The following is a 137,739-nucleotide window of genomic DNA, read 5'->3' on the forward strand; positions in this document are numbered from 1 at the left end:
AGACAGGCGGCTCTTCTTTTCACCTGAACACTTAGAGCCCATTGTTAGGGTTAGTAATTGGCCTGATTTCAATATCATTGTGTCTCAGGAAATAGGAAGGCCCCCGGGGAGGGAGTGAGACGGGACACGGGGGGGGGGGGGGGGGCAGGGGGGGCGCTGTCAGAACACACGTTTATCCACTGAGCCATCTTTATAGGAGCAGCTTGTGGCACCCCATAACAATTAAAATAGTGATATCAAAGGTCACCCACCACAGATCACCATAACAGATAGCATCATCATAATAAAGTTTGCAATATCGCAAGAATTACCAAAATGCGACTCAGAGACACGAATTGATCTCATGCTGTTGGAAAAATGGTGCCAATAGACCTGCCCCACGCAGTCACGGCCAACCTCCGATACGGAAAGACGCAGTACCTGTGAGGCTCAAAAAAACAAGGTATGCCTGTAGCGCACAAGCTCATCCCAGACTTGGAGCTGAATAAAACTCTGCTCCTTTTCCCAGCTCCTCCGCTCTTGCTCCAATCAAGACTTTACCAGGGTATGAGCCTGGGACCCCATGCTTGGGAAGCAGGTGCTCAAACCACTGAGCCACACCCACTCCATCCAGCCAGGGAATTCTATCCTTGTGTCACCAAGCGTCCTCCTTCCCCCGCGCTCTGGAGCGCTTGGCTGAGTTTTGTTTCTGAATGGAGAGAAGGTCAGAGCTGGGAGAGCCTGATGCTAAGCCCCTGTTGGAGCTGGGTCAGGTGATCAGATTCGAGGAACCGAGGTCATGATCGGGCAAGAGAAGAGATTCCTGGAGACACCAACAATTCCAGTAATTCAGGGGCAGAAGTGAAAGGACGCGTGGGGGCACAGGAAAAATAGCAAATGACAAGCCTGGCCCCTTCTTGTCTGGCTCACCCTCCCTCCCAAAGGGTAAAAATTAGGAAGTCAGGGAGCTGGGAAAGAAGAGAAAAGAAAAGAAACACAACCTGGGGCTCGCCCCCACTGGCACCCACAGGAACCCTCTGCCTCAGCTCCAAGCCCAGTTCATTCTCCTTTTAATTTACCGGTGACAGAATTCTGGGCCTGGAGGCACCACACGGGAAGGACTCTGGTCATTTGTGTGGCTGCGTCTGGACCTGATCTCCCTCCGTTCAGAGACTCTGGGGTTTCCTGAGGAAACCAGGAATCGCATTCTCCAGCTTTCTGCGGGTAGCTGAGCCCAGGGAGGCAGGGACGATGCTGGAAAGCAGGGGGCTTGAGTTGGTGTTTTCAATGAATGGACAGAATTGCTGGCTGGAGGTTATCGAGACACCATCGTTCCATTGGCTTCTAGATTGGGATCCTCAGTCCCAAATCAGCACAGCCTGACCCCAAACCCCAGGCCCAATTTCAGTCTCAAACTCAACCCCACCCTCAGCCCAAACCCCGTTTCCAATCCAGGCCCCCACCTGAGCACTAAACTCGACCTCAGCTGCGTATTTTCAACCTCAGGCCCAGGTGCAATCCCAGACCCACCTGAGCATTCTCCGTGGTTTTAGCCTAAGACCCAGTTTCACCAGACCCCACCTTAATCCTGATGTCAACTCCAGCCCTGTCCCAACCTGATCCCTCTTTCAACCCAGCCCATTCCCTTCCCATTTGGAGGCTTGGTCTCCACTGCGTCAAAACCAGCCAAGACCCAACGCCAGCCCTCGGCCCAGCCCCCCGCCCCCAACACCCCAGCCCCCAACACCCGCCTCAGCCCAGCTCCCTCCCAGCCCAAGCACCTCAAAGGATCATGAAACCTCAGGTGCCGGGGGAGGGAGAAAAAGCGGGGTTCATAAGGAGACAAGGGATGACCTGGAGCCTGCGCGCCCCTCCCTGGCTCAGCCTGCCCTGAGGAGCTGGGGCCCCTGTGAGGACGTTGGGGCTTGGCCCCCGGCTCCATCCCCTCTCCGCTGTGCCGGTGGCTCCCCGGGGGCTCAGGGGAGTGGACCAGTGGCCCCACGGCTGCCACCAGGAGCACAGGAGGGACAGGTGCCTGCGTGCCCCGAGACGGGCTTGGGGCCTTCGGGCCGGGCGATCCGAGGGTCTAGAAGGGGAGGCTTGGCTGAGGGTGGGCACGGCCCCCGGCCCTGCAGAACCCTCGTCCTAAGGGGCTGGAGTCGGAGGAGGGTGGGGACATGGATGCGGCAGGGGTGGGGGCGGTGGAGGACTCATGACGTGGGCCACCGGGGGATTCTGGGGTCAGGCACCCTGGAGTCCTGGGCCCTGGTTTATGGCTGACTGTGTAACGTGGTCACGTTATTTAACCCGCCGAAGTCAGCGCTTCCTCCCCTGCAGCACTGGGCGACGGTGTCTTCCTCGCGGGGTCACTCTGAGGCCAAGGGAGCTGGAGCGTGTTGAGTGCCTGGCCCGGGCAGGACCCGGCACGTTCGCTCGGGCTGTCCTGTGCACACTCCCCACCTGCTTAGCTTTCCTGACTTCATGGGGACCTTTCAACCCTGAAAAAAGTTGCAGCCACCTGGCATCAGGCCCTCAAGGTCCATGGGTGAGATCCAGGCAGTGGCCTCCCACAGGGAGCCCGGCCCGGGCACAGCCGAGCTGTGCGCGTGGCAGAGGCCGTGTGAGGGCGCGGGAGGGGTGGCCCCCAGGTGGAAGCTTGCAAGGGAAGATAACTGCTCTGGACAGGAACCTGCTCGGGAGCTGCAGGCAGCGAGAGACCCTCCCCAGAGCCTGTGGGGTGGGGACTCTGAGGCCGAAGGTGGGAGTGGAGGGAGGCGGATGTGGCTCAGGCGACTGGGCTCCCGCCTCCCACATGGGAGGTTGTGGGTTCGGATGCCAGTGCCTCCTGGAGAAGACAGCGAATTGGCGCTGCGGGCAGGCGTGGCGAGCTGACACAAGGGACGCAAGAGGAAAGAGCAAGTGGGAGACACAGCAAAGCAGAGAGCAGAGGTGGCCAAGCGATCGGGCACCTCCCTCCCACATTGGAGGTCCCTGGTTTGGCTCCCGGCGCCTCCTAAGGAGACGGGGAAGATGAACAGGCTCAGCAAGGGAAAAACAACAAGGGGCTGGGGAGAAATAAGTAAATGAAATAAAGTTTAAAAAAAAAAAAGGTGGGAGCAGAGCCTCGTGAATTGCGAGCTGCCCCCTCCCCTGCAGCCCGAATCACCAACTCTAAGGCTCCTGGGGGAGAAAATAACAGGAGAAGTAAGTCAAAGTACCCTCGCTCACCGCTCTGGGATGCGCTGCGGGGCAGCTGGCCTCTGGAAGCTTCCCTGGCCCCACTGCCCACCTGCTCACTCCCACGGTGCAGCAGCTGGCGGAAGTCCTGCCTTTCCTGACTTGAGACTCGGCGGTGAGGAGGGCACAGGCGCCCACCCTTCTGCCTTGACCCCCCTCGTGGCACCTCAGCCCTCCCCGCGGCCCCTGTCCGTTTGCACGACTCACGCGACCCTGGCGGAGAGGCCAGGTGCAGCCCGGCCGGGCCCTGTGTTAGCTGGAAGGGGATTTGATCAGACAAATGTGTGTTTAAGTCTCCTTCTCTGCAGCAATTTTTTTTTAGCTCTCTGAGAAATCACAGGTTGTTGGGACATTTCAACAGGATCGGGCCCACTCGGTGACGCAGCTCCTGCACCCAGGGCACTGCCCACCACACAGGAGGGTTTTGGTAAGAAATAGGAGTCTTTTCTTTTCCCTTTACAAATACTTACCTCCAGCTCATCATAGATTTCACCCATGTAGGTGTCAGCTCGCGACCTTCCTCTACCCCCAACGTCCTTTAAGTTTATCATCCAGTCTCTAGCTCTCTGAGACAGCTTGGTTTACTTATTTCCTATCAGAGAGGTGTGGAGAAGGTGGCCACGGTAGCTGCTGAAGGTAGGGACAGGGAAGAAGAGATATGGTGTGGGGGCATTTTCAAGGCTTGGAGTTGTCCTGGGTGGTACTGCAGGGACAGATGCTGGACGTTGTGTGTCCTGCCGTGGCCCACTGGGTGGACTGGGAGAGAGCGTGGACTACAATGTGGACCACTGTCATGTGCTGCAGCGGTGCTCCAGAATGTATTCGCCAGGTGCAGTGGATGTGCCACAATGATGGAAGAGGTTGTGGATGTGGGAGGGGGTGGGGTGGGGGGGGTAGGGGGTATATGGGGACCTCATTATTTTAAATGTAATATTTAAAAGAAAATAAAGAAGAAAAAAAATCTAAAAAAAAAAAAAAGAAGAGTAGGGGTAATGGTTGGAAGGAAGTTCTGGCAAGGACGAGGCTTAGCTTGCCCGGAGGCAGCGCCCTCTCCCCTCCCTGCCCACGGGCAACTCGTGACCCAGGCTGGGGCGGGGGTCTTGGCCGGGCGTGCTCAGAGGGGCTCAGCCGAAGGGAGCAGCAGCACCCGGCGGTTCTGTGGGCGCCCAGTGCGGCCAAGGGCACAGAGTCCCTGACCCTCAGGTGTCTCGGGTCTGTCGAGGGCACTGGGACGGGAGCCAAAGGAGACTATGGAGAAACCTCCCCTCCATGGCCGTCACTGCCGGGCGGGCAGGTTAGGCAGAGGCCCTGGAACGAGGAGGGAGAGCATCAGGAACCTTCCCCCATTTCAAGACGTGACGCTTAGGTTTTCTTCTAAGAAATTTATTGCTTTATTTTTTTAAGTATTCAAGTCTATTTCTTATTGATTAATAGGAGTTTTACCAAAAATACAATACTCTGGATGTTCATTCTCTTTTGGCTAAGTGTGCAGCAAATAGTTATGGCTTCCCTCTCAATCAGTAGCAGAGTGGGCGTCACCATCCCAAATCCTCAAGACCGAGGAATGAACAAACATACAGCGGAAAGCACCTATGGACTGAAGTAGACTTATTATTATTCTGGCAATGGAAGAACTTGTCACTTTGATAACAGACAGTGGCCACCAGGGGCTCTGTGGAGTGGGAGAGGGAAGAATGGGTGTAACATGGGGCATTTTCGGGGCATTGGAATTGTCCTGCATGACATTGCAATGACGGATACAGGCCACTATACATTCTGTCAAAACCTATACAGTTGTGTGGTGCAAAGTGTAAACTGTAACGTAAACTATAGGGAAGTGGATTTGGGAGGTCCACATAGGAGGTCCAGGGTTCAAACCCCGGGCCTCCTGACCCATGTGATGAGCTGGCCCATGCGCAGTGCTGATGCGTGCAAGGAATGCCATGCCACGCAGGGGTGTCTCCGCGTAGGGGAGCCCCAAGCACAAGGAGTGCGCCCCGTAAGGAGAGCCACCCTGCGTGAAAAAAGTGCAGTCTGCCCAGGAGTGGCGCCACACATGAAGAGCTGACACAACAAGATGACGCAACAAAAAGAGACACAGATTCCCGGTGCCACTGACAAGAATGGAAGCGGAAACAGAAGAACACACAGAGAATGGACACAGAGAGCAGACAACTGGGGGGGGCGGAAGAGGAGAGAAATAAAAAATAAATCTTTAAAAAATAATAATAATAATGTAAACTATAGACTGTGGTTAGTAGCAATGGTTCAATTCGTGTTCATCAATTGTAACAAATGCACCGCACAATGAAGGATGTTGTTAGCAGGGAAAGTGGGGGAGGGAGGTGGTGGGGCATATAGGAATCCTCTATATTTTCAGTGTAACATTTATGTAATCTAAAGCTTCTTTTTAAAAAAATAGTTTATGGCTTGTCATTTCATTCTCTAGGTGGTATCTACCCTACCCTCCCAACGGCTCCCTCACGGTTTTGCTAGCTGTTTTTGCTCATTGTTTGTGCTCGTCTGCTCGTTGTTTGTTTTCTTTAGGAGGCACCAGGAACCAAACCCAGGACTTCCCATGTGGGAGGCAGGCACTCAACTGCTTGAGCCACATCTGCTCTGGGATGGTATCGTTTGATGAATATTACAAGTTTTAATTTTAAGTCATTTTAGTTAGTCAATCATGCCTCTATGATTTCTGTTTTGTATGTCTTGTTTTCCTATTCTGAAATCAAAAAGATTTTCTTCTATGAATTTTAGAGTTTTACATTTCATAGGGAGGCTTCTAGTCTACCTGGAATTAATTTTTATACATAGTATGAGGTATGGATCCAGGCTGGGTTTTTTTATAAGGAGGTACAGGGGATTGAACCCAGGACCTTATACATGGGAAGCAGGTGCTGCCCTCAGTTATATTTTTTCAGTATAGAAAATCAGTTGACCTAGCACTAGTACCTGGCCAGTCCATAATTTCTTCATTTATCTGTGAAAGCAGCTCTGTCACATATCCAATTCCTATACATGTGTGTGGGTCTGTTTCTGGCCCCCTGTTCTCTTGTATTGCTCTATGTTTCTGTCCCTTCGCCATCGTGTCCTTAATACTGTACAGGTCGTCCACCTTGTTTTCTTTTATGTTTTAGGGGTGTCTGGGCTATATCTGACCCAGTGCTTTTCAACATAAATTTTCTTTATTTACTTAATTTTTCTGTTTTATTTTATTTACTTTATTTTTCTTTATGATCCCCTCCCCCAGATGGTTCTCTCGTCTGTCTGCTCATTGTTTGCTCGCTTTCTCCAGGAGACACCAGGAACTGAACCCGGGACGTCCCTTGTGGTAGGTGAGCGCCCAACTGCTTCCCTCAGCATAAATTTTGGAATCACCTTGTCAACACCCATAAAACAAAATTTGAGAATTTTAATCGGAATTGATGGGGTTGTGCATCAATTTTGAGAGCATTAAGATTTTCATGATAAAAATAAAGACAAAGACATTTTTAAAAATAAAGTGAAATGCGGCATTATTAAAAAAAAGAAAACAAAGATTTTCATGATAGTTCATCTTCCATGAACCTGGTATCCCTCTTGTCACTAATTTAGACCTTCACTGTCTTTTTAAAATTTTTTAAGATTTATTTATTTATTTCCACCCTTCCCTTCCCCACTCCCCTGCCCTGCTGTTTTTGCTGTCTGTGTCTATTCGCAGTTTGATCTTCTCTATCTATTTCTCTTTTTGTCTTCTCTTCTCAGTTTTTCTCCTCTAGGATACACCGGGATTCAATCATGGGGACCTCTGATGTGAAGAGAGGTTCCCTGTCAATTGTGCCACCTCAGTTCCTGGTCTCTGCTGCGCTTCACCTTGACTCTCCCCTTCGTCTCTCTTTCGTTGTGTCATCATCTTGCTGCGTGACTCACTCACAGGGGCACTTGGCTCACTACACGAGTGCTTGGCTCGCTGCACAGAGATGCTTTTTCTTCTTCTTTTTTACCAGGAGGCCCCAGGGATAGAACCCGGGTCCTCCCATATGGTAGGCGGAAGCCCGATCACGTGAGCCACATCCTCTTCCCTCTTCTCTGTCTTTTAATACAATTTTATAAGTGTCTTCATAAAGGTCTTGCACATTTTAAATTACATTTATTCCTAGGGACCTTATATATTTTGATGTTATTGTTTATGGCATCAATTATTTTTTTAAATAAGAGTGGTTTTATTGATTACATATAATTTTAGCTATTTTAATATATATTATAAATTCTAAGAATTAGAATAAATGATGTTATTTTTACCAAGAATAAGCTAAGTCATGGCAGCATGTTCAATGAAAATTATTTAAGTCCTGAACAGTCATCATATATCTAGTGTTCAGATAATCAGGAAGTCTTCATTCAAACTTTATATTTGAATGAATATAATAATACCGTTAACCCTATATACACATTTCATTACGAAGAAATGTGACATTATGCTTTCTTTTCTAGCAAATGCTCTCTTCTTGTCACACACACATCCCCCAAATAGTTTACTGTAATGTGCAAACTTTGTTGACTTGTATATATCCACTAAAGTCGCCTCAAATAACTGTCACCTTGGGAATGAGAGAGCAGCAGCAGGCCTGTCTGGATTATGTGTCATGGATTTTTGATTTTAGCCTAACACCCAATTTATAATTTAAAACTAAATTAATCCCACATTATTATACTTATGTAGGAAAGTCTTTTTGTGCACACATTTAACACAGAGATGGAAAATGTCAAATAGTTTGAACAAATATTTGGCAGGCCACAGAAAGAAAATAGTACAGTAGGAAATGAAAACACTTTAGTGTTTTATGGCTGAGGAGATTGATGAATGTCATTCAAATTTCTCATCTCCTTCTTCGACATCTTTTAAATTGAGTACTTCCAAGGAACCTTTGCCTTTTGTCTCCTTTTTAATTAGCTCATCAGTTTCTCTGAAGCAGCCTGGGTCAATCAGACACACAATTTCCAACTGTTGACTATAGTCTTCGCTTTCTATAGCCTTGATCAATGGCTTGGGCTTTTCTTTCAGCTTCTTCCCTTCCTTCACTGGAAGAATGAATCGAAGTCTCATGTGAGCACGTTCTATCTTCATTTTCTCTTTCAACTGTTGTTATCACTTCCAAAGCCTGCTGCTTTGCACTCTTGTTGGTTTTGACCGAATAGTGGATGTCTTTCATGGCTCTCTCGATCAGGATAACAGCGTATGGTCTCTTTGTTTCAGGATTCACACACTTGTCTGCTACAGTTGTTGCACTGTCTCTAAACATCTGCTCCAGCTGTATGTGCCATTCTTTATCTGATACTTGAACCTCTCCTTTAGTCAAAATCTGCTTACAGATTTCATTCAGTTTGGTCGCCTGTTCCAAATGCACTGATGAGATCTTCCTTCTTTGCAACCTGACCTTTAGAAACATTTACAAACACTGAGTGGGTCTGCAGAACTTCATCAAGGTCTTTTTCCATGCCGCTTGGCCAGCCCACGACCTTATTTTTGTAGCAAGCGATTTCGAAGCACTACGGCCACATTAGTTAGACGGATCTGGTTCGTTGGGGTGAAGATCGACATGGTGGCTGCTCCTAGCATCAATTTTTTAAATTAACTTTTCTAACTCTTTGTTGATAGTATATAAAATACAGTTTTTTAATGTGTTAACATAATATCCAGCAACTTGGCTAAACTTTTTCATTAATTCTAGTAATTGTGTGTATTTTTAAATTATCCATGTAGAAAAGGATGTTGTCTGCAAACAATGCTCGTTTAGTTTCTTTCTGATCCTTTTTATGAGTCAAGGTTGATAATGGAGAACAGAGTCTAATCTAGCTAATTTGAGACAGAAAGGAGTGTATTACCGTGTATTGGAGAGTTTTCAGAATCATTGGGGGGGGGGGCAGAAGAAACAGTCTCTGGGCTGATCTTTCTGGCACAATCTCCAAATCCATAATTGCAGAGCTGTGCTGCCAAGGGACTGGCTGCCTCTTCTAGAATGTGGAAGTTGCCTGCCAATTTAGGAAGCTGCTGCTTCGGCTGTGGCCTCCAGAACCACACTGCTGACCGCAGTGATCCGGGCGCCGTCACAACCAGGACGGCATCGCTGAGCAGCTGGCTCCAGGCTCAGGTTGCAATTCAGGCATTTCACTTTCCTCAACTGGATGCTCTTTGCTCTGTGTCTTTACAAGCAGGAAGTTAGTGACTGGACACTGGGGCCTCTGCTAAAGCTTCCACAGAAAAAGGAAATGCCTCCATGACGTGCCTTGCCAGAAGAAATAGCAGCACTAGCAAAAGCAAGGTCCCCTCCTGTCCTTAGGTTTCCAAATTCTGTGAAAGTATTTCCAATTTGTTGGAAACTGAGGCACAGTGGCCTCACAAGGAGAGACGTGCTGTCTCCATGGCTATGCTTGCAACCTAAGGAATGCAGTAATTAAGAGTTCCCAGTGGTTAGGGCGTCCGGCTACCACATGGGAGGTCCGTGGTTCAAACCCCGGGCCTCCTTGATCCAGAGCTGGCCCATGCGCAGTGCTGATGCATGCAAGGAGTGCCCTGCCACGCAGGGGTGCCCCCACGTAGGGGAGTCCCATGCGCAAGGAGCGCGCCCTGTAAGGAGAGCCGCCCAGCGCGAAAGAAAGTGCAGCCTGCCCAGGAATGTTGCTGCACACTCGGAGAGCTGATGCAACAAAAAGAAACACAGATTCCCGTGCCGCAGAAGCAGACAAAGAAGACTGCAGCAAATAGACACAGAGAACAGACAACCGGGGTGGGGGGGGAAGGGGAGAGAAATAAATAAATAAATCTTAAAAAAAAAAAAGAGTTCCCGGCAAACAGGATGAAGCTGTTAGAGGCTGAAAGAAAAGATGAGCACACACCTTCTGTAGTAAATAGAACACATAGACTTTGTACCCTGAGATAAGATTTTTTTGAATTCCTTAGACTTTGAGTAATGCTGATAGTTAACTGCCTGTTGCTGCTTGTTTTCATGTAGGCTATGTGCTGCTGCTTGTTGTCACATAGATTGGGGTATACAGAGAGCCCCTTGTAAACAATAAAGTTGTCTGATGAGTCTCTACTCGCAGACCCCCTGATCCCAACTCGCTCGTTCTTTCTTTCTTTTTCTTTATTTCTTTCTTTCTCTTTCTTTCACTCTCCCTTTTCTCTTTCTTTCATCCCAGATACCCTTCGGGTCCAAATCTCCAACACCAATTGACAAAACTTCAATCATATTCAGAACTATAGATTCAAGAGTTTACAAAATGGAAAACAGCCTGGGGTTCTTAAAGAAGTTAAAGATGGGAAGCAGGTGTGGCTCAGGTGATAGAACTTCCACCTATCATATGGGAGGACCTGGGTGGGATCCCCGGGGCCTCCTGGTGAAAAAAAAGAAGGGAAAGTGTGCCTGCATGGCAAGCCAGTGCCTGCGCGAGTGCCCATGTGGTGAGCCAGTGCCCCGCACAAGTGAGTCACGCAGCAAGATGATGACGCATCAAAAGAGAGACAAGGGGAGAGTCAAGGTGAAGCGCAGCAGAAACCAGGAACTGAGGCGGCACAATTGAGAGGGAACCTCTCTCCACATCAGGGGTCTCCAGGATCAAATCCCGATGTATCCTAGAGGAGAGAAAATGAGAAGAGAAGACAATACAAACAGCAAAAACAGCAGGGCAGGAGGAGGGGAAGGGGATGGAAAATAAATAAATCTTTTTTTTTTTTAAAGTTAAAGACAGAATTACCATGTGACCCAACAATTCCATTCCTAGGTATATACCCAAAAGAACTGAAAACAGGTATTCAAACACTTGTGCACAAATGTTCATAACAATGCTATTCACAATAGCCAAAAGGTGAAAACAACCCAAATTATCGATCAATGGATGAACGGATCAATTAACTGCGGTATACCCATAAAATGGAATATTATTCAGCCATAAAAGGAATGAAGTACTGATATGTTCTACAATGTGGATGAACCTCGAAAACATGCTAAGTGAAAGAATGAAAGGTCACATGTTATATGATTCTGATGATATAAAATGTCCAGACTAGGCAAACCTATAGAGACATAAAGTAGATGCCTGGTTGCTTAGGACAGGGGTGGAGAGGAATCTAACTTCTGGGGCATTGCAGACCTACCAGGACGCCTTGGGGGAAGGCAGGAAGCTGGGTATTTGCCTGTGTGTTTGGAGAATCCAAGCCTGGCTTAACTCTACGCGTTGAGTGAAATGTTTGCTCTGCACATCCTGCTGCTCAGGTAGAATGAAAACATACACTTATCTTAGAATTAACCCCCTGGTAAGTTTGGGGCATGGGGAGAATAATAAAGGTTAAGAGAGTCCCAAGAAAATGTGGGAAGCATTGACTGGAAAAGAAAACAAGTGGCTCTAGCAGTATTCTCAGAATTCTTAAGATTCAAAATGTCAGAATGAGCCAGAACTGTTCACATTCTATAAATGAGACCTTGCTCTTATGTGTTATTCACATGGTACACAATTACTTCATGGGCGTGGACGGGAACAGCCTATTGCCACTTGATAAAATGGTTTCAGAATAAGGAAAGACAACCATTAAGTACGCCAGGATAAGCCATGTGCAACACTCCTAATTCCATCAGTTTTCCATAGGTTTATTTATTTTTTCTTTGTTTTTTATTTTTTCTTCTTTTTCCACGGGTTTATTTGTATTGCCTGAGAGGCAGAGGATTTTCCAGAGAAGCAGAACCAACAGGATATAAGTACACATGAATTTGTCTGGGTATATGTATGTGTATACGTGTGTGTGTGCGTGTGTGTAAAGAGGTTAATTATAAGGAATTGGCTTACGGAACTGTGGGACCTGGTGAGTTTGAATTCTGTAGGGCAGGCAGGCTGGCTGGAAATTCTGGTAAAGGTGATGTTGTAGCCTGGAGTCCAAATTCCTTAGGAGAAGCGGCCAGGCTGGCAATTCTGTTGAGTTGTTGTTGAAATCCGGAGGCAGAAACTCGTGTGATCTCTGGAACCCTCGCTTCTTGCTGTAAGCCCTCCAGTTGACTGGAAAAGGCCTAACCACGTCGTGGAGCTGACTGACTGCAGATGCTAGCCATGCTGACACTTCAAATTAGCCATCAGGACAAGACACCTATCCCTTCTATATGCACAGTCATAGCCAGTGCCACCAAAAATTAGACAATTCAGAAGTTAATGCATAAGCTCTTCAATTTCATACCTTGATCATCGTGGACAAAGGCAAAGAATGGAATAATTCTGTCATAGAAGCTTACAAGAAACAGAGGGCTTAAAAAACTGTACTGCCTATTTGACAGCAATAGAAAAATCGTATCGACGGCAGGTGGAGAAGATAAGAAGATTGTTCCCTTCCATCAGCAAAGCTGTTTGTCGAGCTATACTCAGCTAAAGACCTCATCAGATTCTGGTGTTCCAGCAGATGGACACGTGTGAATGGGAGGTGACCTCTTTGGCCATTATGGTCCCCTTCCCACTCCTGGAGACCTTTACCACTCGAGGACCTTCACTCAGGGCCAATCCCGAGCGGGAGGTGGGTCTACACGCGTCAACAGGAACAACTGGGCTTGACCCCTCTTGCTTTCGCTGCTCCAGCACTGCTCTCCAGGCTTATCCCGGATCCTCAGCCTGTCTCCTTTCTTAAAGGGGAGATCGCCGTCCTCCCTGTTAAAGTCCAAGAACGTTCGCACATCCTTTGACTCATGTGCCTGAGAATGGCCCCACTTCCGGGCTGGATCTGGAATCTGGTTCTTTCAACTGCCTAGGGTCCAAATAGAGCATTTTCTACATTTCCAGGAAAGGAGCCAATGAATCAAAGTTTTAAGCTTCTGTTTGGAAGCTGAGGGGGTACGCCCCAGATCCTGGGGGTCCTCCTGGCAGAAGTCACCCACTCTGGCCACTTCCAACTAAAAATCTGAGCCCTGGCTGCCAATTGCAGCCCCACCAGTGCCAGCACCCACCGCCAGGCGGAGCAAGACTCAGTCTTACGCCTTAAAGTTCCCCAACGGCCATGGCCGTTGCCTGTGGAAAGCTCTCGTTATTTTGATAGTCTTTTTTCTTTCCTTTTTTCAAACCTCTCTTCTATTTATTTATTTACTCACTCACTTATATATTTCTTTATTTTAGGAGGTACCAGGGATTGAACCCAGGACCTCATACGTGGGAGGCAGGTGCTGGACCCCTGAGCTACACCCACTTCCCGTATTTATTTTAACATATTAAATATATTTATTTTGTGTTTTCTCAATAGTCTCCAAATCTGAACTCCATCCAGCTCTCATCTGCTGTCTGCTCTGTCTGCTTCTCCTCATTCACGATGCCCAGTTTTCTTTCTTATTTTGTGCTTTTGTTTTTTTTAACCAGTTTGAAACTTTGTCTCTCCAAGTTCTCTCAGGCCTGGTCCGCAGAGGATTTGTGTTTGTGTCTGTCCGTGTCCAAGCGGTACTTCCGATTTGGGACTACTTTAAATAAAATGCTCTGTGGGAGGCGTCTTCGATCTCAGATGTGCTGTGGATTTATGCCCTGGTCCCGCGTGAGTGAAGGCTTGCGGTGATGAATTTTCTTGGGAGTCGTCTTTTCTTCTCTACCCAGACCCAAGCCAAGACAGGGCAGCTTGCTTCCGGGCTCCCTTGTCGTCCTTTCTGTGACTGCCGTTGTCTTCGACGTGGGCCCAAGGCGGCTTCTCCTGCCACCCACATGGGCATTGTATCAGCCGTGATTCTCTAGGGAAACAAAATCAACAGAGGATATTTGTAAATAGCAGGAGATTATAAAACTCTCACACGACCGTGGGGGTGCACACGTCTAAATTCCGCAGGGCAGGCTGCCGCCAGGGCTTTGATGCGTTCCCAGGAGACGCTGGCTTTCTGAAGAGAGGGGGATTCTCTCTCTGAATGCTGAAATCACTTCCCCTTTTACGGCCTTCAGCTGGTTAGATGAGACGGTACTCGTTGACGGCTAACTCCTTAGTTGATTGTAGATGTAACCAGCCATCTATGCACCCAACTCACTAGTGACTAAAGTCCGTGAAGTGCCCTCATATTACAATTAGCCTGGTGTTTGCTTGACCAGACAACTGGGCACATTACCTGGGCGAGCTGACACATTCGCCTGACCTCACAGGCATTCAGCTCCAAACCCATTTTACCACACTCAGCTCTTCCAGGACCTATCTGCTTCAGCCCGTGCTTATCATGCTGGATTCATAGTTCAGCTGCAAGAATTTTCTCACTTTATTTCTAGCCAAGTCATTAATTTTAAAGGAATTTTTTTCTTATCCAGCACTTTTAAGTATTTTGCAGTGGGAGGGTCTTAGGAAATTTAGCAGCCCTATTGTGAGAAAAGAAAGTGAATGGGGCTGTTTAACATTTATAAATCTTACATCCAGTTGCCTTGCCAAATAGTCTTAGTAATTCTTATCAGTATGTACTTTCCTTTTTCCACGTGCTAGACCCTCTAGACAACGTTGAACTCATAACAGGGATAATGGGCATCCCTGCTTACTTTTTTAAAGGAAATAGAGTTAGTGTTTTTTCCTTTAAAAGATCTGTCTGTTTTTTGAGACATGGCTTCTATTGAATTTAAGACATTTCCTCATATCCCTACTTTCCTTAGAGTTTTTCTTTTTAAATTAGAAAATGGCTACCGAAGCTCATCCAGTGCCTCCCCAGAATTTACTGGTGTGATGTTGCATCCAGTTCTTAACCCTGTCCTGCCCATTCATGCTTCAAATCGTGTAATCCTTTAGTGGGGCTGGAGCTGAGGATGCAAGGGAAAGAAATCCGAAGGTAAGGCCTTCAGGATGGATTGGAATCGTAAAGGCTAAGGGGTCCTGCGGGTCGTGGGGGACCTTTGCAGCTCAGAGCAGATTCGAATTTTGAAAAATAAAATCACTGGCTTCAGAGAAGAGCAAGGATTGTGGGGCCCAACTGGAGGCAGGGAGACTGGTCAGGATGTGGGTGCGGTTACCTGGACTGGGGGAGGAGGTAGGTGTGCTTTTCTTTGTTGCTGCTCTATGGATGCCTGCTTCGTGTCAAATAGGCTGTCAGCTGCTTTACACGTAGCGTAGGTATGTTTCTTCCTGCCCTTTTGCGTGTATGTGTGGTAGGGAAGGGGGTGGAGTTGGGGGTAAAAATCAGTGAGAACAAAGCCCGTTAAGAGGAACAAACAAACGAACAAAGTAACCCACCAGAGTCCCAGGAGTGAGCCCTTCCAGAGTGATCTTTGGTTTTCCAATCTCCCCATGTCCCTTCTGCCACGAATGGACGTAGGTGTCTTAGCCAACACTCCTGGTTGCCTATGCAACACTGACTCTACCTTTCTCTCGGTTCCTAACAGACCCCCAAATGACGTTAGGAACCCGCCCTACTCCACACGGCACGTGCTGTAGGTGAGGCTGGCTCCAGCCCCAGGCCGAGAGGTAGGACCTGATGAGAGGAAGTCGATCACGGTGGCCCCATCATCCTTGCCAGTGACCGGTTTAATCACAGACCTGGGGTACAGTTTTTATATTATTTATCTATATTTTTATACTGGAGGGTAGAAAAGAAAGCAGCCCCTTTCCTGGGCCCTATTCAGTGGCAGCTTCTTGATCCATAGGATTAAGGAAGACTTGGAGGAAATAACAGTTGTTTGGAAAAATCCGGTGTAGCCGCTTTGCATGTTTGGTGGGTAGAGAGGGTACCGTGAAGCGTGAAGGCCCCTCACAGCCTCCCTCTTGCCTCCGATTACGTCCTGGAACCCTGAGGGGGAGGCAGTGCCACTTTCAGAACTGCTTCCTGGGATTGTTGGCGGTCACGTGGTGACAGAGAATGGCGAGCAAGAAAAGCAACACACCCAGCGAGTTGGTGCGGACGGCGAGCCGCACGCCCGGGATCATCCTGCCCAGCTCTGCGCAGCCCCACCGCCGCCAGGGCACCTGCTCCAGGTAGGGGCCCTGGGCCCTGACCTAGGAGACCACTGTGGCCCTAGGTGAGGGGCTGCCTCCTGGACTGCGGAAATATTTCCCTCCTGCCATGGAGGGCACCTTGGGAGAGATGGACCCAACGCCTCAGCACATTATGTCCAGGTGCCACATCTGAAACCGCTGCGCCCTATTGCCTCGTGAAGAAGAGCTATACTGAGGAAAAGTCTGGAAATATATGGGAGTGGATGTGACTCACATGCCTCAGCGCCTGCTTCCCACATAGGAAGTCCCAGGTTCTGTCCCCAGTGCCTCCTAAAAACAGCGGCAAACAAATGAGAAGACCAACTCGGGGGAGATGATGTGGCTCAGGGGCTGACTTCCCGTTTCCCACTTACGAGGCCCCAGGTTCAATCTCTGGCCCCAGGACCTCAAAAAACAAACAACAACTAAAAACAAACATATACATGTGTATATATATGAAGAACCTGATTCCTTGGCGATGCTGTTGAGCCACTGATTGGCTAACCGTGGAGCACTCTGTCTCTAGTGCTGTAGGGGAAAATATATTTTCTTACTGTCGAAGTCAAGTTGGGTTGGATTTTTTCTGTTACTTGCAGCCAGAAACATCTTAACTAGCAGAGATGTTTTATGTTGCCAACATGAACACGGCTAATCCGAGCTCCCCTCCCTTCTGGGGCTGTTATTTCTGGAAACCTTGCCACCCGCTGAGCCTCCTGGGCGCTGTCATCCCTTGTCACCATCCTCGGTACTGGATGGGTCGTGGGTAGTTGGACCCATCACTGGAGACAAAGACTAAGGGGAGAGTGGGAGGCGCGGTCAGAGACGTGAGAGGAGACAGGTAGGGTCAAGGCGGTGTGTGCGTGTAGGGGTGGGGGCGACTGCAGAGCCAAAGGCTGCTCAGAGTCCAGCTGAAACGGATCACGGGATTCGGGAGGAGCTGGGAGGGCGGCTGCCTTCAGGAAAGCGAACCTGGCAGTTCTGTGGGTGAGCCCAGCAGGGGAGCCCCTAACCCCGGCGGCCGCCCCCGGTTCCTTCTCCCCGGCACCCTCTTGCTCTGGTTACCTCTGCCTCCTCCCGCAGGCCCAGGTGTCCCCAGTTCCTCGCACAGCTGGGACACGGCGCTCGTCTGAGTTTCACTTCTTAACTTCTTCCAGATTTGGGCAAACGCCCAGGGATCAAAATCTTTTCATTTGACCAAATCTTCAATAGCACTTACTTCTTGCTAGGAATTGTTCCAAACCCTTGACAAATATAGCTCATTTAATGTTCACAAGTAGGTACTCTTGATAGCTTCATGGCACAGAGAGGTTAAATAACTAGCTCCAGGTTATTCTGCTGGCAAGTCATAGGGTCAGGATTTCTTTTTTTTTTTTTTTAAGATTTATTTATTTCCCCCCCTTCCCCTCCTCCCACCCTGCTGTTCTTGCTGTCTGTGTTGTCGTCTCTTCTCATTTTCTCTCCTCTAGGATTCACCAGGATTCAATCCTGGAGACCCCTGATGTGGAGAGGTTCCCTGTCAATTGTGCCACCTCAGTTCCTGGTTTTTGCTGCGCTTCACCTTGACTCTCCCCTTGTCTCTCTCTCTTTTTTTTCCCAACGTGTCATCATCTTGCTGCATGACTTACTTGCGTGGGCACTGGCTCACCACGTGGGCACTCGTGCAGGCACTGGCTTTCTCTCCTTCTTTTTCACCAGGAGGCCCCAGGGATCGAACCCAGGCCCTCCCATATGGTAGGTGGAAGCTCTATCACCTGAGCCACATCTGCTTCCCATAGAGTCAGGATGTGAACCAGGCAGCCTGATGGCAGGTCCCTACTTCCACCACGAGGCTATATGATTTCTCAACATGGAACACAGAACATGCTCACATTTCACTCTAAATATGTTTTTGCTTTTAAATTTTTTTAAAGGATGCTTATTATTTTTATCTTATTTTGTTTGGTTTTGTTGATTTTTTCTTTTCTTTAGGAGGTACCAGAGACTGAACCCAGGACCTCATACATGGGAAATAGGCACTCAACCACTAAGCTACACCCTCTCCCCTCTTTTTTTAAGATTTATTTACTTATTTATCCCCCCCCCCCCCCCCCCCCCCGCTGTCTGCTCTCTGTCTTCATTCGCTGTGTGTTCTTCTGTGTCTACCTGTATTCTCATGAGGCGGCTCTGGGAACCAATCCTGGGACCTTCTGGAGTGAGAGAGAGGCAATCATTCTCTTTTGCCACCTCAGCTCCCTGATCTGCTGTGTCTCTTATTTTCTCTCCTCTGTGTCTCCTTTTGTTGGGTCATCTCGCTGAACCGTCTCTCTGCGTGGGCCAGCACTCCTGGGCGTAGTCCACACAGGCCAGCTCGCCTTCACCAGGAGGCCCTGGGTATCGAACCCCGGACCTCCTATATGGTAGACGGGAGCCCAGTTGCTTAACCCACATCCCCTTTCCTGCTTATTGTTTTTAAAAAGTCTTTTCTGTATAAGGAACTCATTGAATCTATGACTGGCTCTATTTCTCAGCCATCACCATGAATGCTTAGGAAATCCTGGGAAGTGAGAAAAATTAACCTACAAACTGTTTTTCAAAGTAAATGAAAGTTTAGGAACATGAAACTTAAAGAAGCTGGCTAAGATTATGTTTTATAGGCATTTATTTAAATAGTCATTATTTTTGGTTTTCACAGTTATCTTTGGGGAGCCAATTCATTTCTTCGTGTCTCCAGCATTTGGTAAGCACTTGGAAAGCCTGGAGCCCTAGGCCCTTGTGTCCTCAAGGGAAAAAATCAGCTCTCCTAAAGGACAATGAGGAAATATATCCAAAAATTACGGGCCACATAAGAGCAGCCGGGAGATGAGAATACCCCGCACTCCAGCCTGCACTCACTGTCCAGTGCTCTCTGGCCACTGTCCTGAAACACCTCGCCTTGAGTGCCCTCGGCGTCACCGTCCTACTGCCCAGGGAGGGGTACGCTTCTGCCCCCAAATCAGGATGCCCCTCTGAGATGCCCAGGCTCTCCTACACGCAGCCAGGGAGATGCGCCAGGCCTGGCCCACGCCTCCGCCTGGAGGCTTACCCAGGTGTGACCCCCTTTCAGGTGAGACCTGGCCAGAGGTATCAGACTCAGACGTGCTTTAAGCCAGGATCAGTGGCCTGGGGGCCTCCGGGTCATGAACAGTGGAAAGAGAGGCGATGATAGCCTGGAACGGAGGTAGATAAAGCTGAGTAAAGCTATTGGTCCCAGTGGGACAGAAGGGAAGGCAGCCTTCGGAAGAGTGTGCCCGTGCTTTAAAATGCTCTGGGTGTAGGGAAGAGCCTGGCAGGGTAAGTGACGTTGACTTACGGGCAGGGGCAAAGGGGCTTCCTGGCAAAGAGGAATTGCGTTCAGAGGTGGAACCACTGAAAGGGGGACAATCCCCCAATGGAAGGGCAAGACAAGGTGTGTGTGGTGTCAGCGGCAGCAATCCACGGGCCCTCCCGGGGCTTCCAGGTTTCCCAGGACTCAGTCACTCCCCACCCCACTTCTCCCAGGGTCCCCACAGGGATTTCTTCTTTGGGGAAAGAAAACCTCTGCTTCCTTCACCCCCAAAACTCTGCCGACCACATGTTAGATGCTCCAGCAAGTCTAATTTAAATCCCTACTGCTGCAGGAAAACCTGATATCTGATTCCCTGTCTGTCTCCCACCAGGGCTTCTGGTCCTGGTTGACATCACTCAGCTGGGAAATAGAAATTCTGGCCAGGCCACCTCTGCAGCCATAAGGGCAGAGGAGCCCACCAAGAGGCTGAGGCTTCTAAGTCAGGCCCTGAGGCCCCAAGCTCAGACTGGGAAAGAGCAGACAAACAGACTCAGAGAATTTGGAGGCAGCTGGAACGTTAGGCAGGGCAGGGGGGGAAGGCAAACATCAAGACATGAGGAGCACAGGAAACAGGAGCAGAGAGTGGACTGGGAGTGGAGATGAGAAGTAGGTAAGGAGGCTGCTAGTGGCCAGAAAACGGGATGAAATGAAATGGGGGGGAGTCTACATTTGTAGAGCACCCCCAAAGGGCCTGGAGTTGTGCTGGATCCTTTCTGCACTTTCATTTCACCAAAGTCTAACCAACAGCCCTTTATAAAGATGCCTAGAAAGTGCTGGAATAAGGATTCAAGAACTAGGTTCTTAATTTACCGGGCCTGAGTTGCTTTTGCAAGACACACACACCGCTGCCTGAACTCAAATCCTATTCCCGTTCGAATCGTCTGATTTTAGTGGGCACTTTGGGTTGCCTTGCATCTGAATCTCTTCCTTTGTCTGAGAAGCTCCCCACCCGATTATTTTTTAGGGCAGGCGGTACTCACTTCCTGCTGTCGATGCTGAAAACACTAGGGGCTCATTGTAAGTGTGCCCCCTCCCACTAGACTGAAAGCCCACAAGCAGGTCCAGGTGGACAGGAGCAGTTCAGAAGCTGCTGGTGCAAAAGGCAGAGAGCAGTTTCCAGGCCCGGAAGCCCGCAGAGAGCCAGCAGCGACATCTAGTGCCCGTGGTGACAGCAGCGGCCTTAGCACCTCTCTCAGGCCCGTGGCGACCCTTGCTCCTGCTGGTTTCCGAATCTAGCTCTGTGGTCTTCCTGACTTAACCAATAGTCTTTTTTTTTTAAGAGGACATACCTGGGATTGAACCCAGAACCTCGCACGTGGGAAGCAGGTGCTCAACCACTGAGCTATACATGCTCTCCAATGAGAGTTGGGTTTTTTTGCTTGTTTTTTCAGGAGGTACAGGGGATCAAACCCAGGACTTGGTACCTGGCAAGCAGGTGCTCAACCGCTGAGCTACATCTTCTCCCCGGTAGTAAATCATTTTTCTCCTTAAATCAGTCCGAGTTAGTGTCCATGGCTTCCAACTCCAAACTTTGACATAAACGATGGCGCAGTTCCTAGAACCATAAACTCCAGGTAAGACACATTTGGGTATTTGGACCCCCAGACCAGACTCAGGCCTTAACTGAGCCTTCCTCCTGGGTCCCTGAGCCCCTGCCCTGGAGCCTGGGCTGGTCCAAGGGGTCCAGGAGCCAGTCCATGTAACAGGACTGGGAAGTGCAGGGGCGAGGGAGGGAAGGGATGGAAACTGGATTGAAAGAGGGGGTGGGAGACAGAGTTTGCCGAGGGGTGAAACCACGAGGCCGGAGCTCCAGCCGGCTCAGCCCGCTCTGGGCCCACGTCGGCCCCGGCGCCAGCCTCCACCCAGCCCCCGACCCCGCCAAGTCCTCACCCAGCCCCAGGCCCCAAAGAGGGTTCAGGCCCCTCAGCTGGGCTCTCGTTCTCGTGCGGTCGTCCAAGCCGGCTTGCTGGGGCCCACAGGGAGGCCCCGCCTTCGCCCTCCTGCTCCGCGCCCCCTCCCGTAGAGACAGGCTCCCCCGGCCCCACCCTCATGAGTCCCCCGAACCTCAGACCCTGCCCTCTGTGCCCTCGCCCTTCCAGGTCGTGGTCTCCCACTCGTCCAGGCCCGCTTCTGGGCTTTCGGGCCCACGCTAAGTGGCCATGGCCCGGTCTCTGAGCGAGCGGGGCGGGGGAGGGTCCTGGAGGGCGTGGGGGCGTCGCTGTCAGGCACGCGGGGGCTCGCGTCAGCGGCGGGAACACTGCCGCCTGGCGTGGGTGGGGCCACCACCCCTGCCTGCCCGCTTCCCTCCCTTCCCTCCCGGCCGCCTTCCGCAGAGGGAGCCCCCTGGTGGGTGCACTTGCGGATGCCGGGGCTCCGCTCGCGGGGTCCCCCGGGCCTGAGCCCAGACGGCTGTGCGCCGCGCAGGCCTCCAGAAGGGCCCAGAACCTGGGGCAGGGGCTGCGACGGGAAAGCCCCAGGGTTTTCAAACACAGACACATTCCCCGAGCCCGCGGTCCCCCTCCCGTTTGATCTCCCCAAAGACCCTCTCTGGGTCACCGCCTCCTTCTGAGGCTTCCTCCGTGTGAGCGGGCATTCGGGATTCGGCCCATTATCGACCCTTCTCGGGGTATTGCCACACGCCCCGGGGCGCCGGGCGCGGGGACCGCGAACTCGGAGATCCCCTTATTCAGTCTTCTCAGATGCAGTGATACACGCTCACCTAACAAACACATGCTGGGGTGTCCTGCACAGCAGGCTCCGTGCTGGGGGGCAAAGACACAGAGACCAATAATGCAGGATCCCCCCTCCAGGGCACGGCATCAGGGCAACGTGGGGAAGGGGGTGAAGGACGGAAGACAAAAATGGATGACCTGTCTGCAGGCTGAGAAGTGCTCCAGTGAGCATTACACAGGCAGAGGGGCAGGCACCTAATGCAGATCGGCAGTGCGTATGGACAGGGAGGACTTCCTGGAGGAGGTGATCCTAGGCCATTGGTGGCTAGCCATCACCCACATTAACCCAGGTAAATGACAGTGTGCCTGGGAAAATAAACCTTGGAATAAAAACATACATCTTCCTGGAGAGGTATGTTTTCTCAAAGATTTAAGGAGAGCTTCAATAATTTTTCTGTGAAAGCATTATTTTTTAAGAAAATACACATCAAAAACTATTATGAGGGGAAGCAGATGTGGTTCAAGTGATTGAGCTCCCACCTACCACATGGGAGATCCAGTTTGATTCCCAGTGCCTCCTAAAGACAAGCAAGGGAAATGGACTTGGCCCAGTGGTTAGGGCGTCTGTCTACCACATGGGAGGTCTGCGGTTTAAACCCCGGGCCTCCTTGACCCGTGTGGAGCTGGCCCACGTGCAGTGCTGATGAGCGCAAGGAGTGCCCTGCCACGCAGGGGTGTCCCCCACGTCGGGGAGCCCCGCGCGCAAGGAGTGCGCCCGTGAGGAGAGCAGCCCAGCGCGAAAGAAAGTGCAGCCTGCCGAGGAATGGCGCCGCCCACACTTCCCGTGCAGCTGACAACAGAAGCGGACAAAGAAACAAGACGCAGCAAATAGACACAGAGAACAGACAACAGGGGGAGGGGGAGGAATTAAATAAATAAATAAATCTTTTTAAAAAATAAAGACAAGCAAGATAGTGAGCTGGCACAGTGAGTGGATGCAACAAGATGATGTGACAAGAGACACAAGGAGGAAAACATACTGAGATCACAAAAAAGTAGGGAGCAGAGGTGACTCAAGAGATTAGGTGCCTCTCTCCCACATGGGAGGTCCCAGGTTTGGTTCCTGGTGCCTCCTAAAAAGAAAATAAGCACAGACAATGAGGGGATAGAAATAAATAAATCTTTTAAAAAAACTATTATGAGGTAGAATGGAGTAGGATGCAAAATTTCACATGAATTTTCAGTATAAAACAAGGTATTTAAAAGAAATTTTCCCCTTGCAAAAGGGCAACCACCCATGACTCCCTCCAGCTGGGGTCTGAGTACTGTCTCCTCTGTGTTCAGGTTCCAGTCTTAGTGAATGCAATATCAGTGGGAATTTTGAGAAGTATCAGTCTCTGGGAAAACATCTAAATTCCTTAGCCTAGCCTTCAAGACTTTTCCTGGTGGGACCCTCTGCCCCAAAAGCTCTCCTACACACTCTGTTCTCCATTCAGCAGTTATTTACAGCTCCCCAAACAATAAACAATGCCCCATACTGGTTCATGCATTGTGCTTTTCCACAAGCTGCTCCCTTTGCCTGGAATGTTCCTGCCCACTCATCCATCTGGCAAACTCCTACTCATCCTTCAAGACCCATCTCAAGGGGCTCCACTTCTGTGAAGCCCCCAGGTTGAGTTAGTTAGTTCCTCCCATGTACCACTCTACAATGCATTTGTCCTTCTTGTTTTGAGATACCTTTTGTCCATGTGACTGTTTTAGGATTTGATCATGGGAGCCTGGAAGGGAGACTGTATTTTATTCCCATTCTCATTCCCAGCCCTAAGCATAGCCCCTGGCATGGTAAGTGTCTATGAATATACTTTATGAAGGACTGAATGAATAAAACTTATTTTAACTCCTTTCTTCACTTCTGTTTTTATTTATTTATTTATTTATTAAAGATTTATTTTTATTTATTTAATTCCCCTCCCCTCCCCCGGTTGTCTGTTTTCTGTGTCTTTTTGCTGCGTCTTGTTTCTTTGTCCGCTTCTGTGGTCGTTAGCGGCAGGGGAAGTGTGGGCGGCGCCATTCCTCTGCAGGCCGCTCCCTCCTTCCGTGCTGGGAGGCTCTCCTTATGGGTGCACTCTTTGCGCGTGGGGCTCCCCTACACGGGGGACACCCCTGTGTAGCCCGGCACTCCTTGCGCGCATCAGCACTGCGCACGGGCCAGCTCCACACGGGTCAAGGAGGGCCGGGGCTTGAACCGCGGACCTCCCATGTGGTAGACGGACGCCCTAACCACTGGGCCAAAGTCCGTTTCTCCACTTCTGTTTTTAGAGTCAAGATATGGAGATCAGCATTTTCCTGTAAACTTTGCAGAATGCCAAGGAAACAACTCACCACAAGAGAAAACACACACAAAATTTTCTTTTAACTTTTTTATTGCTGTTTCACATTTTATTTCCCGTGTGATTTTAGAGAACTCACCAGATCAGTGTGGTCCTTTGACCTTGAAGCACTAGTAGAAGTGGGTGGCGGAAGGGCCATGGCCCTGTAGGGTCTAGCAGGGCTCCTCCAGGTCACAGCAGCAGCACTAAGAGCCCACACACAGGGCCCAGCACTGTTTTTAGCCCCTTACCTGTACCCACATACAGTGACGCATTGACTCCTCTAAACAGCCCTAGCAGGCAACAGTTATTTTTTTCTTTTTCCACTACTGGGGCCGGGGATTGAACCCAGGACCTCATATGTGGGAAGCCAGCACTCAGCCACTGAGCCACACCAGCTCCCCATAGGTATCTACTATTTCTATTCTTATTTTAGAGAGGAGGCAACTGAGGTAACCGGGCAACGTGCTCACGGCCTTACAGTGAATCCATGGCAGAGAGGCAAACCCAGGCAGGTTAACTAGGAGTCCATTCTCCCAACCTCTACGCTGTATTACCTCCACGTGCAAAAGACACAGAGGGGTGGTGATTTGGGAAATGTGGAGGAGACGAAGAACACTTTCACGACCCATCACCCCAGTCCCAAGCTCTGGGATACTATTCTGGGTTCATAAGTGTCCGAGAAAAGCATATCAGCATCACTGGGTACAACTCCCAACTCCAGAGGGACCAGCCCCTTTGACTACCCTGCAGCTCTATTTCACCACAGAGAGGGAGTGATTGGTCTTCATTGGCTCCATTCTGCTCGGAGCAGAGAGCCTTGTCAAGAAGCAGACCGCCTGCACCCCTGGGTGGCTGAGGACCTGCCGGCTCCACCTCCCTGAGTCCTTTCACTTCAGGCTGGGGAAACCGGTGGGGCCACTTCTCTGGCATTTACGTGCCAGCTGGGACCTTAAGCTTTCATGGGCTCCTGTGCCCCTCCTAAGACATGCCAAGTAGAGAGCATGACATATGCACACACATAAGAAAATGTTTGGCGTGTCCACGGAGCAGGTGAGAAGCTAAGGCTGATCGGAGGGTGTAGGAAGGGGGCAGAAGGGAAATGTAGCCCGGATCTACTGCTGATAGTTAAGGTCCTTATATACAACGTAGAGAAATTTGCTCTTTTTTCTCCTTAAGGCTTCAACGGGAGCCCCTGAAAGTGATGTGTATATTCAAGGTTTACCATTCACTGCTTAAGAAGTTGTTTTTCTTTTCTTTCAGCACAGATTTTTTCTCAACAGTTGGGAAACACTGCCATCATGTGGCTGCCATTTGAACCAGGTTCTAAAGTGTAAGTTGCCAAATTTTCTGATACTGTTTGATAGTTAAATCAAAGAACACATCTCTTATTCGGGAAGCTCTAAAAAGATATTTTTTATATAGTTTTTCAAAAACGCAATACCTGGGTACCACTCTCTGATTTCTTACCATTCTTTTCTTTTTTTAATTCTAACAAATCGTTAGCGATTCTGATCTTAAGGATCCTTTCTATCCGGTGACCCGTATCTTAATCACAAACTCTGGCTCTGCAATAGCTCTGCCCGTTTTAGGGCAGTTTAGCAACAGTCTCCAAGCTATTTCCCTCAACCGTGGCAGTTTCAATTGCAGTCCTACGTCCCTTCTCGCTCTATGCGCGGTCCTGCAGTTGCACAGACCCAAGTTCAAATACTTCTACCATGTTTCAACTGGGTGACTTTGGGTACGTGACTCCACCTCTCTGAGCCTTAGTTATTTCATCTGTAAAAGGAGACGACACTTTCTTCACAGTTGTGGTGAGGATGGAAAGGGAACATATTTAGAGCATGCCCTTTTCTCTTCCTTCCCCTCGGTCCTAGAAGGCATATTATGGTGGGGTACCATGGGGCGCTCAGGGGAGAGCTGTGATTTGATGTCTGCAATTCACCTGGTCCTCAGCAACTTTCCCTGAGAGCAAAAACTACTCATCCCCTCAAGTTTGGGGCACCTCGCCTGTTTGCACGCGTTACCTGCAGACTCGGGGCTTGCGCGGGGCTGAATCCCCGCGCCTCGGCGGTGCGCGGTCGGCAGCAGGTGCGTGGGCGAGCCCGGCTGGCAGGTATTCGCTCCCCGCCGCTCCCTTCCCTGGCAGGGGTGTGTGTGTGGCTAATTCGATCCCCGTGGGACTCAGCGTCTGGTCTCACTCGCAGCCGGGCGGATTGGCTGCCTCGGCTCGCCCCCGCCCTCCGTACCCCCTGCGTCCCCGAGCAGCTCGCGCCCCTGGGGTGATCCCTGTTTACGGAGAGATCTCGTCCAAGTTCGGCTCCATCTCGGCGCTCGCTCCTCTCCGCGGCCCCGCCCGCCCGGGAAGCGGGGAGAAAAGCCGGCGGAGCTGTTGCTCGCCCTTCCCCTCCCCCTCCGCCGGGAGAGGTCGGGTAAGGAGGAGGCTGGCGCGGGAGGGGGAGTCCCAGGCCTGGGAGGTCCGGCTGCCCCCCGTCCCGGCACCTGGCGCGGACCCGGGAGTTCCGTCCCCTGGCCTGGTTCTCACTCCCCCCGCCCCCGCCCCATCGTGCTGGGGGCGCCGTCCCCACCCCTGGGCAGGCAGCCGGAGCCAGGATCTCAGGGATGTCAAGTCCCTGGCGGAGGAGCAGCCTGGGAGCCCGGGCTCACAGGTGTTTCCCTACCCCCGCAGGCGGAGATGACCCCCAAGCCGGCCGGGCCCCCGGACGGGGGCTGGGGCTGGGTGGTGGCCGCCTCGGCCTTCGCGGTGAACGGGCTCTCCTACGGGCTGTTGCGCTCCCTGGGCCTTGCCCTTCCCGACCTCGCCGAGCACTTTGACCGAAACGCTCAGGAAACTGCATGGGTCAGCGCCCTGGCCCTGGCCGTGCAGCAGGCAGCCAGTGAGGGGGGCTCCCAGGTGGGGGCGGGAACCGGGGTACCCGGGCAGTGAGTGTAGTGGTGGGGGACCCGCCTGATTACCAAACCGCCTCGGGAGAAGGGTACCTGCGGGTCCAAGTTCAGGACAGGAGCGGGTCTTGGAGGTCAAGGGGCGGTGCTATTAGGAGGGGGCGGAGCTTTGAGCCAGGCAAACAGCCAACGAGGAGTACCGGGGCGAGTTTGGGGGTCCAGGGGCGTGTCTTCCGTTGACCCCGCCCCCTCCTAGGCCCGGTGGGCAGCGCTCTGAGCACCCGCTGGGGGGCGCGCCCCGTGGTCATGGTCGGGGGCGTCCTCGCCTCGCTCGGCTTCGTCTCCTCGGCTTTCGCCCGCAGCCTGCTGCACCTCTACCTCGGCCTGGGCCTCCTCGCTGGTGAGGGGAGGGCAGGTCTGGTCCCTGAGGGGGGGCGGCGGGAGCTCGGTGGGGGTGAGGGAGCGAAGGGAGGGGGCTGGCAAGGCCGGCGCGGGCCCCCGCCGCTCACCCAGTCCTCTCGGTCCGCAGGCTCCGGCTGGGCCCTGGTGTTCGCCCCTGCCCTGGGGACCCTCTCCCGGTACTTCTCGCGCCGTCGGGTCCTGGCCGTGGGGCTGGCGCTCACCGGCAACGGGGCCGCCTCGCTGCTGCTGGCGCCCGCTTTGCAGCTCCTCCTTGATACTTTCGGCTGGCGGGGCGCCCTGCTCCTCCTCGGCGCCATCACCCTCCACCTCACCCCCTGTGGAGCCCTGCTGCGACCCCTGGCCCTCCCCGGCGACCCCCCGGCTTCCTCCCGCGGGCCCCTCGCTGCCCTCGGCCTGGGTCTCTTCACTCGCCGGGCCTTCTCGGTCTTCGCTCTGGGCACGGCCCTGGTGGGCGGCGGGTACTTCGTCCCGTACGTACACTTGGCCCCGCACGCTTTAGATCGGGGTCTGGGGGGCTATGGGGCCGCGCTTGTGGTGGCGGTGGCTGCGGTGGGGGATGCGGTCGCCCGGCTGATGTGCGGGTGGCTGGCGGATCAGGGCTGGGTGCCCCTTCCGCGGCTGCTGGCGGTGTTCGCGTCTCTGACAGGACTGGGGCTGCTGGCGGTGGGACTGGTGCCGGTGGTGGGGAGCGAGGAGGGCTGGGGGGGTGCCCTGCTGGCCGCGGCCGGGGCCTACGGGCTGAGCGCCGGAAGTTACGCCCCGCTGGTCTTTGGGGTGCTGCCGGGGCTAGTGGGCGTCGGAGGTGTCGTGCAGGCCACGGGGCTGGTGATGATGCTGATGAGCCTCGGGGGGCTCCTGGGCCCTCCCCTGTCAGGTAAGAGCCTGGGCCAGCAGATCCGCTCCCAGCCTCCTCTGCCCCAGGGGTTCGAGGCCTCTTAGGTCCTTTATTCTTCCTCTCAGGCTTCCTCAGGGATGAGACAGGAGACTTCAAGGCCTCCTTCCTCGTGTGTGGCTCCTTCGTCCTCTCCGGCAGCTTCATCTACATGGGGCTGCCCAGGGTGCTGCCCCCCTGCTGCTCAGCCTCACCTCCCACCACCCCTCCTTCTGAGAGGGGGGAGCTGTTCCCGGTCCCTAGGGTTCCCCTGCTCTCCGCGGGGGGCCCTGGCCCCACTCTGGACACCACTTGTTGATTATTTTCTTGTTTGAAACCCTCCCCTCAATAAAAATATTTCTATTGGGTTTTCCTATAAGCTTCAACTGTTAGCCCATCTAGAACCCCAAAAACGATCTACAAAAAGGCAGGTTGAAAGGAAGGAGGTCTGTCTAGCCAGCCAGTCCATTCTTCTTTCCCCAAGTCCTTGCCATCATGACAGGGAATCTTTGAGAAGTTGTCTGCCAGTCAACATTAGTTTGTTGGGGTAGGTGTTCGCAGGTGCCGTCTTCCCGGGCCTCATTTCCCTTACCTGAGTCGCCCCACCTCCCAGACTGACCTTCCCTACCCCACCCCTCAAAATACCTACCCCACTCTACCCCCTTCGCCTCTACCATTCTCTTAATGTCTTTTCTAAATCACAGGGATTAGTGGGTCAGAGGGAGGTAAGTGGGAGGGGGAGGGATTGTGTCCCAGAGAGCAGAGTTCCGGGTTAAAATGTTCTGGGTCACCAGAGCTGCTGGCACCTTCCGTCCTCTCTTCCGACTTGACTCCATTCAGCCATGCCAAGCATATGGGCCCCCAGCTCTTCTGAGTTAATCGTTGTTCTTTAGTTTTCTTAATGTTTTATCTCATTAAGATCCGAGAAGAAACTCGGGAGGCAACACTAGAGATCACGTATAAAACATAAGCTTCTTGGTCTTTGATTTCCACTGTCAATTCACAGCTCAGGAGAGCAAAAGGGGTAAGGGTCCTCAACAAAATAGCGAAGGTTGGCACACACTTTACAGAAGCCCCAGGCCTGCTGGGGAAGAGACGGCTCAAGGTGCTTAAGGCACTGTGGCTCTGTGGGGACCACGATGGGGCGGGAGGAGATCTGGAGCTGCCACGCTCGGGCTTTCTGGGCCTGACTGCTCCTCCCTGGAGTTCAGTCCTCTCCCAGCCCCTCCGTGGGCAGGGGGACTTTAGTGTCCAGTGCCTCTGTTACAAGGTCCTGGGGCATGGAGGTAGGAGGTGAACAGCAGAAGTGGGGCAGGGTGATGAGAATTCCACTGCCTAAAAGGAGGAAAGCCCCAGACACCATGAAAGAAGCCATGTAGTTTCCTGTCACGTCTCGGAGGTAACCTAGGCCCAAGAGAGAGAAAGAACACACATGGCGGGATTTGTTCCCTGGGGCTGATGGCTGAGCCACATTTTTTCAGTAGAGGAAAGAAAAATAGGGCTGAACCCTCCCCTCTCAGAAGAGCTGGAACCCCCAAGGAAGGACTGGATGAGCTGGGGAATTCTGGTTTCCCAAGTGGCCTCAAAAAGTAATTCAACCACCTTCCTGCCTTCAGAAAGGACCTCCAAGCCAGCCAGTGAGGATCTGGGGCATCCAGATGGAGTCTGGCCTTTCTGGTAACTAAGGCCCTTCTCCAACTTCAGTTAATAGTTAAGAGGAAAATATTCAGGGTTTGAAAGTTCTTGAGCCAGGAGAACTTTGACCAGATGGTCTAGAAACCTGGACGGGAGCCCAGTGAGCCTAGCTTGCACCAGGTCCACCCAGGCGCTCTGAAAACCCACGCTGCAGACACCCTGCAAGGGTTCCACATAGCTCCTCCTTGTCTTTGCCCTCTGACTTTCCCAGCCCGTTTTCTTTGCTCCGTTGACACATTTCAGGCTGTGTACTGACTACCATTCCAGGGAGCAGCATTTTCATATACACTATAGCGTTAGTTCCCCAACCCCCGGCCCATACTCCCCTTACCTGACAGAGGAGGCCCCAGCAGCCCTCCGATGCTCTCTACCATCTGCAACAGTCCCAGGCCGCAGTACATCCTTCCAGTCCCCACCAGTTCAGACAGCACAGAAAAAACCAGTGGGGACAGGGCTCCCGATGTGAAGCCATAGGCCACAGACAGAGCCACCAGGGTTGTGGGAGCCTGGGCCACGGGGAACAGGATTAGTGACACCCCCGTCAGGGTGGTCCAGAGCATCAGGAGTCGTGCCACGGTCCCTGGAACTGCATCCCCCAGCCACCCAGAGGCCACACGCCCCACTAGGTCAGAAATAGCCGTCACTGAGATTAGGAAGGCAGCAGGCAGGGGGTCCCAGTTCAGGTCCTGGAGATGGGCCACCAGATGGACATAGGGAATGAAGTATCCAGTGTTTATCAGGGTGAGGGCGACAGTGTAACGGAGGAAGGGGCCATGATGGAGAAGGGAAGCGATCTGGGCCCCAGGGCCACCTGTGGCAGGGTCCTCAGCCAGGGAAAGCGGGCGGAGGAGAGCACCACAGGCCACCAGGTGGAGGGAGAGGGCAGACACCAGCAGGAGGGCCCCCCGCCAGGCATAGTGGCTGAGCAGCCACTGGAAGAAGGGGGCAAAGGCAAAGGAGGACAGGCCCACCCCCGTCAGTCCCAGCCCCATGGCCAGGGATCGACGGCGAGAGAAGTAGCGGGACAGGCAGGCCATGGTCGGGGTGACGGTCAAGGCCCAGCCGGAGCCTGCCAAAAAGAAAGAAATGAGGGCTGGGGGACACTGGGAGCTCAGAGCACTGAATAATCCCAACACGGCCCAGCAGCAGAATGCAGCACTGACTTCAGAGTCCCACAGACCTGAGTTACAATCCCGGCTTTGACACTTTCTAGCCGCATGTCTTTGTGTGTTTTAATTAACCTCCCAGCCTCAATCTCCTCATCTGCAAAATGAAACTAATCAACCTCATGGGATGGTAGAGGATTCGAGACAATGTCTGTAAAGTAAACAGCACAATATTTCACCTTAGACTTGGGCTTTACCATTCTGATCGTGTGATCCTCCTTTGGCAAGTTGTGTAACCTTTTTAAGGCTTTTCTTTATCTGTTAACAGGACGGTATTTATTTCACACCCACAGTACCTGGCACCATTTTATAGCAGCTCTTCCTACTACCGTCCTGCCCCACTAGCCCTGGGCTTATATATTCTTGACCCATCATCCCTGAACCTTGCTTATCAACTTAGCCATTGCCCTAAAGGAATAGGTGCTGGCCAAAACTTTCCCTCAGCTTCTCCCTAAGACTTTTGGAGGAGCTGGAAAAATGTGACAGTCCAGAGGCTAAAAACCCAAGCATTTTACTACTCTCCTGTGCTTGTCAGGGCCTCACCTGAGAGCAGCCCAATACTCAGGTACAGGTGGCTCAAGGAAGTAGCAAAGGTGGCGAGCAGCATTCCCAGCGCAGCTAACATGCCCCCTGTCATCACCACGGGCCTGGGCCCGAACTTCGTGCTCAGGGCACTGCCCACTGGGCCTGGGGAGGAGAAGGGGTTCTGCGAGAAGGTCTCCCGCGTCCTCCCCAGCACCCTCCCTCCCCCGCCCTTCCCCTCTGCCATCCCCAGTATCCCCTGTCCCTTCCGAGGAAGGAAAACAGGACGCTGGACCGGACGCAGCACTCACTCCCAAACTGCTGCACCGCGATTCCTATGGAGGCGATCCAGGAGACGCGCGCTGCCGGCTCCTCGAACGCCGCCTCAAACTCCACGAAGAAGACGCCGAAGGCGCGGAGCACCCCAAACACCAGCGCCGACTGGAAGAAGGCTGCGAGCACCACCATCCACCCCCAGCCCCCGTCGGGGGGCTCGGCCCTGCGCGCCATCCGGGCGGGACCCGGGCGGCCGCCACCGAGAGCCCGGGCGGGGGCAGGGCTAAGGGCGCTCCACCTCTGCCCACCCCTCCCACCCGGCCGGGCCGCCGCGGGTCGACGACGGAGGAGACACTGGAAGCGAGGAAGGGACCGACGAGGGCTTGAGAGCTGCCGAGAAGCGGCGCGAGGCACCTATGCGTTCCCGCGATGAGGGGCCGCGGGCGTGAGGCCCGCCTCGCGCGGGCGGCTGCTGCGCGTGCTCGCGGCGCGGCTCCGCGGACCTGAAGCCTAGGGCCGAGGCCTGGGCGGGGCCAGCGGGGGCGGGGCCCGACATCAGATGTAGGAGTCAGGGGGCGGGGCAGGGCTTGGGCCACACCCCCGGAAGCTCCCGCCTCCTTGTGTATCTCATCCTTGGCGGTGGAAGCACCTGGCCCGGCTTGGCCAACATCCTTGTCCAGAGTTCACCAATGAAGACCCTGCACTCACGAACAGGGGGCGGAGCCAGGATAGGGCGGGGTTTAAAGCACTTCTGGACTGGGGGGGGGGTTGTAAGTGGGGCGCATGCGTAGAGAGGGGGCATTAGGCAGCGCCTAAATAGGGTCCCCTGTTTCCTTCTCTATTGTTCACCTTGCGGGCCAATCCGTGCAGGTTTCAGCACCAAGACTCGCAAGTAAGAAGTCCACGGGGGTTGGTGGTGGGTAAACTGGCTCAGAGAAGGAAAGCTGAATAAGGGGTCCAGGAGTTAAGAGGCCATGTGGAGTTGAGGAGAGGGGTTAGAAGATGAGGCTCAGGTGAAATTCCAGGCCACTAACTCAACTCCCAGGATCTAGATACCTGAATCCCTGAGGGAGGTAGTTCAAAGGCCAACGGAAGAGAGAAGAGAAAAGGGTTGTTGGATTTTTGAGGTTCCATTACCGGAATCCGTTCCTAAGGCTACTGTTCCCACCAAACGGAAACCTACAGGTCATAGAGACCAAAAATAACTGGGGAGAGGAAGGACGGCTATGAGCTCACCCAGAGCACCACCAACCACCTACCCCTTCCTCAGTGTGGCTGGAATCTTTTCCACTGCCCTCTAGTAATAGAGGCTCCCCAACCACAGTTTTGATCTCAGGATAGGAAACAATGAGGAGTGAAGCTATAACCCCAGGCATTGAAGCAATTATCCCCTGCTAGACTCCCAGGACCCTGGCCCAGCAACTCCCCAGACCCTTATATAGCACTTACATCTTGGGCATCCTGTTTCTTCATTGTAATTCCATCTCCCCAGGACCCTGACCTTGAAACCTCAAGAGTTCATTTCCAGACCAGTGGTGAGAGAGGCACTCTAGAAGGGAGGGGGAAGGGAGGCTATGTAGTTTTAAAAAGACTTTGTACCTTATAATTTCATATGTGGGAAATTTTTTTAAAATAAAAAAAACAATAAACCATGTCCCCAAAACCATACATGTATGGTAAGTAGAGTCAAAACTCTGGCTGATGGGGAATATACCAAAGATGTAGAGATAGGTGTGGCCATATAACATAGTGGTTAAGAGCTCAGTCTTTTAAGTTATGTCACAATTCCAGTCTGGGTTGAAACTTAACAACCTGGTCAAGATAGTGAATCTCTAAGTTGGTTTTCCCATCTGTAAGTTGGGGATAATAGTGTCTACTTTTTGGGGGCTGTCAGGGAAGTTGAATTAGGAAAATCATGCACTAAAATATTTAGGACCTGGCACGTAGCAGGGAATAAGTAATATTAGATGATCTTATTCTCAACAGGGGATAAACTGTACTGGGAGGTAAAGGATGACAGAATGACAGAAGTTTTAGTTTCTTTTTTTTTCCTTTAAAGAAATATCTAAACCAAGTCATGTGTTTAAAAGCTCGAGAAACACAGCTACAAACTGTAAACACTGGAAGACCATGTTTACTGACTCATTTCACAGATGTGGCGTTTAAGGCCCCAAGGAAGGTAACTTAAGAATTAGTGACCCTCTAAGCCTCTGTCCATCAGCCAGAACAGAGCTATGCACCCCACAACACACACAGGACAGGGGAGGGAGTGGGAGAAAAGCATGCTGTAGGTACTGGACTGCCTGGGGAGCAGTAGAGTTGGCATTTGGCTCTAACTATACAGGCTCCCCACTGCCACATCTAGCTCCTCTTGTCCTTGTGGGCTCTGAGACCTATCCAGTTTCCCAGCTTCATTCTATTCCTGGTGGCGGGTTGTTGGAGGGGTTCTGATCATGAAGATCCCTGGCACAGACTTATCCCCCAGCCTCTTGGTATTAATGTGACTTCCTGCTTTCTCCTGCTGCCTCCGCACCTCAGGCAGGAAGTGAATTCAGAGCAGCAGGATGCAGGTGGCTCCAGAGAAACTTCATGAAGTCACAGGTTCCTACACAATGAACCGGATGGCGAGGGTGGGGAAAGGCAGAACAAGGGCCATTTAAAACGTCGGGTGCAATGGTGGGATGGGCACAGAATTCAAGCCAGCATCCAGGAGGGAAGCCCTGATCCCAAGCTTTCCCCTAGGCAAGAATCCAGGACACACCAGGCAGCACTGAGAGGCTTCTTTATTCCAAGGATCTGATCTTGCAAGAGTTAACATCTCCACATCTCCACCCTGGTCCCTCACCCCAAGCACACTCCACCTGCCCACCCAATTTGCTAAGTGAAAATCAGAGTTCCTTCTCACACTTCTCCTCTGCTTTCCCTCCTTCCTTCTTTAGTTTGGCAATGGAGCAATGGGAGTGAGAGGGGATGAGGAAGGAAAGTAGCTTTCTCACTAATCCCCAGGTAACAGCCACTAGTACTGACCTATCTTGAGGAAACTCTACCCCACAAATTCAGAAGTGTTCCTTATTCCTCACCCCATCCCTCAAAACAAGGGGTAGGGCTGTAAATCTAGGCTTCAGAGTATAATCTAACATTCCAGATACTCCACCAAGCCAAGAAGCAACCCCATTCCTAACTTTCTACCTACTTGGCCTACAAAGACTGCTCCCCTCAACCAACCTCTCAATCCGACCTGGATACCTATTGACTTGAAGGGAACTCTTGCCCATCAGCCAATCAGTCAGTCACAAGAAACCTTTTAAACCTCTAAACACCAGTAATTCCAATCATAATCCCAAACTACAACAAACCCAGAATGGAATTCAGCCCCTTTTTCCTCCCTGTGGAAGGTTCTAGTGCATTCACTGGTTCCAGACAGGCATGCAGTGACAGGAAGACCAAGTCACATACCCAGCTTGTCTAAGGTAAGAAAGTTACTAAGCACTCTTGACTTCTACAGCAAAGGAAAAATTTCTGGAATCTGGACACTTTCCAGAAGATGCCCAAAGACCCATTCAAGAAAGAAGGGGCTCATCTCAGGTACAGAGAGCCCTACGGAATGTTAAAAACCCAGATGCCCCTGCAGTAAAGGATGGGTCAGGACTCATATAGTCAAGTTGAAGAGTTTCATAATTTCCCCCTAGGTTATAACGTTCTTAGAGACTGGGCAGAAAGATAAGGAATTTCAGATTTCTCCTCCATGGAGGGATCAACCCAGTGCTAAGAACAGGCTCCAGTGGGAGGATTACAGGCTCATCTCAAGTCCCTGGGAGTGCTCCACCATGCGAAATAGAGTCCTAGATTTATGTCTAGAATCACACTGGAGCCAACCCAGGTGACCAGATGAATGAGACAGTTTAAGTTCTGGACCACCTGGCAGGAAAGACTACCAGCCTCCATTTAGAATGATGCAGAATTGAGCCCCTACATTTAAAGACTCCAAAAGGGACTTACCACCCCCATCTCAGGCTGTCACCCTTGAAGAACCAAGAAAAGTCTAGATCCATTTCTAGCCTGCTAGAGAACCTACAGTATGCAGAATACCAGAGAGGGTTCCTGACCCAATTCCATAATGCCACATGTTCCCAGGCCTGCCCTAGAACAAATAAAGGTTCCAGACCTAGAATTGGAGGGGCAGAACACAGGAAACACCCTTCTCCATCTTAAACAAACCAACAAGCAAATAAATGGAAGAAAGAGCAATTCGAAAGGTAAAAGTTATAACAATCATAATATAAAACACTCAAGCCAAAGGAGAGAGCCAAGTGCTAATCTCTGCCAGCAGAGTTGTGACCTCCCATTCTACATTTTGGGTCACTTTTGATCACACTTGTGGTAGGGGGAAGTGGGAAATGCAATACAGTGAAGGCCCTGGTGCCAACCAGAGGCCTCAATAAATTATATTTACAGATAAATTCAATGGGATGGGGGCTGTGGGTTGAGGGCTCTTCCGTAAGGAAACCAGGCCTCCAGACTCCCCTCTCCCCCAGTCCCTAGCTTGCTTTCTGCTTAGAAATAATTCTCACCGTGGGGAAGAGGTTTTGACCAGCAAAACAGAGGCAGATCTAGCCAGGATCTGCCACCCCTGCTCTCCCCATTGAGAAATCAAGATGGTGGTAGTTACAGACACCGAAGGGGCTTTGCACACCCCCGTGCCCAAGCCCCCTGCTACCCCGGATCCCAGGAAGCGAGAGGGGTCTGGGCTCGGGGCCGGCTAGGGCTCTCCCAGAATGTGGTAGTGCACTTTGGTGTTGGTTGAAGCTCCATGTTTCTGGCGCAGATGCAGCCGCAGTTGACTCTTGTGCCGGAAATGCAGGCCACAGGGGTCGCACTGTGGGAGAACATCAGTCAGGACCTTCCCAGCCCGCAGGCACCTCCTAGAGCTCGAGCGAGGGGGTGCTGTCCTGCTCGCAGCCCAAGAGAAGCTCTTTGGCCCTCAAATGCTTCTAATTCCCCAGGAGCCAGCCAGATTAGACCTCGCCCTCTTCAGCAAGAGGTTTGCCACGCGTTAGCCCCTCTCCAGGAAAATGTCCCCCTGACCAGGAGCTGCGTAACTTCTATGCCTTTCCCCTCCCCCGCCCCTTGGGGAGCACAGACCCTTCTCGGCCACCACACATTTCTGAGAGAAGCATTTCCGAGAGAACCCAGGGCTCTGGCCTGCTCTCCTCGGAGCCCCGCCCCTAAGTAAACGGAAGGTAAGGCAGGGCTTTGGGCTGGTACCCACGTGGTAAGGCTTCTCTCCCGTGTGGATGCGAACGTGACTCTTCAGGGTTTGTAGGTGGCGGAAGCGGGTCCCGCAGGTGGGGCATGGATAGGGCTTCTCCCCGGTGTGGATCAGTACGTGCGCGCGCAGATGCGCTACCTGGGAGCGGAAGAGACCTAAGACCCCGCATCTGGGCGAGACAGAACCCTCCACATTATTCTAAATATGGCCAACTCCGTTCTCCTGGAGATTCGCCTTTGAACTCGCCCTCGGACTAGGTCTGTACCTGTACGAAGCGCGAGCCACAGGTCTCGCACTTGTAAGGCTTCTCGCCGGAATGGATGCGGCTGTGCGTTTTCAGGTTAGCAGGCCTGTTGAAACGGGCCCCGCAGATGGCGCAGTGGTAGGGCTTCTCCCCTGGGGGCAAAGAGGAAGGAAGGTCAGGGACTTGGCTCCAGGACGCCTGTGGGCAGGAAGGCACCTGGGCCCTCTCCTCCCTGCCCCACCTTACCTGTGTGCACGGAGCGGTGACTGGCGAGATTGCCCTTGTAGCGGAAGGCAGACCTGCAGAGCTGACACTTGTAGGGCTTGTCCTCCTCCCCGGGAGCCAAGGGGTCTAGCCCCCGTGCACATCCAGCCACAGCCTCACAGTTCTGGCAGCTGAAAAAATCGCTTCCTGGGAAGGCAAAGGGATAATGAGAAGAAGGGTTATAATTTATTGAGCACTTCTTATGTTCTGGTGAATCATCAGACCACAGTAGTAGTAGGTTGTCCTTTTTCCCAATTTACTATTTAGGCCTGTGGGGCTCAAATGACACCCCACGGTCTGAGTCTCCTCTTCAATAAGGGTGGTGATAGATGAAGGCCCCTATAGGGATGGAAGTTTCTGTTGCTCCTTCTCTTGCACCACTCTGGGTGACAACCTGCCAAAGAGGCCTAGCCAAGCCTGGGCAGAACACTCAGCCCCTACCCGGATAGGCCAGAAATACCCAAACTTTGCTGCTCATTGGCAACACCTGGGGAATCTTTAAACAATACCAATACCTGGCACCCATCCTGGCATTCTGATCTTTGGACCGTGACCGAGGCAGTGGGATTTTTTTTTTAACTCCCCAGGTGATTCTAATTTGCAGTACATTTTGGGAACCATTGGAATAGGCCTTTCCCAAGGCCTTTTGGCTCAAACTGGGCAGAAACCTCAGGTGAAAAGGCCAGAAAGGAGGGGCTTTCACCTGGTGGAGGGCGAGTCTGTTCAGAGAGTGATCCAGTGGTCTCTTGGGCCCGGGCTGTGAGGAGATGAGGGATACTAGCTGGAGTCCCAGATGTGAACCGCACAGAGACAGCAGTTGGAGAAAGCCTAAGCAGATGGCAAAGGCCAAAGAAAAGGGTAAAGAGAGATTATTTGGAGGGAGTTGTCCCTTGAGAACTTGGAGCCAAAGGCCTACCCGCCAGAGGGAAGCCAACATTCACCAATGAGCCACGCCCATTTGTGCTGCCAGAGTGCCACCCCGCTGAGTAAGCCCGCCTCCTGGCCCGCTCCCTAAGGTAGGTTAGTGTCTTGAAAGCCACCCACCATCTCCCTGCCTCGAGACCACCCTGTCCAGTGGTTCCACTTCCAAGTGGAGGCCAGCCTCTACAGATTCTCAGGGTTCCAGATTCTATACCTGCTCTGGGGACCAGGAATGGGTCCTTCTTCGCTGCTGCTGCTGCTGGAAGCCTCATCTCCACTGGGGAGCCTGGCTTGGGGACAAGGTTGACCAGAACTCCTCTCCCCAGCCAGTCTCCCTGCTTGGGAGGCCTGAGAGTTTAGCACGATGAACTTGTACTTTTTCCAGTTGCAGGCCTTGGGGTCTGGGCTGGCGGGACTGGGAGAGCCTTGACTGCAGCTGCGAGACTCAGTTGGTGGGTCTGGGTGCCCTTCAGAGCGTCTGGGACTGCCTGGTGGAGGGGCCGTTGGAGGTGTGGGGGGCTCTGCCTCCCGGGGGCGCAGGGAGATGCCCAGAGGTTCGTAGCTGGGAAAAGTGCGAAAGACTTTAATGCTATGTCCTAAGGTTGGCCTCTGCCCTTGTTACCCGAGGCACCCCCTCACCCACAGTGATCATCAAGCCAGGGTTCCCTCACCTGGCCTGGATGAAGCGGTGGCATGCCTGGACCACATGTTCCATCTGCAAGTAGGTGGCAGCCGCAAGGACAGCTGGTGCAGTGGCCGGAGAGAGGCGCAGGCGCGAAGTGTACATGAAATCCAGAAGAGGAGCGAAGCCTCCGGCTTCAGGTCCCCCGGGCAGGGAGAGCACATCCACCCCCACTCCCGCACGGCCCCGGAAAATTGAATAGAAGAAGCCACTGGAGAGAGGGGAGATAAGTCCCATTAAGGGTTGGGGAACCGAGGGGAGACAGGCCCCGCCTCCCTGCTATCACCACGCCCCCAACTCCGGGAAGCTCCGCCTCATCGTTGGCTTCGCACGCTCGCTCAATGGTGATTATGGCTCCGCCCCTTTCCCATTTGGTCCCGCCCCGAGGCACAAGCCCCACCCCTCGAACCTGCAGGCGATAAGAACCGCCTTGTGAGCCCGCAGGGGTTGCCCGCCAACCAGCAGCGTGACGTCAGTGAGTATCCCGCGCAGGCGCAGCTCATTCAGATTGCCGAGCACGTCGGAGGAGTGGCGAGTGAACTCGCGGACGTAGCCCAGCGCTCCCTCCTGGGTTTCGGTGGAACCCATAGCGACGCAGGCCTGCAGGTGCCATGGAAGGGGCTCAGGGGTCCAGGCAGTGCTAATTCGGAAGCCCGGACGCCTTCCCTTCCTCAGTTTATCCTTTCCTCCTGAAGTGCAGCCGGACGGGGCCCCCCGGCCCCCGGCCCCTGCGCTCGTCGCCTCGCTCTGCTCCTCTCCTTCATTCTGCCCTCATCCACACCGTCGCTGTCGTCCCTCCTCCAGATTCCACAGCCTGGGGCGAGTTGAAGGTTCCCGCACAGCGGCGTCGAGGGCGAGCAAAGGGACTCCAGCAGCCGCACCCCCCTCTGCTGAGTCTCGGGTGTCCGACCCTGCCTGGAGACCCAGACGATCTGCGGCCCGCACCCCTCCACCTCCCAGTCGAAGCTCCCTTCCCCAGACCACGGGATTCCGCCACTCCTATCTGGACCCCGATCCCTAGTTTAGCCAGTTCCTGGGACTCAGTCTCCCTAACATCAACAAGCCCCAACCCTCTTTCGGGGACCCGGGAGTCCGGCTCCCCCAGACTCGTTCTTACCCCCGTCCTGCAGGGGCTGCGGCGGCTCTCCTCTGGGGGGGCGGGGTCTCTCTCCCCTCTTGGCCCTGGCTCCTTTATCTGGCCGGGATGGCGGGGGCGGGGGTGGGGGGAGTGAACGCCTGGGTCTGTATCCTTCCTTCCTCCCTCGCTCTCCAGATGGTGAACCCGGGGCGGGGTCTCTGGCCCGAGGGCGGGACCTCAAGAACGCGGGAGGGTCGTAAAGGAAAAGTAGGGACGCTGGAGCCAAGAAAGTGAACCGAGGACGGGGGGACTGGGATTGGGGAGGAGGCTGGGAACATCGATATTGAACGTCTGGGTGGCCTGGGTCGTCAGACGGCCTGCGAGAGAAAAAAACTTGGTGTGTGGGTTTTTGGGAGAGGGCGCCAGGAGCCTGATGCCCTGATGAAAGTGAATAAAGCTTAAACGCCCGGAAAACCGGGAGGCCAGCGAGGCACCAGGTTTGGGGAGGCGATAGCGGGCCCCCGTGGGGGTCTCAGACAGCAAGTGGGTGTGGTGTGAATGGCAGGCCTCTTGAGCCGGGCCTACAAAAAGGGGGGCTCGGACCGGGTGGGGTAGGGAGGGGGCGGATATGATTTCGAGTTCGTTTCCTTCCATTGTCCTGCGACCGGACGGCTCCGCCAGCTGCTTCCCCTCGAGGAGGTGGGGAAAGCCCCGGGTGGGGGGCGAGGGACGCTCGGGAGACCTAGGCGTCCGGCCCCTCGCTCGCGACCCTCTTCCGAATCCTTTTAGGGACCCAGAGAGACGGACTACCGCTCCAAACCCGGCTTGCCCTCCCCCAGTCCCAGCTTCCTGGGGCCTCGGGCACCAGCAGGTCCGCTACTCTTTGAGGCTGGCGGGACGCCGGGGTCCAGCGCTGCAAGGCGGCAAAGCTCTGCAGTGTTCGGCTCCTTCCACTAGGGGGCAGACGAGCACTAGCTTCAGGTCGCCCGGTGGTCTCCACCCGGGTGCCGGAGCACTCAGACCCGGGCACGGAATCCGTTCGGTCCTGATACCTTCGGTCCTCCCCTTTCTGCGCTGGCTTATTTTGCTCCTCTGTCTCCTATATGGGGACTAGAGGTGGGCGGAGGAAGGGAGAATTAGGGTACAGAGGGCCCTTTCCCCCCGGGCTGGAGTTCCTACCTGGGGTGAGAAATCCGCAAACAAGGGGAGTGGGTGGGACAAGGCGCCGGGCTAAGGCCCAGGAGCACGAAGTTTCCTTTTCTGATTAAGCTAGACGCTATTATCCAGAGGTCTTTTAAAGGTGCATACGTGAATATGAAAGATGGGTGGGGTGAACCGAGAAGGGAACACCGAGCGTCTGCAGAGTATGAGGAGGGAGACAGGGCAGGAGGAACTGAGATTTCTGAGTCCCTGTTCTGGGAGCTAGGCATGGGTGACAGCCTCACTGGGGAAACCTTGGCGAGCAAGGTTTACCTGGAGAAGGGGAGCCAGAGCTAAGTCCAGCTGCAAAATAGGGGCCCCTTGGACTCGAGCTTAGGAGAGTCTACAGTTGACCAGAAATGACTGGCCACTGACTGTGGAACCATATATCCAGACCTGGGGCACTTCCCATCAGATTTGAGGGTGTCTTTGTTTGGGATGCATGAAAGAACAGCTGAGAAACTGGGAATCGGGGACCACTAAGGACTCAAGATGGTGATGTGGCTTTGGTATGTGAGGGTTGCTTCAGGAGGTCTCTGTTCAGTTTTGGGGTGGGAGTTAGATGAGGGGCTCCCCTTTGGTATCAGGATGGAACTAATTTATGTTATCTGTTACCTGCTTGTTTTGGGCTGTTGAGTTGGTTTGATTGTGATGGGCAATGGGGGTTGCATTCCGGCTGGAGGGCCTGTGGTAAATTTGAGGCATGGGGCTGACTTTGAAGCTATGTTAGTTCTAGGGGGTTCCAACACCCACACTTTGGAGATTGTGCCATTTCTGTCATCTTGGAAGAGCAGGAGAGCCTGCTGGGTGTTCTTCTGGAGGCGGATGAGGGTTTTGTTTTGGAGACTCGTGGTCACTGGTGTATATGGACAGTTGAAGTTCTTATCTGCCTGATTTCAGGTGGGCTAGCCATTGCTGATTTGGGGGTGCAGACAGTTTGGGGGTACCATATAGGTTTCAGGACTCAGACTGGATTGTCAGGGACATGAAGTCCAAGTCAGAGTTTGTAACTTGCTTGAGGTGGGACATAATAGGGTTAAGGGAGCAAGTGTGAAGGCCTGGAATAGGGGGTCCTATTCTTGGGGGGAGCAAAGCTTAATATATGTATGTTGTAGAAAACTTGCTTTGGGAGGGCCTTCTTGTGTATGCACGGATAGCCTTTCCCAAGGGGCGAAACAAGGTGAGGGTCCTCAGGGTAGGAGACCCAGGTTTGGGGGTGCTCTTATTTTGGGGTGTTCTGCTGTTCATTGGGAGCATTTGGTGAAGCTGAGGAATGGGTCACAAGGTGATATTGATTTGAGGTTCACTTAATTTGGGGCACATGGCTGGTGTTCGGCATGTCCTTTGCTTAGAGCTTCCTCTCACCCCAGATTCTAGAAATCTCTTTCTCCAGTGAACCCCCAAATAAGCCCAGGGTTTGAAAAGAGAAATTTGGAAAGGGAGGGGTATCATCCCTTATTTTTATGTGGCCTGGGTAGATCTGGGGAAAGACAAGGTGGTACCAGGCTCTGGACCCCATTTCTTAAGGGAGCACACCTCCTCCGTTTGGTGGGAGGTGAGGGAAAATGGGGTGTCTTGTGGTAAAGTGGATACCGCTGACCAAGGCAGTGCTGTTAGAACTGTGGCAAGGAGGGGTTGTGGTGGGGTACAAGGAGGTGATTCATGCAACCTGATTTTCTAGGATAAAAGCCCCAAACAGAAAGCTGACAGAAGACTGGGAGTGTGGGTGAGATGGTGGGGGAGGGGTTCCCAACGGCAGCAGGGGCTGGAGGGCGAGCCAGGACAGCTCTGCACGCCTGGGTCCCTGCTCTCTTCAGCTCTCCTCCTCTCTCTCCCTCCCACCGCCCACCCCCCCAACCCAAGGAAAAGAAAAAAAAACTGCCTGTGCAACAGCAATGGCAGATTCCAATCCTCCAGGCTTTCCTAAACCACCACGGAGACCAGCCAGGGGGGAGGGGAAGGAAGGATCGGGCTTCCCTGCTTCCCTAAGACTGGGGCAATGAGCTTGACCTCCTGGCCCCTAGCCCTTCGGGGAGTGCCCCCCAGTCTGGAAGCCAGGTGTCCTGGACCCTAGTCCCCGAGCAGGGTGGGGGGGGCTGGAGAGACGGGGAGGAGGAAGGAGGGAGTGACTTCCAAAATTGGCATCGGGACAGAGCAGGGCTGGCGGGAGGCAGGCGAAAGGCAGAATTTTCCTGAAAAAACGGGGGTATCTGAGGACCCCAAATTTGGGGAGCTAGTTCAGGACCGTCCTCCCAACATCCCAGATTTTTTTTGGGATTTTTTGGGGGTCCGGGGACCCCTCTAGATGGGGTGAGGAATGTAGTGTTGGGGGAATCTGACTGGGGCATAGCAGCTGCCTCTCCCGCCGAGTTGGAGACGGATGGGCTGGGACGAGTTTTGGGGGGGTGTCCCCAATTCTAACTGGGAGTGGAGAAACCCCCTCCTGAGCTCTCTTGTGGGGGTCTCCCCTCCCTAGGGCACTCCCCACTCCCTGAGTCAGCCGAGAGGAAGGAGGCCAGCGATGCGACTGGGGCGGCTCCTTTCTCCTGCACCCCAATTGTGAGGGATGCACCCCAAATTTTGCTCCCTTCAAAATAGGGGACCAGGATCTCAGGGGAGAGTAGCCGAGGTAAGTGGGGAGGAAAGTGTCCCCTGTTTTCAGGAGAGACGTGGCGGTTGGGGGGGAGGTTTGGAGGTGCGTGCTGGGGTGGGGTTGGGCTTTGTCAGTCTTGAAACTGGGGAGATGCCTGGAGAGGCTTTCTCTTACGCCCCCAAACTGCAATCCTCCAAATGGAAACCAAAGGCTGAGACCAGAGGGCCCCCCAGCATCCTCCAGCCGTTAGTATAATGTTTGATTTCTGTTTTACCCCCACAAAGGCTCTGCTGAGGATGGGAGCTGGGACAAGCTGTTCAGTTTGGGGGGCTATGGAGGGTAGAGTGAGGAGCAGGAGGCCTTGGCCGGATTGATGTAGGACACATAGGGGTCTGGGGGGAGGGCGTCTGGCGTTCCCGGGGCCTAAAAAGACTGATTACACACACCATCTTAGATCTTTTTGATTGTTAAGAGTTTTGGGGGGTGTGTCGGGGGGGGGGAAGGGTAAAGGAGGGGATGGGAGGTTAGAGGATAACTTTTGGTTCTTAGAAGGTATTATTTTGATTTGCGGAAGGGATTTTGGCCCTTGGATTTTGCTTTCTGGGGGTGCTTTTCAAAAATCAAGTCTTAGGAGAAAAAGGCTCAGGGAAGGCCCAGGGTGGGGGTGGGGAGAGGCATGTTTGTCTCAGCTTAAACGTGGCTCTCTGGGGTGGGCCCGCCCGCCCGTCTGGGCCTGGTGAATGGCCTGATGGGGGTTGTTGCTGGGGTGGGGCTTGGGTCCTAGGGGGCCATAGGGAGTAGAGACAGTGCTGGGGTTTGAATACCTGGCCCCCAGGTCCAGATGGCCCTCCTCCTGGGCCCTACTGCTCCCTTTCCCCCCTGGCCTCCATTTCCTGCCTTTGGCCTCCATCTTGTGGCAGGCCCAGGGCCCAGGGCGACTTCCGGCCCCCCTCTCCCAGCCGTGATCCGGCCCCACCACCTCTGGACTGCCAACTCCCAACCCTGCTGTCCTTGGCCCTCGGTCTCTCCTTGCTTTTCTCTTGGGTTCTGACCCAGGGAGGGGAGGAAGGGACACAGGAAGCCTTGGGTCCTTGCCCTGGCTGAGTCGGGAGGCAGTTCGTTGGTCCCCCACAGTCATTCTCTATTTCCTCTGCCTCTGACCCCACCCTAGGGATCCCCTGAGCTGAGTTCCTACAGAGGGAAGAAGGCTTATTGCACTGTGAGCTCATCCCCAAGATCCCAGTCCTTCCAGTTGCCTGCTCAGCTCCTACCCTGGGTTCCTTGTTCTCTCTCACCTTTCTTGGGGCCATGTTTGCCTTTTAAGCCTTTTCCATCTCCCTGCTCTTGGAAGTGGAGTGGAGGGGCCTTCTCAGCATTGTCTTGTACTCCCTTCCTCTCAACCCACTCAGTCCTGCTCCCGCCCCAGCAGCACACTGTGGTTTGCACGGCACTGTGGCCACGTCCAAACCACACTGTGGTGTTAGAGCGAGGGTGGGGGAGGCACCGCTGAGGCCTGGCCCCGGGAGGCCACCCTGGAGAAGCAACACAAAAGACATCTGGGGCCTGGAGACAAACTCCTTGTGGGGTGAGGGTTGGGGTGGGTGAGGGAAAAGGGAGGTATAAAAAAAGCACTGGAAACAGCCTCTCTAACATCCCCAGGGTAGTCTCAGGAGTACTGACTGCCAGAGACCCTGGGAGTAAGTTCTGCTTCCAAAGAGTCTGAAGTGGAGTCTTTGTTGCCCACACCCAGCTCCCCTGGCTCTAGCAGCACAGAAATATTGGCACTGGGAAGAAAGTCTGCCAATATTGGCTGTGCTGCTCCAGGCAGGGTGGTAAGAGCTGCTGAGGAGGGGCTTGGACTATAAGAGGGAACCTCCCCTTGTACCCCAATAATGTTGAGTTGAAGGCACCAAGCTGGAAGGGAAATCTTTATTGTTTTCTGTATAAAAATGTCCATCAGGTGGAAGCTGAAGGGACTGGGGGTCAGAGGCTTGTACAGGAAGAGGAAGGCGCACTGCCCCAGCAGTCAGTCCACCTGCTCTGCAGGCCTTGCTCAGAGTCCCAGGCAATCCACAGGTCCGAGGTGAGCAGTGCAGGGGTCAAAGGCTCAGCGGGATTGTAGAGGAGGATCAGCAGAGGTCATGAAAGTCCAGAATCCAGGGTCAGGCTGTCTGGAACAGGAAGTAAAATGGGCCGAGATGGAGCGAGCCCCAAGTCTGTCTCCAAGAAAACTCCCACCTCCCAAAGCACCCCACTCCTTATACCTTCTCTGTTCTAGGGAGGGGGCTCCTGCTGAGACCCTCCCCTACTAGCAAGGTAAGCACTCCCTCCCACGCCCATCCAGCTGGCATGAGGGGAGGGGGACTCCTACCCTGGTCGAAGTTGAGTTTCTTGGCTGGAGGAGTCTCTCCTAGTCCTTCAATATCCACCAGGTCACTGTTGGCATCAGAGTCATTCAGGGCACTGAGTGTCACATCTGGGAGGGGAACATAAGCCAGGTTCTAGGTTCCCTGGTTGCCCCCCAGCTTCCCAAAGCTTCCTGCCACATGACTCCCCTTCCCCCAGCCTCTCTTTGGGAGCTTCTACAGGGAGAGGAAGAGAGATGTCCTTCTGTGACCCAGGTCCAGTTCTCTCACTGACCTCTCTAACCCCTAGGAAGTAATTCCACAGCCCTCACCAGCCTTCTGTTTCTTTATGGGGGGACCCCCAGTCTCAGGGACACTGGAGCTGCTGAGTGGAGGGGCCGCTGGAGAAGGTGACAAGACACCGGATGCCACCTTCTTGGGCCCTTTCTTGGGTGACTCAGCTGGAAGGGGGATGCCAGAGTCTTCATAGACTTTGCGTTTTACAGTGGCCTTTATCTGAGCCCTTGAAGAGAAGAGAGAGCAGGTTAGAAAGGGAGTCATCGATGAAGCTGAGGGAAGGCAGGGGAGGGGAAGGGACAATGTGTCAAGCTAAAGGAATTCTGGGGAACCTCTTCAGAAGAATCCAGGTCAGGACACCAATTCTTTGGTAGGATTCTCACTTTCCTGAAGCTTTGTACACACTTAGGGCAGATGGAGTGCTAAGAGTGGAGTCCCTGAACTGCGCAGTGGGAAAGGCCCAGCCCTAGGAGAGAACTATGGAAGTGGAAGGCTACAGGTAAGGCTTGGCAATCTACTGGTAGACTGAGACTCATCAGTAGATCTTGATCAACAACTAGCTCAGAATCACAACATCCCTGGAACTCTACTGCTGTCGAGTCTCAAAAGCTCTACGTAAATAATCAGGGAATATTATTAAATATCAAATTTAATAATAGGGTATCTCAGGTAATCTAAAATGAAGTTCTTGGAAAGTCCTGATTACCACAGTATTTTAGGAACTTTTGATTGTGACCATTCTTTTAGTCCTTAAGGGGATGCTAACAAGACAACTAAACCAGCAAGGAAGCAGGAAAGGTGTTGAGCTGGGAGGGAGTTCTAGAGGAAGATGGAAACAATAGGTGGAGGAAGCAAACTGCCCAGCCCACCCCCCTTTCTCTGCCAACCACCCTCCCTCACACTGTCCGTTCCTTGATGACACAGCTGATGTGATTAAGATCGTCCCCAAATCGCTTCACAGCAGCCCTCAGCATCTCTATCTCCGTCTCAGTCCACTTCGCACTGTCGGGGAGGAGGGGGCAGCAAAAGTGGGAGGAGAGGTGGAGGTGTGGAGCCAGCTCACAGGCTCTGCATTCCACAGCCAACCAGCCTCCCACCAATCTCTGGGGCCCATTACAGGATCATATAGAGGGCCTCCTTAAAAAAAAAAGAAAAATTAAAAAGCCCTTAAAGCCCTGCGGGAACCCTGAAGCCCCCCACCCCACCTCCACCTTAGGTCTCTCCCACATCAACGTGAAACAGCTGTTGTGAACGGTCCATTGAAACCAATTCCTCACGCAGGGGCCCGGCAAACAGAACCCCTCAACAGAAAGTCTGCAGCTCTTTGAGGAAATGCCACATGATTTGGGAGCGGGTATGAGTGGTGGTAGTGGCGGTCTGTGATCTGCCGGTTCGCAGCAGGGTAGAGCTGTGAAATATGAATCCGGACCACGGGCCTCAGTCTGTGTTTTTATCTGTCATGCATTCATTCAACAACCATTTATTAACACCTATTCTGGACTGTGCCAGCACAAAGGGAAACCAACATCTGTCCCTGCCCTAGAGAGTGTCCGGCTCTGTGACTGAGTCCAAACGTCCGCTCTCAAGTGTCCACGGCCCAGCCCGGGCTCACGTACCCCGCGGGGGAAGAGTCGGCCACGGGATGTAGCTGCATGGTCAGTTCCCCGAGCTTCGTGAAGGCGGCGCCCGCTGCGGAGAAGATCTCTCCGACCTGGGGGCGGGGCGGCATTACGGGGGGCCGGCGCCTGCCCTCCGCGCCGTCCCGCCCGGAGCCCCTAGCCCCACCCCAGCGCGGCTCCCGCCCGCTCCCCCTCACCCCGGGCGGAAGAGCCGGGAGCCAACTGGGGGCCCGCCCTCCCGTGGCCGCCAGAGAGCGCTGTCCGCGAGGGAGGCCGAACCTTTGTGGACGCTGACGTCATGGCCCCGCGCGCCTCCACACGGAGACGCTGCCGCCGCCGCCGCCAAGCGAGCCAGGACCACGGAGAACCCCGCGACCGAACCGCTCCGGCCCCCCGCGCAGGAAGTCCCGCCCCTCTCCGCAGCTGATTGGCTCAAACTCGGCGGCTCCCCGCCGCAGTCAGGGAGACCGCCAGGGCGCACCTTGGGGCGGGGAGGAGGGAGACTCCGCCTCACTTCCGGGCCAGGCTTCACTCCACTTCCGTCGAGGGGTCGGGTCTGGCAGGGCAGAAGCCCCTCGCCTGCCTTAGCCTCGTGCCCGCCCCCTCACCCAAGCACAGACACTCGGTTTGAGAGATCAGTTTCTCTTTATTGTGGTGCGGGACAAGGCGAGGGGGCCGGAGGGGCAGGGGATGGCCGGCCTTTGCCCGCTCTCCACTGGAGCCGGACGCCCGAGTGTGACCGGCAAGGGATGCCAGGGAAGCCGTCCCGCAGAGGGCGCCAGAATGGGTGGACGCGACGTGGGGAAGAGTCTTTAAATAGAGGACGGGGAGGGGGGACGGGGGTGCGCTCTACCCTAGCGCACCATGTATTCCTTGCGCTTATTGAGGCGAACTTGGCAGAAAGAGAAGCCTCCGAGGATTAGGTAAAGGCCCGCGGCGATGAAACAGTTGTAGCTGACTTGCTCGTAAAGTTTGTATATGTCATTGGGGCCATTCCTGTGGACGGGGATTAGGCAGAGAAGTGTCAGAAATATTAATAGCAGCCAACATTTTCTGACTCCTTACTGAGCCCTTTTTCAATCTTCACCCTAGGAGGTGAGTTCTAGTACAGCACCCTTTTTGCAGAGGTGGCTTGAGGCACAGAGATGGCAGGCAAAAAAGCTAAAGCAGCTACCCCTGAAGCAGTGGGTTTAGGATAGCCTCAAATTCTGGTTCCCGAGATCGTTTCTAACGATATTCTAAAGACAGCAGCTCTCCTCTCCCAATTCCCTAGTTTCGGGGTCGCCAAAGCGTCCGGCCTACCGCTCCGAGTTCACTCTTCGTGGATGGAGTTCAATCTCCTGCAGTTTCCCGCCCATAATTCTGACAAAGGCCCAGCCCCCTCCCACGTGCCCCCCCAGCCCGAAGCCCCACCCGCTACTTACTCAAAATCCTGCTCTGTGAAGGGAACATCCTCAATTAACACAGCGGAATGAACATTGAAAAAGATCCCGAGCATGATCTGAAGACAGGGGAAGGGGTAAGCTGCGGACCGCCTGGCCACGCCCCAAGCCCCTCCCACTCCTGATGTTGCCACAACTCCTGCGCCTGGGGAGAAGCAGCACCCGCTGGGAAGGGGGGCCTGTTGCTGGGTTCGGGCTCAGCCACCTGGAACAGGGCTGTGAGGTGGGGACATGGAGACGAGTGGCTGGCTGCGGCGAGGGTAGGGAAAACTGAGCAACCCGTCCTTCCCGGGAACCCAGACGATCCTCCTTCCCGGGGGCGTCGTCATCGTGGGCCAGGGCGGAAGGAATGAGAAAGCATCGGTACTTCTTCGTATCATTTCTTCCCTTGAGTGGGGGTTGGTAGAGTCCTTGGGAAACAAGGCTCCAGCTACTCCCTTGCCCCACTGCTTCAGCTCCAGCTTTTCTCAGGAATTGAGCTCTTCCTCCTACCTTGAGGGATCTCCACATTTCCCCGCCGCAGCTCCCATTCCCGGCTCCAGCCCCCAACCCCCTTGCCACAGTTCCCCATTCCTCAGGCTCAGCCCTGTCTCTCTCCAGCGGCCAGTTAATCGGCCAGCCCCTCCAGCCTACCTGCTGCTTCCTAAGACCCGGAGTCTCCTAGCTTCTCAGCCCTCCAACCCCGGAGCCCCTCAGGCCCTCTCAGGTTCTCGCCGGGCGGTCCCCTCACCAACATGATCACTCCCCAAACGCTGAGGACGATGCCGCAGGCGGCCAGCTTGGGCCCACAGCACAGGAGCGACGCCATGAAGCAGCCAGTCGGGATCGGCTAGGTGTGGGCCGAGTGGAAAGGCGACGAGAGGAAGCCCAGGAAGCGCCGGGGACCAGCGAGCTGGGGGACTTGGGGGCTTGAGGCACCGAGGTCAGAGAGCCCGGCGGGCGGCAGGGGGCGTGGCCTCCGGCCTTCCCCACCGCGCGGGGAGGGCGGCCCGCGGAGACGGCTGGGGGCCGCGGGGCCTCAGGAGGCTTTGGCGGGGGAAGGCGGTTTCTGAAACCACAAGCGCTCTCTGGTATCCCTGCTTGACGGAGGTCGCTGGGGCTAAGTATCGGAGGAGCGAGGGCCTGCGGCTTCTGGTTGTGTCCCCCTCCAAGTGGGAATGGAAGGCGCCGCCATGTCATGTGACCAGGTTTGGCCGGTCTTGTGACAAGGAACTAGAGGTGGCGGGGCCTCGGCAGTTCTGGTAATCTGGCAGTGGGCTCTTTGGGGGCGGAGGGGCGGAGGGGCGGAACCTCTGGTTTTTCCTTCAGGTACCGTGCTCGGGGGTTGTATCCTGTGAAGGGGAACTGGTAAGGGAGGCGGAGAGGGCGCGCGGCTGCTTCCTTCCTTAGCGCTCTCTTTTTAATAGATAACCTGACCCAGTGAAAGAAGGCAGGAGACCCTTCTCCAAGCAAATTAGTCCAGCGTGCTGTTGCGGCCAAAACGCTTTAAAATTGATGAAGGTTCTTAGGAAAAGCATTGGAAAGTAAAATTTGGTACCCACACTTGGAACGCTTTATGGTTCTGGTTGCCAAATCCAGGAGAAATAAGAGAGCTAGGAAAAGATAAGACTAGATGAACAAATTGTGAAGGCACATGATCCTACAAAATGTACTAGAGAAAGGAGTAAGTGCGCAAAGTATCACTTTGTTTCCCTATTATAAACTTAGGAAACTTAGGTCCTTTGGATAAGGTAGGGTACAAGGTAAAATATTTATTCAGGGAAATGATTTCCCTGAGGAGGACAATGATCACAGCATAAGAACGGGTCGTTTTGATCCTAAGGCCTCAGACCCAAACAAACACTCTTAGTGGTGAGAATTACTTTGTGGTATTTTTCCATTTGTTTTGTGCAGGTTGTTCTTAAAAAGGGTTGTGAAAGAGAATTGGAACCTGGGAAACAACGAGGAGATTCCAGAGTAGAGTACTAAAGGGCAGGGAAAGTGGCCTTGAAACATGAATTTCATATCTCTTCAGTTTGAACTGCCTGTCTGAAAGAGGGATGCCATTTTTGCGTGATGGTTTTTTTTTTTTCCCCAAGGAACACCCTCTTATTCTGGGACTCTGGGGTGCATGAACCCTCTTATTCTGGGACTTAGGGGGTACATGAAGTGTGAATAGAAGGAATAAGGGTAAGGGAAAGTTGCCAAGGAATAGTCAGGATTTTTTGGTAAATTGACCACCAACCATAAAGTGTAGTTCCTGGGAAAGGAGAACTAGCAGACGTCATTGATTTCTCGAATGCATCCCCATGCCCCCATACTCTGGGCTGATTGGGAAGAAGGGTCAAGTAGGGTCAGTGCCTTGGGCTGGTGCATACTGTGGCCTTGAGGGCCAAATACAGCCCTCGAGCTAAGCATGGTTTTTGCCTTTTTAAGTGGTTGAAAGACCAAAGGAATATTTTGTGACATGTGATGTTCATATTTCAGTGTCCATAAATTAAGTTTTATTAGAACACATTTACACTCATTGGTTTACATTTTGTCTGTAGCTGCTTTCATGCTACAATGGCAGAGTTGAGTAGTTGTGACAGAGAACACGTGGCTCACAAAGCCTAGAATATTTATTATACGGCTCTTTACAGGAAAAAAAAAATGCTGCCCCCCTGAACTAGGGGGATACTGATGTAGGGGACTCCGTTGGGGGAAGAAAGTCTTAGCAGCTACAGTTTAAGCATGAAGGAAGCAGAAGTAGCTCAAGTGGTTGAGCACCTGCTTCCCATGTATGAGGTCCTGGGTTTGATCCCTGGTATCTCCGAAAAACAAACGAAAAAAAGAAAGCAGGAAACCCAAGATGAAAATATCAGTCTTAGAGGTGGTCTGCAGTCTTCTGGTGGGTCAAGGCTCAGATAGTGATACTGTTTTCTATGCGGCTAGGCTTCAGGTATTCATAGGGCAGGTCAAGTAGTTCATTCCGGGCAGTAATCTCCCTTTCCAAGTTTTCCAGATCTGCTTGGAATTGGTTTAGCACAGCCTTGGCCTTAGGGCTTGAGAAATATTTTTCTTTGTGATGCCCCAAAGGTACCTGAGACAGAAAAAAGATCAGTCAGCTTCTAGTCCCAAGACAGAAGAACCTAGGGTCCAGCCTTCTGAACTTTCCTTTACCACTGTTATTTCCTCTTCCTCAGAGGCCTCTCTCACCATGTCTGGCTGCAGCCGGCCTAGATGCCATGTGATGGTCATTTGAAGACAGGCCTGCCGGACATCAGGTAGCGACCCCATCACTGTGGCCATTGTCACATCTTCCTTGGTGGTGGGTGGGGGCATCCGCATCGTGCATGGGGCATTAGGGACCCAGGCATACCAGTCCAGCTGGGGGAAGAAACTGCAACCCTAGGAACTCTGCTACTTCAAGTCTTAACCCCATCTCTCCCTCGGGCATCCCAACGTCCAGATACTTGCCCTCAGGATCCTGGGCTTTCAGCTGACCATACCTGGCCTTGGTTTATGGCTGCATGCTGGGCAGTACATGTGAAGATACACATGGTAAGGAAATGGCAGAGTTGAGCCTGGGACTGGAAGGAGACGGGGAAACCTGGACAGGAAAGGAGCAAGATTTAGAGGCCACAGCACACACGGGAGGAAGGAAATAAAGGCTGATGTCTTGGGATGTCCATATTCTAGAATTGGTAAGTGTTTGTACATTAGTTAATTTATTCAAATATCTTTGCATCAGACATGGGTTTCAATCCTGGCTTGTTACTTAACCTCTCTGAACCTTTATTTTGTGACCTGTATAATGTGGATGATACCTACTTCATAAAGAAGATAATGTATTGAAATCACTTGGCACGTAGTAAGTGTTCAATAAATGATTATTGTTCTTATGGGAGGGTTGGGGGCTGAAAAGACCTGAGTGATTAAATATCCCCTGCCTCAAAAGTGGTTATGAATTTAGGGATGCTTCCTCCTATTCCCAGACAGGTCATTATAAGTGTCTGAGTTAAAAGGCAGGGAATAAGACGAGTCATGGATTCCTAGTGTCATAGCTAGGAGGCATTTCCCAGAAAGGTTATCCCAGACCACTCATTTTACAGTGAAAATGAGGTGCAGAGACCCAATAATTCTATTAGTTAAGTGGACTGGATATAATTATTTCCATTTTATAGATAAGGAAACCAAAGGCAAAAGAGATTAAAACTGCTTTTTGGATTGCATGGTTGGGAAAAGGCAGAGGCTTCTCTTGAACTTGGATTCTTAACTGCAAGTCCCATGCTGTTTTCAACTTTAATATACTTCCTCCAAAAAGAGTGTTGGGAAAGTAAGTAAAGATGCACTAGGTGAACAGAGGGAGAGTGAGGAGGAAGGAATGAGAGGCAATTAGTGGAGATTAAAGTTAACATGTGAATGTTTCTTCTTAATTTCTAAATGTAGATACTTTCTGGGAAGATGATGGCCAGGGATGGAGGAAGAAAGTCTTTAAGGGCATGTGGCGTCTGAGGAACAGCACTGAGAAACACTAGAAAGAGTGTGATCCAAAAAGTGTGGGGGCGGACTGCCTCAGTTTCCCCAGGGAGAGGCTCTCTCCAGTCAAGGGCAGTGATGTATCGATCCCTGTATCCCAAGGCCTGGCAGCGACGGCTCCCTGGTAAATGTCTAGTTGTCCCACAGAGCCAGAGGCTGATTCAAAGTGTTGGTCTGACATGTAAAGGGGCAGGGGCTGAAGGACAATTCGAAGGAGTCCAGGCTAGCCCATGTGTCCTAGAGAGAGGAGTGTGAACCTGGAAAGAGTATTCTCTGGAGCTCAAGAGAGGCTATTTCTTCCTCCAGTATCAAAATAGGGGTGAGGGAGTAAAGAGAGACTAGTGAGGGGGCAGTTTGGCCAAAGAAACATGAACCCCGGGGTCAAGGCACTGAGTTCAAGTTTCAACCAAAGCATGTATAGTATTGAATTTGCATCTAGAAATGACCGTGCACTGTGTAAGTGTGTAGTATTCTTGGACCTCATCTGTGTGCAGGACAGTAGCAGACAGGAGAAGAAGGGAAAACCAGGGTGGATCATCATGGGCTTTGGTGGGAAAAATCTCCCCGTTTATTTCTTTATGTAGGAAGGCAGGGAACCGTGAGGAGAGAACGTGAGACCCAACAGGGGCTGGGCAGAGACCTTCACTGGCTGTGCTTCTGGGCTCATTAGACCCCACATTCTGGAGGTGAGGGGCATTTGTGACTTGGGGTGGGAATGGGAGTAAGTGTCAGTAGCTGGGGTCTCTGAGAACAATCCTGGGAATCTAGAATTGTCCGGAGCCTGGGGCTGTTTGTTTTTTAGCAAGTGGGAATGGGCCTCTGAATGCTTTGGTGTGTGGAGAGAGGGAGAGTGATGATTTGGGGCCCTCTCCACAGAGGGGCAGGGCTGAGAATGGGCACTTGGGTAGAGTTTCCGAGGAGCTCCTGTCCCTGGGGAGGGACCTTACCTCGGCCCTGGGCCTGACACAGGCCCACCTCAGTGATGTCCCGGCACCAGGCCTGCAGCTCAGGGTCCCTTCTCACGATGTCATCCCTTTGGTAGAAGAGGTGGATGATCCCCTCCACATACCTGCCAGGGAGTGAAGGGTGAGTTGAGCTCTTGGAGAGTAGAATGCTCCAGCCTCTGACCTCTACTCCTCTGTGGCCTCTGCCCAGGGACTCCCACTGTATGTGGGGCCAATCCTACAAGAGGCCAGGGGACATTCTTCAGCTCTTTCCACACCTAGTATAGGGAAGGAGCTGTGGGTCACTAGCTCTAGGAATACCCACCCATGGTTGCTAGTCATTCTTCCTAACAAAAATCCTGATCCCTGATGAGCCCATTCTCCCTGTTCCAGCTTTCCCCACCTAGGCTCTCTCCCCCACCCAGTCTCTTCCTTTTCAGACCTTACCCACCATTTCCTCACTCTTGCTCATCTCTCTCCAGCCTTTAGCCCCCTGCTCCTCTTGTCTAGACCTGCTTATTTTTGCTTTTCTTTAGCTCCATGCTGACCTCAAGACAGAGTCCACCATTTCTCCTACCCCCCTCCATTTCCCAGCCGTCACTTTCACCCACCGGGCCGTGATCTCCCAGAGCCGGACAGCGTCATGGGCATAGAGGGCATTTGGGATTCCCAGCAGGCCCCGGGCAGCCAGATCATCAGGAGGACAGAGAGAGCAGTAGGTGAGCTGTGCTGCTGCCCGGCGGATCAATTCCACATGGCCCCCTCCGCCTGTGCTCACTACCTGGGGTGAGGGAGATGAGGTCTTGAGGACAGGAAGCAGGGCTGGAAAATCACAGCATACTCTAAGGCCGGGGTTCTTAGCCAGGGGGTTCCAGGACCCTAAGGGGTCCATGGAAAGATTTCAGGGGGTCCGTGAGCTTGAATTGAAAATTCAGAATAACATTATTCTTGTAGGGATGTGTTGGTATAGGTATGATATATTTATTAAATAATACACAGTAGAGTGTGGACTTAGTATGATTTTTATTCTGAATGTAGTAGGTAACTGCCTGCAAAAAGGTTGGGTAAGGATGGCAGAGATGGTTTTATGATGCTGTGAGAAAGCTCGAATTTCTAAATGTTTGCCAAAAATGACCATTTTCAGATATTGAACCATGTTAGGTTATCAGGTATTGAAATTATGGGAAAGTTGTAAAACGTAATTTTAAATAATCCTAAAATTTAATTTAAAGACATTCCAATGTTGAGTGTCATAAAACTGTCTGCCACTATATTCTGAGAAAGGGTATGTGGTTTTCACCTGACAGGCAGAGGGGTCCATGGGACAAAAAAGGTTAAGAACCCCTACTCTAAGGAGTTCAGAGGTGGGGTTTTCAGATGTAGAGTCCTGGGAATAAAAGGGGCAAGCTCATGGGTATACACCCATAGTTGGTCTGGGATCGTGAAGGTGGCAGGGGGTCACAGAGAGCTGGATGATTAGGCAGCCCCATGCCCCATTCCCTCCTTACCTTATCAAATATGCCTCCATCTGAGATGAGTTGGGTCCGGGCACGGGTGTTGATTTCCATGGTGTAGCGGATGTGGGGGATCAGGAGCTGGGGTAGAAGAGATGGGAGGGGGTGGTTAATGGCAGCCATGCCTTGGGAAGCTACTCCTCGTAGGGAGTGGGGTCAGCGTGGTGGCTCCTCTCCCTCCCATGCTTCCCCCGTGGCACTGTCTTGGCAGGCTGGTCTCCTGCTTCTCTGACCACTTACTTTATTTTTTTAAAGATTTATTTTTATTTATTTCTCTCCCCTTCCTCCCACTGCCCTGTCGCTCTCTGTGTCCATTCGCTGTGTGTTCTTCTGTGTCTGCTTGTATTCTTGCCAGCGGTACCAGGAATCTGTGTCTCCGTTGTGCCATCTTGCTACATCAGCTCTCCATGTGTGCGGCGTCACTCCTGGGCAGGCTATGCTTTTTTCACACAGGGCGGCTCTCCTTGTGGGGTGCACTCCTTGTGCATGGGGCTCCCCTACATGGGGGACACCCCTGCGTGGCATGGCATTCTTTGTGCGCATCAGCACTGCACATGGGCCAGCTCCACATGGGTCAAGGAGGCCCTGGGTTTGAACCGTGGACCTCCCATGTGGTAGGTGGACGCTCTATTATTTGAGCCAGATCCACTTCCCTGACCACTTACTTTCATGCTCTCCAGTTCCCTGTGAATTGGGCTCTGGAGCCAGACTGACCTTGAGTCCACACTTTGCCTCTCATGGTCTTGGCCAAGGTAGTGAACTCTCTAAGGGGTGATGTCCTCACCTGTCAGCAGGAGGTGAGGCAGGGTCTCTTCTCTCAGGCGCTGTGGTGGTGCCCCAGCAGAGGAGGTATGCAGAGGCTTTAGCACAGTGCCCGGCACACACCAGTCCTCTAAGAGTCGCTGTTATTCTTACTTCCGTTATCTCCACTTTGAGCATGGGTGTCCTTTAAGGATTGGCCCCTTAACTTTGATTTTATTATTCCTCTTTCATTCTCTTCCTTGTGGCTTAAAGTAGCCTCTCTGCTCATTTTCAAGGCTCTTCTTCCAACCTCGTTGTTTTACTCTTGGGTTTTTTATACTGCAGTGTGTTTGTTTGTGGGGGAGTTCATAGGCTACCTTCCATCAGAATTAGAGGAGCCATATCGAGCTGCCTGCTTCAGCAGCAGAGATGCTGTCGTCAAATCTGCTCCCGTCCCAGTTTGACACTGTTAGGCCCTCACTTGCCCTTAGCTATTAAAGAAAGGGCACCTGATCTTCCCTGCATTTCCTTGGTCTTAGACTACTTTGTCTTCATTTTCACCTGGGTGATACACAGGATTCATGCAATTGTGGTTGCAAGAACTGATTTGTAATGCTGGGCATGGGGAAGGAGCCAAGTGATACCCCTGGTGCCAACAGATCAAAGCAGCTCACATTGGTCTGAAACTTTTTGCAGAGTTCATGGAAAGATTCTGAGTGTCCACATGAAGAGTAAAGATACCTGAGGCCAAACAAATCATCATCATCATCATCATAGCTAGAACTAATGTTTTTTGTAGCACTTAGTCTGTGTCTCACCATCTGTTTTATCATTTAATCTTTTAACCATCCCAGCAGAGACCCTATTATCCCCATTTAGAGATGAGAACACTGAAGCACACATCTGATCAGTACCGAGACCAGGACTTACACTCTGGTAGCCTGAATCCAGAACCTGCACAAATAACTTTTATCGTATTTGCAGGCTTAGTTGTTTGGTGGCAACTCAGCTGTGTGCCAGGGGACGAGACTGTTATGGTGAGGGGAGATGGATAGGGAGAGGGCAGAACTAGCAAGGCGAATATTACGTATGAATCATGACTTAACCGATTTAAGGTGGGCAGAAGACGGTGTTGCAGGAGTCATGAGGTCTATAAAATCTAAGATTCTATTAATCAGACTGGGGACCAGGTGGTCTTTGTTACCCCAGAACCCAAAACGACCACAGATATTAATGGCCAGGCGCAGGCTGGGTATAGGGACACATAGTTCCTCTGTTCTGCCTGCCAAGTAATCACTTGCAAATTTTCTAATTCTCAAATTCCAAGTGTCTAAAACTAAATGCCTTTTCTTTGCCCCCAACTGGCTTCTTCTGACTTCACTTGTCTCTGACGATCTATCTTATTCCTAAGTTTGTATCATTTTTGTCCCATTCTCTGCTACGTTTCCTGATCTCAGATATCAACAAAATTTTGAAAGTGATTTTTTAAACTATTGCAAGCTTTATTTTGATATCTTCTGTCTAGCAATCAATAACGGACTATTTTATAAAATTGTATCTATGTCTGTACAACACACTCACCTTGTAGGTTCCTACATGTTTCAAAAGCTTATTCCTCTGATCTCTCTCTCCAATCTTGTACCTACATATGCTGCAGCTACTCGTTCCCCTTTACCAAGTCTTTGATTTTTTTCCCTTCCAGTCCCATCACCAGCATCCTTTTGCACATCTTCATCCACCTTTCTCATGGCAAGTATAAGGAGACTGCCAGGTTGCGCTCCTTGCCTTTAAAATTTTTCTTAATTATTTTTTTATCTCCTTGCTTTTTTTTTTTTTTTTTTTAAAGATTTATTTATTTATTTAATTCCCCCCCCTCCCCTGGTTGTCTGTTCTTGGTGTCTATTTGCTGCGTCTTGTTTCTTTGTCCGCTTCTGTTGTCGTCAGCGGCACGGGAAGTGTGGGCGGCGCCATTCCTGGGCAGGCTGCACTTTCTTTTCACGCCGGGCGGCTTTCCTCACGGGCGCACTCCTTGCGCGTGGGGCTCCCCCACGCGGGGGACACCCTTGCGTGGCACGGCACTCCTTGCGCGCATCAGCACTGCGCATGGCCAGCTCCACACGGGTCAAGGAGGCCGGGGTTTGAACCGCGGACCTCCCATATGGTAGACAGACGCCCTAACCACTGGGCCAAAGTCCGTTTCCCTCCTTGCTTTTTTATCTGTTTTTATATGTATTTCTTAGTTGTGCTGGATACTCTTCAGCAATACTATCATGTTTATAGGTTGTCTCTCTTGATTCTTTTTTAACTCCCCCTTTGTGGCTTTTTGCGTGCTGTGTGCTCTCTGTGTCCATTCACTGTACATTCCTGTGTGTCAGTATTTATTATTTATTTCCCCCTCCCCCCTTGCGGCTTGCTTGCTGTCAGCTCTCTATGTCCATTCACTGTGGGCTCTTCTCTGTTCTCACTTGTCTGCCTTCTTTTGTTGCATCACCTTACTGAGTCAGCTTCTCTGCAGCGTCTGGGGGCCTGCCGGCGCTCTGTGGTGTGCGGGTGAGCCTGCCTTTACAAGGAGGCCCCAGGACGCAAACCAAGGGCCTCCCATATGGTAGACAGGAGCTCATCTGAGTGAGCCAGCAGCTTCCCTGTCTCTCTTGATTTTAAATTCTATTTCCAGATAGTGATCTCTGCTTGGCTCTTATGGCCACCAATTGTCTTCCTAGATAAATAGTAATCCCTGAGGCAGGAATAGGCTTTTGTTTGCTAACCCTATTCGGGCTATACTCTCAACCCTTTGCTAGGTTGTTAAGTCTCTGAGCATTTCAGAGGGCTGTCAGAAAGAAACGCTAAGTGACTGGCTTAATAAAAATATAAGGCTCAAAATATTGAGACAGTTTCCCTTCTCTTCTCCCCTTCTCCATTCACAAATTGCTATAAAGAGTTTTTGCTGCCACCATATCATTTGGTATAGGGCTTTTTCCTTTCCCTGGGGGCTGAGAGAGAATGGGTGGTAGAGAGTAGAGCCTGTACCTTGAAGACAGGGTGCAATTCTGGCAGGCACCTCATGGTGGCGACAGCGATGACCTCCGCTACCAGATGTGTGTTCAGCAAATGATACTGGAGCTCGTGCAGTTGGAAATCTGAATTCCGCACCCAGGACTTTGCCAGGAGCCAGGCAAGTGGGGGATCTGAGGGCAGGAAGAGTGGTGGCGTGGGGGAGCTGGAGCTGGGAGGCTGGAGCTGGGAGAAAGAAAGCATTTCTTGAACTTACTATATGTAGGACACGATGCTCAGCATTCTGTGGGGAACAGAGATAACTAAGAAGTTATCTGCCTTCCAGAAGGTTATAACCTAGTAGGAGAAATGAAGACCTTCTTCCCTGCCTGTAACTAGCTTTGGTGCTGAGTGCCGCGTTGGTTAAGTTGAATGGAGGAGAGGAGAGACTGGAAGGAGGCAGTCCAGTAAGTACCTCACAGTGGTTTGGAAATGTAACAGGGGTCTGAGTCAAGATGGGGGAATGGAAAGGAGAAGCTGAAAGTATGAGATGATTGATGGTACTTGTCAACTGGCTGGTTGGTGAGAACAGTGGGAGAAAATGATACTCGAGAGAATGGGGGAGCAGTTGTAGCTCAGTGGTTGAGCAAGGTCTTGGGTTCAATCCCTGGTGCCTTCTTAAAAAAAAAAATGAGAGAACAAATGGGTGTTGACAGTCAGAGGTGTCTGAGATTTAACAGTGATTCTCAAAGTGTGATCCCAAACTAGCTACACCAGCATCACCTTGGAACTTGTTAGCAATGCAAATAATCAGTCTGGGGGTGGGGCCCAGGAACCTGAGTTTTAACAAGCCCTTCAGGTGATTCTGATGCACACTGAAGTTTGAGAACCACCAGGCAACAGGATAAGAAGTTCCAAAGACCATTATGACTCTTGAACAAGTAATTCCAGTAGAGTGAGTCAGGGGAGACCAGCCTGCAAGAAAACAAAGAATGACATGAAGGCAGGCTCCCTAAGTGAGTCTGGGATTTGGGTGTCAAGAACCAGGGATCTGAGGCCTTGGAGCAGAGGTTGATGTGAACAGAGAAAAGTATTAGAGCGCCTTACCTGGATGACCATGGGTAGCAGCTTTCCATTGGGTTCCATCTTCAGCATGACGAGGGGGGCAGCCAGGTACTGCTGCTCTCCTCGGATCACGTTGGCTACAATTCCATCCAGCAGGATAAAGTCAGCCTCAAACAGGGAACCGTTCTAGGGAAAGGAGGACTAGAGTTCAAAGATGGCCAGGACAAAGGGCAAGGCATGTAAAAACATTCAGTCTAGCTTCTTGCTGTCGTCCTATTTCAGTTTCAGAGTCCCAGCAGTAGAATCAGCACCTGGTCCAATTCATCTCATTTGAAAGGGAAGAAACAAACCTAGTGAGGCTGGACCTCTTGTCCAAGCGTGTGTGGCAGGAGAATAGGGCTTAGCTAATCCTCTGCACCGTAAGTATGGTAAGCTTTCCCCTATTCAAGGTGGCCGGGCTCCTTTCCTCATCAGCTTCCCATCCTAATTACCTGCCACCTGTGTTTGGCTCCCACTGGCCCAGCACTAACCTCCTCCACTCCTCCACTCCTCCACTCCTTGCCCTAACCTCCCCTCATCTGCCAAGAATCCCACAGGGTTCCCATGTCTGCAACTGCTACCAGATTCACTCATACAGGCATATGTACTCACACCCATCCTGCCTGGGGCTGTCCTCTTCCTGTCCAGTTTCTCTTTTTCCAGGAAACCTCCCAATTCACCCCACCTGATGGTATAGTTCCCTACCTTTTTTCTTGCCAAGGACACTGGTGTCCAGAGCACTGTTATCCTGCTAGGGAATGCCATCTCTCATCTCACATCTCTGGCCCCATCTGTGGCCCGAGGATCCATTCTGTTTCCCCCTTCAAGCTGGCAGTTCCCTACCTACTTTATCACCTCTAGACTTTGCCAGCACAGGAACTGCACCAAGGGGTAGGGGGTCACCACAGCCTCCCTTCCCCTGTACTCATCTTTGGTGTCTCCTCTTCACCAGCTCTCCATGCTGCACTGCCAAGGAGAGGAAATAGAAAGTGGGAGGAGGTACCTGGAGTTCTTTTTCCAACTGGGCCTGAAGCTCCTCTGTCCCCGAGGGCAGCACTAGCCGAGAGGGCAGGTGTGTGGAGCGTCTCAACAGCATGGGGTTGGCACCATTGAAGAACTGGTAGCCAAAAAGCTCATCCTCCTGCCAGCACTTGTGAACCCTCTCTGGTGGGAATAAGAGGATGTTCACCATGTGATATCCTGGGTATCCCAGGTGATATCCCTCTCCTCTGGACTCTACCCAAGGGACCCCGGCATATGTCACTGACCAGCCAGGGCACTCCTGTGGCCCGAGGAGATCTGACTGAAATCCTCCAAGTTGTTCCAGGCGCTCAGGAAGGTAGAAATACGTTTGACGGCGATCTCCAGAGCCCTAGAACAGGTATCAAGGAATGAACCCATCAGCTGAGCCCTCAGCCCTTCACCAAACACCACCATTCTTGGATCTCCCAGCCGTCTCTCCACTCTGACCCCCAGCTTTTCCCTCACCCTATCTTCAGTGTCCATTCAAAGTCCAGCCTCTTCTCCTCGTGGAATCTCATATTTGGAGGTAGATCATCTTTAGATCCTGCAGCTATTGTCAGGGGTAACCCTTCCTTCCAGGTGGCCCAGCTAGGAGGTGGGGACAAGTGGTCAGTAATGGGAGAAGGGGCAGGGACAGGGTGGGGCAGTTGGGAGGCCTTTAGGCAAGTGGTCACCAGTAGATCTGTTGTCTTTCTTCCAGTTCTTTCTGTCGATGCTTCTGAAACACGTCCAAGGCATTGTCTCCTGGCAGGCGAGCTGAGGAGACATTCAGACAACTCATTTCCTGCTTGTCCTCATCTCCCTTTTCAGAGTCATATTCTGTGATTCCAGACATGAGCTTTTATCTTTGACTTTGCCTCACTGGACTGATCCCCAGACACATTTATCCCATCTTTGTCCATGTTTAACTACTGATTTCACCAATCTCATCCCTCATCTCTTGCTTTGAGATAAAAATTCCCTATTTGCCTCCCTTTACTGACCCTATTTCATCAATATCTATGATTGGATAAATTACCTTAATTACAGTGATAAAAATCTTATGCACCCACTTGTACACACCTATCTTCTATTACACATTGCTTTGAGTAGTTTCACATATCCTGGATCTCACCTGTCCACACCTTCGCCTGAACTCAGAAGGGCTTATGTTGGCTTCCTTTCCTTGGCTTCACCTTTCTTGGATTTAGCATCATTGTCTATCTTTAGTGACTTGTTCCTGCTCTCATCTGTACCTATACTCACCTGTATCTCAAAGTCATCATTTCATGTTTCCTTCCTAAACTGCCCTTGTATCAGTTTGCTCTGTATTCATCTCTCTCCTACTTGCTTCCCACTGTAACAAATTCCATATCTGCCATCCTCCTTCATCCCCACCTCTTCTGCTCCCCTATCCCTCCCAGTCGCCTTCCAGGCTTTCCCAATCTTACTAGCTCTCCACAGTCATACAGTTTCCCTCAGCTTTCTCCTGCTCATGGTCCACCCATCATCTAGTTCATATGTTACCTTCACCTGTCACGGCCCTGACTAGTTCTGAGTCACGTAGAGATCACCTCTCTACTTGCCTGTCTTCTGCTCTTCTCTTTCCCAAGTGTTATAAGTTTGCTGCAACTCCCAGACCTCTGTCTTCACTTTCTTGGAAGACAGTATCTTCAGATCACTTATTTCCTGTTGCCAGCCTCACTGGGAGCCTATTTTGTTCTTTGTTTTACTTCGGAAATCTATAACTTTTTTTCCTTTCCTTTCTGGATCCTGGCTTCCCTACACTTAACATAGCTTGCTCCCACTTTTCCTAGCCCCCTCCACTTTTCCTCGTCCCCCCTCCAGCAGTTCCCACGGCCTTGCTCCCCACCTGCCCTGCGCTGCCCTCTCACCGGTGCCTTCGGGCAGGCTCAGGATGCCTGAGCCCTGAACCCAGCCGTAGCAAGGGAAGGCCACCTCCTCGTAGTCTCCTGGGCCCTGCACCGTGATGCGGTCACAGAACCATGCGTCATCCACCAGGGAGTGTTGTTTGCGCAACTTGACGAATTGCAGTGGCCCCAAGTCCTCGGAAATGTCCTGATCAAACTCTTCCTGTAGAGACCAGAACCGACAAAACTTAGTGGCTGGGACCCGGGAGATGCCCTGTTGCTGGGGGTAGGAGGGAGGAAGCCCCTTTGTGTAGCCTCAGTTTACCAAGGCCTCCAAAGACCACACCTCATTCCCTCCCAGGACAACCTGGACATGGGTCTGGGGTGCCCCTTGTTAAGACGAGAGGCCACCATGGGTAGCCCGCAGTTCGCGTCTTAAATAGACGAAGCATCATCCTCTCTGCTCAGTACCATTAACTGAGCTGCCAGTACGCTCGCGCTCTGGGAGGAGTTTCACATTTGCCCACCCAATGTATATTTACACCGGTTCCTTTAAAGGAGCTGGAGGCTGCGAGGGTCAGGTTCGTGGGGAGGGAGAAGGGAGTGGAGCCTCGGGGCTCCTGACCCTCTCCCCGCCCCAGGGGGGCGTCCCAACTCCCTGGAAGGCCCAGCACGGTCGCCGCCTCGTCCCCAGCCCCTCCCCCCGGACCTCCCGCCGCGCGCCCGGCCGGGTCTGGGGTCCCCGCTCCCGCGCGCTGACCTGGCCCCGCACCGGCCGCAGCTCCAGCTTCAGCTCGGCCTCCCCGCGCGCGCCGACCAGCCACAGCTGCACACGGTTGTAGGACCCGGAGAAGAGCCAGGCCCCGGTGGCCACGCGGATGCGGTAGCGGCCCATGGCGGCCCGCGGCGCCCGAGGCGAGCGGGAGCCCGGTCCAGCGGGCTTCTCCGTGCGCCCAGCGCGCGGCGGCTCTCGAGGCTCTTCAGGGCCATTTCCGGGCCCTGAAAGATGGGTCCTTGTCCCCGCCCTTCTCACAACTTAAGGCGCTCCCAAGTCTCCGCCCTAGACTAGCCTCAACCTGCGAGCATTGAAGCAGGGATTTGGGAAAGGCCAGCGCAGCTGCGGCAGGATCTGGGGGCCCTGGCCAGGGTGAGGCGACAGGGTGGGGGGCCTGGGCCTCTCTGGACCTGCGGTGGAGGCTTCCGGGTGGGAGGACGCAAGAATGAGGCCTCTTCCCCGAGTTTCCAGAACGATATGAGAGTGAGGGGAAGAAAGAGTTCAGTTGGGTCTTCAAAGAAAAAGTGTCAGCTTTTCTGGCTGCCACTTGGCAGCCTGCGGGGCTGCCTTCGGCGGTCTGCCTGGGAAGTCTTGCTGGCTACAGGGAATGCCCTGCTGCTAGACTGGGACCCGTACCAGCCCTCTGACCTCAGCCCCCCAATAAATGACCAGGAATGCCTCTGGCTACAAAGAACTTGGAAAATTAACAGCTGGAAGATTTGCTTCCCCAACCCTGCTTCAAACATCTTGACATTAGGACCCCACGTACGGCCATTTACCAGGGGCCAGACATCTTGAGAGAAGCCCAAAGCAGGGCAGTGAGGCTTCATTTTCTCCAGCCTCCACAATGGATGGGAGAATATTAGGGACCCAGGACCACCAGTCTGGGTGTTAAGGTGCAATATGGAGTCACTTAGAGACCCAGTGTATGATGGGCATTTCCCTCTGAACTTGTCCTTTCCAGGTGACTACAACCCCTTCCCCTCAGTATATTCCAGGTTCATTTTCGCTCTGACCTCAGTGCACTGAACTCTGGTGCCTGCTTCCCCAAACCGAAATTCACTTTTCTCCTAAAAAATTCTGTGTGAACATCTTTTATTAGGCATGAGGTTCCACTTCTCTTCCCTCTTGTCTTTATCCACCCCTCTCCCCTCAAGAAGCTATTTTCTGATCTCCCATTTTTAACTGAATTTTGTCTAGGTTCTTGACTATGCTGCAGAAATGAATTTCAAGAGCACGTTGGGTGAGTTAGGCCAGTAATTTATTCAGGTAGGGAGGGACAAGAAATGGGAGAAAATAACAGATCATGGGTCCCAGGTAGAGAGGAAGGGGCTGAAAGGTGATCAAGCAGGTTGATTTACAGACTACAATTCCCCATTATTGATTATAAATGCCCAGGTTTTACTTGCGTGGCCACATGGCAGAAGAAAAACGGTGAGAACAGTGCACAGAGGGCAGGAATGGGGGTCCACAGGCTAGAGAGAGCACGGTCAGGCCTCACGCCTACTTTTTGAACTGTTAATTATTCCACCCCTTTGCTAATGGCATAGGAGTTTTAGCTGTTTGCTGTTTTGATTGACTACCCCACTTATCAATTCCCCATGAGGCCCCAATGATAAAGTCCTTGGGAAATATCCAGGGCTTCTCCTGGCTTCCAAAAGAAGTCTGTTCTGAATGGCAGAATCTTGAGGAGGGTCTTCCAGCAGTCATTTTGGGCGTTGTTGATGTCCACATAGATTCACTGCCAGGTTCCAGATCTGTCTATTGATTCCCTATCTTACTAACCTGCTTCACCATGGATCTCAGTGTAGGAAACCCAGGGAATAGCAATGGAGAGGTGCTGGATAGGGATGTTGTAACATCAGAACATTCAGGGCTCAGCCTTTGCCAGCCAGCCAGCCAGGAATGAGATGAAGCTCCCTGCACTGGTCCCTATCTAGATCTTCTTGGTTCAGGTCAGTATAAGCATTTGGCTCACAGAAGACTATCTGATAGCCTGGACTGGGCCAGGGCAAGATAAATCTGCCATCTCAAGCCAGACCCTTGAAACTGACTTGGAGCAGTGGTGCTGGGGGGATGTGTAAAGGGGCGCTGGTCCTGCCTTCCAGTCTCCAAACCTCAGAAGCCCCTGATCCTTACTCAGTGTCCTCTTATCTTCTTAGTCCACTCCTGCCTACATCCTCTGTACTCAGGACTGGGTGTCTGCTGCTTGCTGTTCCCCAGGTTCTCTCTGTCTTTGAGGTCACCCTGTCCTGTAATGTCCAAACAAAATGGCTCAAATTCCCATCCCAAGTAAGCGCAGGTTCTGGCTTTGTTTACACACACCCTTCACAGGTCACCATTGTCTATAAAAGGGAGTTTGTTTCATACCTATTTCCATACTTAGTCTGTCCTTCAACCTGCTTCTCTGCTGTGCTGGAGCTCCTTTCTGTTCTCTGTGCACAGCCTGCCCGGTCTCATGACAGGGAGGGAGTGAGTAACCAGAACAGTAATCCAAGCTGCCACACATGCTAAACGAGTTACACGTGTAAAACACTTAAGAACACTTCCTAGTACCTAGTCCTTGTCTGTATTCACTGCTACTGTTCTATTATTTATCCCTGGAAACGATTTCCAATTGAATATTAGCATCACGTGTCCAGCCACAGACTCATCTTTCCACAGGCCCCATCTCCCTTCAGGGCTCCAACCACTCAAAACCCTTCCTCTCACTTCTGTTATTATACTGTTTTCTCTATTTAAGAACACACACTACCTTTTCATTCTTCTATGAGCCACAGGTGGGACCAAGGGCTTGATTTTGCCTGGACCCTAGGTGGTAGTGAAGCCCACGTTTCCCACTTTCTACACTCTCTCCTCTTCTTCCAGAGTCTCATGCCCTGCTCTGGGTGCCAGAAGCTGACTCCTAAATTCCCACGAGCTCACCCTGAAGAAAATTTAACTTGTTGACCAAAGTTGCTCTCATTAGTATGCCCCAGGAGGTATGGTTGGCTCTATTTGCAGAAAGTCCAGCACTTCTCTGAGTGCTGCCACCAGCTTCCATCATTGTCCCAAGGTACAGCTGGGGTAACTCTGTCCTGTGCAATTTCGTGGGTAATTTCCTAGTGCTGCAGGAGTCCTTCATAGGACACGGCAGTGACACACACTCAGGCTTTCCAAACTCTTCTAGTTCACACAGGCTCAGATAGGGTCCCCAAAACATGACTGTGGTGCCAGGATGGTACCCAGTTCCCTCACTTAAGTTTCCCTTTGGGGACCTTGGTGTTTGTTCCTGCTGGTGGACCTCTGTTGGGACCTTCTCAACTTTTCAGAAGGACTTAATATTGAACAGTGTCAAAAAGAATCATGGTCTCAATCTCTTCTTTTCCAGTTAGCACCTTGGACTCTTTAGGCAAATTTACCTCCTCCTCCTCATCTACCAATTCTCCATACCAAGACAGTATGGGATAGGGAGTGGGATATAGGGGAGCCTTTGTGGACCACAAAAGGGTGCCAGAGAGGGGAGATTCAAGATTCAGAGAAGAGCCAAAGAAAGCTTGCTTCCTAGGTAGCTTTCTGTATCCATTCAGAGAAAAAAAAGCTGGCATTCTTTTCCCTTGGCTGTCTGTCCCCCTCTTTCCAACCCTGGCAGGTGTCCTCAAGTCAAGCCCAAAGAGTCTGGTCAACTTCCTATGTATTCAGTCATCTCCAAATATGAATACACTTACAGAGGTGGTTGGTTTTGGTTGTTTAAAAAATCTGGGCCCATGTGTATTTTTCTGCAGCTTTTCTCACTTAAGAGCTATAGTTCATGGAAATCCTAAAGCTCAATAGTTATAGATCAGATTCATTCTTTTAAACAGCTGTGTGGTATTCCATTGCATGACTGGTTCACAGTATATTCAACCATTCGTGTGTTGATGAGCATGTAGTTTCCAGTTTTTCGACACGATGGATGCTACAAAAATAAGCCAAAACCTAAATACAACTAGCAAATAAAACAACCAAACACCAGGGAAGTGGCTGCGGCTCAGTCAGTTGGGCTCCCATCTACCAGGGCCTCCCTGTGAAGGCAGGCTCGCCCGCACACTGCGGAGTACCACCTGGCCTGCAAGTGCCACGGAGAGCCGACTCAGCAAGGTGACACAACAAAAAAAGGGAGACAAGCAAAAAACAGGAAAGCACACAGCGAATGGACACAGAGAGCAGATAGCAAACAAGCTGCAAGGGGGGAGGGGAAATAAAAAATAAATACACAGAAGAACACACAGCGAATGAATACAGAGAGCAGACAGCAGGCAAAAAGCCACAAGGTGCGATAAAAAATTTTTTTAAACCACCCAAATGGAGTTTTATTTACTTATCAGGCAGAGGAATATACCAGAGAAGACACTGACTGAGTAGATCGTGGAGGGTGATAAACCAGGGATTTTTAACTTTTAGAAAGGAAGTGTTTGTACTGTTTATGCTAATTGAGTTGAAAACTTGTACCCTGGAGAGGCTGGAATGACTAGTTGATGGAAACAAGGCCCTTGTTCTTTAGCAAGTCTTCGGTTAGGTTCACTAAGGGTCTGGCATACCAGAGTTCATGGTCATGGTCATTTAAAAGCCACTGCTGGATTGACTTCAATGTGGACCACTGTCCATGTGGTGCAGCGGTGTTCCAGAATGTATTTGCCAGGTGCAGTGGATGTGCCGTGATGATGGAAGAGGTTGTTGATGTGGGAGGGGTGGGAGGTATATGGGGACCTCATATTTTTTTAATGAAATATTAAAAGAAAGTAAAGAAGAAGAAAATAACTTTTTAAAAAAAGCCACTGAGGGTTAGAAACAATGTGGTAAAACAGAGCATTCAGGGTTTTTTTTGTTTGTTCTGTTTTTCAGGAGGTACTGGGAATGGAACCCAGGACCTCATACATGGGAAGCAGGTGCTCAACCACTGAGCTACAGCTACTCCCAAACAACTAGCCTTTGATGATGCATTCTAAAAGGTCAACAACATCTTAGCTATTACAGTGGTTTGTGACCTTCCAATGGGCCATGGCACATAAAGAGATATAACTGCGGTACTAAAATTTCCTGGGATGCGGTTGGGGATTGGTTAGGAGAAAAATGTCTCAAAAGGCTCTGTAAGGAGGTGATCGTGGGAAAAAGGTTGAGAAACAGCCTTAGATGGAAGGGGAGACCAATCTTCCTTTGCAAAAAGAGGTAAAGAGGAAAGAATGAGAGTGGCAGCACGAAACTTGAAAATTGAGTGTGGGGAAACATTTCATCTGAATGATGTGTATTTTCTGTGAAGCAGTTGGCAAGGGGCTGGCTTCTGAGGGCAAAGCGGGTAGTGGGTCATATCAGAGATATAAGGGAGGAGAAAGTTTGACCTAGACTGAGGAAAATCAGTAAAAACTGATTGGGGAACTGTAATAGGAATGCTGAGCCAGGTGGAGACCCTGGCTGAGGTGGGTGGCCAGTGCTTACTGTTTGGTTGCTGTTACAGGGAAAATGAAAGATTGGATTCACCCAGCGCATCAAGGGATAGAACAGGGACTCTGAGCTCTGCCTGGCAGAGAATGACATGCATCCCTCCCCTGTCCTTATCTCCCCAGACATCAGTGATGGGGCAGATATGAACCCCAGGCACCATTCCTCGACGTTCATTTTACACTTAAGTCAACATGGTGTCAAAACTAGGCTCCTGATCCCCTTCCAACCAGATTGGCAACTCTAAGCTACTTTGATTTACTTGTTCTGGAGCTGTCTCTTCTCGACGTTTCCTCCAGCCCCTACTGCTGGTCTCTATATCGCAGGAAACGAACACCGAGCTCTTTGTTCCTCCCTGTGCTGAACTACATTTAAAAGCCATCAATAGTACAAAGCTCTTCCATTTGATAGGTTTTTAAAAAAAATTTTAAAAGCCAGGTTTACCAAGCTGTAATTTACATTACTAAAATATTAGGTATATAGAGTTTTATGAGATTTGTCAAATGTATATATTTGTGTAAACATCATCATGATCAAGATAGTGTTTCCATCATTTCAAAGTTCCCTTTTAATTTAAAATTTTTTAAATCAGAGAAATTGTGAGCTTACAAAACACTTATGCATAAAATACAGGATTCACATACACCACCCAACCACCAACACCTTGCATTGATGTGGAACATTTTTACTACTATTGCTGATAGCACTTTAAAAAAATATAATTGTACTTTTTTTTTAAAACAGTAATTACCTTTGTTACAATTGAAAGATTATTAAAATAGTTCTGTCATCATTATTTACATTAGGTTTATTTTTTCCCATATACCACCCTATTATTATCACCTTGTATTAGTATCGTACATTTGCTATAATTCATGAAACAACATTCTTGTACTATTAACTGTAGTCCACTGTCTACAATAGGGTTCACTGTGTTGTACAGTCCTAAGTATTATCTTTATAAATTGATTTATATTTACATTCTATGTAAATGGACTCATACAATATGTAGTACTTTGTGTCTGGTTTCTTTCACCAGCATAATTTTTTTAATCTGATGTTAGCATCTTGTAGTATTAACATACATTTGTTCAGCTTTAAAGAAAAATGGTCTTATATATGCAATTTTATACATATTCACGTATTTTGCACATGGTTTTACTATACCGTACAGTCCTGCATTATGCTTTTTGGCTTTCCTTTTAGTAATATGCTAAACCATACACATCAGTTTTCCCAATTGTTAACATTTTGCATTAGTATGGTACACTTGTTAGAACTGATGAACCAATATTATTTTTTTTAGGAGATACCAGGGATTGAACCTGGGACCTTGTACATGGGAAGCAGGTGCTCAGTCACTGAGCTACATCCAATACCCAGTGAGAGTTGCTTTTTCTTCATTTGCTTGTTGTTGTTTTTAGGAGGTATTGGGGATCGAACCCAGGACCTTGTATATGGGAAGCAGGCACTCAACCACTTGAGCTACATCAGCTTCCTATATTTATATTATTAACTAAAGTCCATAGTTTATATTAGGGTTCACTCTTTTGTGTTGTATGGGTCTGGTTTTTATTTTTGTTGTGGTAACATATATACAACATAATGTTTCCCTTTTTTGTTTTTAGATTTATTTTTATTTATTTCTCTCCCCTTCCCCGCCCACTCCCCCCAGTTGTCTGTTCTCTCTCTCCACTCACTGTGTGTTCTTCTGTGTCCACTTGTATTCTTGTCAGCAGCACCTGGAATCTGTGTCTCATTTTGTTGTGTCATCTTGCTGTATCAGCTCTCCATGTGTGCGGCACTATTCCTGCTCAGGCTGTATTTTTTTCAATGGATAGGGTGTCCACCTACCGCATGGGAGGTTTGCGGTTCAAATCCCGGGCCTCCTTGACCCGTGAGGAGCTGGCCCACGCGCAGTGCTGATGCACACAAGGAGTGCCCAGCCACGCAGGAGTGCCCTGCTACACAGGGGTGTCCCTCGCGTAGGGGAGCCCCACCCGCAAGGAGTGTGCCCTGTAAGGAAAGCTGCCCATCGCGAAAGAAAAAGTGCAGCCTGCCCTGGAATGGTGCCGCACACACGGAGAGCTGACACAACAAGATGATGCAACAAAAAGAAACACAGATTCCCGGTGCTGCTGCTAAGGATAGAAGTGGTCACAGAAGAACACACAGCAAATGGACACAGAGAGCAGACAATTTGGAGGGGGAAGGGGAGAGAAATAAATAAAAAATAAATCTTTAAAAAATAAAAAAACAAAAAGAGAAAGGAATTCAGAGAAAACAGGAACAGAAGATTTTTTAAAACAATAATTACCATGTCCAGAAATATCAGAGAAGATTTAGCATCCTTGAAACAAGAACAGAGTGCTTCTTTAATTCAATAAAGAGATAGAGAGGAAGTTGAGGAAATCTCTAAGAAAGCAGAGCAAAGGAGAATGGTGATTAAAAGAGAACCAGATGTTTAAGTCACTGTATTTTGGGTTTCTTTGTCATTAAAGATTAGCTTATATTTTCACTAATAAAAACTGTCAAAATTCTGAGAGAAATTTATTTCTCACCCAGGATTCTATTCCCAGGCAAACTAACAATACTTATGAGTTGAATAATGACATTTTCAGATATCCAAGATCCTAAAAAAATACACCTCCAAAGCACTCCTCAGAAAAGGACTGGAATAATTATTCATACCAGGCTCCATGAACACTGGTTGCACAATAAACAAATATGTATTTCTTCTCACCCATTATTCTAAATATTGACTGATAAATCACCATGTCTCACATGGACTCAGGATTTAAATCTCTGATAATCCTTGTCTTCTTCATATTTAAGAATAGGACGCTAACAAGCTTTTCAAAATAATGGACTTCATTGCAAGGCTATTGGGCAGGGATCTGGCCATAATATTGGCACCCTCAGTGGTCTGTTATCTGTACGTCTTTTTTTATTGGGATGGTTCGTCTCTCCAGAGGCAAACCTCCTAATTTCCCCTTGGCGGTTATATGTATGACCATCAGCATTATTAGAACTATTTTCCAGTATGTTGGCTTTCACTTAGAGTTGGAGATTGACTTATGTCCCGTGCAAAAGACGTGTTCAAGTCTTAATCCACAGGTGTGAACCCATTTGTAATCGAGACCTTTGAAGATGCTGTTATTAGTTAAGGTGTGGACTCACTTATGAATAGGATCGTCAAAGAGCCTATTTAGGTGAGGCCTTAGTCTGCATGACTGGAGTCCTTATAGGGCAGAGGAAAATTGGACACAAAAATCATAAACCCGAAGCCATTAGAAGCCTGAAGTCAGAGAAAGCCCAAGGAGGAGACCAGGGATACAGATCGTGATGAGGCAGAGACGCCCACACCAGAACACTGCAGGCCCTGGGAAAATCACGGCCTGGTAAGACCTTGATTTTGGACTTCTAGCCTCCGAAACTGTGAGACAATAAACTTCAGCTTCCAAAATATAGATGTCAACTCTGATCTACTCTTGTCTCATCTGCTGTTCTGTTTGTCCTACTCAGTTTGTACCTTTCTTTTAAATTCCTTAACTGGCATTTTGGTGAAGGGAGGAGAGAAAGTAAAGAAGGGAGCAGAAGTTCAGTCTTTCATGATTAAATTACAAGAATGTTCTTTCCTTAAATATTGCCTCTCAATTTTTTCTACTCTTTCTTTCCTGAACTTTTGGATGGATGTTGGAACTTCTGAATCTATTCTTTTTTTTTTTTTTTTTTTAAGATTTATTTATTTATTTAATTCCCCGCCCCCCCCCCCCCGTTGTCTGTTCTTGGTGTCTATTTGCTGCGTCTTGTTTCTTTGTCCGCTTCTGTTGTCGTCAGTGGCACGGGAAGTGTGGGCGGCGCCATTCCTGGGCAGGCTGCTCTTTCTTTTCACGCTGGGCGGCTCTCCTCACGGGCGCACTCCTTGCGCGTGGGGCTCCCCCACGCGGGGGACACCCTTGCGTGGCACGGCACTCCTTGCGCGCATCAGCGCTGCACATGGCCAGCTCCGCACGGGTCAAGGAGGCCCGGGGTTTGAACCGCGGACCTCCCATATGGTAGACGGACGCCCTAACCACTGGGCCAAAGTCCGTTTCCCTGAATCTATTCTTTTTGTTTCTCAACTCACCTTACCCACTTTATACAGCCTTATTTTTTTGTAATGCACTTTCAGAGAATTCCTTGGCCTAGATTTCCAATTCACAAATTCACTCCTCAGCTATGTCCATCTGGCCATTGAGTTTTAATGTCAAGAATTATAATTTTTAATTTCTAAGATTATTACTTGTATCATTTAATATAATAACTTCCAGTTCTTATTTCATGGTGCTACTAACCTGCCCTTATATCTTTATAGGAATTAACTACACTTATTTAAAGCCCTATTCTGATACCTTATTAATTCTGTATATTTGGGTATAAATTATCCCAATCTTTCTAGTTTGTTGTCTCCCTTATGGTGTTAGAATTACTCAGCTGTTTAGTGATTCTTCTTTTGTGTACTCATTTTTAGAATTGGTATTATTTGCCACACTATCTTGTTACCTCAGCTTCCCAGCCCAGTTGGGGAGAGGAATTGGCACTGCTGTATTGTTTTCACTGAGGGTTGGGTATGGGTGATGTATCATTTTTGGAATTCATAAATAATATCAAACTGCCACAGGTGGGATGTGCTGCTGGTGAGGTACATAGGAAGTTGGTGATGAGGGTGTGAGTGTTTTATATTCTCTGCAGGTGGCTTTCACAGACTGCTGTATCTCAGGGCAGGGCATTACGCCTTCCTGAGAAGAAGTCTTTATGTCCCTGTTGATGTCCTAGCACGCAGTTTCCCACTTCAATCTAATCTAGCATGAGTTCTGTTTTTTAGCATGTTCTCTCTCATCTGCCATTCACTTTCTAGTTTTTGGACATAGTTATTAATTTATTTAGACTATATTTCCTATTGTTTCTCTGGCTAGGGCTTGGTGTAGGAGAGCAGACTCCAGAATGTAACAGTCTACCGTCTTGGGACCAATATTGGTTATTTATTCTATACCAAAGCCCCATGTATTGGTGACTGAGAAGATGTTTTAAAATAGTCTTGTGATTCTCGAACTATGAATCAAAGAAGCAAAAGGTAATTTAACCAATATATCTTGCTTCACCAGTTTGTTACAAAATTAGGTCACATTCCTTTTTTTTTTTTTTTTAAGGTGCTACTTGTACTGGGAGGGAGGAGACATGGCTCAGGCAATTAGGCACTTTCTTCCCACTTCTGAGGTTCCAGGTTCGGGTTCTCAGTGCCTCCTGAAAAGAAGACCAGGACACAGCAAATGCAAACAACGCGGGGGGTGGAGAGAAATAAAATAAATAAATGAGGTACCAGGGATTGAACCCAGGACTTCATACATGGGAAGCAGGTGCTCAACCACTGAGCTACACCCACTCTGGGTTAGATTTCTTTTAATGCTAGAATAAACTATTCTGCACCATCACCCTGCCTATTACGATATGACCTTTTTCCTTCCCCAGTATCCTTCTTCCATGATGATGGCTGATAGTTCTATAGAAGTTAAGTGCCTTTTTTTTAAAAAAATATTTATTTTTATTTATTTTTCTCCCCTTCCCCTCCTCCCCCCCCAAGTTGTCTGCTCTCTGTGTCCATTCACTGTGTGTTCTTCTGTGACTGCTTCTATCCTTATCAGCAGCACTGGGGTTCTGAGTTTCTTTTTGTTGCATCATCTTGCAGTGTCAGCTCTCCGTGTGTGTGGCGCCATTCTTGGGAAGACTGCACTTTCTTTCGTGCTGGGCGGCTCTCTTTACAGGGTGCACTCCTTGCGCATGGGGCTCCCCTACATGGGGTCACCCCTGTGTGGCACGGCACTCCTTGCGCGCATCAGCACTGTGCATGGGCCAGCTCCACACGGGTCAAGGAGGCCCAGAGTTTGAACCGCGGACCTCCCATGTGGTAGGTGGACACCCTATCCACTGGGCCAAGTCCACTTCCCTCTTCTAAGTGCTTTCTATACATATATCAATTCACAACTTCATACTCCTCAGGCTATTAATGTTATTTTGAGGAGAACAAAATTTGAAAATGTGTTCATTCAGCCAGAGATTCCTATTCTCCTTGCCTTTTTTTAAAAAAAGATTTTATTTATTTATTTCTCCTCCTTCCCTCCATTGGCTGCTCTGTGTCCATTCACTGTTTGTTCTTCTGTGTCTACTTGTATTCTCATTAGGTGGCTCCAGGAACCGATTCTGGGACCTTCCAGAGTGGGAGAGAGGCGATCATTCTCTTGCACCACCGCCGCTACCTGGTCTGCTACGTCTCTTATTCTCTCTCCTCTGTGTCTCTTTTTGTTGCATCATCTCGTTGTACCAGCTCTCTGCAGGGGCCAGCTCTCCACATGGGTCAGCACTCCTGTGTGGGGCAGCACTCCTGCATGGTCCAGCTCGCCACATGGGCCAGCTTGCCTTCTCCAGGAGGCCCTGGGTATCAAATCCTGGACCTCCTATATGGTAGACGGGAGCCCAGTTGATTGAGCCACATCTGCTTCCCTCTCCTTGCCTTTTGCCACTTTTACCCATCTGTAGTGTTGCTCTTGAATCTCAGGCTGTCTGATGATTTTTCTCCTCGTCTACTGCTATCCATTGAATGCTGGTCAAAGAGGGTATCACATCCTCATGGACAATGATTGGTTTAGAGGTGGACACATGGGCCAAGATGGGCTGATGAGAGCCCAAGAGGCTCATTTCTGGGACTTTGATGAAAATGGAGAGAACAAAGCTTTTTTACTGAGGCTGCCAAGCTGGTAGATGATGCATCTGTTGATTCCAGTGGCTCCTATCTGGAAAAGGCCTATTTCAAAGAAGGAGGCAAACATAGGGGGAAGCAAAGTTCAGTCATGGAGAGAGAGAAAGAGGGCCTAGCTGAGTCCTGATGATACTGTTTGAACCCCTTGATCCAGCCACACCTGAGGTCAGCTACATCTGTCCTTGAAAGAAGCTACAGGAACCAATAAATGCCATTTCTTTTTTTTAAGAGCCACTTTGAATTGGTTTTTTGTTACTTGTGAACAAAAGAGTCCTGCCTAATGCAAAAGTGAGGCAGAGCTACAGTCTCTAGCTAGAGGACCTGGCCATCTGTGGACTGGGTCCAAAAGATGATGACTTAAAACAGTGTGCCCCCTGTGAGTGTCATTTTCCCAGGCAGCCCCGGATGGATCTATGCAAGTGAGTTTGGGTGAGGAGTGAATTTCTTGCTGTCCTAGCTGCATCCTTTTCCAGGTGGTACTCTCCTCTGACTTGCTGGGACCTTCTCCCCTAGAGATGGGGGCTTGGTTTCTACTGGCTTTTTTCATATTTTTAGAGCCTCTCTGGGTGAGTCAGCTAGTTTAAAGGGCACTGCCTTCAGGTACAGAAGACTGTTTGCCCAGTCATTGCCTTATATTTTTTCACTTTGACTCTCTAAGTTTCTTTTTTAATTCCTTATGTAGTTGGAAGAAGCATTCTCCTTTTTTTTTGTTTGTTTGTTTTTTCTGGAAAAAATTTTTTCCTTTTAATTGAGTTTTGTCCTGTTTCCATTGAACTTACAAGGGATGGCAAGACAGTTCTGTCCACCAGTTCTCTTAGAGGAGGTAGTTTAAAGTATGTCACCTTGGTGTGGACTCTACTATTTAATTTGTGTTTGTTCACAGATAATATTCCAAATCTTTATATTACCAGATAAAGAGCACCTTTAATTATTTAGTAATATTTTTTATCTTTTTTATAGCACCTGGCATCTGGAAGGATTTTTATGAGCAACAACAACATTTAAATACTTTTTATGGATGTATTTTGACTACTGTTTTCTGTATCCTCTCTCCAAACGATCTACTCTGAAGTGTTAATAATCCATGAACAGGGAAGTGGACTTGGCCCAATGGATAGGGCGTCCATCTACCACATGGGAGGTCGCGGCTCAAACCCCCGGGGCTCCTTGACCCGTGTGGAGCTGGCCCATGCGCAGTGGTGAAGCGCGCAAGGAGTGGTGAAGTGCGCAGTGGTGAAGCGCGTAGGGGAACCCCACGCGCAAGGAGTGCGCCCCATAAGGAGAGCCGCCCAATGCGAAAGAAAGTGCAGCCTGCCCAGGAATGGCGCCGCACACACGGAGAGCTGACACAACAAGATGACGCAACAAAAAGAAACACAGATTCCAGTGCCGCTGATAAGGATAGAAGAGGTCACAGAAGAATACACAGCGAATGGATACAGAGAGCAGACAACTGGGGGGAGGGGGCAAGGGGGGGAGAAATAAATAAAAAATAAATCTTGAAAAAAATTAAAAAAAAAAAATCCATGAACAGTTGTGGTTCATTACCGAACTTTTATGATCAATCCAAATAGAAACTCTGTACAATTTAAGCATTAGTTCCTCATTTCCTATCCCTACCCTATCCCCTGGTAACCTATATAATAGATTCTGACTCTATGAGTTTGCTTATTCTAATTATTTCATATCGGTGAAGCTATACAATATTGGTCCTTTTGTGTCTGGTTTATTTCACTCAGCGTGATGTCTTCAAGGTTCGTCCATGTTGTTGCAAGAATCAGAACTTCATTCCTTTTTATGGCTGAATAATATTCCATTGTATGTCTGTATACATTTGTCCATTCTTTGGTCAATGGACACTTGGGTTTCTTCCATCTTTTGGCAATTGTGAATAATGATACTATGAGCATTGGTGTACAAATATCTGAGTCCCTGTTTTCCATTCTTTTGGATATATACCTATCCAAGTGGGATTGCTGTGTTGTATAGTGATTCTTTTTTTGTTTTTCATATGGTGATTCTATACTTAACTTTCTAAGGAGCTGCCAAACTGTCTTCCACAGCGGCTGCACCGTTTCACATCCCCACCAACAATGGGTGAGTGCTCCTATTGCTGCACATCCTCTCCAGCACTATTGTTGCTGTTTAAATAGCAGCCATTCCAGTGGGTGTGAAAGGGTATCTCATTGTGGTTTTGACTTGCTCTTCCCCACTAACTAATGATGTTTGGCATCTTTTCATGTGCCTGTTGGCTATTTGTATATCTTCTTTGGAGAAATGTCCACTCAAGTCCTTAGCCCATTTTTTTTGGGTGTTTTGTCTTTTTGTTGTTGAGTTGTAGGAGTTCTTTTATATTCCGGATATTAAACTCTTATTAGATAATATGGTTTCCAACTCTTTTCTCCCATTCTTTAGTTTGTTTTTTCACTTTTCTTGATAATGTCCTTTGATGTACAAAAGTTTTTAGTTGAGATGAAGTCCAATCTATTTTTCTTTTGTTGCTTGTGCCAAATCCAAAGTAATGAATTTACTCTATGTTATCTTTTAAGAGTTTTAGGTTTTAGCTTTTATATTTAGGTCATTGATCCATTCTCAGTTAATTTTTGTATATGGGTGCGTTGGGGACAGTTTTATACTTTTACTTCAACTGTCAAATATTACTTAGAAAACTCAAGATGAAAAGGAAAATCTGTTGTAGGTCTGCTGATGGCAAATTCTCTTAGTTTTCTTTTATCTGAGAATTCTTTCTCCTTCATTACTGAAGGATAATTTCACCAGATGTAGCATTTGGGGTTGACGATTCTTTTCTTTCAGTATTTGAAAAATGCTTCTGACCTCCAGGTTGCTGATGAGAAATCCACTGTTATTCTGTTTCCCCCCTATAAGTACAGTGTTGTTTTTCTCTGTTTCCAAGACTTTTTCGTTATTTTTAGTTTTCAGGAATTTGATTATGATGTGTCTTGGCAAAGATTTCTTTGAATTTACCAGGTTTAGGGTTTGCTCAGCATTTTAACTCTGAAAGTATTGGTCTTTTGTCATATTTTGGAAAATTTCAGCCATTATTTCTTCGAGTACTTTTTCAGCCCCACCTTCTTTCTTCTCTCCAAAAGGCATGCCAGTGACATGAATGTTAGATCTTATGTTATAGCCCCTCAGTTCTCCCACGTCATTTTATTTTTCTTTCTATTTTCTCTTTGTTGTTCAGATTGGCTATCTTCTAGTCCACAAATTCTTTCTTTTGTCTTCCATTCTGCTGTTGAGCCCATCCATGAAAATTTTTATTTTGGTTATTATGTTTCCCACTTCTAAAATTCCATTTGGTTCTTTTATACCTTCTGTTTCTTTGCTGAAACTTTCTATTTTTTTCATTTGTTTCAAGTGGTATAATAATTGTACATTGAAATTTCTTACGATGTTGCTTTAAAATCCTTATCAGATAATTCCAACATTTGTGTCATCTTGGTGATGGTGTCTGTCAATTGTCTTTTCTCACTCAAGTTAAGATTTTCCTGGTTTTTAGTGTGATGAATGATTTTTTTGTTCTTGTTGTATTCTAGACATTTTGAGTCTTATCTTAGGAGGTTCTGGATCTTATTTATTTATTTTATTTTTAAAAAGATTTATTTATTTCTCTCCCCTTCACCACCCCCTCCCCCCAAGTTGTCTGCTCTCTGTGTCCATTCGCTGTATGTTCTTCTGTGTCCACTTGCATTCTTGTCAGCAGCACTGGGAATCTGTGTCTCTTTTTGTTGTTGTTGCATCATCTTGCTGCGTCAGCTCTCCATGTGTGCAGTCCCCCTCCTGAGCAGGCTGCACTTTTTTCATGTGGGGTGGCTCTCCTTACAGGGCACACTCCTTGCGCATGGGGCTCCCTGATGCGGGGGACACCCCTGTGTGGCAGGAGTGCATCAGCGCTGCACATGGGCCAGCTTCACCACACGGGTCAGGATCTCTGGGTTTGAACCTTGGGCTTCCCATATGGTAGGCGGATACCAAAGCCGCTTCCCTGGATCTTATTTAAATCTTCTGGTTTAATAGGCTTTCTCTGACACCACCCTTGTGGGGAAAGGGAACATAGCCTCATTGCTGCTAGGTGAGGATGAGGATGGAGATCCAGGTTTCCCACCCACCCTTCATTGATATCTTGGGGGGAGGATCACCTCATTTCTGCTGTGTGGGGTAGAAGTTTGGGCTCCTCCCACTGGACTCTTCTGACACCAGCCTGGCTAGGATGGAGAGGAGCACCTTTTAACTGCTCCCCACGTGGCCTCTGCTGACACTGTGGTGGGTGGGAGGTAGTGAAAGTTCCAGCTTCCACTCCGCTTCCTCTGACTTGAGTGGGGAGGAAGAGAGGCATCCTGTTCCCGCTGGGTGGGGATGGAAGTACCAGATCCCTACTTGGTCTTCTCTGATACCATCCTGGCAAAGGGTGTTAGGGATGCCTTATAACAGGCAAGGGTGGAAGTCTAGGCTCCCCAGTCAGCCTTAGCTCTTGGAGGTGATTTGGTTGTGTTTCTTCCCATGGTTGACTGGGATAGGGCAATTATTGTTCACAAGATTTCTGTCTGCTAGGTTGCCCCTTTCTGGTCCTTTGGCCAGAGAGCTTTATTGGGGTTGCTTATATTAGAGCCTGTTGGTCCTTCTAGGTTGTCATCTTCTTCAGCATCCAGTCTGGGATAAATGACACAAAGAGAAAACCCAGGGAACCCACTGCCATGTCATTCCTTGGGTCCCAAGGTCCCTGGCTGGTCTGTCTGCTCTCCACCTTTTAGAGTCTTCTTATGTATGTTTTGTTTTTAAAGATTTATTATTTATTATTTATTTCTCCCCACCCCCTTGTTGTTTTTCATTTGCTAAGTCTGTTTGTCCTCCTTGTTTCTTTAGGAGGCACCGGGGAGCCGAACCCAGAACCTCCAATGTAGGAGGAAGGTACCTAATCGCCTGAGCCTCCTCCACTCCCTGCTTTGTTGTGTCTCACGTTGTGTTTTTCCTCCCCACATCTCTTGTTTCATCATCTTGTTGCATCAGCTCACTGCGCCTGCCTGTCATGCCAGTTCGCTGTCTTCTTTAGGAGGCACTCAGATCTGAACCAGCGACTTCCCACGTGGTAGGCAGGAGCCCAGTCACCTGAGCCACATCCGCTTCCCTATATATGTTTTATATATGTGATGTCTAGGAGTTTTAGCTGTACTTAGTGGAAGGAATAGGTAGTGCATCTGTTCTATCTTCGGTCTTTCCTTTTTATTGATGAGTAATTTTACATTGTATAGAAATACCACAATTTGTTTATCCATTTACCATTTATGAACATTTGGATTGTTTCCAGTTTTTGGCTTTGTGAATAATACTGCTTTGAACATGATTTAATGCTGCTATGAATATGTGTCATCAAGTCTTTGTGTGGACATATGCTTTCATTTCTCTTGCATAAACACCTACTAGTTGAATTGTTGAATAATATAGTAATTATATGTTTAACTTTACAAGAAACTATCAAACTGTCTTCCAAAGAAGTTATACATTTTACCTTCCCACCAGCAACATTCCAGTTGCTCTTAAGAGCATTTGGTATTGACAGTCTTCCAAGTTTTAGGCATTCTAGTTTTAATTTGCATTTTCCTGGTGACTAATGATTTTGAACATCTTTTCATGTACTTATTTGCCATTCATATATCTTCTTTGGTGAAATGTCTGTTAAAATCTTTGTCCTATTTTTAAATTAGGTTGTTTGTGTTCTTATTATGGAGTTGTAAGAATTCCTTATATATTCTAGATACAATTATATTTATGTTTTATGAATATTTTATCCCAGTGTGTGGCTTGCCTTTTCATTGTTTTTATAGTGCCTTTTGAAGAACACAAGTTTTTTATTTTGATAAGGTACAGTTTATCAATTTTTTTTTTTCATAGCTCATGTCTTTGTGTCTTACCTAAGAAAATTTCACCTAAGCCAAAGTCATAAAAATTTTCTATGTTTTTGTCTGGAAGTTTTATAATTTTAGCTTTCCTATTTAGGTTGTTTTTTTTTTGTTATTGTTATTGGGTTTTGTTTTTTGTTTTTGTTTTTGTTTTTGGCTTTTATAAAGGGTATTTATTTGGTGTGGAAGCTTACAGTTACAAGGCCCTAAAGAGTCCAATTCAGGGTACCATAGAAGTACTTCCTCACCAAATATCTGTTGCCACATGTTGAAGCAGGATGACTGCCAGTATATGCAAGGGTTCAGCTGTCCTCTCTCCTCCCAAGGTTCTGTGGGTCCAGCTTCTTCCTGTCTCAGCTGTAGGCTGGTATAGGCTTGTCTTTCTTTCCAGGGCTCTTTTCTTTCAGGATTCAGCTGTTCTGGTCTCTTCACAAGGTCAGCCGTAGACTATCAGTCTCATCTCTCTTCCCAGGGCCTCTGCTGTGTCTATGGAGCGGTCCCTCTTCCTCTGTTCTTCCCTGTGTATCTACTTCCTATTTAGATTTATTATCTTTTTTTTTCCTGAGGTACCATAGCTGGGAATTGAACCTGGAACCTCATATGTGGGAGGCCAGCACTGAGCCACATTGGCTCCCCTGAGTTTTTTTTTTTTTTGTTTTGTTTATTTCCTTGTTGTTTATGGGTTTTTTTGTCTTTAGGAGGCACCAGGAACCAAACCCAGGACCTCCTATGTGAGAAGCAAGCACTCAACTGCTTGAGCCACATCTTTGCCCTATTTTATGTTGTTTTTATATTTAGTGTAAAGTAAGGGTTGGGATCCATTCTTGACATATGGATATCCAATTGTTCCAGCACAGTTTGTTGAGAAAACTATCCTATATTACCTTAGCACCTTTGTTGAAAAGTAGTTGACTATGTATGTGTAGGTCTATTTCTGGACTCTATTCCATTGATCTATATGTCTAGCCTTATGCCAATACCATACCACTAATACTATATATTACTATTTTGTATATTATATATTAATCTATAACAATAGAGTAAGATAGCTGTACAGTTAGCTAGTTATATTAATTCTTAAAAACCAGATAGTAAAATTCCTCCAACTTTGTTCTTTTTTTTTTTTTCTAGATTGTTTTAGCTATTCTAGATCCTTTCCTTTTCTATTTAAATTTGAGATTCAGTTTGTCTATTTCTACAAAATAGCTGCCTGAGATTTTGAAAGCTGGAACTTGAATTGTATTATCTATAGATCAATTTAGGGAGAATTGACATCTTAACTATACTGAGTCTTTTTTTACAATTTTATTGATACATATTAATAAAGCATAATATACTGAGTCTTTCAATCCATAAACATGGTATATTTCTCTATTTAAGTGTTCTTAACATTTCTCATAACAGTAAAACCATAAGAATTCTAATTGAGGCCTATAAGCACAGAGTTTGGAAGGGTCAGGGAAGTCTTTAATTGGGGAGTTGATGTTTGGTCTGACTCTTGAAGAATGAACAGAATTCACTAGATTTATAAGGAAAAAAAGGATCATCCTAGACAGAGAGAACCCCAGGTACAAAGGCAGAGAAGAGAAGTCCAGTACATCAAGGTGCTTGTGTGGTGATCAGTAAGGAGTCTATGAGGTTGAAAAGTAGAGTTTGGGAAAGAAGACAGTAGGAGGCTGCAATTGTAAAAGTATTCAGGAGCCAGAATACAATGGAACTTATAGTCATAGAGAAAACATAAAAGAAAATGCAGACTTTGTGTTGAATCTGCTTACCAAACTTTGGTAGGAGATATGGTACAAGTAAAGACAATGAGGTTTTTGTTTGTTTGTTTTTCCTATCCGAGCAATACTTTAGACATAGGTTCATCAACAAGCAGTGACAAAACTATACACCCAAGGAGTTAAGAATGATACATGCACTAGGAGATAGAGTCCTCAGGAAAGTTATGAATGGTGTGATTTGTGAGACAGGCAATAATAGGAATAACATAATGTTGGATAGATCTTTTCTTCGTTCATTCAACTAATATTGTGAAGCATCTACTATGTGCCACATACTCCAATACTTCTAGTTTTTGGGTGTTGTGGGAAACTGGCTTACCTGTTTGTTATTGTAAATGTTACACCTGTTAAATATAGCAGTTATTAGATGTTGCAGTTGTTCCGTTATTGTAAATGATTTTGCAGTTCAGATAGCAAACAGCTGCTTGGTAGTTTCCCAATAAATGTGATGAAACAACTAGGGTTGAGGCTCTCAGTTCTAGAAGTTGAGTCCCCTGGTCCCAGGTTTGTCTCCCCTCTTGTGACTCTACCTTTATTTCTGCATTTCCTTCCCTTCAAGCCAACCTATTGTGAGCTGAATGCAGCATCTAGGGACACAGCAATGAACAAAGAGACAAAATCCTGTCTTTGTTCCATCATCTATCTATCTATCTATCTATCTATCTATCTATCTATCTATCTATCTTATATATAATTTTTCTTTCAGATTATTTTAAAGCAAATCCCAGACATCATATCATTTCACCTTTAAATATTTTAGTATGTATCTCTAACTGATAAGACCTGTTTTAAAAAACATAACCACCATACTATTATCACATCTGTAATACCATCATTTTTGACCCAGACCCGCCCGCGGACCAGGCCAATACGACAGGACGTCTCCCGTCCGACCAAGCTCGGGGATCTAGAAACAAAGCAAATGACACAGAGACGGGGACAAGAGACACGAAGAATGGAGGCAAGACAGGATTCTGATCAAGCCTCGTTTATTGGGGGTAGAACACGGAAATATATACTGAGGGAAGGGAACGTGTCCACAGGTGATAGGCTGGTCTCGCAGGTGGCAGACGTCCAAGGAGGGGATTGGCTGAAAGTTCGCACCAGGTCTTCAGTTTCGCACCTTGTGCATGCGTGCTGCTGTGTTTACCAGAGTTGTGGCGGGAAGGGGAGACCAAAGGAGAAGAAGAAAATGGCGGGGCAGGGTTGTGAAATCCACCATGTTGGAGGCTGCAAACAGACCTCACAGTGGGTGGCTCCCCACAGGTCCCCCTTCTCTGTTTAATGTGTTAAGAACTGAAGAAAAGAACAGCTGGCGATGGCTCACGTTAGGGCAGGGCTTATACTCAGTGGTGATGTGCAGCTGCAAGGTGCTCCCATACTGAGGGGGGCCATGCCTGTCTTAGGTCGGGGCTGCACCTGTTAAGTGATCAGTCTTACCCGTCATTGGGAAGCATGACAGTGAAAGGCCACGTCCCTGTCTTAGGTTGACTGGTGGGTCAGCCCAGTTGCCAGTCATTGGCTAGCCAGACCAGTGCCTCAGCGACAAATGACTTGCAAAATATAGCAAGCTATAACAGGGAGCTCTATACCGCACATGACATGCATGATGTACTGAGATTAGTGGGTGAGGCCACACCCGCCCTGGTCTGTATAGGCCAGGGTGCCCGCCGTCCTTATGAGCTGCTAACTCCCTCACCGAAAGCCGTTCAGCGATATCAATTAAACAGAGAAGGCTAAGCCGTGATAGGGGCCGTGGTGTACATGGGCAGGGAAAACAGGCAAGGAAAGGAGACACTATTAGAATACAGGTTGGTGATAAGGTAATTTATATAAGAAATTTGCATTTTCAAAGATTGGTTATTTGTTCTTCGGCCCGGACAGGTCGGCATTGACGAACAGCGGCAAGACACATCACGTGGGCAGAGATTTGCTTCATCCTTACTTGGAGAAATTTAAGGAGACAAGGTGCAAATGCACAGATTAAAAGGAAAGCGATTAGGGGGCTGAGGAGGGAACCTAGCCACGTCATGAGAAGGGAAGTGAGCCAGGCAGATAAGGAGGAGGTTGATTGGGAGGGCAGTATTCCTTCCCGCAATTCTCGCAACTTCTTAACATTTTGCTCAACAATACCAGATTCATTTATATAGTAGCAGCATTCCTCCTGGAGGAAAAGGCAGGTTTCCCTTTTTTATTATTTTATTTTTATTTTTTTTAGCTGTGAGTAAGTTAAGGGCCCTGCGGTTTTGAAGGACTACTTGGGCGAGGGATGTTAGTTGCCGCTGTAGAGAGTCAAGAGACTGCGCACTGGATTCTAGGCTAATTTGTCGTTGTTGTTTAAAGTATTGCAAGCTGATGAGGCCATGACCAAGAGCACCACCTGCTGTGGCAGCTGCAGCGGCTGAACCTGTGAGGCTAATTTTTTACCAATATAGGGAGGAAGGCGGCTCTCTTTGACACAGATGGGAATAGTAAAATTTTCAGTTTGCCTTCTCCTTAGTATGATAGTTGCGGGGTAATGGCTACTAGGATGCAAGGCCTCATTTTTATAGAATAGAGCATTTTTGGGTTATAGTTAATTTTCCGACAATCATAAGTAGGATTCTTGGTTATGATTAAATTGTAAGAGGGAAACAAAGTCACAATAAACTGAGTATTACTATTTTTAAAGGTAGTTATGGCCCGATTTTTAACATACATACAGGAAGGATGGTTACCGATGCATAAGCGTTGATAATCAAATGGTAATATGGGATTATCGATTCTTTGTCCTTCTTCATAGAGTTTGATTGGCAATCAATCATCAATTGGTCCAGGGAATATATGGGTTTTATTCAGATATATATGAAAGAATGACTCTTTCCAGGTTAACACTTTAAGTAATGGGGGGTTAGGTATATAGGCCCAATAAGTGTAATTACCGGCAGCTTCCTCATTACTTACGATCACCATCATCGGAAGTTGAAGGAGACCCCATCTCTTCATTCCGGGGTTTAATCCTCTTCGCAGGCAACCAAATTTGTTCTCCATTTTCTGAAATGATAAGAGCATAGCCTCGCCCCCTTACTTTAATCCTGCCTTTTTTTTTTTCATTCATTGCTTAAAATATCTTTCCAGAATATTGGTTGATCTTCATTTCCTGCGTCCACTGTAGATATTTGACATTTTTCAAAGTGACATTCCGCAGGTGTCAATGAATTATAAACATTAAGAAAATTTAAAGTAAATAAAGCTTTTGCTAATTGATCTTTTGGTATTATAATACCATTATTTCCCCCTTTTTGTTTTAAAAGCATAGTTTTTAGGGCATGATGGCTGCGTTTAACAATGGCTTGACCCTGTAGGATTATAAAGAATACTAGCAACATGTTGAATACCATATTTTAAACAGAAAGATTCAAAGGATTTACTAATGTAGGAAGGTCTGTTATTAGTTTTAATTTTCAAAGGGCATCCCATTACAGCAAAAGCAGACCAGAGGTGTGAGCGAACCGTTCCCCACTTTGAGCAGTAGCCCACAAAAAATGAGAATAAGTGTCAATACAAACATGAACATATTGTAATTTACCAAAGGATGGTATGTGAGTAACATCCATCTGTCATAATTGATTAGGAGTTAGACCTCTGGGATTTGTTTCAGCCTGAAAAGGCACCACTGTTAGTGGTCCACAAGTAGGACAAATGCAAATAATTTCTTGTGCCTGTAGTCTTGTTAACTTTTGATATTTATTTCGCAGGCCTTTAGCATTAATATGAGTTAAAGCATGGTAATCACGAGCACTTTGTAAACACCCTACCAATAAATCAGCTTGAGCATTATTTGCTGTCATAGGACTAGGCAAAGAGGTATGAGAGCGTATATGAGTAATGTAAATAGGATACTGCCTTAACTTAATGAGATGTTGCAAGTCAGCGAAAAGTCAAGATAACTTATTAGTAGCAAGGATATGAGCTGTTTCAATATGCTTAACAGTAAGGCATACATATTCAGAATCAGAGACAATATTCAAAGGTTCCTTAAATATTGTTAACACCTTAATGATGGCAGCAATTTCAGTACGCTGAGCAGACGTGAATGGAGTCTGCCAAGCCTGTTCTTTTTAAGAAGTAACGTATGCTGCTTTTTTATTACTATTACTATCAGTAAATACTGTACAAGATGGTTGGGCTATACACATAGTCCTGAAAAGCACTGCAAAAGTTCATTGTTAGTTTTTTTATAGGTAGCGGAATGCAGCTGGGTTGATTTGTGTAAGAAGACACTAAAGAAAGTCCTAGCAAGTTTTAAAACAAAGTGATAGCAATACAGCTGTACTTTAACTTTTTGCAACAAACTAGCAGTGTTTGGGATTGCTGCATACTGGTGTTGTTAATTGCTGTTAATTGGTGTTGCTGTTAACTGGTGCTGAAATACTGGTAACTTTATACACCTTTAAGCATTCATAGAAACCTTTTACTCATACAACTTTAATTAACAGAGGGTTAAAGGAAAGAAAAAACTTGTTAATTTTATAACACTGTAAAACACCTTTTATTTAACTTATAACATATTAAATGAACTCAATTATTACTTTAATTTTTCTTTCAAGGTAAAAGAACAAATCTCTTATAATTAGTTTGGAATAAAAGGCTACTGTTCAGGATTAGGTTTTGAGAAAGCAGTTCTGAACATTACGTTCCTTCAAAAGACAAAACCTTCCCCTGTTGGAACACCGAGGAAATGATAAGCACAAGAAGCACGAGAAGCTATCTTGACAAGACAGACTTTCTTTGTATACTGATTATTGAGGATAAGAACTTTTACCAAAACAGATTAATGATAAGAGGCCTTGAGAAAGAATAAAAATTTTCAGCTTTGCATCAGCATACTACTTGATAGTAAAGCCTTTAAAATTTTATAGATAGACCCATCAAATCTTATTCAACTTTAACTATAAAATTTCTTTTTCCACGAACCTTCTGCACTTTTAGTATTCACTCAGGTTTTGTTCCATATTTTACTCTTTCTTAATAACCAATCATTTTATCTTAGGACTAAATCATTTCCTGTTTCCTTAATAATAAAAACACATTTCATATAGCCCACATACGAAGTTATCAAGCAAACTTGTTATAACATAATACTGTGAACACTAAACAAGCTTATTAAAATAATGAACTTTTCTTTACTTTAAATACTTAGTAGCATGCACTATCAGAAACAGTTTTCTAGAAGCAAGTTGGCAGGGGAGGCTGGTTGCTGCCAATCTTTCCTGTAATAAAATTACCTTATTATTATTATTATTAATTCTGGTTTGTTTAATAATGACCTTTTAGAATTAGCCACTTAAATACTTTAATGTAAACAATGCTTCATAAGACCTTTTATAATTATTTATAACCATATAGACTATAATTATATCATTTTAAGACAAATTTTACCTTTACAGAACATATTCCCTTACTTAAAGTTATTACAATACCTTCTATAACTTGCCACATGCATTTAAGTTCCAAGAGTTTATGAAAGTTAACCATCCTACTTTAGGACAAAATACACCTTTTTGCAAAAACTTATTAAATTTCAGTTAGCATTGTCACAAACTTAACTTTTTTTTTTTAATATTCATTTAAGTTTTGCATCCTTCATATTATCCTGTGAAGAAAAATAAGTTATTCATTTCAATCTAGGCAAGAACCATTTTTTATGAAAAGGCATAGTAATTTTGCTAATCAAGACTTACAATTTTTATTATTGTAGATATCTTATTAACATTTAAACGTATGTATTAATATAATAAACTTAAGTATTAATATAAGCGCTTATTTAATTTTTGGCCATTTGAATAGAGCTCTTTTAAAATTTTCTACTAATTTATATTTACCATCCGGAGGTATCACAATATACACTGACATTGAATGAACAGACAGACAAACAAAACAATTACAACACATTAACAAAAACATACAATGTATTTACAATCAACTCATAATTCTTTACTTTCTTGGTATAGCTGCTTTTAAATCCTCTGTTATATATCACATCTTAGATTGTACCTTTTAAGATTTCTTCTGGAATTCATGTTGCCTGTAATATGCAAGCTTGTGCTTGGAAACATTATTAGTTATCAGCAATTAGTTAAAATAACTTGAGCAGCATAAATGTAGTTAAGTTTTCATTTTGCAGTTTAAGCAGACCATTAACACACATTTTTGGATTATTACTGTAAGACTATACTGAGACTTGAAGTTCTGGAGAAAACTATTGATTTAAAACTGAAAATTCCTTTTTAAACCTTGATAAAAATTTTATACTAATTTTAGTATCTTGGTTAAATAAGCCCAATCAGAATTAGCATGGAAACAAAACAAAACACAAATGTTGCCACATTTTTCTCTCATTCCAGTGGCTTAACTATATTAGCCTTCACTAGCCCAGAGCTACATTGTTATGTAGACAGCAGGGAGTTTGAAGAGTTGCGAAAGGAATTGGCGTTTGCAGGAAGAAAGCTGATTGCCTCATAAGCTTGTTTTGGTTTCAGGGCCTGTGGCTGGCCCTGCCTCCGGTTTCCCTGATGGGGAGGGAGAGGTTGGCCCTGCATGTCGGCAACGAGGACAGACTCTAGGGGCACTACTAGGCTTTTTGTTAAATACCAGGGGTGGGACAGTCTCGGGCGAAATGGCCGAGATCACCGCGCTTTAAACAAACTCTTTTTTGCTGTGGCTGTAAAACCTCTTTTAAAGCGGCCGCCGTAGCAAGGCCTTGTTGGTAGGTGGGGCCAGTTTCAGAACAAAGCCTGATGTAACCAGACAAGTCCTCCTTCTTTCTATAAGGTCTAACCACGGCCTGACAAGCCGCATTTACATTATCAAAGGCAATTTGCTTTACATAGTCTGTTTCTGTGTTGGTATCGCCAAACAGTCTTTCTGCAGCCGTGCACAATCTGCCTACAAAATTTGGAAAGGGTTACTCTGGCCCCTGCTTAATATTAGTGAGGGAGGAGGCAGGGCGTTCTTTTGTGGGCAACCTTTTGCAGGCCCTAAGGGGTGCAGTTTGAATTTGAGCAAATAGGCCAGGGTCATACCTACATTGATTTGTATTATCTCTATAATCATTTGACCCTGTAAGCATATCAATACTCCACCCGTTGCCGGCCTGAGCATTATGCCTGGCTGTATCGGCACAGAACTCAGCGTACTCGGATTTCCATAATAGGTAATCTCCTGCACTGAGAGCAGAGCAAGCAAGAGTACGCCAATCATGAGGTGTAAGCCAGGCATCAGCAATGTGCTCCAAGATGGTAATAGTATATGGAGCAGTGGGCCCATAGGTGGAGGTGGCTGTTTTAAGCTCTTTTAAAGATTTAAAGGGGAAAGTGGAATGCACACGAAGTACCTTCACCTCACCATCTGCCTCATTATCTGCCTCATTGTTTTGCCCCTCGGTTTGCCTCTTGGTGACCGGTTATCCAAAAAAGAAAAAAGGGGGGGCGGTTATCAACCGCAGGGGATGCACGCCTGGGTGGCCTTTGTAAGCAGGCGCAGGTAGGTGGGAAGTCGATAAAAGGGGTGTGGTTAACTGCCTTTCTGCATTTATGATGTTCTAATTCTTTTAGCTGCTGTAACTCCTTTATAAGTTGTAAATGCTCCCTCTGTAAGCGAATTTGCTCTTTTGTTTTCTCTATATTTGCTATGACTCCTTGGTTATCCTGACTTTCAAAATTGCCAGCACCGGTAGGGCGATTGGGCAGTGGCACAGAGGGGGAGGGAGCATATGGTGGCGGGTAGTCAATGGCAGTGAGTTTCACTGACTCTGACTCGGGGTTAGAATTAGAGGTTTCGGAGCTTGAGCTTGCACCAGTTTTCTTTTTGCACCTATTTTTATTTCTCCTACCTATTTTGGGTATTTCCTCCTCACTTTCTATCTTAATAGAAACTGAATCTGAATCGATAGGAGGCGGGATTCTACACGGTGTCTCCTTAACTCCGAGATCCTGACCGTGTGATTGCTAAGGGCGGTAGAAGGACTGGATCCGGGGGGAATCCGGCCCTGTGACAGAATCTCTTCGCCCTTTGTAATTACATTTGCCACGACTGCATCTCTATGGCGGACACAAACTATATCACTGCATCTATGCTCCCTTCCTGTGGAAATCAAAGAATTCTAGGAGCTGTTTAACTTTAACCCTTACTCCTCGTGCCTTTAAAGCCTCACGTAGACCTTCTACAAACACTTTATGCCCACTCATTGCTTGTCCCATACTTTCGCCGATCACTTACCGAGATCCTAACCACGCAGCAGGCTCCTGGCGGTGTCTCTTTGTTCTCCGAGATCCTGACCGCAGGCTCCTGGCGGTGTCTCTTCAAATATTTTCTTTTGGGCCCATCAATCGGCGTTTTCTATATCATTGCTCGGTTCCAGCCCCACGTTGGGCACCAAATGACCCGGACCCGCCCACGGGCCAGGCCAATACGACAGGACGTCTCCCGTCCGACCAAGCTCGGGGATCTAGAAACAAAGCAAACGACACAGAGACGGGGACAAGAGACATGAAGAATGGAGGCAAGACAGGATTCTGATCAAGCCTCGTTTATTGGGGGTAGAACACGGGAATATATACTGAGGGAAGGGAACGTATCCACAGGTGAGAGGCTGGTCTCGCGGGTGGCAGACGTCCAAGGAGGGGATTGGCTGAAAGTTCGCGCAGGGTCTGCAGAGTTTTGCGCCTTGCGCATGCGTGCTGCTGTGTTTACCAGAGTTGTGGCAGGAAGGGGAGAACAAAGGAGAAGAAGAAGATGGCGGGTTGTGAAATCTGCCATGTTGTTGGAGGCTGCAAACAGACCTCACAGCGGGTGGCTCCCCACACATTTTAATACTCTGTATGCATCCATATTTTCCCCAGTGTTTAAAAATAGTCCTTTTTAATAGGTTTCTTTGAATCCAGATTTTTAAAAAACGCCCCCCATTTTATTTGGTTGATGTGTCTCTTGTCTTTTTTTTTTTTTTTTGGTCTGGAGAGAAAAACAGGTTTATTATCATGATACCTGGAAAAAAATAATGCAGAGAAGGTGGGGTAGGAAGTGCAACAGGGAAGTCTGCAGTTTTAGACTGGACAGAGAGGGCCTCATTTAAGATGGCATTTGAACAAGGTGGTGAGGAGTCAGCTATATAAATATGAGGGCAAGAAGGCTCTAGGCACAGGGGACAGCAAGGGCAAAGACCCTCAGACACCCTAACTGTAGTAGAGGGAACGGAGGGGTGGGAGGAGGAGAGGACAAAAGATAATGGGACACCAGTTCTTGAAGGGTCTTGTAGGTAAGGACTTTGGCATTTAATCTGAGTCATGTTAGTGGAGGGCTCTATCTTCTTCTAGGTTCTTGGCTTTTATTGCATAAAAGGATCTAAGGGCATGCCACAGGGTAGTCAAGGAAGTAAAGAGTTTATTAAGAAACAAGAAAATGAGAATGTGGGCTTGCAGAGTGAGATGCACCTGTCTCTTTTAACCCCTAGCAGTTCTCCACCTTCCCTTTTGTTTCTTCATGCCATTCAAAATATTCCTTATTTAAAAGTAAATTTAGGGAAAAGGATGTGGCTCAACCAATAGGGCTCCTGTCTACCATATAGGAGGTCCAGGGTTTGATGCCCAGGGCCTCCTGGTGAAGGCAAGCTGGCCCACGTGGCAAGCTGCACACACGGGAATGCTGGGAGAGGGAAGAAGAGGTATGATATGAGGGCATTTTCGGGACTTGGAGTTGTCCTGAATGATATTGCAGGGACAGATGCAGAACACTATATATCCTGCCATAACCCACTGAATGGACTGGGAGAGAGTGTAAACTACAATGTAAACTATAATCCATGCTTTGTAGCAGTGCTCCAAAATATATTCCATCAAATGCGATTAATGTGCCACACTGATGAAAAAGGTTGTTGATGTGAGAGGAGTGGGGTGGGGAGTGGGGGTATATGGGAACCTCTTCTATTTTTTAATGTAACATTTTGTGTGATCAATGTATCTTAAAAAATAATAATAAAAAGGAAAAAATATTAGTCCTGTCCCTAAAAATTAACGATAATTAGTATCATGAATTATCTAGTGTTCAAATTTCCAGGTCTCATAATTGACTTTCTTACTTTGTTTGAATAAGGTGCTTATGTTGATAATAGCTTTTATATCTCTTAAGTTATTTTAATCTCTATGTTCCTTTCCTTCTTTTTCATTCTTTCTAATTTATTGTTTAAAAAAAAATTGTTTTTCCTGTTGAACCTTCCCCAGACTGCATTCTTGTTGAGTCATTTTACACATTCTGTGGCCACTAGTAAGAACTTCACCTTCTCTTAGATGATTCTCTTAGATGATTAGATGATTCTCAGGGATTCTTGAATTTGTGGACCGATATTCTTCCCCAGTATTGAAAGATTCTCAACTATGATATCTTCAGGTATTGCCTCTGTCTCGTTCTCTTAGTCCTGTTTATCTAGAATTCTGATTAGACATATATTAGACCCTCTCACTGTATTCTGTCTCAACTTTTGTCTCATATTTTCCATGTCTTTGTTTTCTTGCATTGCAATTCTGAGCAATTATTCATGTTTTACCTTCTACTCATTATTTTTATTTTTTTAATTTATTCTCTCCCCTTCCCCACCCCACCCCCAGTTGTCTGCTGTCTGTGTCCATTCATTGTGTGTTCTGTGTCCCCTTGTATTCTTGTCAGTGGCACCCGGAATCTGAGTCTCGTTTTTGTTGTTGCTGTTGTTGTTGTTGGGTCATCTTGTCGTGTCAGCTCTCTGTGTGTGCGGCACCATTCCTGGGCAGGCTGCACTTTTTTTGTGCTGGGCGGCTCTCCTTATGGGGCGTGGGGCTCCCCTATGCAGGAGACACCCCTGCGTGGCATGGCACTCCTTGTGCACATCAGCACTGCGCATGGGCCAGCTCCAAACGGGTCAGGAGGCCCTGGGTTTGATCCTTGGACCTCCCATGTGGTAGGCAGATGCCCTATCCGTTGGGCCAAATCCGCTTCCCTCATTCTCTCAAACTGTGTCGAACTTACTGTTAAACCTATCCACAGATTTTTAATCTTAGTTTTAAATATGTTCTATTTGGTTCCTTTTAAATCTGCTGGGTTACATGAGATACGTGGGCTAGTCCTGTCTCTTTATGTTTGTTAGACATAGACCAAATTGCAACTTAGAGCAATATTCTACAAAGGATTTGGGTGTAATGGAATGGAAGTTACAAACAAGGAAATTGTACACCTGCTGCTAAGTGTGGCCACCCATAGAACCCTTAGGCCCAGATAAGCCCATCAGCAAGATATCTCTAAAAGAATTCCTCCTTGCTTTACTCCTAGTCAACTTTACCTCGAAGAGGTTGTATATATTGTCCTCATCATGATGGGAGTGCCCGTGTGGGCTCTCTCCTTTACCCTCCTCTAAGGGTTCTTCAGGTTCTTGGACTGACCTTAGCCCTGACCTACACCAGATGAGGCCATGAGATGCTAATTCATATACCTGAAATGCCTCAGTGTAGTAACCTCAATCTTATCTCATTGGTGTCAGGATTAAATGAAATAACATTTGACACTGATTCAAGCCAGTTCACCATCTTGTATATGTAAAAATATGATAGTATTACTTTTTTAAATTTCTCTCCCCTTTCCCAACCCCCTTGTCTGCTCTCTGTGTCCATTTGCTGCGTGTTCTTTGTCCGCTTCTGTTGTTGTCAGCGGCATGGGAATCTGTGTTTCTTTTTGTTGCATCATCTTGTTGTGTCAGCTCTCCTTGTGTGCGGCACCATTCCTGGGCAGGCTGCACTTTCTCTCGCGCTGGGCAGCTCTCCTTATGGGGGGGACACCCCTGCTTGGAAGGGCACTCCTTGTGCACATCAGCAATGCGCGTGGGCCGGCTCCACACGGGTCAAGGAGGCCCGGGATTTGAACCGCGGACTTACAATGTGGTAGACGAACGCCTTATCCACTGGGCCAAGTCTGCTTCCCTGATCGTATTACTTTTTGCTGCTGCTGTTTATTTGTTTGTTGTGGTGTATTTTACATAAAGTGCATGGATCTTAAGTTGGATGAGTTTTTACAAATTTATATATGACCATTTAACCACTACCCAAATAAAACATAGACCATTTCATTCACCCCTGAATGCTCCCTCCTGCCATTTTCCAATCCATATCCGCCACCCCAGGGACAGCCATGGCTCTCATTTCTGTCATCAGAAACTGGCTTTGCCTGTTCTTGAACTTCATATAAATGCCATCACACTGTATATCCCCTTTTTTTCTGCCTTGCTTCTTTTGCTCCACACAGTATTTTTGAGATTTATTTGTGTTGCATGTACCAGGAATTCCTTCCTTTTTATTTCTAAGTAGCATTCACTTATATGACTATTAAAATTTTCTATATGTTTCTTTGTTGATGGACATTTGAGTTGTTTCCAGTGTTTGGTTCTTATGAATAAAGTTTCAGTAAACATTAGCGTATACGTCTTTTCGTGGACATATGATTTCACTTCTCTTGAATAGATACCTAGGAGTGGAATGGCTGGGTCATAAAGTAGATGTGCATTTAAATTTATCAGAAACTGCCACAGAGTTTTCTAATATCTTTTGCCGTTTTACACTCTCACAAGCAAAGTAGGAAGCTTCCGGTTTTGTTTACCTCCCTGCCAACGGTTTCTGGACTTTAGGAGAGACTCCTGGATGTATGAGGTCACTCACAGGCAGATCCAGCACCCAGGGCTGGGCTCTCTCTGTCCAGGGCAGTCAGCTTCACATCAGCGTGGCCCACGGCTGAGACGTACTCCTTGTAGTGTCCCAGGGCCCCTAGGGATGCAGAAGTGTGCGGTCTCAAGGTGCTGGAATCCTCTAGCGCCTGTCTTCCATGTTCTCTGTAGCTAACTCTTCCCTTGGAAGCACAGTTCCAGCTTTCAGCTCACACTTCTTGTGTGGCTTTGATATCTGTGGTCCGTAATTTCCCCTCCATCGTCTATGTCTACTGCATCCGTACCTACGTTGGAGAAAGTTGAACAGGGAGAACTGGGATGGAGAATTTTCTGGACACTGCCTGCTGGGGAGGGAAACAGGGAGCTAGAATCCTGGAGGAGGTCTGATCCCTAGTGAGGGACTTTGGAAGAAGATTAAAGAAGGATCCTGATCCAGGGCCCAAAGTTCCTCTTCATGCCCAAATGCTTAGAGACCTGGGGTTCCCATCCCCACTGAGCTTGCTGCCGATGGGCTCTGGCCGCACCGGCCTCCTGATGGTCTCCCTTTGGCATTCCCAGGACTTGGGCGCACCAGCCTGGGACCCAGCTGCACAGATGCACAGGCCGCAGGGCGTGGGGACCCCTACGGGCACCCTGCCCCTTGTATTTGAACATGCTGCTAGGTTTCACCCAGCAGCCCCCTCGGTAAGAGCGTGAAATGAACACCAAAGCCGAGTAAAACCTGCATTTTTGTTGGGAAAGAGAGAGAAGCAAAGCCGTTTCCAGTCTTTGGGAGGAAGCGTGTGGCTTCCCTTAAAGCAAGGTTGAGATGAGGTCCACCTGCAAAAAGTCCATGGGCTGCGAGAACTCAGCAAATGAAAGGTGACGTGGGCTTCATTAACAGGAGACAATGGCAGGAAAGGACAGGGCAGATATCCCTTTGGATGGTTGGGTGACTGCATTGGCACAATTGGAAACCAGGAGTCGAGACAGGCAGGAGGGAGCCAAATTTCACTTCCTTTCTCTTCCCTTTTATCCTGAGCAGATATATCTTTGTTATATTTCCCCCCTACTAATATCATGCCGTAAGCATATCCCATGTTGTTAATGTGTTTTCGTCATAAACTTTTTTTTTTTTGAGGTACTGGAGCTGGGGATTGAACCCAGGACCTAGTATGTGGGAAGCCGGCGCTCAACCACTGAGCCACATCAGCTCCCCAGAGCTGGCTTCCTCACCTGTCTGCTTCCTGTTTGTTTTCTTTCTTTTTTTTTTTATTTTTAGGAGACACCAGGAACCAAACCTGAGACCTTCCATGTGGGAAGCAGGAGCTCGCAGGTGCTCAACTTCTTGAGTCACATCCACTCCCCATGAACTTTAATTTTTTAAGATTTATTTTATTTATTTATTTCTCCCCACCCCCTTGTTGTTTTTCATTTGCTATGTCTGTTCATCTGCCTTGTTTCTTTGGGAGTCATGGGGAACTGACCCAGGACCTCTTAATGTGGGAGGGAGGTGCCTAATTGTTTGTGCCACCTCTGCTCCCTGCTTTGTTGTGTCTCTCATTATGTTCCTCCCTGAATCTCTTGTTGTATCAGTTCGCTGTGCCTGCCCATTGTGGAAGCTTGCTGTCTTCTTTAGGAGGCACCAGGAACCTGTGCTCCCTGCTCTGTTATGTCTCTCATTATGTTTTTTCTTCTTGTGTCTTTTGTTTTGTCAGCTTGCCACACCTGCCCATTGCACCAGCTCACTGTCTTCTTTAGGAGGTGCTGGAATCTGAACCAGCAACCTCCCGTGTGGTAGGCAGGAACCCAGTCGCTTGAGCCACATCCACTTCCGCCCATAAACTTTTTTCCCCTGCCCTGAGATGGCTCCCTCTTCTGTTTGCTCGTTTTATGTGTGTATGTGTTTTGTTTTGTTTTGCTCATTCTGTGTTCTTTATCTGCTCGTTGTCTCTTTTTTCCTTAGGAGGCACCTTAGGTCTCAGGAACCGAACCTGGGACCTCCCACTTGGGAGACAGGTGCTCAACTGCTTAAGCCACATCCTCTCCCTGCTCATTTGTTTTTGCTCATTTGCCTGCTCATTGTTTGCTCATTGTCTTGCTTGTTTTTGCATCTTATCCACTCATTGTTTTTTCTCATCTGTTCATTGCTTTTGCTCTTTGTCTGCTTTGTTTGCTTCTTTAGGAGGCACCGGGAACTGAACGCGGTATGTATGAGGCAGGTGCTCAGCTGCTTGAACCACATCTGCTCCCATAAACTTTTTTTTAAATTAATTTATTGAAATATATCACCCACATACAAACATACATAAACAATAAGTATATAGTAATAGTTATGAACTTACAAAACAAACATATATACCATCATACAGGACTCTCATAACTCACCCTACCCCCAAAACCTTACATTGTTGTTAAACCTTTTTAACTAATGATACTAATGATTAAAGAGCATTGTCAAAGCATTACTACTAACCAAAGTATTTTCCCCCAACCCTCCCTATTATTATTATCTTTATGTCATTTATATATGAACATACATAAACAATTAAGTGTATAGTAAAAATTGTGAACTTACAAAGCAAACATGCATAACATCATGCAGAGGTCCCATACCTCAACCTTCCACCAACACCTTGCATTGTTGTGAGATGTTTCTTACAAATTACGAGAGAATATTGTCAAAATCTTACTACTAATTATAGTCCTTATCTTACATTTGGTGTGTTTTCCCCCAAACACACCTTATTATTATTTTTTACATATATATATATATTTTTTTTAAGATTTATTTTTATTTATTTAATTCCCCTCCCCTCCCCCGGTTGTCTGTTTTCTGTGTCTTTTTGCTGTGTCTTGTTTCTTTGTCCGCTTCTGTTGTCGTCAGCGGCACGGCAAGTGTGGGCGGCGCCATTCCTCGGCAGGCTGCTCCCTCCTTCGCGCTGGGCGGCTCTCCTTATGGGGTGCACTCCTTGCCCGTGGGGCTCCCCTACGCGGGGGACACCCCTGTGTGGCAGGGCACTCCTTGCGCGCATCAGCACTGCGCATGGGCCAGCTCCACACGGGTCAAGGAGGCCCGGGGCTTGAACTGCGGGCCTCCCATGTGGTAGACGGATGCCCTAATCACTGGGCCAAAGTCCGTTTCCCATTACATATATTTTTTATGACAGAAGTTGTAAACTTATAAAACAATCATGCACATATGTAGAATTCCCAAGCAACACCTGTCTATCAACACACCACACTGTGGTGAAACATTTGTTATATATAAGATAATATCATCTGATTGTTACCACGTCCATAGTATACATTTGGCTCACATTTTCCATACTGCCCCATTATCAACACAGTGCATCTTTGGCATAGATGCAAGAATATTATATTATTACTGCTAACCGCAGTCCATAGGACACTCCAGTTGTATTTTTCCTATGCATTCCCAACACCCTGCAGTAGTGATATACATTTGCTCTAGCTCACAGAGGACACTCTTGCATCTGTACCATCAACCACAGTTCTCATCCATCTCTTGGTTTACTGTGCTATTCAGTTCCTAGATTATTTTTTAGCATTCTGTCAATTGGCATTTACATCCCTAGACTACCATTTTCAGCCACATCCCTATTTATAAACTAGCTATTACTATTTTTACCATCCATTCTATACATTTCCACACTTTTACATTGAAGCTAATAAAACTTTTACATACTTTAAACATCAGTAGTCTATCTCAGTTCTTCTCTTATCTCCATTAAGAATCCACCACCTACCATCGAGTCTTGAAGATATTTTCCTACAATTTCTTCTAGAAGTTTTATTTTGAGTTAATTTTTGGATAAAGTGTGAGACAGAGGCCCTCTTTCCTTCTTTTGGCTATAGATATCCAGTTCTTTCAGCACCATTTTGCTGAATGGACTGTTCTGCTCGAGCTGTGTGGGTTTGACAGGCTAGTCAAAAATCACTTGAGGGAAGCGCACTTGGCCCAGTGGATGGGGCGTCCGTCTACCACATGGGAGGTCCGCGGTTCAGGCCCTGGGCTTCCTTGACACATGTGGAGCAGACCCACGCGCAGTGCTGATGCACGCAGGGAGTGCCCTGCCACATAGGGGTGCCCCCGCGTGGGGGAGCCCCATGCGCAAGGAATGTGCCCCATAAGGAGAGCCACCCAGTGTGAAAGAAAGTGCAGCCTGCCCAAGAATGGCGCCGCACACACGTTGAGCTGACACAACAAGATGACGCAACAAAAAGAAACACAGATTTGCCACTGACAACAAAAGAAGCAGACAAAGGAGAACACACAGCAAGTAGACACAGAGAACAGACAACTGGGGCGGGCGAGAAATAAATAAATAAATAAATCTTTTTTTAAAAAAATCACTTGACCATACATGTGAGGGTCTGTTTCTGAGCCATCAGTTTGGTTCCATTGGCTATGTATCTCTTTACGCCAGTACCATGCTGTTTTTACCACTATAGCTTGATAGTATGATTTAAGGTCCAGATATGAGTGTTTGCTTTTCCTTTTATGATGTTTCTGACTAATCAGGACACCTTACCCTTCCAAATAAATTTGGTAATTGTGTTTTTTTTTTTAATGCTGGTGGAATTTTATCAGGGTTGCATTGAATCTGTATATCAATTTGAGTAGAATTGGCATCTTAAAGATATTTAGTCTTCCAATTCATGAGCATGGAATGTTTTTCCAGTTATTTAGGACTTTTTTGGTTTCTTTTAACATTGGGTTGCAGTTTTCTGAAACAAGTGCTTTACATCGTTTGTTAAGTTTATTCCTGACTACTTGAGTTTTATCTGTCATATTTTATTTTCACCACTCTTTAAACACTCTTAGTTACTTTTATTGATATAATCTTCACTTCTAGGCTCTCTTCCAGGCCTCTCTCTCCTGTCTTTTCTTTTCAGGCTCTAGCACGCCCTTTAGTATTTCCTGAAAATCTGGTCTCTTGCTTAGAAATTCTCTCAGTTTCTGTTTATCTGTGAATATTCTAATCTTGTCCTTATTTTTGAAAGATAGTCTTGCTGGATAGAAATTTCTTGGCTGGAAGTTTTTCTCTCATAGTATCTTAAATATATCAAACCACTGTCTTCTTACCTCCATGGTTTCTGGTGAGAAATCAGCACTTAATCTTATTGGGTATCCCTTATATGTTATGCATTGCTTTTCTCTTGCTGTTCTCAGAATTCTCTCTTTGTCTTTGGCATTTGACATTCTGATTGGTATGTGTCTTGGAGTTGGTCTATTCGGGTTTTTTCAGATGGGAGTACGCTGTGCTTCTTGGACATGGATATCTATGTTCTTCCATAGGGTTGGGAAATTTTCTAACATTATTTCTTTAAATATTACTTCTGCCCCTTTTCCCTTCTATGCTCCTTCTGGGACACCCATGACACATATGTTTGCCCATCTCTGGCTGTCGTTTAGATCCCTGAGTACTTGTTCAAATTTTTCCATTCTTTTCTTCATCTGTTCTTTTGTATGTTCACTTTCAGAGGCCATTTTTTTTCAAGCTTACCAATCCTTTTGCCTCCTCAAATCTGCTATTATATGATTCCGATGTTTTTAAAATTTCACTTATTGCGCCTTTCATTCGCATTAGATCTGCTATTTTTCTATGCACGCTTTCAAATTCTTCTTTGTGCTCATCCAGTGTCTTCTTTTTTTTTAAAGATTTATTTATTTTTCATTTCTCTCCCCTTCTCCCCCACCCCCACCCCAGTTGTCTGTTCTCTGTGTTCATTTGCTGCGTGTTCTTTTGTCTGCTTCTGTAGTTGTTAGCGGCACGGGAATCTGTGTTTCTTTTTGTTGCGTCACCTTGTTGTGTCAGTTCTCCATGTGGGCGGCGCCATTCCTGGTCAGGCTGAGCTTTTTTTGCGCTGGGCGGCTCTCCTTAGGGGGCTCACTCCTTGCGCGTGGGGCTCTCCTACGTGGGGGACACCCCTGCATGGCAGGGCACTCCTTGCGCACATCAGCACTGAGCATAGGCCAGTGGTCTGGGGTTTGAACCGCAGACCTCCCATGTGGTAGACGGATGCCCTAACCACTGGGCCAAGTTCGTTTCCCCAGTGTCTCCTTAATATCCTTAATCTCTTTAGCCAGCTCATTGAGTTTATTAAGGAGATTTGTTTGAACATCTATAATTAGTTGTCTCAACTCCTTTATGTCATCTGGAGACTTATCTTGTTCCTTTAACTGGGCCATAGCTTCCTGTTTCTTGGTATGGATTGTAATTTTTGGTTGGTGTCTTGGCATCTGGATTACTAGAGTATTTATTCTGTGTGCAGTTTTTCTCTATTTTAGGGCTTCCTGCCCTTTCTCCCTTGCTGGTTGTGCAGTAGAACCCAAGGATGTAATTGGTGCTAAACACTGTGGAGGCTCAAGCTGCCCTCATTGCCCCAAGGACGGATGAAGCTTCTCCCAACTTACTCCTTTACCAGAGGTAGGGACAGAGTCACAGCTGTGTGGAATAATCCAAGTCGTGCAGGCCTGGACTGTAGTTGCCCAGAGAGACTGATGAAGCTTCATGCCCCTTTCTCCCCTCCCTGGGGCATGAATGGAGCTGCAGGTGTGGGCAGCAATCTATGCAGTGTAGGTCCAAGATGACCGCAGTTGCCCCAGTAGACTTTTAATTGTTCAGTCTGTGCCTCCTCCCTGCCAGAGGTGGGACTGAAGCCTAGGCTAGGGCTGCAGGTTGATCCAGGTGAAAGAAACCGGTTCCTACCATGAATGTGATATTTGGTCAGGCTGGCTTCCCCTCAGGCTGGGGTTGGAGTCAAAATGGTGGCCACTGGCCCCTTTCCAACTTGGACAAATTCACACCCCAGCTGTTCCTAGGGCTATTCCTTAGCCATCTGAGTCTACCAGTCAGTGCTCGAAATCAGCAGCCAACCATCTCCTCCTCCCCTGTTTTTGGGAAATGGAGCTTCCAGTTCCGGTCACAGAACAGCTCCTGGGGCAGCTTGCACCACCAGAGTAGGACAATCACTGGCCTCTGCGACTTGGCCGGCAATTTCCCCGAGAGGCTGGCTCAGGTCCCTGCAGATTCCTCCCTGCTGGAGGTGCCGCTGGGGCCTAGGCTAGGCCTGCAATCTGACCTGGATGGAAAGCAGCTGGTCCCTCCCAGCACTGGGATTTTCAGTCTGCCCCGCTGCCCCTCATGCCAGATGCGGAGTTAAGATGGCACCTCCCGGCCTCTTTCTGACCTGGACAGGCTCAAACTTTAGCTGTTCTCAGGATTATACTTTAGCCTGCTGAATTTTACTCATCAAGAGCTGAAGTTGGTGCCCAACAGTCTCTCCCCACCATCATTTTTGGGAATTGGAGCTTTCAATTCCAGCTGTGGAACAGCTCATGAGGCGGCTTATGCCTCCACTGGAGGATGGGCACCAGCCTCTGGGACATGGAGCCTCTACTTACGAGTCTTCCCTGCAGATGGGCAGCCTCCTTCTTCCACTCCTTCAAGGATGTTGCAGGATGCCCTTCTGGCCTCCTGAAGCCCCCAAACAGGTGCTTCAACTAGCTCCAGAGAGCTCTGGGTGTTTACTACCTGCCCTGTGGCAGGAGCTGATTCTAAGAGCTCTTTACTCTGCCGCCATCTTGCTGTCTCCCCATAAACTTTTTATTTGGAATAATTTTAGATTTACAGAGAATTTGTAAAGATAGTACAGAGATCTTGTACATCCCTCACTCATTTTGTTTCTCCTAATGTTATCATCTTCCATTACTGTGGCATATTTGCCAAAATGAAGATGCCAATGTTGGCACATTATCATTAACTAAACTCCAGACTTTATTTGGATTTTCCCAGTTTTCCCATTAATGTCCTTTTTTTTTCAATCCAGGATACCACATTGCCTTTATTTATTTATTTATTTATTTTATTTTTTAAAGATTTATTTATTTAATTTCCCCCCTCCCCCGGTTGTCTGTTCTCTGTGTCTATTTGCTGCGTTTTGTTTCTTTGTCCACTTCTGTTGTCGTCAGCGGCACAGGAAGTGTGGGCAGCGCCATTCTTGGGCAGGCTGCACTTTCTTTCACGCTGGGCGGCTCTCCTTACGGGGTGCACTCCTTGCGTGTGGGGCTCCCCTACACGGGGGACACCTCTGCGTAGCAGGGCACTCCTTGCGCGCATCAGCACTGCGCATGGGCCAGCTCCACACGGGTTAAGGAGGCCCGGGGTTTGCACTGCGGACCTCCCATGTGGTAGATGGACGCCCTAACCACTGGGCCAAGTCCATTTCCCCGCATTGCCTTTAGTTGTCCTCTCTCCTTAGTTTCTGTGATAGTTCCTCAGTCTCTCCTTACTTTTCATGACCTTGACCATTTTGAGGAGTACAGATCAGGTATTTTGTGGAATGATTCTCAACTTGTATTTGTCTGCTATTTTTCTCATGATGAGAATGGGATTATGTGCTTTTGGAAAGAATACCATAGAGGTGAAGTGCCCATCTCATCCCATCGTGTCAGGGGTGCATGAGATCCACAGGACTTTGCTGGGATGTAAACCGCAATTGCTCGTTTAAGATCATGTTTGCCAAGTTTCTCCACTGTAAAGTTACTGTTTTTCCCTTTCCTTACTCTTTTCTTTGGAAATGAGCCACTAAGGTAAGTCCACACTCAAAAAGGGGTGGGAGAAGCCAAGTTCCTTCTGGAGGGAGAAGGAGCTACAGAAATTCGGTAAGGAATTCGGTAAGGAAGGTTTGCTTCTGCCATTTATTTATTTTTGTTTAATAATTTATTTATTCATATCAGTGTGCTTATATATTTTATACTCTACATTATAATCCATTTCTACATTATTTATTTTGTTGCCCCAGTCGTTCCAGCTTTGACCATTAGTAGCTCTTTCAGGTCATCTCCTTGTGACATGCCCCCATCCTTTTTTCTTTTTTTTCTTTCTTTTTGAGCACTTTAGTTCTGGTAGTACAAGACGCTCTAGGCTCATCTTGTATTTTCTCTGCCCCAGCTCTAGAATCAACCTTGGTTTGCCTGGAGAACGGTATTTGGAAAGCAAGATCTGGGTGTTGGAATGGCTACATGATTTTTATAACTATGGTTTTCATTTGTATATTCCATTAGTAGATTACAAAGATTAATTAATTCAGCCTCTCTGAATTTTACATTTAGCAGTAACGCTTGTGTTAAACATCATTTTGCAAAGTTTCCATTCTATTGGAGTATTCCTTGAGAGTTAATTTCCAGGAGAGAACACATTGCGAAAAAATGATGTTTTTATGTTTCTAGATACTTATGATACTGAGCAAAAGCACATTCTTGCCTGATGCACAGACCGATTTCTGAAACACTGGGGTTTCAAAGAAAGAAAGTGTTATTGCCAGTGCATAGCAAGGTGAACAGATAACTTAACCATCTGAAATCTATCTCCCCTGCATAACTGCAATAATTCTGATAGTTTCATAGTATTCAGGGTTAGCAGATTTATGCTCATGACTAATTGGGGTGGGGCTGGCTCAGCTTCCTTCTTAATAAGCAGTAAGGTGCTGGCTATTGGTCATAAGACTTTAAAGTTGTGAAACAGGATAGGAGGTGCATACCAAATGGGACAAGCAGTCAGTCACAGTCATCACAAAGATAAAAGTTATATAGTTTTACAATCATTATCAGAGATCAAGGCATCTGGAATCTAGTTCAGAAAGTTTCGGTAATTTCAGGTTTTTACCTTTACAATAAACCAGGAAGTAAAAAGGCATCTGTGTAATGATTCAGTAATCATAATCACATTATTTTTTCCCTGGGGCAAGTATATCTGAATAATGAATTCTCAGAAAAGCTACTACTAGATCAAAGGGTATATTATATTTGCAGTCTTATTAGATATTATACCAAATTGCCCTCCATTGGGGTTATATCCAGTTCACTATCCACTAATGACATATGAAGAGTGTGGCTTTCCTATTATCCTATTAAACACAAAATTGTGGGCTGTAGAACACATCAGGAATTAATATGTCGAAAGCACTTAGAACACAATACTTTTACCACCATTGTTATTATTAGATTTTTGCCAACCTGATTGGTGAAAAATGCTACCTCTGTATCTTTTCATTTGTCTCTGTCGTATTATGGGTGAGATTGAATCTCATTTCATATGTCTAAAAGCTATCTGTAGTTCCTTTTCTGTGATCTCTCTTTGCATGTCTTTTGCCATTTGCCTATTGGCTTGATGATCTCTTATTTTCTCATTTTATAGAAGCTCTTTAAATATTAATTGGGAGATTAATCCTCTATGACACGAATGGCAGTTATTCCCAGTTTGTCTTACCATTCTTTGTTTTTATTGCTTCTGGATTTTGAGTTGTAGTTAGAAAGGCTTTATGGTTTCATTTTTTACATTTTACTGTTTTATTCTTTTGGAATACATCCTGGCAGAGGTATGAGGTTTGAAATGTTTTACATTTTTGTTAATAGCTGTAAATTAGTGATATTTTTCTCTGCATTTATTTGGTGAGGTGAAACATTAGTCTCTTGCATTTGTTTTCTGATTGTTTTTAGTCTCAGGTGAATGATCTGCACCTACTTTTTCATGCATTAATCTTTGGGAACCCCAAAATTTTCTTACCTACCTGCAAGTGTTCTTTATATAATATTGACAGTGTTCCTATACTTATGGCAACTATTTTCCCCAGCCTATTTTTGTCTTTTTACATTTATGATGTTCCACAAAGTTTTAGCTTTTTATACATTAAATATTGACCTTTTTAATTCTAGGCTTCATTTTGGATAGTTCTTATTGCTATGTCTTCAAGTTCATTGATCTTCTGCAGTGACTCATCCACTGTAAATCACAGCCACTGAAATGTTTATTTCAGCAATTGTATTTATCATCTATAGAAGTTCCATTTGGTTATTTTTAATGTCTTTTGCTTCCTTTTTATTGGCATGGTTTACTATGAATCCTTGAGCATATTTAGAATATTTATAATAGCTGTTTTAATAACCTTGTCTGTTAATTTCAACATCTCTGTCATTTCTGGTCTGCTTCTATGATTACATTTTCTCCTGGTTATGGGTCACACATTCCTGCTTCTTTGCATGACTAGTAATTTTTTACCAGATACCAGATATTGTGAGTTTTATATTGTTGCGTGCTTAATTCTGTTGTATACCTTTAGAGAGTATTGGGTTTTTGTGTGTCAGTTGATTTATTTGCAGAGCCCATTGGTCTTTTCAGTTTGCCTTTAAGCATTTTTAAAGACAGATCTAGAGTAGCCTGTACTCTAGGGCTAGTTTAGTCCTACCACTTAGGTATGAATCTTGGAGTCTTTACTGAAAGCCCTGTGTAATTAGTGAGATCTCCTCACTCTGGCTGGTGGACACTTGAAGAACTTCCAGTCTTGTGTGAGCTCTGGGAATTTTTCAACGTTCACAACCCCATGTAGTTTTTCTCTTCCTGGTAATTGTTTGCCAGCCACATGAAATTTCACCCTTCATAAGTTTGGTATTCAGCCAAACACTCAAAGAGACCCCTATGCAGATTTCTGGAGCTCTTTCTGTGTAGCTGCTCCCTCCTCTCTGGTATTCTGCCCGCTAAATTCTGTTTCAACCCCCTTGAACTCTGATCTCTGTTTCCTTAGTTCAGTTCAGCGTTATTTAAGTTTCTTGTCCTATGCTACAGCCCAGAAATTGCCTCTAGGCAGAAAGCCATAACAATCTGAGGTCTCATTTCATTTATTTCTTTCACTGTCTGGCACTACCTGTTTTCCAGTGATGGAAAACAGTGTTTGGCCTATTTTTCCAGTTTTCTGGTTTGTGTGTGTGTGTGTGTGTGTTTTTTAAGGCAAGGAAGCAAGTCCTATAGTTGTTAACCAAATCTTCAGCTTTTTTACTATTATTTTCTTGGTGATTTTTTCTATTCTTCAAATCTGAGAAAATTACTATCCTGCTCTCAAAAATATGATAGCCCTTCAAAGAAAGGAGAGGAAAGTTTAGTAGTGAGAATGAGGAAGTGAATTTAAGAGATACTGCACAGGAATATGTAGTATATGCTCATTGTATGTGGTGTGGTGTGTGTATAAAAATAACAAAAAGTTAATGAAGACCAAAAGTTATAATAAAAGTGGTAGTGACACAAAATAATATTTGCAGCCAAATGAGGAGATGTCCTGATCCTGGGATGAGATGATATCATTTCTTTTTTTCCTTTTTTCTTTTTCCAGATCAAGTAAGAAGATGAAAGCACATAGCCGAAGACGTGACAATATTTTAAAAGTAACACCATATGAACACATGAAAAGCTATATAAAAAACACTGAACTGGAAATCAGAAATTCTGGTTTCTAGTTCCTGTTCTGCCATTTGCAAGTTTTGTGGCCAGCAGCTCATCTGAATCCTGCCTTCTTTATTTGTTCCGTAGAATAATATCTGTCAGGCCTATCTCCCAGGAGAGGCTCACATGAAGTCAAGTATGTGAGGGTGCTGTGTAGGCCACCTTGCACGGTTCAGAGGTAAGCTACCACTGTATGTTTATTATTTTGCCTAGTAAATATCAAGATGCAGAGGGTCAGGGTAAAGCTTCTATCAAAGCCAGATCCTGGTAACCTCCGAGGCCTCGCTGGAGAAGGTGTCATTAAAGACGGAAACAATAACTAGGTGGGAAGGAGCAGAGGGGGCTGTCTGGTATGGGAACAACCATAAACCATGCCTTAGAGCAGAAAGAAGCTCTCTGCTTCTGGGTCAGTTTGCCCTTCCCTCCTCTCCAAAGAGTGGCTGACTGACAGCTTAAGGAAATTAGAGTGGAGAATTTAAAGGCTGCAGTGGGGAGATTAGGGGTGTGCTGAGGGAAGAGGTGGGACACTGGCTGAGAAGAAACTAAGAGGGATGGCTGGAGAGAGAGATAGAAAGCTGTGGGAGAGAAAAATGGTTTATCACCACTGTTCTTTAGCCGGAGTGGGGTGAGTGGTAATTATAAAAGTGATGCTACAAACTAGAAATTCATACATGACTGAAAGGAAAGTCCTCGGCTTTTTTCACTTTGGAGAGGTGATCTCTCCCAGCAGTTTGCTGTATGTCCTACCACACTTTTTCCTAAGCCTACAAAACAGATAATACAGACACATTCATACCAGGTTACAGCGACTTCCTTGAGCCGTGAGCCTCCCTCCCGCTGACTGCTCCTCCCTGCCCTGGTTCTCCTCCTGACCCCCGACCGGCCGTCTTCCTTCCTCTCCTCGCCCCTAGGAGCAGGTGTATCTCTCAGCCTCAGCCCTTGGACCTCTGCTCATTTCACAACACGCTTTGCTGTTGAAGATCTCATCCAGTCCTCGTCCTCACTCTCCTCCAAGCAGAAACTCCCCAATCTCCTGGTCAATTCTTGATTTCCCTCGAGAGTTCCAATTCTGGATTTCCAGCGACCTGCTAGACGTCCCTTCCTCGATCTCTCCCCCACCACCTGTCACTCAGATGGGTCTACAACCATTTGTCAATCATTCGTCTCAAAAGGGCTTCTTCTCCAAGCTTCCCTCTTTCTGTCAATGACATTTACACCCCCCGTGCCCAGTCATGTGCTCAAAACCCTGGTTCTGTCCTTGACTCCTCTCCAGCTAATACCCAAGGCTTGTTGACTCCTTTTCTGTAAGCTCTTTCCCTTCCATCCCATCTTTTCATTCTCTATATTCAGCACCTAGACCATGGCCATCATCCTGCCCCTCTCTCTTCTCTAATCCATCTCCTCACAGCTGCCATGCAACCTTTGCAAAACACTATTTATATCTTAATCCTCTCTTTCTCCTTAACTTAGAATTCTTCACTGCTCCCTGTTGCTTACCTGACAGTTTTTCCTCAACCTGGCAGTTATACCTCCTACAGCCCAGCATCAACCTAACTTTCCAGTCTTATCACCATGATATCCCTATACCTCCTTCCTACTCCGGCCCAAATAATTTAATGTTCTCTTAAAACACCTTGCACCTTCCGACCCCTGGGTCTTTGCAGGAGCCACTACTCAATCCAAGATTCTGATCCCCTTTCTCTCAACTTGTCCAAGAACTTTTTTTCCCAGCTCAAAGCGCAGTCAAGCTCTATCTCCTCCAAGAAGCACTTTCCGGCCACCTCCACTGCCCGTGATAATGCCCTTTCCAAAGCCTGAGGATACTGATTATTGATACACTGGATGGGTATTTGCATATTATCTCTTTCGGTACATGTTTGGCCTCCCCCATGCCTATTCCTCTGTTTACCCTCGGTGCCTAGCAAAGCAGATGTTCAATAGCTTTTATCCACTGTAATTAGGCTTACAGGTAGGCTGGTGGGTTTAGAGGCAAAGAAGATAAAGTTTGGAGGGGACAAACAAGGGGATATTATAGGGACAGATAAGAGATAAAACTGTGGAGCAGGTTAAAGGAGAGCATAAAGGGGTGTTTGGGGGTGAAGATCCCCAAGGAGGGATGGGAGCATATGCCTGGTGAAGTCCACTCTCCCACCTGCCATTGGCAGGGCCTGGGGCTAGAGGTTCCATCTGGGGATGTGAGGTGAGGGCTCAGGTGCCTGGCTCCACCCTGGCAGACAGGCAGTGGATTATTTAACTTGTAAAGAGACTCAGAGAAACCCCTTGTTGGAAGACCTGGTCACTTTTTTCACAGAAAAAGAAGGGTAAAGAAGGGAAGTGCTTTATTTGTTTACTAGATTCATTCAAAATGTCTCTACTGAGCACCTACTGTATACCAGGCTTTTTTTTCCCCCTCAAGGAGTTCCTGTACTAGTGGGAGAAACAAAGGCATAAATAAATGCATCAGTGTGTTATAGTGAAGAAAGAAATCTGAATAGGGTCTTGTCCCCACAATGGAAGGAAGGGTCAGTTCACCTAGGGGAGACAGAAAAGTTTCCTAGGGGAGGAAATGAGAGCTGACTCTTGAAATCTGAGTGGGCATCTGCCAGGTGGATGGGAATAGAGGAGGGTTGGGGATCTGCAAGAAGCTGGTGAAAATGCAGAGGAATTCATGAAGTTGGAGCCAGGAAGAGATAAGTGATGAGGTTGCAAAGAAAATAGGAGATCCATGAGAGGACGTATTTGGTGTCCTGGGGAGAGATGATAAGAGCATACAGAGTGGGCAACAGAGTGGGGTGGTGGAAGGGCCAGGAAGGAAATGAAATTGTCAGCATCTTTTATTCAGTTAGTGGTGATAGTGAAAGAAAGTGAGAGCAAGGGTGAAGAAGAATGTATGGGATAGAGAGAGAGGAGCGAGGTGGCTCCAAAAGGACTCCTCCTTTCTGCCTGGGCCACTGGGGATATGACGGTGTTGTTTACTGAGACGTGGAACTCATGAGGAGTGGTAGGATTGGGAAATATGGTGGGCCCTGTTTTGAACAAACCAAGTTTGAGGTGCCTCTGGGAATTCTAGAAGAGGTCCTCATAGCTCACTTAATTATCCCCTGCTTTGTGTATGAGAAAGCTCTGCTACCTGAGAAGGGACAAAGAAACCTTTGGTAGAAGAAATGCAGGCAAGTGCAATCAATTCAAATAAAGTTATTGAACATTTACTATGTGCCAGATATGGTGTGATTCACTGTGCCCTCCAAGAGGACAGGGGCTCTGTCTGACTTGTTTACATTTGCATTCCAGTGCTAGTGCAGTACCTGATACACAGTGGCCATTCAATTATTATTTGTTGATTTATTAACTGAATGAATGAATGAATGTGCCTGGTAATAGGAATTTGGCAACGAGCAACTCCTCAATCCTCTCCCTTTGGAAGCTGGTATTCTGACTGGGGAAACAAATGTGTAGGCAACCAGTGTCAATACAGCATATATTAAATGCTTGAATAGAGATTGGAGGCAAGAGAAGGGAAGGAGTGACTTATTCAGCCTTTGAGCTTTCAAATGAGGATTTTAAAGAGCACAAACAAGTTTTCTAGGCAGAGAAGGGGAACAGGCACTGAAGGAAGAAGGAATAGACCCTATAAATGCTTAGAAGGGTGAAGATGTATTATGTCATGGTTCTCAGAATAATGAATTGTGCAGTGCGGCCATACTCCACTAGATAATCATAATGCCTGCCATCCCCTTCTAAGGGAATCTGCCCCATCCACAGCCCTTGCTGAGGGGAAGCTCTGGTTCTACTTGGTTTATACAAAATGAAACTGCTGCCCAGCCACAGGTGGCCACTTACCCAAGAGCAGATAAATCATAAGCCATCTAGAAGTGTAAAAAGGTATACTTGGGTGAAACCACTGCCCAAGCAGAAAGTAGCAGGGGAGCGGGGTAAGAAAGAGAGAGAGAGAGATTTGAAAAATAGCAGAATCAGGCAGTTAGCAATAGGAGAAAAGATGGAGAGAAACTGTAAGAGTCAAGATGGCCATAACGGAACAAATTACAAAGATGTAGAAGCCACATGGTAGAGAAAAGACATGCTGAGTAGAGGGAGAAGAAGGAGTTGTTTTCAGGATAAGAAGGAGGTGGACACAGAGCTTACATCTATGTATATTGTAAATCCATAAGCAATGTTATAATATTTGATTTTAACTATCAAACATATTTTAAAGAATTCATTAGAAGAATAGTCTATTATAGTTACCCAGCTATTTAAAATCCCTGCTGTTCCTTAGGTCCTGATGTTCCACGTTTCCTTCCAGCATCATTTCCCTTTTGTCTGAAGAACTTCCTTTAGGAATTCTGTTGAATCAGGTGTGCTGGCAATGGACTCTCTTAGTTTTCCTTCATCTGAGACTGTCTTTATTTTACCTTCATTCCTGGAAGATATTTTCACTGGATATAGATTCTGGACCTACCGTTCTTTTATTTTAGCACTTTACAAATATTATTCAACTTCCTTCTGGCCTCCATATTTTCTGGTGAGAACTGCACTGTCTTCTGAATCATTGTTCCTCTTTAGTTAATACATTGTTTTTCTCTGGCCACTTTCAAGGTTTTTTCCTGTCTTTATTTTTCAGCAGATTGATTGTGATGTCTTGGTGAAGATCTGTTTGTTTGTTTGTTTGTTTCATCCTGTTGGTGGTTTACTGACCTTATTGAAACTGTAGGTTTATGTCTTTTATGAAATTTGGCAACTTTATTTCTCTAAGTGTTTATATATATATTTTTTTGCACCACACTCTGTCTCCTGTCCTTCTGGGACTCTTGTGTCATGAATGTTAGTCCTTTTTGTATTTTCCCACGTCTGTGAGGCTCTGATCACGTCTCTCCAAATTTTTTCTCTGTTGCTAAAATTGCATAGTTTCTATTGGTCTATCTTCAAGTTTACTGACTTTTTCCTTTCTCATTTCTCTTTGGCTGATGAGCTCACTGAGTTTTTGTTTTTGTTTTTTTATTTGGTTATTGTATTTTTCAGTTCTAAAATGTTCATTTGGTTCTTTTTTATATCTTCTACTTATTTGTTGAGACTTTCTATCTTTTCATTTATTTCAAAAGTGTTTGCCCTTACTTGTCAGGGTATTTTATAATAGCTCCCTCAAAGTTTTTGCTGTATATTCCAACATCTGTGTTATTTCTCATTGGTGCCTATTGTCTCTTCCCATGTGAGTTGAGATTTTCCTTGTTCTTTGTATGATGAATAATGTGGGATTGGTGAATATTATGTTAGAGACTTTGGACCTTCTTTAAATCCTATGGAAAATGCTAATGTTCTTGTTTTTATCAGGCAATTGACCCGATTGGGTTAAGGCCACAAGTTGGTCTTCTGTGGGTTGTGATTTCAATATCAGTTCCGTTTTCAAAGGCTTTGCAGCGCCATCTGGATCTGTCCCATGCGGGTGCCCCCCAGTGGTCAGTCTGGAAGCTGGGTAGTGGCCTGTCTCTTAATTCAGTTCTCAAAGCCTTAGGTCCTCGGTTTATGATCATATCCACACATGTGCAGCTCAGAAGTGAGCCTAAGCGTTCATACACAACATTTTGGGATTCCTTTCTTGAGCTCCTGCCTCTATGTGATCTCCCCAGGCACTTTCCTTTTTGGTCCTCTGGCCAGAAAGTTGGAGCTTAATTTACCCTGCTCTACTGTACACTTCATGCAACTGTGCCCTCATCAGGGGCCAAGTGGCAAGAGGACAGACAGAGGAAGGAAAACACGGGTTTTTTTTCCCACTCATTGGGGCCACACCTCTTCTGACAGGACAGGAAGCTTCCCCGTCCTTAGAGTTTGAGGTGCCTCCAGGCCCCCATTGCTGCTGTTGTCACTTCCAGGAGACCCTTCTCCTCATCCCTAAGACAGAACTGAGGGCTTCTCCTGACATGCTGAGGTACATTTCTGGGTTTCAGGCTACCTTGAGGCCAGTCCAGGGGATACTGGAGGGGAAAAAAAACAGTAAACTCACTGTTGGTTTGCATTCTGGTCTTTTCCCCAATCCACCTGCTAGTATTGCTTTTCAGAGTCCTAAAAAAGCTTCTCCATATAGGCTGTGTAGGGCTTTACAGATGCTCTGTGGGAGAGAAGATCCAGAATCCCTATACTCTTTTAATCTACAAATTGTAAAACATGATTAGTTTATCCTTGCAAAGTTTGCTTGCTTTCCTGGCATATTCTTCTGGGATTATTGTCTTTCTCTTTGGTAGCATATTCTCAGAAAATTCTTTAAAGCGGGTCTTGGGAAGTAAATTTCCTCAATTTTTTCCTTAAATCCAAGAACATCTTCATTTGACCTTATTCTTTTTTTAAAAAGATTTATTTTTTATTTATTTCTCTCCCCTTCCCTGAACCACAGCCTGCCCCCCCCCCCCCAGTTGTCTGTTCTCTGTGTCTTTTTGCTGTGTGTTCTTCTGTGTCTGCCTGTATTCTTGTCAGCAGCAACCGGAATCTGTGTCTCTTTTTGTTGCATCATCTTGCTGCATCAGCTCTCCGTGTCTGCGGCACCACTCCTGGGTGGGCTGCACTTTTTTCACTTAGGGCAGCTCTCCTTATGGGACACACTCCTTGTGCGTGGGGCTCCCCTATGTGGGGGACAGCCCTGCGTGGCAGGCACTCCTTGCGCGCATCAGCACTGCGCACAGGCCAGCTCATCACACCGGTCAGGAGGCCCTGGGTTTGAACCCTGGACCTCCTATGTGGTAGGTGGATGCTTTATCTATTGAACCAAATCTGCTTCCCCAAATTTGCTGTTTTAAATCATCCCTTGAGACTTTAATTACAATAACTGTTTTTCTGGTTTCTAGATGATTTTTTTTCTAATCGAGTTGTTCAATCCAGATTACATTCTTTTTATATGCTTGTGTTTGTAATATAACTCTTTTTTTTCCTTTAAACGTTTCAAATATATATATTCCATATTCTGTATTTGTCAGTACTCATAGCTTTAGTGTTTTTGAATCTAAATCTGTTTTTTCCTTCTTGCTTCTGATTTTGCTCATTAGTGACTGGCCTCTTTGTGTAGTTCATCATCTTTGTGAACTCATTGCTTGATCTTAATCTGTGGAGACCTTTCTCCCAGAAAGTGTTTGCTTCTGTTTCTGGAGTAGCCAGGGAGTGCTTCCATTGTAAGACCACTTCACCCTTCCTCTTACGACATCGGCTCAGGCTAAGAGTTCCATTCTCTACTTTCCCAGCTTGCTTCTGTTCCAAGGTTCAGTGATCCTCCGTGACATTATTCCTCTAGGAATCTGGTTTCTGTGAAACTCTGCCTTTCCTGCCCGCTTGCTCACATGGGCTGATAACCTGTCTCTCTTTCTCACCACCCTAGCTCCCTGCTACTCAACCTGGTATGAAAGAACCTTTTAGAATTCCTGGAAATAACATATATATATACTCACTGAAAACCAAAACCGTATAAGGATAAATGCTAAGCTGAAAACAGAGAATTACTAAATTGGGAGATGGTACTAAGGAATTACTGAAAAATGTGTACAGTGAAGTCAAGAAGTAAAAAGTGTGAAATGACAGTTCAATCTAATAAAAAATGGTAAGTTTAATGCATTCCTTAGCCTCACCTCTCTTCACAAGCCATATTTAAATGTCAGTAAATGAGGGAAACGGACTTTGGCCCAGTGGTTAGGGCGTCCGTCTACCACATGGGAGGTCCCCGGTTCAAGCCCCGGGCCTCCTTGACCCGTGTGGAGCTGGCCCATGCGCAGCACTGATGCGCGCAAGGAGTGCCCTGCTACACAGGGGTGTCCCCGGCGTAGGGGAGCCCCACGCGCAAGGAGTGCACCCATAAGGAGAGCCGCCCAGCGCAAAGGAAGGAGCAGCCTGCCGAGGAATGGCGCCGCCCACACTTCCGGTGCCGCTGACGACAACAGAAGAGGACAAAGAAACAAGACGCACCAAAAAGACACAGAAAACAGACAACCGGGGGAGGGGAGGGGAATTAAATAAATAAATAAATAAATCTTTTAAAAAATAAAAAATAAATGTCAGTAAATGAAAATAAAAGCATAAACCAATATAAACAGAATTGATAGGAGACACAAGCAAGATAGTTTTGAAAAGTGGACGGTGTATATTAAGGCCCAGAAAACTATGTCTTAGGTCAGCAATAGGGAAAGCCAAGAAACACCTGCTTTATACCACAGAGCCCATCAAAGGACAGCTCCAAATGCAACCAAGTACAGGTAGGAGGAATGTGTTGGTAAAGGAGATTAATTAGTTAAAAGCTCATTTAAGAAGCAATTGAGGGGAGCGAGTGTAGCTCAGTGGTTGAGCGCCTGATTCCCATGTATGAGGTCCTGGTTCAATCCCTGGTACCTCCTAAAAAAAAAAATCTGAAAAAAAAAAATAGAAGCAGTTGAATCTCCAGTTTCTTGCTGCACCATCTTAGCTGAAGACTGGAGAGTCCTTCTCTCAAGAGGATTTAACGGAGCAGCCCTGGGCACAGCTGAGTGTGAGCGTGCCGCCTTAATGACAAGGGGATTCAGTGCAGATTTTCACACTGAGACCCTTAATCTTCTTTCCCCTTTAGCTCTCCCAGCAGTGACTACCAACAGCGACTTTCTAAACAGGAGACTGGAACTGAGCCTCCTCTGTAGAATTTAACCAACCCAGGAGAAAAAATCTTAAATATACTGATCTCTGGGATCAAAGGCAGTGACCAAAGGGTTTTTAGGGGGTCGGGCCAATGGAAACAAAATAATTTTCTCATACAAAGAGGCCCTTATGAGGGGCTCCACGTTTGGAAACAGCTTGCAGCCTCACGCATTTCTACACACGCTCCGCCCAGCACACCAGAGTCGCTGTTCAGTGACACTGCTGATAACTTACCCAAAATCCATTCCTCCTCAGCGTATCCAGCAGGACCCTCAGAGAAGGCCCACTCAGGCCCCCGACTCTTCCACCAACAGGAGGTCTAGGCCCATAGCTCTGCGGGCCTCAGAGGCTCCTCTGCCTTCGTGGTGTGGGCACATAAAAGTGGATAAAAGTGGATTGCCTAAAGAAAGCCAGGGGATTGCCTCTAGGCCCGTCACTGGCCAGAATGGTTACTAGCAGCTGTGACTTGTATTCTAAAACCAAACATTGGCATCCCCTAGAGAGGGTCGCATTCCACAGTGGTGGTGGTAGGGGGTGAACCCTTCCCCTGTTGCCGTATTAATTGCATAGGACAACGTCCCAGCACTGCTGGTGCCACTAGGAAGTAGAGACTATTGGTCCCAAACCAAGCAGCAGACTGATCAGGGTCACCTTTAGAGGTAATAAAAAGCTACATCTGGTGGATGCCAGTCATATAAAAAATGACCTCTTGGGGAGATGTGGCTCAAGCAGTTGAGCACTTGCTTCCCATATGGGAAGTCCAGGGTTCGATCCCCAGTGCCTCCTTAAAAACAACAAGCAAACAAACAAAAGTGCCAACTCAGGGGAGCCAGTGTAACTCAGTGGTTGATTGCCAGCTTCCCACATACGAGATCCCGGGTTCAATCCCCACCAGCCCTGGTCCCTAAAAAAAAAAAAAGCCCTCTTTTTACCCTGCCATGAGTGCCCGTGATCCATACAAGGCACAGCACCTGGCCTGGCAAGCACCAGGCATAGCGCAAGCCCCAAGGGGAAGTGCCATGCAGTTGCTCAGAAGGGGAGAGAAACAACACCAAGTCCGGCTGTCCTGACACAAGCAGCAGCCCCAGCAGCCAGTCCTCGCTGACTGGTGTGACAGCAGCGTTCCCTTGGCTCCAGGTTTTAGTGTCTCTACTGGCTGCGCTGCGTGAGTTCCAGGCTCCTTTACCCACCCACAGGCCCCACTGTGCAGGCCCGGGAATGCTCAAACAATATCCGCGTAGTCTTAAAACTGTAGCCAGGGGTGGGACAGAGGAGATGCCGGCTGTCGCCCTGCAACCACCTGTGCTCAGCATACCTCCAGGAGTGGCTAATCACCCAAAGCCATGGGTCCACTGGTACCAGTGCCAAATGGTTTCCACTCAGCATAACCTAAATAAGACTCTCATACAGCACCAGCGGCCTCAGGAGTGTAATCAAATCAAGCCTGCAAGGCTAACTGCCCTCTACCCCAGCGCGCTGGACCTACTGTCCTAAGACGGGCTCAGACTACGGAGAGAGCCCACAGAGAGTTAACACTGATTGGCATGTAGGCATGGACAGAACATGTACTCTCCCTGTGGAGGGACGTGCAGGGGCCACGCAGGAACTCACAGCCAAGCTTTTCCTAAAAATCATGGAGCTCTGTGACAACCGTTTTTATGAAGCCCGCAGAGATATAACTAACGCTGCCCGCTGACATTTAAAAGCCCAAGATACGATTCCCCATCCTTTAGGGATTGCTACTTGGGAGGGATCCCCACTCGGGGGTTGCCCTCCCCACCCCGGGATCACCACCTCGCCTCAGACCACATCGTCCTGGCCCACGAGTTTTGCGAATGGAGGTGACAGTCCAAGACAACCACTGAGGGTCACCCACCGCCGCTCCTGTCACCCCAGCTAACCAGAACCACCCCCACCCCCAGCTCCTGCCAGCTAATTTCCCCAGACACTGCACCGAGCACAGGGAAGGAGAACCCTGAGAATACTACCTGGCGAAAGTGACGGACTGCCTACCCCGGGCCCCCTTCCCAGCGGGTCTCGGGGAGTCGCGCTCCCCAGGGTCGTAAAGCCGCCGTGCACTCTGCTGCCCCCTACCAGCCAGCTGAACCTCGTAGCTTTAACCACGCGGCAGGGACCCCCTTTCACCTAGCGAAGCCCACCGTTTGCCCTCAGTCTCTCTATATGCTAGGAAGGGCTAATACAACAACAAACAGATGCCCGAGCCCAGGTAGTCTCAGATAATCGTCTAGCCAAATTCCCTCTTGGCCAAAAAAAGGCGGGAGGGGATGTCAGCACCGCAAGAGCTATCCTGCTGTGTGTATGTTAATTTGGGGCAGGTTAAAATCAATTTACGAAAGATGCCTTGAGATCAAGGTGTTTCATAATATAAACAAGGTTTTCCAGCAGATACCTCGGACTCTAAAAACTTCCATTTTCCCTTAGCAAGCCCCTGAAGGATGGGGGGATGGCTACACAAAGGCTTCCACCTCTTGGTTTCACTATTTTGACATTTTAATAATAAATATCCTCAAGTGCCGTAGGCACTGTCTCGATAATGCTATGCCCTTGTAGTAAATATTCCAGCCACCCAAACTGCCACAATCCTCCAAATAAGCTGGCCACGATAAACATATTCACAGAAAAATATCTATCCTTACTCAAAAGACAGTTATCATGGATTATTGTATCTACAACTTAATGATCATGTTAGCATACTCTGACCTGTAGATATCAAAATTGTTATGAAGAGGTGCCCTGAGATCTGAAACTTATTTCAAGTGTTCTTTCAGGAGAAAAAAAAAAGATTGAGAAAAGCTGCTTCAGACTTTGTTAGAAAAAATTAAATCAATAATTTACTTTTTAAATAAGGGTAATTCTGGGGGACATGTGGGTGCTTCCGGGGTGCTGGTAAAGTTTTCTTTCTTGCCCTCAGGTTCTTGGCATATGGTTTTCTTGACGATCATCCTGTCAGCAGCCCATTAAACTTTTTGCACTTTTTCTAAGTGTGTTATATGTCAATTTAAAAAATTTATGATAAAAAATATTTAGCTCCTAAATTGGCCTCAAAGTCAGCCTGCATCTTCCACCCCTAATTCTTTTTTTTTTTTTTAGATTTATTTATTTCTCAGAATCTGTGTTTCTTTTTGTTGCGTCATCTTGTGTCAGCTCTCCGTGTGTGCGGCGCCATTCCTGGGCAGGCTGCACTTTCTTTCGCGCTGGGCGGCTCTCCTTACGGGGCGCACTCCTTGCGCGTGGGGCTCCCCTACGCGGGGGATACCCCTGCGTGGCAGGGCACTCCTTGCGCGCATCAGCACTGCGCGTGGGCCAGCTCCACACGGGTCAAGGAGGCCCGGGGTTTGAACCTCAGACCTCCCATGTGGTAGACAGATGCCCTAACCACTGGGCCAAGTCCGCTTCCCTTCCACCCCTAATTCTGCTGCTATTGAGTGGGTCCCCAACTCCTGCTGATTCTTAGTCGTATTTCTTGCATCTCTTCTGTCCATTCTCATGGACCCTTCCCTCAAGGCTACATTCTCCATAACTCTTGCCTGAGTCATCAGCAGGGAACAGAGCAGGCAGCAGAGGAGGAGGCCAGTTCTGTGGTGTGGAGTGGGTAGTGTTTGAGACGGCTTCCAGAAGGTGAGGCCTGCTCTGGCCCTCGGCTGCTGGTCTCAGCACTTTTTCAGCCTTGACCCTTCGGTGCCCAATGCCCCAGGCCCTGGTTTAGTGCCCCTCCTTCCCGTTCTCCTGAACATGAGAACAACCTACTGTACCTTTGTGGCCAGGTAGATTATGTGCTCCGACAAACACGTTCTTAATCTTGACCCCCGTCCCTGTGGGTATGAACCCATTGTAAACAGGACCTTCTGAAGACGGCACTTATGGTTACGGTGTGGCCAGCTGAAGCAGTGGGTCTTAGCTGACCACTGGAGGGAGGCCTTATAAAGAGAGCCCTGGAGTCACAGAAGCTAAGAAGGAGAGGACATTCCCTGGTGATGGGGGGCAGAGACATAAGCCAAAGAAACCCAGGGATGGTCGGCGACCAGCACCAGAATGCTGTCCTCTTTGGGAAGAAGGCAAGCCCTGTCCATATCTTGATTGTGGACTTCTTCCACCCTTAAAACCATGAGCCAAAAAATGCTGCCTGTTAAGCTATTAATAAAGGCAGTTTGTGGTGTGTGGGAGAGCAGCTCAGCAAACTAAGACCAGCTGTGTTCACCAGTACTCTCCTGCAGCTATGTCCGTCTCTCTTCCCATCCCCGCCTCCCGGTCTGTGCCCGCTCTTGTCTTCCTGCCAGGAATGCCCTACCCGACCCTCCGCATATTTAATTAAACTTGTCCTTCAAGGCCCAAGGTCAGTCTGGATTGCGGAAGTCCAGCAGGCTGGCGCCCACTCCTCTGCTCACGGCCAGACAGCAGGTGGAGATCTAGCAGGAGTGCTGATGTGTGGAAACAGAAGAATAATACCCTTTCACTCAGCCTTGGCTGGAAATTGTGAAGACCAAAGCTACAAGTCTCAATGGGCAGTTTGAATGAAGACACTTAAAAAGAATGTGACGATTTAAAGGGCATTGAGAGAACTAAACACTGAGCTAGCAAAGACGTTTTGTCGGATAAAGGGAAAAATCTAGTGAATGTTTGCCTGACTTTTGCCTTGAAGACAGCAAGAATATAAATAATAACTAGGTTGGGAGGAGGTGCCTTCTTGCCAAGTGTGTACTTATTCAATAGCTTATCTCAAGATCAGGTGCTGGAGGGCTATTGGTGAGAATTGCCCTTTAGCCCTCCTGACAAAGATCTACTGTTATTTCCTAAGTTCTTCAACCTTAATCTTGAGGTTAAGCCTGCCCTGATTCTTTATAATTTAAACAATATGCATTTACTGAGTATGTGTTTGGTAAGAAAATAAATTCATTGGAATATGTCTCTTAAAAGAAATTGAATTCCTCACCTCAAAGTCATGCAGTCCCTTCCAACGTGTGAGTTCACCATCCGTGATCCCACTTTTTTTTCTGTAACATCCCTGGAACACAAGGGACCTGACTACATGTGTTAACAGGAGGATTTCAGGCCATTTGTTTTCACTTTCTCCCCACAGACATGTCTGTAATAAATCTGTGACTGTAACAGATTCCTTTCTAAAACACGATGGGGATTTGAAGCGTTCTGTGTCCAGGACTGCAGAGAGGAGCCGCCAGAATGAAAACACCAGCAAGGGCCAAGAACGAGGCAGGGCCCCCAAGGAGGAGGAGTTGCCTCTGAGAGTGTGATTTCCAGGATCCTGCCATACTTTTTTTTTTCTCCCTATCTCTCTCTCTGAGGTCCCCAGCAACTCCTAATTACCTTATCTTCCTCCTCCTCTTCCTCTCGGCAGCATTTGATTCTGCTAATCAGCAACTCCTTCAGGAAGCCCACCTCACTCCTACCTTCACCCTCGTCCCCTCTCGGTGAACTTGCCAAGGTAGGATTCATTGTGGGAGGGACAGATGGACTGGTGTACAAAAGAAGGTGTGAGGGAAACGGATATGGCTCAACCAATTGGGCTCCCATCTACCATATATGAGGTCCAGGGTTCGATGCCCAGGGCCTCCTGGTGAAGGCAAGCTGGCCCACGTGGAGTGCCAGCCCATGCTGGAATGCCATCCCACACAGGAGGCCCCACCTGCGTGGGAATGCCGCCCAGCACCGGAAAGCCACCCCGTGCAGGAGTGCCAGCCAATGTGGAGAACTGGCACAGCAAGATGACGCAACAAGAGACACAGAGGAGAGAGAAATAAGAAGACATAGCAGAACAGGGAGCTGAGGTGGCACAAGAGAGCGATCACCTCTCTCCCACTCTGAAAGGTCCCAGGATCAGTTCCCAGAGCCACCAAATGAGAATACAAGCCAACACAGAAGAACACACAGCGAGTGGCACAGAGAGCAGACAACAGGGTGAACAGGGGGACGAGAAATAAAATAAATCTTTAAAAAAAAAAGGGGGGGGTGAGGGAGGAGTAAAAGTGTGAATAAGAATGCCTGTAGGATAATAATAAGATGTTAGCAGCATTATGGAGTTCATTTTAATCTGATAAAAACGAGGAGCTGGATGCTTGGGTTAGCTGTTCCTATAAATGCCGTCACGTCTCGATAACTTGAGCCTAAGATCACCAGTAAGTGTTAATTATACAGGCCTGGCCCTGGGTCTTGGGACAGCTTTCTACAACAGATACCGTCTACTTCTGATCCTTGGCCATTTTGAGCTCTAGGTCCCAGTAGGAATGGATTTCCAGGCAGGGCTTGGAGTTTTCTTTAAATGAGAAATATATCCTTCATACCAGCAATGACTAGTTCATCATCAGGTCCATGAAAATGTTCAGCCTATGCTACATTCCTACTTCTGACTCTCTCTCCCCCATCCCTCAATTTTAGTAACCAAGCAGTCTTTTTTTTTTTTTTTAAGTTTTATTTATTTATTTTCCCCCCTTCCCCTCCTCCCGCCCTGCTAGTTTTTGCTGTCTGTGTTGTCTTCTCTTCTCATTTTCTATCCTCTAGGATTTACCGGGATTTGATCCTGGAGACTCCTGATATGCAGAGAGGTTCCCTGTCAGCTGCACCACCACAGTTCCTGATTTCTGCCTCACAGCACCTTGCCTCTCTTTTGTTGCATCATCATCTTGCTGCGTGACTCACTCATGCAGGCACTGGCTCACCCAGCGGGCATGCTTTCTCTTCTTTTTTACCTGGAGGCCCCAGGGATCGAACCTAGGTCCTCTCATATGGTAGGCAGAAGCTCTATCGCTTGAGCCACATCCACTTCCCCCAAGCAGCCCTTTTATTTAAACTTTTCTGTAGATTCTACTAATTCTGCAGGGGTATACCCCCTCATCACTTTTTGCTTCTGAGTAGGGGTATCTTCCCAAGGGCCATTGGGATCCCTGGTTACTTTTTTTTTTAAGATTTTATTTTTATTTATTTATTTATTTATTTCCCCTTCCCCCTCCCACCCCGGTTGTCTGTTCTCTGTGTCTATTTGCTGCATCTTCTTTGTCCGCTTCTGTTGTTGACAGTGGCATGGGAATCTGTGTTTCTTTTTGTTGCATCATCTTGTTGTGTCAGCTCTCCGTGTGTGCGGCACCACTCCTGGGCAGGCTGCACTTTTTTTTCGTGCTGGGCGGCTCTCCTTACGGGTGCACTCCTTGCGCGTGGGGCTCCCTTACGCAGGGGACACCCCTGCGTGGCAGGGCACTCCTTGCGCGCATCAGCACTGCACATGGGCCAGCTCCACACGGGTCAAGGAGGCCCGGGGTTTGAACCGCGGACCTCCCATGTGGTAGACGGACGCCCTAACCACTGAGCCAAGTCCACCGCTCCTGGTTACTTTCATTTTGTAGTTACTAATGGCCTTGTATATTTAGGCTCGCCTTCAATTTCAATTTCCTCCTCCCAAATTCCCCCTTTCCACTCTCCCAGAGACCCCAAACCTTCGGATCCCTGGCTTCCTCTGGATAACGATTCATACTTGCTGCCATAGCATCCTTCATCTGTGCATTTTTTGCTACGTTTTATGTCATTACTTCTAATTGACCCTCTTGGGTTTGTATCTTTTTTTGCTAATTCATTAGCACTGTTAGAATATGCTACCTAATATCATCTTCTAGTGTAAAATCCTCTTTAATCTCCTTTCTTCAGCTTCTGCGTTTAATTGGACTAACTGCCCGTAACAATGGCTACGTGGTAGCAGCAATCACTTCTTTTCCCTGCTATTTCCATTTGCCTCCCAGATCCCCCCTTTAGGACAAATAACACTGGCTGGCATTTTTGGGGCATCCTGTACTCATGCGCTGGGTCGAACTGTTCTAAAAAGTGGGCTACCTTCACCCACACGCTAGAAGTTGACCGTCCTGGCACTTCCCCTCTGGATTCCCGTTTCCCTCGGCTTGCTTTGTTTTCGGTCTCCTGGCTGACTGGCCAGTTGTCTGGCAGTGAACCCACAGAACAGGTTCCACCAGAGTTCAATGGGCACGTAAGACCAAAAAAACAGACAAAGCAGGCCCCTTCAAATGGCAAAATAGGGACAGTCTTATAGGGAACTTGCAGACCAGGAAGCTGGCCCCGGCGGTCACGGGACATTCAGGGTGGAGCTCCACACCATTCGGGGGCTCCAGGGTTATACTGGGTAAGAGCAAGGGAGGCACAGAGCCAAGTTGGAATTTTCAAGATTGTAAATATTTCTTTTTTGAAGTTACTGATAAATAGCAGGCGTGGTTCTAGCACAGCATTCCTAAGCATGATAGCTTAGGAATGTGCATGTGTGCTTTAAGATGCATTTAGGGGAAGCAGACTTGGCCCAGTGGTTAGGGCGTCCGCCTACCACATGGGAGGTCCACGGTTCAAACCCGGGGCCTCCTTGACCCGTGTGGAGCTGGCCCATGCGCAGTGCTGATGCGCGCAAGGAGTGCCGTGCTACACAGGGGTGTCCCCCGCGTAGGGGAGCCCCACGCGCAAGGAGTGCACCCCGTAAGGAGAGCCGCCCAGCGCGAAGGAGGGAGCAGCCTGCCCAGGAATGGCGCCGCCCACACTTCCCGTGCTGCTGACAACAACAGAAGCGGACAAAGAAACAAGACGCAGCAAAAAGACACAGAAAACAGACAACCGGGGGAGGGGAATTAAATAAATAAAAATAAATCTTTAAAAAAAAAAAAAAAAAAAAAAAGATGCATTTAGGGGAAGCGGGCTTGGCCCAGTGGTTAGGGCGTCCGCCTACCACATGGGAGGTCCGCGGTTCAAACCCCGGGCATCCTTGACCCATGTGGAGCTGGCCATGCGCAGTGCTGATGCGCGCAAGGAGTGCCCTGCCACGTAGGGGTGTCCCCCGCGTAGGGGAGCCCCACGCGCAAGGAGCGCGCCCGGTAAAGAGAGCCGCCCAGCGCGAAAGAAGGTGCAGCCTGCCCAGGAATGGCGCCGCACACATGGAGAGCTGATGCAACAAGATGACGCAACAAAAAGAAGCACAGATTCCCGGTGCCGCTGATAAGGATAGAAGCGGTCACAGAAGAACACACAATGAATGGACACGGAGAGCAGACAACTGGCGGGGGTGGGGGGAGGAAGGGGAGAAACAAATTTTTTTTAAAATCTTTAAAAAAAAGTGAGTAGACACAGAGAGCAAACTACAGGGGAGAGTGGGAGGAAGAAATAAATAAAATAAATCTTAAAAAAAAAAAAAAAGATGGTCATGGGTTTGTGGCAGACTCCCACTGTTTGAATTGCTTAAGTACTCCAGGGTGGCGGATTTAAGACAGAAGGTGGGCCCCGTGTCTTTTAGAGCCCATACGCCCTCCTTTTCAATTATTAGGTCTACTTCACCTAAAGATGTGATGTGTACAATTGGAAAAGCCTCTGCCATTACCTGGGGCAGCCCTAACATTGAAAGGTACTTTGCTTTCTTAGAGGCAAAGAACAAATGGGGGGGGGGGGGGGTTGCTGCTGCTTTGGGGAAGGCTTGCAGTCTATTTTCCAGTGTCCAGTTATTTACAGTAATTACAAGTACCAGTGCCCTGATTCCTGGAGCCTAAAGGGTTTACTAAGGGCTCATTTAGCTGCTATAATTAGAAACTCATGGTTTCTCCTAACTGTATTTGTGCTCTTTCAGCTTGGGAGGATTTCTTTTTCCCAAACTTTTTATCTTGTGTATTTTTAGGAGGTACCAGGGACCTCCACATGGGAGGCAGACACTCAACCGCTAAGCTGCACCCGCTCCCTTCCCAGCCCTTTTCTTGTCAGGTGGCACTGGGAATCTGTGTCTCTCTTTGTTGCATCATCTTGCTGTGTCAGCTCTCCATGTGTGCTGCGCCACTCCTGGGCAGGCTGCACCTTTGTCACGCAGGGTGGCTCTCCTTGTGGGGTGCACTCCTTGCGCATGGGACACCCCTATGCAGGGGGCACCCCTACATGGCACAGCACTCCTTGCGTGCGGCAGTACTACACATGGGCCATCTCACCACACGGGCCAGGAGGCCCTGGGACTCGAACTCTGGACCTTCCATATGGTAGGTGGACACTCTATCAGTTAAGTCACATCCACTTCCCCCTTCCCAGCCCTTTTATTTTTTATTTTTTAAAAAGATTTATCCCCCCTGCCCCGCCCATTGTTTTGCACTTGCTGTCTGCTTTCTGTGTCCATTCGCTGTGTGTTCTTCTGTGTCTGCTTGTCTTCTCTTTAAGTGGCACTGGGAACCAATCCTGGGACCTTCTGGAGTGGGAGAGAGGCGCTCAATCTCTTGCACCACCTCAGCTCCCTGGTCTGCTGCGTCTCTTACTGTCCCTCCTCTGTATCTCTTTTCGTTGTGTCATCTTGCTATGCTAGTTCTCCACGTGGCCCAGCACTCCACATGGGCCAGCTCTCTGCTTGGGCCAGCTTGCTTTCACCAGGAGACCCTGAGAATCAAACCCTGGACCTCCCATATGGTACACAGGAGCCCAAACACTTGAGCCACATCCACTTCCCTTCCCAGTCTTTTAAAGGTGTGATCTAATTGATTTGTAAATTGTACTAAATCACTAAGTTCCATGATGGCCCAATTTCATTGTTTACATTTTAGAGTGATGCTTAGTTTTTTGAAAAGACCTTTTTTTAAAAAGCAGCAACAGCAAAATTAAATAGGGTAGGAGGTTCTGAATGAATATGGCCAAGACCTGAGAATTGTTTGGTTTTTTGTTGAGTCTTTTATAATATTCATATGTTGGCTCATTGGGTTTCTATGTACATTGCTGGATTTTCCTCCAATTGATAATTTGGGGGAAAACTCCAGATATGACCTTATGACCTTATGAAGTTCCTTAGCTATCTTAAATACTTCAGTTTTGTCAGTAGCTCTTAATTTGAAAAGTCATTTCAGGAATTTTTTTTCAATAGCTTTGTCTATGTAGACCTTGGCATGACCTTCACCAACAGTCATGTGAATTAATTGGTAAAGTTCTGCGTATCCAGACTTATAAATCTGAATGATAAGATTGATTTCTTTTGCAAAACCCACTGGGTCTTCAGTAGAGTTTGGGAAATGCTATGAGTATAGAAGGAGAGTTGGGAAAAGCTTGAATATAGAGGAGGAGGACAGGAGGGAGCTAAAGAGGTTTAGAACAGAGACAGGCGTTCTGGATAATTTTTCAAGCTTGATAATGTGCTTAGGTAAGTCTTTGTTAGTCTTTGTTAATTTAGTATTTGTTTCTTGAAGAGAGGAAATTTTAGAATTAGCTATACATTTGAAAGCTTCCGGGTACCCATTAAAATAAATATTTTCTTCACGTTGCTTAGTTTTAGAGTCTCTATTTTCTAGTTCAGCATGAAAATGTACCAATTTAGGTATATGAAAAGATTCCCATTATGGTCATTGTAATTCAAGATTTTCTCTAATGTGCCAGGTCCAGCAGAACATAATTTTACATAAGGCAGAACCGTAATTTTTTTTAAAGAAACCAGCTGGTGGGGAGCCAATGTGACTCAGTGGTTGAGCACCAGCTTCGCACATATGAGGTCCCAGGTTCAATTCCCGGCCCCAGTACCTAAAAAAAAAAGCAAGTAAGCAAGAAAAAGAAACCCACTCATGCTAGATGGTGGTGCACCATTAGATTTATTAGATGGATTGGAACCCATTCTTTTAGTTAGTTCTGACTGTTGACAACCTTACAGCCTATGCCTGAGGGGAATTGTCTGCCTTTGGGGCAAATGTGATGATTTACAGTGGGCCTTTGAAAGGATACCTGTTTTACCTGGTGAACAGCCTGTGACCTAGTTGTATGACCTGTGACCAAATGGCCCTAGTTGAATGGAAATTGGATGACATTGGGCCAGTCTAGCATGTCCAGGACCACCTTATCCTTTCATGGGAGTCTTGTTCTTCAGAAGCAGAGGCTTCTCGTTAAAGGTGGCAGGCACTCCAATGGCAGTTAAATGCCATCCCGTACCCACCAAAAATAGCTCTTGGATTGCTCACAGTCAGAAGAGAGGTCAAATTGATAGTTAGGGAGGTATCCCTCCACTGAAAAGAGCTCATTACCTAAGTAGGGATCTTTGTACTGTCACTTGAGTACTCACCAGACAAGAAAATTTTCCTTGTGTACCAAAAAGGGCAAACACAAAGGACTTCTGCCACCAGCCCAAACAGAAGAACGAAGGCTCAAATACCCGAAAGGGCTACTGCCACCAGCTCAAACCAAAAGAACCAAAGTTCAAAACGCCCTTTACCAGAAGACACCCAAAGAAAGGCCAGAACCCCAACCAGAAAGAGGGAGGTTTGAAGCCGGGAGGACTCAGAGGAAGGAAGCTGGGGCATCAGGGGGAGGATGGAGCTCGAGGGGCTCTTGCCGATACCATGCTCGAACCCAACAGTGGCTCCAGACCCCCTTCTCACGCCATGTAGTGAGAAATAACAAATTAAGCTGCAAGGCAACAAGGGCATTTATTTGAGCCTTAGAATTGCAATTTGGGGAGCACAGATTAAAATAGTAACCTAAATCATGTCCCAACTTGGAATTTCCGAAGATTTTTAAAGGAAAAGAAGATTAGACACATTGTGGTTGGTGGATATTTGGGGTGCACTAATTGTCCTTCAGATTGATAGTTCACTGAGTTATCTTGTGGTTTGTGATATGGTCCAGATGTCCTTGGGGTTCTGAGGAACACTGGTGCTTGAATCTTTGCATACTGGGCAGGTTGTGATATCTGAGACCTGCGTAAGAGTAGCCTCCAGAACGACTTCCCAACCCCATTTTCAATCTCTTAGCCATAGAAATTCTATTTTATTTCTTTTAACAAAAGAAAACTTCCATTGGAGATCAAAAAAAGAAAATTTCTAAGTTTGTTTTTCTAAGATTTTAATCAGAAATAGAAGCTTGATTTTATGGATTCCCTTGTTGTCATTTACTTTGGCCATCATGGGATTTTTAGTATTATTCTAGTTAATTATATTAATTTGTAGCATCCCAACTGGTGAGTGGCAAATGGATTACAGCTATGCCAAGATATTGATCCCTCAGACCAAAGCCCCAAGGCCAAGTACCTCAAACCACGAGCAGCTTCTTCAGTCTAAACAGTTCATTTTAGTTTATCACTAAGAGAGACATAGGTGGAAAATCTTGAGACTGGAAAATCTTGAGACTCACTTTCTGTTGTGACTGGCTTCAGGGCATATGGAAAATCCTATCCAGTTAGAAAGAGAAAAAAAATTTTATATGTTATAGTCAGTTTGCCAATATTTTATTTGGAATACTTCCATCTAGGTTCTTGTCTACCATTAGCCTAAAATGTCTTCTTGTTGTGTTTAAATTCTATTTAGGTACAAAATCATATTTGTTTCATAAAAGGTGTAAAAAACATGTACTGTTATTCTATTTATCTTTGAAACTATTTAACTGTGGCTATTATTTGCTCTATGGGAGGCAGGGAAGGAGGGGGGAGGAAAAGAGAAGAGCTAAGTGGTACATCTAGAGTAAAGCTCGTTCACTAGGGATGTAGACGTGAGAGGTGACTCTTTGGGAGGGTGGGACTTGGGAGGCAGGTGGGGCATGGGGAGGGAGGCAGCGGCTTGGGTGGAGGGGTGCTGAAACAGCCAAAGGTTGGGAGCACTCATATGGCCACACTGTTTTCCACCAAGCTGGGCCGCAGGTACTCATAGGGCATGTCCAGCTTTGCATTCCGCAGCTCAATTTCCCTATCCATGACTGCCAGCTCCTCCCTGAACTTCTTCAGCACATCCTTGGGCCCAGGGTCTGAGAAATATTCCTCCTTATGCTGGCCCAGAGCAACCTGGGGTGGAGAGAAAAAGAGAGCTAAGAGCTTTAGGACCCTCCGGCTCGGAGTGCCACGCCTCTCCGCAGCTGCCGCCTCCTCCAGGGGCCCAGGCACTCGGCTCTCACCATGATGGGTTGGCGCCTGCCCAGCTGCCAAACGATGGACATCTGGAGAGAAGCCTGGTGGAAGTTGGGCAGTGTCGCCATCACTGTCTCCAGGGTCACATCCTTGGTGGTAGGTGGAGGCCTCCGCATCGTGCAGGGAGCATTAGGGATCCAAGAGAACCAGTCCAGCTAAGCAGGGGTCAGGGGTCTAGAATCAGGGTCTCTTAAACACTGAAAACCCCATAGCCCACCTGCACACATACCCTGGCTCCATTCCAGGACTCAAACTCCCAGCTGTCCCCTACAGTAAGTACCTGGCCCAGGTGGACGGAGGAGTGCTGGCCAGTGCAGGTAAAGATACACATGGTGACAAAGCGGCAAACCTGGTCCCGCGTCGGTAAGGAGACGGGGAAGCCTGCAAGGGGTGACGACAGTTGAAAGTCATGAACAGAGAGTTGAGGCAGAGAGGGAAAAACAAGCAGGATGAGAAGGGGCGCCAAGAGCTCTCAGTAACTACTACAGGAATTGACAAGAGAGTTTGGGGGGGGGGGGCATGGGAGCTCTGTCAGGAGGGGCCCCCTCAGGGGTGTATGGGCTGGGAGCTGGCTTGCACCAGCTCCTGAGAAATGATTTGGTTAAATGTTCAGCAATTTAGCAAGCCGGTGGACCGCACATTGGTGGGTATATTTTTACCACAGAAAATGGACAAAGGCTACATAGCAGAGCTTTCCTCCCAAAACGCCAGTTAAACATTTACCAGCAACCATGGGCCCCGTGCATCTGGGACCTCGAGGGGCCCTTGGTACTTAGGAGGAGAACCTGTCTCCTGTTGAGAAGGCCTTTGGGCAATGTTATAAGGACTGGAAATATTTCTGGAGGCTTCCATTGGCCTGGTGAGGATTCTCTCAGGGGGAGCCTCTTCTGACTGAAGGCACATCTTACCTCGGTCTTGGGCCCCCCGCAGCCCGATTTCAGTGATCTCCCGACACCAGGCCTGCAGCTCTGTGTCCTCCTTCACGGCCACATCCGTCTTGTAATGGAGGTTCACAATTCCCTCCACGTACCTGCCAGCCCAGGGGCCAGGGCGAGAGGGCAGAAGCTAACGGGAAGCCCCCGGGCCCTCTGCGCCCTAGTCACAAGGCCAGACCAGCCCCCTGCCCCCAACCCAGACCTCCTGTTCTCCTTGCCCGCACCCACACGTCTCACCGATAGGTGATCTCCCACAGCCGCAGTGCATCTTGGGCATAGAAGGAAGACTGGACTCCCAGGAGCCCCCGGTCAGCCAGGTCCTCGGGGGGACAGAAGGAGCTATAGGTGAGAAGGGCTCCAGCCTGCTTGAGCAGCTCCACGTGGCCTCCCCCACCTGTGCTCACCACCTGAGCGGGAGAACGGGAGGATCAGGCAAATCCAGCGGCTCTGCGGCCAGAGCCAGAAGGAAGGCTGCACCCCAGAGCCCCGCTTTGTCTCCCCATACCTGGTCGAAAACTCCCAGGTCAGAGACCAGCCCATTCCTGGCCCGCACGTTTATCTCCAGGGTGTACCGCAGGTGGGGGATTAAAAGCTGGAGGGAGAGAAGCCCGGGGGGGCAAAGTCAGACGAGAGCTGCTGCAGGGCCCTGCGGGAAACAGGGACTGCCAAGAGGGAGGGGCACAACGTCTTCAGGGAAAGCGGGACGTGAAGTCCAGTGCCTCCTCCACACCGAGAATCTTCAGCTGATTTGCATCTCCTACTCAGTTCCACAAATCACTGACTTGAAGCTTTATGACAAGTGAAATGCATCATTGTCCTTTTCGAATGAGCTTGTTCAAGGTCCAGCCTAGTGTTTCTTGACCTTTTTTTTTTTTCATTATCACTCCCCCCAAGGAGTTTGAGACATTTCTTTTCATCACCTCTCTGTTGTAAAATTTTAATGCCACAGATATACTGTATGTCTGTGTATATGTATATATATATATAAAATCTGTGCTTTATACACAAAAAGAATTAGACTTTTTCATTCCTTCCTCGAGAATCACCGTCGCCCCTTTGGGAGGTGATGTCCCCTCTCTGCAAATGCAGAGCCAGCCATGCCCTCGGGCGCCCTTCCTTGCTCGCCTCTCATTGGTTGGTTCTCCCTATACCCTGAAAAGCCAGAGTGGGGCCTGCAGAGGTGGGCATGTGCCAGGGGCCAGAGGGAGGGGCAGGCAGGAGAGCGAGAACAAGGTGACACCTTGAAGATAGGATGGATCGATGGAAGGCACCGCATGGTGGCCACAGTGATGACCTCAGCCATCAAGTGTCCCCTCAGAAGATGAGACTGCAGCTCGTGGAGCTGGAAGTCAGAGCTGCGGACCCAGCATTTGGCCAGAAGCCAGGTCATCGGGGAGTCCGTGGGCAGGAAGAGAGGTGGTGGCGGGGCTCCTTGGCGCGGCAGCTGGAGCTGGAGGGAGAAGAGAAGGATGAGCGCCCGCCACCCCACAGGCTCCCCCTCCGTGCAGGTTCACCTTCTCCGTCTTACCGCTGCTACCCGCTCCAGCCACTGTTTCTTGCCCTCCTGTTCTTCCCACCTCCTGTTCCACCTGCTGTTCTCACACTGTGGAAGCTTTCTGCCCTCAGCCTTCAGCAGAAACTCCTCTTCCCCTGCCTTCTCCCACCTCCACTTCCTCTTGTGGTCCCCTCAGCGTGGACAAGATTCAACCCTCTGCTTCCTTCATCCCACATGCTTTCAGAAATCTCAGCCTCTCTCTCATCTTTCAAGCCACCCTCCACCTGCATGACCCAGTCTCCGGTCCCAGCCACCTGGTAGACGTCACAATTTGAATCTCTCCATCATCTCAAAATTGGCAAGACGAAAGCCTGTCTCAGCATCTTTTTCCACTTCCTCTCTGACCTATTTCTGCTTCTGGCCCGGCCACACAGGTGCCCTGCCTGACTCCTTTTCCTCTCTCTGCCTGAATCCAGGCCACTTTAGACTCCCTATGCACTTGCACCCATCCTTCCTCTCCATCCCTGCCGCGGCTGCCCACATCCGAGCCCATCGTCTGCCCTGGGCAAGTGCTGTGGCATCCTACCCCCCAGCCTGCACCCAGCCTCTCCTCGATCCATCTGAAACACAGTGGCCGGTGTGCTGCTTCAAGCTTCTTTCACAACTGCCCTCACTAGTTCCACCCACCGCCCGCTGCAGTCTGGCCTCCCTCACCTCACACTGTCCCCCACGCTCTAGTCCAACCATCCCCTGGGGAATTCCTTGCCCCCGCCCCAGGGCTCAGTGGCACCTCAGCTCCTGTGCCCAGCTGTCTTCCCCCACTTCCTGCTATCTAAGTGCTGACGCCCCCAAGGCTCAGCTCATACCCACCCCAACCCCAGCCATCCCCCACCTGACTGTCTTTGTCACCAGGGACCTCCTTGGTCCTAGGAGCTTGTTCCGATTTGCCTGCTCTGACTCTCTAGCGACGTGCGAACCCCTTAAAGCCGCAGGCTGCCCATTTCCTCGCTCCTGAGTGCCCCCCCCCCCCCCGTGCCGTAGCACAACGCCCTGCTCAGGGAGGCCGTGAGGGCGGGGCTGAGCTGAGAGGGCCAGCTGCTGGGGAGCAGGACCCTGCGTCCCCTCACCTGGATGACCATGGGCAAGAGTGTCCCATCAGGCTGCAGCTTCAGCATGACCAGAGGGGTGGCCAGGTGCTGCTGGCTGCACAGGATGACGTTGGCCTTGATCCCGTCCAGCAGGGAGAAGTCAGCTTCATACAGAGTGCCTCCCTGGGGGGGGGGGCGGGGGGCAGGGGCTGCTGTCAGCACAAGCCATCTTCTTCCCACCCGATGCCCACCGGGGAGGAAAGGAAGGGCACGGACTTGTCTCCATCAACCCGCTTGGTGGCCAGAGGCGGATCCGGTGCTAATACCTCACATCATCGGGTGATCACAAGGCTTCAAACCCAGGTCTGTCCCATCCCCTAGTCCCTTGAATGTTCTTTCACTTGTTCTATGTTGACTCCTGATTAACCAGCCATCCTTGGCCCCGAGTCTCCTCCTCCAACCCCTTCCTGAATCCCTGGCACCAAGGCTGAGGGTCATTTCTTCATTTTGACTCTGTATTTGAATTCCTATCAACCTCGTCACACACTCTCCCTTGACAAAATCTCTGCTGGGGGGGGGAGGAAGGCCGTGTTGCTGCGCTTCTCCAGGGTTGGTCAGGTTTCCTCCTAAAGAGTCGCTTCCTGCTATCCCGCAGCCAGCCCCGCACACACTGGCCCCCCCCCAGTGCACCCCCGTTGCACCGTCTGCGCGCCCCTGGCCCCCACAGGACTCATGTCCCCTCCATCTGCACCTGGAGCTCCTTCTCCAGCTGAGCCTGCAGCTCCTCCATCCCTGCAGGGAACACGAGGCGCGCCGGCAGGCGAGCGGAGCGCCTGAGCAGCATGGGGTTGGCGCCATTGAGGAACTGGTATCCGAATAAGGCGTCCTCCTTCCAGGAATCCCGCACACGCTCTGCAATGACAATCGTGCAGCCTGCCGTGGC

At 48.3% G+C, this 137,739-nt stretch overlaps 7 protein-coding genes, 2 long non-coding RNA genes and 1 pseudogene across 19 annotated transcripts in view; 2 read left to right on the forward strand and 8 right to left on the reverse strand.

Annotated features, from left to right (window-relative positions):
* Nucleotides 1-7,841: 7,841 nt before the first annotated feature.
* On the reverse strand, nt 7,842-8,800 carry LOC101442457 (ribosome maturation protein SBDS pseudogene; annotated as a pseudogene).
* Nucleotides 8,801-18,781: 9,981 nt separating this feature from the next.
* On the reverse strand, nt 18,782-21,737 carry LOC111759620 (uncharacterized). Its single transcript, XR_002793544.3, has 3 exons — nt 21,552-21,737; nt 20,912-21,042; nt 18,782-18,923 (listed from the first exon to the last, which is right to left on the reverse strand). It is a non-coding gene; the product is annotated as an uncharacterized lncRNA (long non-coding RNA).
* Nucleotides 21,738-25,364: 3,627 nt separating this feature from the next.
* SLC16A11 (solute carrier family 16 member 11) lies at nt 25,365-29,105 on the forward strand. 2 transcript variants are annotated; one of them, XM_023583708.3, is made up of 7 exons: nt 25,365-25,581; nt 25,792-25,861; nt 26,485-26,960; nt 27,218-27,425; nt 27,689-27,832; nt 27,962-28,729; nt 28,816-29,105. In XM_023583708.3, the coding sequence occupies exons 1-7, from the start codon at nt 25,540-25,542 to the stop codon at nt 29,043-29,045; spliced, it is 1,938 nt and encodes a 645-aa protein (XP_023439476.2). In that variant the 5' UTR covers nt 25,365-25,539; the 3' UTR covers nt 29,046-29,105. The 2 variants fall into 2 exon arrangements, with proteins under 2 accessions (XP_023439476.2, XP_071066447.1); XM_071210346.1 differs by having other exon boundaries at nt 25,797-25,861.
* Nucleotides 29,106-29,679: 574 nt separating this feature from the next.
* SLC16A13 (solute carrier family 16 member 13) lies at nt 29,680-33,576 on the reverse strand. Of its 2 annotated transcripts, none has more exons than XM_071210347.1 (4): nt 32,421-33,576; nt 32,131-32,274; nt 30,753-31,490; nt 29,680-30,061 (listed from the first exon to the last, which is right to left on the reverse strand). In XM_071210347.1, exons 1-4 carry the CDS (start codon nt 32,617-32,619, stop codon nt 29,934-29,936), a joined length of 1,209 nt encoding a protein of 402 aa, XP_071066448.1. In that variant the 5' UTR covers nt 32,620-33,576; the 3' UTR covers nt 29,680-29,933. The 2 variants fall into 2 exon arrangements, with proteins under 2 accessions (XP_071066448.1, XP_004475299.1); XM_004475242.5 differs by having other exon boundaries at nt 29,680-30,130; nt 32,421-32,894.
* Nucleotides 33,577-35,150: 1,574 nt separating this feature from the next.
* Nucleotides 35,151-41,399, reverse strand: BCL6B (BCL6B transcription repressor). Its single transcript, XM_004475244.5, has 9 exons — nt 40,883-41,399; nt 40,175-40,365; nt 39,755-39,976; nt 39,298-39,645; nt 38,866-38,990; nt 38,145-38,309; nt 37,920-38,050; nt 37,655-37,792; nt 35,151-37,261 (listed from the first exon to the last, which is right to left on the reverse strand). Exons 2-9 carry the CDS (start codon nt 40,351-40,353, stop codon nt 37,145-37,147), a joined length of 1,425 nt encoding a protein of 474 aa, XP_004475301.1. The 5' UTR covers nt 40,354-40,365; nt 40,883-41,399; the 3' UTR covers nt 35,151-37,144.
* Nucleotides 41,400-46,551: 5,152 nt separating this feature from the next.
* On the reverse strand, nt 46,552-49,333 carry BACC1 (BPTF associated chromatin complex component 1). Of its 3 annotated transcripts, none has more exons than XM_012518291.4 (6): nt 49,177-49,333; nt 48,895-48,989; nt 48,179-48,280; nt 47,314-47,504; nt 47,008-47,112; nt 46,552-46,803 (listed from the first exon to the last, which is right to left on the reverse strand). In XM_012518291.4, exons 1-6 carry the CDS (start codon nt 49,195-49,197, stop codon nt 46,799-46,801), a joined length of 519 nt encoding a protein of 172 aa, XP_012373745.2. In that variant the 5' UTR covers nt 49,198-49,333; the 3' UTR covers nt 46,552-46,798. The 3 variants fall into 3 exon arrangements, with proteins under 3 accessions (XP_012373745.2, XP_012373744.2, XP_058139637.1); XM_012518290.4 differs by having other exon boundaries at nt 46,552-46,807; XM_058283654.2 differs by lacking the exon at nt 48,179-48,280 and having other exon boundaries at nt 46,552-46,807.
* Nucleotides 49,334-49,523: 190 nt separating this feature from the next.
* RNASEK (ribonuclease K) lies at nt 49,524-51,293 on the reverse strand. Its single transcript, XM_004475245.4, has 3 exons — nt 51,070-51,293; nt 50,322-50,398; nt 49,524-49,893 (listed from the first exon to the last, which is right to left on the reverse strand). Exons 1-3 carry the CDS (start codon nt 51,145-51,147, stop codon nt 49,752-49,754), a joined length of 297 nt encoding a protein of 98 aa, XP_004475302.1. The 5' UTR covers nt 51,148-51,293; the 3' UTR covers nt 49,524-49,751.
* A 17-nt stretch (nt 51,294-51,310) lies between these two features.
* On the forward strand, nt 51,311-113,941 carry LOC105744333 (uncharacterized). Of its 6 annotated transcripts, XR_011646799.1 has the most exons (7): nt 51,311-51,580; nt 53,504-53,584; nt 53,770-54,004; nt 54,750-54,963; nt 55,424-55,525; nt 56,320-56,502; nt 110,623-113,941. It is a non-coding gene; the product is annotated as an uncharacterized lncRNA (long non-coding RNA). The 6 variants fall into 6 exon arrangements; XR_011646795.1 differs by lacking the exons at nt 56,320-56,502; nt 110,623-113,941 and adding an exon at nt 78,995-80,660 and having other exon boundaries at nt 51,324-51,580; XR_011646798.1 differs by lacking the exon at nt 54,750-54,963 and having other exon boundaries at nt 51,325-51,580.
* Nucleotides 52,800-66,101, reverse strand: ALOX12 (arachidonate 12-lipoxygenase, 12S type). 2 transcript variants are annotated; one of them, XM_004475246.5, is made up of 14 exons: nt 65,767-66,100; nt 65,031-65,229; nt 63,831-63,912; nt 63,622-63,744; nt 63,402-63,505; nt 63,137-63,297; nt 62,137-62,280; nt 61,066-61,275; nt 57,292-57,378; nt 56,395-56,564; nt 55,787-55,908; nt 53,810-53,910; nt 53,517-53,687; nt 52,800-53,400 (listed from the first exon to the last, which is right to left on the reverse strand). In XM_004475246.5, exons 1-14 carry the CDS (start codon nt 65,899-65,901, stop codon nt 53,221-53,223), a joined length of 1,989 nt encoding a protein of 662 aa, XP_004475303.2. In that variant the 5' UTR covers nt 65,902-66,100; the 3' UTR covers nt 52,800-53,220. The 2 variants fall into 2 exon arrangements, with proteins under 2 accessions (XP_004475303.2, XP_058139636.1); XM_058283653.2 differs by lacking the exon at nt 53,517-53,687 and having other exon boundaries at nt 65,767-66,101.
* Nucleotides 113,942-132,129: 18,188 nt separating the features above from the next.
* Nucleotides 132,130-137,739, reverse strand: part of ALOX15 (arachidonate 15-lipoxygenase) — an 8,059-nt gene continuing 2,449 nt past the window's right edge. The window contains exons 6-14 of the mRNA XM_058283652.2: nt 137,548-137,708; nt 136,836-136,979; nt 135,454-135,663; nt 134,719-134,805; nt 134,451-134,620; nt 134,187-134,308; nt 133,559-133,659; nt 133,266-133,433; nt 132,130-133,155 (exon numbers count right to left, since the gene is read on the reverse strand). Coding sequence (XP_058139635.1) covers nt 132,976-133,155; nt 133,266-133,433; nt 133,559-133,659; nt 134,187-134,308; nt 134,451-134,620; nt 134,719-134,805; nt 135,454-135,663; nt 136,836-136,979; nt 137,548-137,708 — 1,343 coding nt within the window. The 3' untranslated portion in view covers nt 132,130-132,975. The remainder of the gene's footprint in view (nt 133,156-133,265; nt 133,434-133,558; nt 133,660-134,186; nt 134,309-134,450; nt 134,621-134,718; nt 134,806-135,453; nt 135,664-136,835; nt 136,980-137,547; nt 137,709-137,739) is intronic.

The sequence above is a fragment of the Dasypus novemcinctus genome, chromosome 21, assembly GCF_030445035.2.
Source record: "Dasypus novemcinctus isolate mDasNov1 chromosome 21, mDasNov1.1.hap2, whole genome shotgun sequence".
Classification (NCBI taxonomy): Eukaryota; Metazoa; Chordata; class Mammalia; order Cingulata; family Dasypodidae; genus Dasypus; species Dasypus novemcinctus.

What these genes read in the sequence shown, in the direction of transcription:
- SLC16A11 (XM_071210346.1), top strand. Translation starts at nt 25,517, where the DNA reads ATGCCAAGTAGAGAGCATGACATATGCACACACATAAGAAAATGTTTG. An exon ending in TTTGAACCAGGTTCTAAAGT is followed by an intron (nt 25,862 to 26,484) that starts GTAAGTTGCCAA and finishes CCTGGTCCTCAG; the next exon opens with CAACTTTCCCTGAGAGCAAA. An exon ending in GGCCGTGCAGCAGGCAGCCA is followed by an intron (nt 27,426 to 27,688) that starts GTGAGGGGGGCT and finishes GCCCCCTCCTAG; the next exon opens with GCCCGGTGGGCAGCGCTCTG.
- SLC16A13 (XM_004475242.5), bottom strand. Translation starts at nt 32,619, where the DNA reads ATGGCGCGCAGGGCCGAGCCCCCCGACGGGGGCTGGGGGTGGATGGTG. An exon ending in CGCGGTGCAGCAGTTTGGGA is followed by an intron (nt 32,275 to 32,420) that starts GTGAGTGCTGCG and finishes TCTCCTCCCCAG; the next exon opens with GCCCAGTGGGCAGTGCCCTG. An exon ending in GCTGGGGCCTCCTCTGTCAG is followed by an intron (nt 30,131 to 30,752) that starts GTAAGGGGAGTA and finishes TCTTGGGCCTAG; the next exon opens with GTTACCTCCGAGACGTGACA.
- BCL6B (XM_004475244.5), bottom strand. Translation starts at nt 40,353, where the DNA reads ATGGGTTCCACCGAAACCCAGGAGGGAGCGCTGGGCTACGTCCGCGAG. An exon ending in CACCGCTTCATCCAGGCCAG is followed by an intron (nt 39,646 to 39,754) that starts GTGAGGGAACCC and finishes CACTTTTCCCAG; the next exon opens with CTACGAACCTCTGGGCATCT. An exon ending in GTGGCTCGCGCTTCGTACAG is followed by an intron (nt 37,793 to 37,919) that starts GTACAGACCTAG and finishes TTCCGCTCCCAG; the next exon opens with GTAGCGCATCTGCGCGCGCA.
- BACC1 (XM_012518290.4), bottom strand. Translation starts at nt 49,197, where the DNA reads ATGACGTCAGCGTCCACAAAG. An exon ending in TGACGTCAGCGTCCACAAAG is followed by an intron (nt 48,990 to 49,176) that starts GTTCGGCCTCCC and finishes CCCCGCCCCCAG; the next exon opens with GTCGGAGAGATCTTCTCCGC. An exon ending in GCCGACTCTTCCCCCGCGGG is followed by an intron (nt 48,281 to 48,894) that starts GTACGTGAGCCC and finishes CCTCCCCGACAG; the next exon opens with TGCGAAGTGGACTGAGACGG.
- RNASEK (XM_004475245.4), bottom strand. Translation starts at nt 51,147, where the DNA reads ATGGCGTCGCTCCTGTGCTGTGGGCCCAAGCTGGCCGCCTGCGGCATC. An exon ending in TTTGGGGAGTGATCATGTTG is followed by an intron (nt 50,399 to 51,069) that starts GTGAGGGGACCG and finishes CCCTGTCTTCAG; the next exon opens with ATCATGCTCGGGATCTTTTT. An exon ending in TTCACAGAGCAGGATTTTGA is followed by an intron (nt 49,894 to 50,321) that starts GTAAGTAGCGGG and finishes CCCCGTCCACAG; the next exon opens with GAATGGCCCCAATGACATAT.
- ALOX12 (XM_004475246.5), bottom strand. Translation starts at nt 65,901, where the DNA reads ATGGGCCGCTACCGCATCCGCGTGGCCACCGGGGCCTGGCTCTTCTCC. An exon ending in CCACAGGAGTGCCCTGGCTG is followed by an intron (nt 63,298 to 63,401) that starts GTCAGTGACATA and finishes TATTCCCACCAG; the next exon opens with AGAGGGTTCACAAGTGCTGG. An exon ending in TGCTACCCATGGTCATCCAG is followed by an intron (nt 61,276 to 62,136) that starts GTAAGGCGCTCT and finishes TCTTTCTCCCAG; the next exon opens with CTCCAGCCTCCCAGCTCCAG.